The sequence below is a fragment of the Colobus angolensis genome, unplaced genomic scaffold, assembly GCF_000951035.1.
Source record: "Colobus angolensis palliatus isolate OR3802 unplaced genomic scaffold, Cang.pa_1.0 Scaffold87, whole genome shotgun sequence".
In the NCBI taxonomy this organism is placed as follows: domain Eukaryota; kingdom Metazoa; phylum Chordata; class Mammalia; order Primates; family Cercopithecidae; genus Colobus; species Colobus angolensis.
This window is the reverse complement of record NW_012122598.1, coordinates 2,464,488-2,593,113: the sequence shown is the minus strand read 5'-3', so window position 1 is coordinate 2,593,113 and position 128,626 is coordinate 2,464,488. Positions and strand designations below refer to the sequence as shown.

Here is a 128,626-nt window from a genome sequence, read left to right as displayed (position 1 = left end):
AGTGGAGGATGTCTCCCAGTTAGGCTACTCAGGGGTCAGGGACCCACTTGAGCAGGCAGTCTGTCCGTTCTCAGATCTCAACCTCCATGTTGGGAGATCCACTGCTCTCTTCAAAGCTGTCAGAGAGAGTCATTTGCCTCTGCAGAGGTTTCTGCTGCTTTTTTGTTTTTGTTTTTGTTGTTGTTATTTAGCTGTGTCCTGTCCCCAGAGGTGGAGTCTATAGAGACTGGCAGGCCTCCTTGAGCTGCTGTGAGCTCCACCCAGTTCGATCTTCCCAGGGCTTTGTTTACCTACTTAAGCCTCAGCAATGGCGGGTGCCCCTCCCCCAGCCTTGCTGCTGCCTTGCAGTTAGATCACAGACTGCTGTGTTAGCAATGAGGAAGGCTCCGTGGGCGTGGGACCCTCCCGGCCAGGTGTGGGATATAATCTCTTGGTGTGCCCGTTTGCTTAAAGCGCAGTATTGGGGTGGGAGTTACCTGATTTTCCAGGTGTTGTGTGTCTCAGTTCCCCTAGCTAGGAAAAGGGATTCCCTTCCCCCTTGCACTTTCCAGGTGAGGTGATGCCTCTCCCTGCTTCCGCTCTCGCTGGTCGGGCTGCAACAGCTGACCAGCACCGATTGTCCCGCACTCCCTAGTGAGATAAACCCAGTACCTCAGTTGAAAATGCAGAAATCACCTGTCTTCTGTGTCGCTCGCACTGGGAGCTGGAGACTGGAGCTGTTCCTATTTGGCCGTCTTGCTCCGCCCCTCCGACAACAAATATTTTGAAAGGCTTGCTCTTACAAGTGGTGTTATTGTGTGGCTATGGCTACAGCATTGAGACCTATGAGTGCGATGAGAGTTTTTAGAAAGAGAAGCAGCTGGAGAAGGCTTCACAGAAGCAAAGGTAAACTCAAGCTAACCTTGAAGGATGTACTGTAGGCCAGTAGGGAGGGTGCTCTGCAGTAGGGACTGGGACTGGGAGGGACCAGAGAAACTGCTTGTGCCAAGGCCTAGAGGAAGGAATGGGCACGTGAAGGGGTGGGATGGGGGAGCCAGGAAGAGGCCCCCTTGCCTCGAGGGAGCAACTGGGAAACCCTGAGGCCTGAGTTTGGCTTGGGTCACAGAGGGGTCCAGCAATGTCTTTGAGTGGAATTTGTTCAGCACTCACCCCGGTTTCTATATATTCTCATGCTGAATGTGAAAGTATTCCATTGCAATAAAATAAAAAAGGAAGTCCCAGACAGCAGAGTGTAGGAAGCTTCTTTGATCTCTGTCTATGATCAGCTTTCAGCATCCAATGCCAACATCCTCGTCTACCTCCCATCAGCTGATGGCCCCTGCTGGGCTGCTGTCATCCCTTGAAGGGCTTGGGAGGGGAGAGAGGACACACTCACTAACCGAGCTTTTGGTGGAGGGTGATAGCTATTCTCTACTTCCTCAGAAGAAAAAAAAATGACTTAAAGTGGAGCATGAGAGATTTTGCTTGTCTCAAAGGAAGTGTTTCAACTCAAATCAATATTAGTGGGTAAATAATGTTCCTAGGACGAATCACTACCCCTAAAAGAAACTCCTCAGCTGGTTAGACTGCAGACAACAGCGGTTTCCAAACTGGCTCACATTAGAAAGCTTCAAAATCACTGGTGCCTGGGCCCACACCTAATGAGTGGAGTTTAATTGGTCTGGGGCTATGGTCTGAACTTTAGAATTTTTAAAAGGTGGTTTTAATGTGCAGCAAGTTTGAGGACCACTGGCCTGGAGGAAACAGAAGGACAAATGAAATGGCCTCTTGAGATTCCATTCAGTCTAAGGACACAGATAGGAGTAATGATCATTATCATAATAGTGAACTTCACCAGGTGCTTTCCATGGACCATGCACTGTGCTGAGTCTATAACATGGAAGGTCTCATGAAATCTAAATACCAACATCATAAGGAAGATATTCTTACTATGTTCATTTTGCAAATGGACAAAGCAAGACTTGGAACAAGAATCTTGTCCAAGAATACATTAATGAAAATAGTGGAATGGAGATTTGAACCCAGGCATTCCCACTTCGGAACTTACATGTATTGCAGAAGAGATGGGGTCCTTGGAGAAAGATGTGTCTGCTTCCTCCTCTCCCCACCTGCCACCTTAAAAGAAAGTGGGGAATTAGTTGAAGGCTCCAGCTCCCCCAGCCCATCTCCTAGTTACTGAAACCCAGGGCTGCCAAGAGGATGAGGCCCAGAGCAAACTATCAGCCACCTGGATCACAGTTCCAGACAGCAGCTGGAAGCAGGGTTCAGAAGAGCTGCTAGTGTGACCAGCAGGAGCAGCTACCAAAGTTCTATCGCCCACCTCACCCTACATTTCCCAGAGTCTGGAAGTGGATATCACAGAGGTGTGTCAGGGGTGTGGGGCTGGAAAAAGGAAGGGAGGGAGACTGTCACTCACCAGTCCCAGCCAAGGAGAGAGTGGAGAGCTGCAACCCTGGTCTAGGAATGGTGGCCTTTAATCTCCTTGAAATGAGAGTCTTTTGACCTGTCGTCAGCACAGTGGAGGCAGTGATGTGACACATACCAGGGAGAGAAACCTCTTGTGACTGAATAGAATCTCCTAGCCTTGGCTTGCCAACCCTTGGCCCACTCTTCTTCCTGCATAAGAGCATCACAGCCAAACATACGATGGACAGTATCAGCCCAGTCCTTCATTTTACAAGGAAGAAATGTGTACAAAGACAGGGACATGGCCAAAGTTACCCAAAAATGTTGGTGGTGCAGATAGAACTAGAGCTTGGCTACCTTTCCCTCCCTCTGAATTCAGAAAGAATAAGGAGTCCTGTGGGAAATTCCCAGGTGCCTCTGTTCTCCTGCAGCCTGAGAGAGATGGATATACGTGGTGTTCCACCTTCAATCTCTAACAAGCCTGAATGCAGGGGTGGGAATGTGGTGCCAGGCACACAGGAACATCTCTGGTGAATCCTCTGATTTCTGGGTTAGGGTGTGTGTTTGGGGCAACAACTAGGGTCTTAAGCTCCTCCTGAGGCCCAAAACTAGCCTGGATGCCACTTTGACATCCCTTTATCTAGAATCTCAGAGTCTGCCTAGAACATAAGAATCCGGCAGTCTCCTTCCTTCTTGGTAAACCCAATAAGTGCTCTTGGGCCTGGATATTGTCTAGAGGCCTCACTAAGGGCAGATTGCAAATTCCCATGGCAAAGATCCAGAGACAATATTGTGCCAAGCATGCCAAAGCTCTTCCATCCAACATGCTGGAAGTCATGACTGTTTATACAACCATTTATTTATTTATTTATACAACCATTTATTTGTTTATAATTCACCCAGGCTGAAATGCTCACTGCAACCTCCACCTCCTGGGTTCAAGCGATTCTTGTGCCTCAGCCTGGCAGCTCTCTTGTCTCTGAAGCAAAGGGAGCAGCTAGGCAGGTGTGGCCCCAAAGGAAAATAAGGCTACAGGTTAGACTTAGATTGAATTCCAAAAGAAACAGTGAGGTCCCGGCAGAGGAATGGCGCTGTCTGGGCAGAGAATGCTTCTATATGTTGGATCAAAGAGGACGGGCCAGTCTCAAGGTTACAGGGCCAGTTAGTGGTGGGGTGGGACCAGCATCCCAAGTCCCTGAGGGTAATATGAGACCTGCCATCAATTCCAGGTTCATGTCTCACTTGACCATGGTGGGAGAGATTACAGTGCTTTATAACCATAAGGAATTTGCAGTGTGTTATTCTCTTTATTTAAAGAATAGACAGGTTCCTGAAATGTTGGCCATAATCAGTAATGACCCTTTATTGAGCTCTTACAATGTGCCAAGAATTAAACAGATGACATGATTCCATCCACACAACTGCATTTTACTGACGACTTTTGTGTGAGGGGTCAGGAGGGTGGCCAAGCAGCCTGTTCAAGGTCACACACTCCTGGTAAGGAGTGGGCCCAGATTACATCTAGCAGCTGGGTTCCAAAGCCTGAGAGTTTCTTGCTGTACTATCTTATCTTCTGCTTTATGGGGCAATTTAGGAGGGCTTTCAGGTTAGGCCTGCTGGAGTTTGAATCCTGGTGCCATCCCTTCTAGCTATGTGACCCTGGATGAGTTCATTCATCTCTCTGTGCTTTCATTTCCTCTTTTGTGAAGCAGAGGCCGTAACACTGCCTACCTCACAGGGCTGTGAAGATTAGATGGGTTAATTCAGATAAAGCTCAGCACATGTCAGGCAAGTAACAAGAGATCATCAACTTTAGCGATTATTATATCATGACAAAAGCAAATTTCTATTAACCAAACTGCATTTTCCATCCAGCTTCCTTTAAATTAGAATGTTGCCATAAGCAGGAAACTGTGACCCCATAATATATTGTAAATCATATAAAAGATGCAGACAAGCTTTTCTTTGATCATCTATTTAAAGGAACGTGGCAATTTACTGATGAGTTTGAAACAAGCCAAAAGTATCTTCTCTGTCATTAAGCTAAAGGACAATCTCTCCAAGCTGCATTCACTGCTTAAGAGGCACATGTGGGCTGGCTTTTTCTTGTTCATTTAGAGAACTTGTTCACCATAGAGAAAATTTCATCATAACTGAAATTCCATACCCTTTAACCAACATTTCCCCAATTCTCCCACCCCTACTTCCAACCCCTGGCAATCACCCTTCACTCCATTTCTATGAGTTTGACTGTCTTAGATTCCACATATAGTGAGATTCTAAGGTTTTGTTTTGTTTTGTTTTGTTTGAGACAGGGCAGGGTTTTGCTCTGTCACTCAGGCTGAAATATTCACTGCAACCTCCACCTCCCATGTTCAAGTGATTCTCATGCCTCAGCCTCCCACCTAGGCATGTGCCACCACGCCCAGCTAAAATATTTGTCTTTCAAAGTCTGGCTTATTTCGCTTAGCATCATGTTGTCCGTTTGTCTATGTTGTTGCAAATGACAAGATTTCTTCCTTTGTATGGCTAACTAATATCCCATTGTGTATATATTCTACATTTTCTTTGTCCATTTATCCATCAATGGACACTTGGGTTGATTTCATATCTTGGCTATTGTGGATAAAGCTGCAATGAACATGGAGGTGCAGATGTCTCTTCAAGATAGTGATTTAATTTCTCTTGGATATATACTTAGACGTGGTGTTGCTGGGTCATATGGTAGTTCCATTTTTAATGTTTTGAGGAACCTCCATACTGTTTTCCATCATGGCCGTACTATACCAATTTACCTTCCTACCCACAGTGTACAAGTGCTCAACATCACTAACCATCAGAGAAATGCAAATCAAAACCACAATGAGACATTTTCGCACCTGTTAGGATGGCTATATCAAAAAGATAAAGGATAAGAATGAGGGCATGGAGAAAAGAGAATCCTTGGACAGTGTGCTTGTTTTTGAGAGGTGAAGCCATAGCCCCTCCCAGTGCAAGCTGCAGTGGACAGTTCCCAGGCTTCCTCCTCTCGATTTAGACTATCCCAGATAAATGTTTCACCTTAGAACTGGAACATTCACTGTTGAAGCTGTAGTTGTGTGCTGTTTTTCTAGTGTGGTGAGCCTTTGGCTATCTCTCTCAGCTTTTTGTGTACTTAGCTAAGAGTTTCTGTGATCTGTTATCAAGGAGTACTGTCTCTTTCTCGCTGTCTCTGACAACCTTCCTCAGTCCCCCACACTGGTTAGTATTTTATGAGGAAGGTTGTCGTGCATGTACGCCTTTGCATGTTTGCTCACCTTTTACTTCTCCCACTCACATGCCCCATACCCAGAACCAAACAAACCTCTGTTCTATCCAAGTATTCCTGGATCTGCCTGGATTCTGTGCTCTCATCTGGGGTAGGGGTAGGGATGAGGGTGGGGGTGACCTGTTACCAGACCATTTGAAGTTCTTTGTTCTCATAACTCTCAATATTTGAAGGCTCCGCCCCACATCATATCAAACATGTTAACATACATCCTCGGCATATATAACTTTTGCCGTAAAACATTTGAATTTTTTTTTTTTTTTTTTAAGACGGAGTCTCGCTCTGTCGCCCAGGCTGGAGTGCAGTGGCCGGATCTCAGCTCACTGCAAGCTCTGCCTCCCGGGTTTACGCCATTCTCCTGCCTCAGCCTCCCGAGTAGCTGGGACTACAGGCGCCCGCCATCTCGCCCGGCTAATTTTTGGATTTTTTTTAGTAGAGACGGGGTTTCACCGTGTAGACCAGGATGGTCTCGATCTCCTGACCTCGTGATCCACCCGTCTCGGCCTCCCAAAGTGCTGGGATTACAGGCTTGAGCCACCGCGCCCGGCCAAAACATTTGAATTTTTATAATTGCTTTTGAAAATGTTTGACTACCAGCAACTCCTTTGATTATAATTGACTGTGATTCCTGGAGAATTTCAGACATATTTCGAATTACTAGAAAAACAAGGAAATCTAACCTACAACTTTTTCAAATATAATGAAATGTTTGTGAATTCAAATCTGAACAATTAGGAAGGTGGATGTATGTCATCCATAGTATCTCCTGGGTGAAAAGGCCCTGCCCCTCCAGCCTGGGAACTCTCAGTACTTCCTCCCCAGGGTCCCCCTCCCAGCTCAGACCAGAGCTGTGTGTGTGTGAAAGGGACTGTGAATGACCCACTGGCCACAAAGAAAGTCTTAAAGACTTGGAATCCAGAATGAAAATTCTACCATGATGTCTGAAACACAACGCACTTTGTTGAAGATTGTACAGAACAGAGAATTCCTTTCTTGAAGCCAAGATGGGACAAGTACCAGTCTTGGGAAATCAAAGCACCAGCAGGAAGTGGGGACCGGGGAGGCCCTGCCTACAGGGAGAGGAATGGGCCAGTTGGAACTGTCCCATAAGGCAGTGGGACATTGGCTGGGGTGGCGCACTTTCAAGGCACAAGCGGTGACATGGCCCAGAACGTGGGCACTGCCTTGTGTGGGTGGATGATTTTTCAGATTTTGTTTGTTTGTTTAAAGACAGGGTCTCGCTCAGTTGCCCAGGCTGGAGTGCAGTGGTGCCATGCTAGCTCAATGCAGCCTCAAACTCCTGGGCTCAAGTGATCCTCCCGCCTCGGCCTGCCAAAGTGCTGGGATTACAGGCATGAGCCGCCCAGTCCGGCAGAGGAAGGTTTATTGCCTACTCATCCATCCCGGCAACTTTCGGGTTGCTGCGATGCCAGCCGTCTGGGAATGTGGGGCTGCGGGGCACAGGTCAGAAGCAGCGGAGGGAAGGGGCCCCGCGGGGGTGCGGGGGAGCTCAGAGCGGGGCCTGCCGGAGGGCGAAGGAGGCTGGTCCGAGGACGCCTCTGGCGCCGGGTTCAGAATTTGTGGCGGGACCGCCGGCTCTGAGAGGAGTTTTGTGAGATGCTGGCCGCGCTGCTGCTGCTGCCCCCGCCACCCTGGCTGGCGGCGCAGAAGTCCCGGAACCAGAGAAGCCCTCGCGCTCCGCGGAGCTCCCGCCCTAGTCCCAGCCGCTGCGGTCCCCGCTACCTCCGCGGGCCCCAGCTCCGGCTCCTCCTCCCAGGGCGCAGCCGCCGCTGGTGCTGCTGTGGACCGTTTCTGCAAAGAGAGTCGGGGTCACGGAGCCTGGCAGTGTCTGCTCCGCACGCCAGCCCCTCCCACAGTTCCGGGCCGCAGGTCTTCCCCAGGGTGACGCCCGGTGGAGATCCGGCAAGGCGTGGGGAGGACAGGCTTCAGGGAGGGGAGGGGAGAGGAGGGGAGGGGATGTTGGCTTCTCCAAAACCGCCACCAACAGCTCTTCCAGCCTGCAGGTTGGATGGCCCCGCACCCGCGCTGGCACATGGCTTGAGAAACTGCATTCCGAGGCCTCCAGCCCCTTCCCAGAGAAATAACCCAATACTCACCGAGGCTCACGGAACTCTGGTACCTCCCAGACACCCTGTGGGGAAGATCAGACAGTTCACTCAGTTCCTCCCTCTCCCTAAATGGCCTTCCTTAGGTCAACAGCAAGGAGAGCCTTGGTCACCCCACTCCCATTCCCTCCTGATTGATGTAGAGAGTGAGAAATAAGCTGGACGGGTGCTCAGAAAATCATAAAACACATTGTTCTTTCTCTTGGGTAAGGTTAAAGTGTTACTCTTTCCACTGACATCTCCCAAACAGATACAGACCAGAGGACACAGAACATTTCTGGACCCACTCATCCTCTCCACCTCCTCAGGATACTCTTCATTTAGCAAAGGCTATTTGAACCCATATGGGACAGAGCCCTATACCCACATGCCCGTGTACGGGAACCCACTCTTCAAAAACTTACAATTAAGGCAGCAATAAAGAAATGGCCTAGAAATAACATTTATGTCTATGACCCTTCATCTTTGCAGACATACACTGTATAGCTAAAACATAGGACACTACCCCAGGTAAGGCGCTAATGTGTTCATATGGCATAGGAAGCACAGCTTTCTTGGTGTGACAGCATCTCCCAGCCCTGAACAAGAGGCTGTGCCTGCCAATGGCCACTGCCACCTCCAACAGCATGCACAGCTCCCACACCTGGCAGCATGCTCAAGCAGGAAAGCCCCAGGCTTCGGGCCTCCTGGGAACCAGACGGACTCTCACCTGCACTCCTTGCCCTCCGGGAGGGTCCAGTAGGTGGTGATCTCCACGTCCAGGGCCAGCTTGACATTCATCAGCACCTGGTACGTGCAAAGCAACAAGGCCAGGTCCTCTTTGGCCTGCTGCGGTCCATACTTGATGTCCTGAAGCCTGGCATTAGTGTCCTTGAGGGCCACCTCCCGGCACTGCTCTGCATCAGCGATGGTCGTCTGCAGCTTGGCATTCTTAGTGTGGGGAGCCAGGAGTCCAGTTTAGATTCGCGTGTCATTCACTGACAGCCCATCCTGTGTGCTTGGTGCTTGTCCTGTGTTACCTGATGTTGGATAAGTGAGGAAACCCCAGGCACTGGGGTTAAAGGCTACACAGCTGGTCAGCAGAGAAGCCTGGGCTTGGATCTAGGTCCTAGCTCACCAGGGAATGGGATTAGAAACACCTGGCTTCAAGGAGCTGTACCAACTCAGGAGCAGCCAGACCCTTCCTGTGCCTCTCTCCTTTTTTATGGGAAATAACTGAGCATCTTCTGAAAATTTCCCTCCTCCAGGAAGTCTTCATGAATTATCAGAGAAATCTTCCCTCTCCCTTAGCCCATCTAGATGTGGGCTTCCTTGTTACTCCCCCAATTCAGTCTTCAACAGTCAACTTCTTTCTCCAACCACCTAATGATGTCTGTATTCAGTTTCTATCCCATGTCAACCTTCAAGCCCCAGGGAAGCAGAAACTAAATCCACATAACAATCTTAGTTCAGCGCTAGCCCAGCATATCACCCAGGAAATCTTAGTGTACGTGAGTGTGGGGCATGATTTCACTTTGCGTAGATGCTAGGCCTGAGTGTCATGATGGAAGCATAAGCCCACAGCCCTGGTCATGTTCTTGTCCTCCTCATCCCCATCTGCTTCTCGATGCTCTCAATCTCCACCCACAGCCTCTGGATCATCCTGTTGAGCTCCATGATCTCACTCTTGGTGTTCCTCAGGTCATCCCCATGCCTGCTGGCCATGGTCTGCAGCTCCCCCAGCTGTGTCCAGAAAAGTCACATTTTCAGAAAAGGGGTCTTATAGATCACCTGCTTCAACACCTTCATACCACAAATGGAAAAATCAGAGCACAGGCATATGCAGACCCAGTGCTCTCTCCCTGCATCAGAAGTCCTGTCTTCCAGAACAGTAGCTACCGTTTGTTGAGCAGTCACTGTGCACCAGACCCTCTGTTTTATTTCATTCATCCTCACAACAACTTGATGAGAAAGGCATTATTATCCCCATCTTATACAAAAGGAAAGCTGAGACTCAGATTGCCTGAGTTCCATGACCAAAGTCATCCAGCTATGGAGTGACAGTGTGGGCACTTGAATGCAGACATCCCAGATGATGGAGCCAGCTTCTTTCTTAACCAGCAGAAAATCCAGGGGAAGAATCAGATGTATATGGTCCAACTCTGTCTCACTCAGATTTGGGGAATGGGAGGGAATGTACAGAATTCCCTGGGCCTGTGGAGTCAGACTTTGTCCATCCCCCTCCCTTGGCTGTTCCAGATACTGGCCTCAACACCTCGGTGTGATCAAACCAGAAGCGCACGTAGATGCAGAGCCTTTGTGGAGGAGAAATGGAAGTTTCTAACACGAAATAACAATAAAGGGGATGCAGCAAGAAAGATTCAGGTTAAGAATTTGTCAGCCTTGGTACTATTGACATTTTGGGCACAATAGTTCTTTTTGCAGAGGCTGGCATCCTGTGCATTATAAGATGTTTACAGCATCCCTGGCCTCTACCCACCAGATGCTAGTACCCCCTCCCCACTTTTAGGTATGACAGTCAAAAATGCCTGCAGATATTTCCAAATGTCCCATGGGGGAAAATCGTACCTTCCCCACCCTCTGTTGAGAAGCACTGGGTTAGAGAAAAGTCAGAGCTTTTTGACTGGGAAGAAAGCTCTCTGTTAATAAGACCAGACCAGTGGGAAGATGAGGTAACTGCCGTATGGAGATGTAGGAAGAATGGCTTGGAGGCAGGGTCTGCTCAACAGGATGATCCAGAGGTTGTGGGTAGAGATCGAGAGCATCAAGAAGCAGATGTGGATGAGGAGGAAAAGAACATGACCAGGGCTGTGGGCTTATGCTTCCATCATGACACTCAGGCCTAGCACCTACACGAAGTGAAATCATGCCCCATACTCATGTACACTAAGATTTCCTGGGTGATATGCTGGACTATCTAGGTAGATTGATGGGGGAGCAAGATTCTCCAAAGCTACATGATGCTGTCACCTGTCTTGGTCTAGCACAATGCCTCGGCCTCAGCCTTGCTCCTCTGGGCAATCTCATCATACTGGGCACGGACCTTGGCAATGATGTTGCCCAGGTCCAGGCAGTGGTTGTTGTCCATGGAAAGAACCACAGACATATTGCTGGTGTCTGACTGCATCTGGGACAACTCCTACAGGGCCAAGCAAACGTGATGTCTCCTGAGTAGACCCACACCGGGCTGCCCAGCAGAGCACAGGAAGCCACCAGCTCAGGAGAGGGGTGCTCAGGACTGAGGGGCCACCACTAGAGGCTTTTCTGGAATGCAATGGCCACTTCTACAACAGAGGAAAGAAGGTGAGGAGGCAGAGGTTTGAATGGTCCAGGCAGAGAGCAGAACTACCCACAAGGGTGGGCCGGTGTCTCTCTGGTCAGGACAGACAGACCCACAGTCCTGCTGGACTTCTAAATGCCCTCCTCTAGGAGGCAGGGCAGGTGAGTCCCAAGGAATGGCAATGAGGGAGACTTCCAGCATTGTAGAGGGCCTTCAGGAAGTTGATCTCACCTGTCATCCTCTCCACCTTGGCCTCCAGCTCCACTTTGGTCATGTGGGCAGCATCAACGTCCTGGGAGATAATTCAGTCACTGTCAAGACTAGACAACCTGTGGCTCTGTCTAGTCTTGCATACTATGGAAAGGGGCAGGAAGAAGGGGCCACGGGGCCCTGCCCCTGGGAACTCCCATTCAGGGGAAAGGAGATCCCATCCAGGTACAGGCAGCTGCACCCTAACATTGCTAAACCAAGTACTCTGCAGGCTGGGCTGGTGAACGCACACCAGGGAAGGGCACAAAGAGACTATAAGGCGAGAGGAAGAATGAAGTCTGGGGCTGGGGCCCTTACCCTGAGACAAGGGGAGAAGAATATGTGAGGAAGGGGATCTGAGGGACAATTTAAGTTTGCCACACTCAATGTCTCTCTCTTTAAGTAACTCCTGGGAATGTACTCCTAATAGAAAAAGGAGAGAAATTATTTCTTCCCTTGGTCCATTTTGTAATCACGACTCAAGGCCTAATCAGGTCCATAAACCCTGCATGCCCATCAGGAAAGGGCTTGGCAAAAGTCTGCTGGGACCTTCACACCCTTCAGCAGGGGTGGGCAGGGAGCCACTGGGGCCTGAACCCTGTCTGGCCTCCTCCCTCTTTCTGGCCTTCACTTGCAGGGCCTACAAGAAGTCCTCAGATCAACAGCACTAAGCTTCTGCCTTCCCTCCACCCTCAAACCACTCAGGCTAGCAGGGCTTTGGGGTTGGAAGCTGGGAAGGGGCCCCTCACCTTCTTCAGGACCACAAAGTCATTCTCTGCAGCTGTGTACTTGTTGATCTCATCCTCATACCTGTGAGAAAAAGGTCACCTGTGGTCTGCCTTCTCTGTCATCCCCATGGCCCCAGAGCACATCCCATGAATCACATGGACTTGGGGCTTCTTGTCTGAAGGGGTGGCCTGCCCCTCCACACCTGTGGGTGCTTCTCGCTAGGTGGAACGAGAGACTTGAGAAAAGAAATAAAGACACAGAGACAAAGTATAGAGAAAGAAAAACGGGGCCCCAGGGGACCCACACTGGCACCGGTCTCTGAGTTCCCTCAGTATTTATTGCCAGAAAAGATAAGGGAGTAAATCAGCAGTAAGGCATACAGATACACAGAGCTGTTCCATTTTCCCAGGGACGGGCAGGAGACAGATGTTTTTCTTTTACTGAGATTTAAGAGAATGGTACTGACCTTCAACCACAAGCAGGCTTAGAGCATTTGCCTAACAAAGCACATTCCTTACAGCCCAAAATCCTTTCAACTTTAATTAACACAGCGATGTTTCTAGCAAGGACAAGATTGGGGGTAGAGTCACAGATTAACAGCATCTCAAATACAGAGCCAAATGGAGTTTCTTAAACTTACTTCTATCTATAATAACACAGTAACAGGCTGACCTCTCTTTTCCCCACACTTGTCCTACCAGTTTAGCCCAAAGCCTGCATCTTTCCAATGCATTGCCTTCTGGGTTCAGGTAAGACCCAGTTCATTCTACAGACATTTACTAGCACTTTGTATGTGCCAGGCACCACTTAATAATGATGATGATGATGATTGGACAGTGAAGTAGATATCCCTTCCTTGTGGGATTCTATTGTGATTGATCCTAGAAGGCTTTCTGGAGAAATTTTTATTTTTTTCAACTATTTATGGTACTAGAGGGAGATGGCTGAGCTGCCAAGAGCTTTCAGGGGAATTTTCTGGTGCCAACTCTGTGTACAGCAAGTACAGTAGCACCATGGGCTCTCCATAGGTACTTAGTGAGCATTCTACAGCAGATGTAGTCTCCAGGAAGATGTTTGCAATCCTGGGTACACTGCACTCAGGTAGGAATTAGAGAAAACCACAGAGAAATGTCTCTCAAGCAGACCTTTGCCCAAGAAAGATCCTAGATGCACCTGAGTCCTGCATTTAAACTTAACCACTAGCTAAAGATGTCTCAAACTTTTATCTGCTATGAGACATTTCTGCCCAAAAGTTCAAGGCTAACCATATAAGCAGGGGAGTAAATATCAATCAACTGGTCATTCAACAAATGTTTGCAGAGCACCAAGCACATGTCAGGCCTTATGCTAGACACTCGGGATTCCAAAATCTCAGAAACCCCCTTTAAGGATGATAAGGGTTACTACTGAGACCTTGAGCAGCCAAACCCACTTGCTGTGGAGGAGCTGCATTTTCAGCATCACTTTCTGTTTTTCTGTAAACAATTTTTTTTGAGACAGGGTCTCACTCTGTTGCCCAGGCTGGAGTGCAGTGGCGCGATCTTGGCTCACTGCAACCTCTGCCTCTTGGGCTCAGGTGTTTCTCCCTCCTCAGCCCCCCAAGTAGCTAAGACTACAGGTGTGCACCACCATGCCTGGCTAATTTTTGTAGTTTTTGTAGAGACAGGGTCTCACTGTGTTGCCCAGGCTAGTCTCAAACTCCTGAACTCAAGCAGTCCACCTGCCTCAGACTCCTGAAGTGCTAGGATTACGGGCGTGAACCACCGCACCTAGCCTCTGTAAATAAATTTATCCAGACACTGAGACACTGAGAGGAACCAGCTAGGTACCTCTAGAAGGTCACTTAATTTTCAAGAGCTTCACCTCTAAAAAGGTGTGATGTTCCAATGGTAAGACTAACTTCTTCAGCTTTCCCCAGGACACACAGGGAAATGGGACCCCGCAAAGAATCACTACAAGCCCTTTCTGTGAGGCCTCCTATTACCCCAGGGTCACAAAGAGATCTCCACACATCGTACCCCAAGAGTACTGATGACACTCTCAGCAGCTAACCAAGCACAGACACCACACAGTCACCACTGTCATTGCCATGTTTTCCCTTGCATGGAATATCCAGAATGCAGACACATAGACCGTTCATTCAGCCAGGCCCTTGCATGTATACGTGCAAACAAGCCTCACATGCCTTCAACATTTGCTGCTCCTCACACTAAAATCTTCCTATGAGAAGCACCTAGGAGGAGGTGCCCCTTTACCCTCATCTCACATCACAAGCTGATGGCAGGTCGACTCATCCCTCAAATACAAATTCAGCTTCGGCAGAGTAGGCCTCTCTTTCAAAGACGAGCAGATTGCAAGTCTTCCGAGATGGAGGGAGAGTTCTGTGTTTGAGTTTCAGAAGGCGATGGTTAGGAGACATCAATGATGGCAGCCAGCAGTCCCTGGAGCAGCAGCCTCAGCAGCCTCTCTGAGGAGCCGCGGGACGGGACACACAGAGGGATGGTGCCTCCATCCAGGGAGGGCTGCAGTATTTTCCTCACCTGTTGCTGTAGTAAGCAGGCCCACCACTGCTGAGATACCACAGAGGGCTTGACATATTGGGTGAACAACTTCCTCAGACTCATAAGGAGAAGAGGGCAGAAAAAGACCAACACAATTGAGCCAGATCTCCTCACTGTCTAGCTGGCTTGAGATGGGCTCACCTGTCGATGAAGAAGGCAAACGTGGTTGAGAGTCTTGATCTGCTCCCACATCTGGGCCTTTACTTGCCCAAACTTAAGGTCAGTCTCCACGTGGCAGGGCTGCAGAAGGCTCTGGTTGACAGTTACTTCCTGGATTCCACCCAGAAAGCCACCTAGATCATTGAGGTCACTGAGGTCACCAAAGCTGCCAGGATCACCAAAGCTTCCAGAGCCACCAAAGCCACTAGGGCCACCAAAGCCACCAGCTTCTCTGCAGAAACCCCTGGCTGCTCCTCTGAAGCCTCCAGTTCCTCCACCAAAGCTCTTCCACCAAAGCTTCCACCCATCCCTCTTCTACCACCTCCAAAACCACTGCCTCCAAATCATCCCCCACCAGACCCCCCAAACCCACCAGCCCCTTGAACCCACCAGCCCAGGTGCTACCTCCAGCCACACTGATAGGGATCATCTTCTTCCCCCCAAGGCCATGGAGACTTGGCTGCAGAAACCTCCCTCCATCATGGCATAGACAGCAGACCCAACCACCACCAGCCCTTCCTGAGCTGGAGGCAAAGGAGGACATGATAGAGCTGATCCAGCTGTGGCCCAACACCATGGCTGCGCGGCCACTGAAGGCCTGGCAGTAGGCCCCACCAGAAGACATGAAGGGCTGCTGGCTGTAGCAGTCTGGTGACTCATGGCAGACAGCAAGGTCTTCCAAAGGAAGGGTAGGCTCCAAAGGCTGGAGGAAGCTCAGGAGCCTTCTGAATGGGGATGGCCCTTATGTACAGCTTAGGAGCTTGGCTGGCTGATGTTGCCAGCCACCTAACTGAGGCATTAACAGCTTTGGTTTGCCTGGCAGCAAGATGTCGAGTTCAAAACACACAATACACCTTGATAATCCCTCCAAATTTCCAAATGGCTTTGTTTTCCCAGGTTACTGACCCAAAATAACCTTAAATTGGGAGAGGGACCATCCTGCAGGGCTGGACACAACCCCTAATCCCCAAGAGACCTGTAACCCCATGCTGAGAGTGACAGGTCAGCACTTCTCTGCCTCTCGGCCACTCAGCCAGACCAGCCAGCCTCAGGAGGTTCCCAGGGTGGGTGCAGACCCCCAGTGGGGGCAGGGCCCCAGGCAAGGACTCCAAGGAAGAAGGGAGAGGAAGGGGGAGGGCTATGAAGGTGGTGTTGTGACTGACAAGGAGAAGGAAGGTGCAACAGAAGTTCGAGAATGCACAGCAGCTGCCTCTAGGACTTCACCCTTCAGGAAGGAGGTGCACATACGAATGCACAAAGAGCAAGTTCTCAGCCACAGGGGCACCTAGAACTGGGGTCTAAGGGGCCTTGGAGGGAGAGCTGCAAGGGAGGAGAGAGGAGTCAGTCTGACGAGGACAGGAATGAGCATGGCTGGAGAAGTCAAGGTCACCACCAAGTGCCCTAGGAGAGAGTGAGCAGAGAGAGGGTCTGAGGCCAGCCTGGGCAGGGTGGAGGGGATGGACCACTTGGTCCAGGCCAGAAAGACCATCAGTTTTTCCTCTTCCAAACTTGTACAACAAAATGAATCCAGGATTCCCAAGTCCCCCTTCCCTCAGCTCACGTGAGACACCAACCCCGCCACCTAGGAAACTCAGATCTTCACCAGTAAAATTTAAGAACAACAAGGGCTTCTTCTTAAGGCTGTTAGGGGCATAATATTTGGAAGAAGTTCTGTGTGACATGAAATGTTACTCACTTTTGTAACATTTACCTCTACTTATCTTTGGCAGCAAAGACTACCTTTGATGACACCAATCCTGACAGCACAAACCAAGGCTGGAAAATGAGCCACTGCAGAGGCCAGCCCCTTTTAAAACGACCCTTGCCTTTTCCTTTTCTAATCTGGCCTCCAATGCCCTCTGATCCATTCTCATCCAAGAACCCTTCCCTCATTGATCTCACCTTCTCCCCTTTGCTCAGATCTGACTTCCTAGCTGCTCAGCACCTCCTTCTTCCCTTGCCAGCTCACTGGAGGGAGGGCAAGCTCAAACCAGTGACCTGCCAAACCTCAGGGCAGCTCCTGTTCCTCTCCACCAAGTCACAAAAGACCCTCAAGTAAAATGGAAGAGAATGAACTGAGTGGAGAAAGAAAGAAGCAAAACACCATAAATTCACACCAACACACACACACACAAAACAGACTTATCACAGAAACACAGGCACACCCACAAGGATGTACATGCTCATCACAATTCCCTGCCCAGGGCACTCTTCCCCATGCAGCCTGTTGTGCCACAGGTAGGCATCGTCCTCCTCACCACCTTCAAAACGTTGGTGCCTACCCCATCCCCCAGGGCCCTGATTCTTGCCCAAAGCTCCTTGCTGACCTAAGAAATCAAGATACGGCAGCTGGATCCAAATAGGGGCACAGACTGAGAGGAGACTCAGGTCCCAACTCAATTCAGCCACTGATTCTTCCCTTTGCCAGGCCTCAGTTTCCTCCTCTGCACAATGAGGGCTTCAGACTTGAGTGGAGGATTCACATTGGACCTAGTGAAGCCCCAGGGTTCAAGGGAGGTATGAGTGGGAGAAAGGGGTGCAGTGGGCAGTGTTCTGGTCTCATCACCACTGCCATCCTGACACCTCCACACTGATCGCTTAAACAAAAGACTCTACTGTTTAAAAACAATTTGGAAACTCCTGGGTCCATTGCCATCTGGGTCACTGCCCGTGCTAATGGTGGGGGTCAGCAACATAACATAAAACCACTGTCTTTGCTCACCTGTGGGGCTGATCGTGACTCCAAAATCCAAGTCATGTTTTGGTTTCCAAGTGTGGCCTATGCTTTTGCCAAGAGAGGCCCCAGGAGCAAATGAGGAAAGGTCTCCCACTATCCTTCTGTCCCCCACTTGCCATTTTTAAATCCTTGCTATTGAAGGGGAACTCTGCAGAACAGTTCACTGGTTTCCACCCCTTGAACGCTGCCAATGACCTGGCCCAGTCTGAATATGCAAAGAAGTCAGTTTGCATTTTAACATCAAGAACAAATCCCAAAGAGATTAGGGTGGAAGTTGGGGCTCTAATGAGGACCCATCCCAAATCTCTTTATTAGCAGTGGCAAATCCCACCAATCCCCCACACCTGCAAATTAGAAAAGTTCAGCTATTGTCTTCTGTTGCCTCTTCAAAAAAAATTAGAGTGCACTGCTAGCCAGGGAGCCACCAACCCTAGAATCAGCCCAGATGGGCCTTTCCTGGGGATGAGGACACAGAGGCCCCAGGAGAGACACTGAGCCCTACACTCTGTCCTCTCCATGGCCATGGCTGTGCCTCCCAGGCTGGCACCTGACTGAGGCCCGTCTGCTCTGGGGCAGCGGTGCCCTCACTGGTGGAGTCCAAGGGCAGAGGAACAATTGCACCTGCCTGAGGCAGTCCCAGCTTCTCAGGGAAATGGGGGCCTCAAATGCAGTACCCAGGGCTGAGGCCAGAGCTCAACAGTACATGGCATGGCAGCTGGCAGATGATGCTGGGCTGGGGAGGGAAGGTGGGGAGAGCAGAGTTGGGGCAGAACTGTATGTACGGGAGGCTTCAAGGGGAGCACATGGATGGGGCCCTGGGGCAGGTTGGGCATGAGCTAGGAGGAGCTCAGCTCTGGTTCCCTGGGCAGACTGTCCCGCTCTGTGCCCTGCAGTCAAAGGGGAATCTGTTCCATAAGAAATCGTTTTTGTTTTGTTTTGTTTAAATGGAGTCTCGCTCTATCATCCAGGCTAGTGTGCAGTGGTGTGATCTCCACTCACTATAACCTCCGCCTCCTGGGTTCAAGCGATTCTCTTGCCTCAGCCTCCCGAGTAACTGGGACTACAGGCAACTGCCACCATGCCTGACTAATTTTTGTAATTTTGTAGAGATGGGATTTTGCCATGTTGGCCAGGCTAGTCTCAAACTCCTGACCTCAGGTGATCCACCTGCCTTGGCCTCCCAAAGTACTGGGATTAGAGGTGTGAGCCACTGGGCCTGACCAGAAACTGTTCTTCAATACCAGCTGAGCTCTGAGCTGAGTCTCATGGAAGAGGGCCAGCCTCATGGCATCTGAAACTTAGGAAAGAAAGTCTTGGGCCAGGCAGCTACAGCTCGAAACTTAGCCCAGCCCAGAAGGAGAGGGCCCAGGGAGTGAGGCAGCCTCTTCAACATGCCCAGAACTACCCACCCCAGGAGGCCAGCAGAGCAGTGCCATGGAAAGCAGCCTGGACAGAGGCAAGAGCCCCAAGTTCCAGTCTCCAGGCTCCTCTGGGCCTCCTTTTAGCCCATTGTAAAGTAGAGCTGATAAACCTCTGCTCTGCCTGTTGAGCCTCCACTCCTGAGCCCATCGAGGTCCAGATGAGTGAAGTACAACAAGGGCTTTATAAACTAGAAAGCCAGAGCGCCGTGGGAACTGAGGGACCACAACAGCAGCAGGGAGTCAGGCCGTAAAATGCTGGCCAGGCAGCAGGCTCTAAATTGACACTTACAGACTTTTTCAGCCTTCATGGCAACCCTCTAGCTCTTTTTTTTACAGATAAGGGAAACTGAGGCTCGGGAGTTAAACAACTTTTCCAGGGGCCCATAGCCAATAAATGGCAGAGCCAGGCCTCCAGTTCAGTTTCTGTCCCAGCCTGGAGCACATGCTATGGACTGAGACATATACCACTCAGAGCTCTGGAAAGGCTCCTTGTGCAGGCACTGGCAGGATGTTCTGTGTCTGTCCCTTCCTTCTATGTCTGTAAGTTCTCAGCTTACAGAACAAGCCCTGATTCTGAGCAAATGACTTGTATTTGATCATGTTTGCAAAGTGGTGTGGAATTGATAGAAAAGGCACAAACAGGACTCCATGTTTCTCTAAGCATAGTCCTTAGAAGGGCAGTTTGCATGGTTTTCCCAGCAAAGGGGATGCTGCCCCAGCTTGCTCCTTCCTCAGCAGGATCAAGGGCGTGGTTTTGCAAGCTAACAGGCCAGGAGAGGACCACAGTCTATACCTAAAACCCTTTCCCTTCCACCCTAAACCAACTCATTTAGGAACCAGCCAAAGTCCCAGCCCCACCATGATGCCTTATATGACCAGCCTGGCCCCTGAGCTCTCCTGGCCTCAAGCTCCTGGGACACTCATTGTCCTTACGGTGTCTATAAGTCAAACAAAAATATCTTACTTCTCCTTAACCAGTGTAGAAGCCCTGGGAGGGCAGGCCCCATACCCAGGGCATACACCCACCCAGCTCCCAGTCAACCTTATACAATTCAGAAAGCTCTTGGCTCCTAAAAAAGCCAAGCCATGGCCTCACAAGCGTACATGACACTTAATTGTATCTGGCATTTGTGGAGTGTCTTGAACTTGTTAAAGTCCTTTCATTTATCTGCCCTGACAGACCAATGGGCAAACATGCCACACACAGACACACACCCTCTGTGACTCACAGACAAAATACTTTCATACAACGTGTAGCCCCAAATGAAAATGACAAAAGCATTAAGCATGAAGTTGGTTTAAAACTGATGCAGTCAGAAAGTAGAAGCCATCTCAACCTAATCACTGGCTCTGGTTTCTGCCAAGAAGCATGATAATTGGAGCAGGGATCTAGAGTCAAGCATAATGGGTGCTCCTGCCCTCTGTTCAGAGAATCCAGCAAGGACTGTCCAGAAGGGTTTCCCCTTGAACTTCATTCCCTCCAAGAGATGCAACATTGACCAGTATCCATTTAGTCATCTCTCCAAACATTTATGCAATCACTCAGCAATGATTCATAGAGCATTTGCTTGTGTCAGGCAGCAGATTTTCCAATAGAAGACAACGACACACAAAACATAGTTCATGGTCTGGAGGAGCCTACAGCTTTCTTGAAGGAAGTACCAGGCATGTAAATAACACCTTAGAGCACATTGGAGTCAGCGTTATTGACAGTAGATCAAAGTACTAAGGTGTGAGAGGAAGAAAGGCTATTGAAGGCATCACAGAGGAGGCAGTTTTGAGTGCAGGACTGAGGGACGAGTTGGAGTGGGCCCAGTGGGTGGACAATTCAAAAAAGACACCACTGGTAGAGAGGGGAATCTAATGTGATGTGGTGGGGGAAGTGTTGGTAAGGGATCCCACATGTTTAGGACAGGCGTCATAACGGAGGAGGAGAGACGATGGGGAAGGAGTTGAAGGTGTAGGTTGAAACTGATTGCAAAGGTCTGTCTGTGCTAGCAGCTGCAGATTTGGGACTTTGCTCTATGGGCGGCTACACATCAGGACCACTGGGCAGCTTTTAAAAATCCAGATCCTCAAGCCCTACTTCTGGTCTCCTGAATCAGAATCAGGGAGCATGGCCTGGGCACCTGGATGTTTTTAAAGCTCCAGTTTGCTTTAATTCTGATGGACTGATTCCCAGAATGTAAGCAACTTTGCTAAAGGCGAAAATGTCCCTGTTTTTATAAAAGGCTAGGGGAAGGGTAAGAGAGAGTCACTTGTCTTCACATGAGACATAGAGTTGGATCTAATCCAAGGGCTGAGCCAAGCACTCAGCTCTAGATATGGGTACAAATGCTGCTGACTGGGAAGCGCCACTTGCCGATCAGCAGGGACTCCAAGGGGCAGGGAGCTTTGGAGCACATCATTAAGAACATGAAAAGGCAAACCGCAGACTGGGACAACATTTATATTTGCAACACATATGCCTGAAGGGTCTCAGAAAGATTACGATGAGCCAGGGAAGCCAGACACAAAGGAATACATTCTACATGATTGCATTTCTATGAAGCCCTAAACACAGCAAAACTAACCTATAGTGACATAAAGCAAGCCTCAGCCTGGTGCTGGGGATTGGCAGGGGATTGACTGCAAAGGGGCATAAAGAGCATTTTGGAAGATATTCTATATTTTCGTTGTGGCTGGGTCACACAGGGATTTACATTTGTCAAAACTCATGGAACTGTACTCTGAAAATGGGTGCATTGTTACTGTATACAAATTGTGCCTCAATGAAGTTTTTTAAAAGGGGACAGGAAGAAGAGACAGGAAGGACAGGATACTCATGTTCAAGACAGCATGAGCTCTGAGCTGTTCTTGGGAATAGCTGTTCCTGGGAATAGGATTTATATGTCCTGCATTTGTGTGTCCCAATATACACTAGACTGTAAGTCCCTTAAGGGGGCATCCATGCTATAGTCATTTCTGTGGCCACCACCCCCATGGTACATGGACCAGATTGGTGCTAGATGAAATTTGAATAAATGTTTCTCCACATCCTCTCCAGCACCTGTTGTTCCCTGACTTTTTAATGATCGCCATTCTAACTGGTGTGAGATGGCATCTCACTGTGGTTTTGATTTGCATGTGCAGCCATAAAAAAGGATGAGTTCATGTCCTTTTTAGGGGCATGGATGCAGCTGGAAAACAGCATTCTCAGCAAACTATCGCAAGAACAGAAAACCAAACACCTCATGTTCTCACTCATAGGTGGGAATTGAACAATGAGATCACTTGGACACAGGGTGGGGAACATCACACACCGGGGCCTGTCTGGGGTGGGGGGAGGGGGAAGGGATAGCATTAGGAGATATACCTAATGTAAATGATGAGTTAATGGGTGCAGCACACCAACATGGCACATGTATACATGTGTAACAAACCTGCACATTGTGCACATGTACTCTAGAACTTAAAGTATAATAAAAAATTAAAAGAAAAAAAAGAAATTTGAATAAATGTATGAGTGAAACTAGAGTGTACAGACTCACCCAGGAACAATATGCAACATGAAAAGAACAGAGCAAGAAAGAAAGAACCCAGGAAAACATATATTTTTTAATATTTTTCATTTTAACTATAGAATATTTCAATCATACTGAAAACAATAGAGCAAACACCTGTATGTTCACCAACCAGATTAAGTAGATTGATATGTCTTTTCCTATCTTAAATGAAATGTTATAAAACCCCCAGTGTGAAAGGCCAAACAGTAGAGCATTTAGAAGAAATCAGAAAATGTCTCCGTGGCCTTGAGAGTATAGAGCAGGGTTCTTAAACAGGACACAAAAACACCACACAAAAGAAAAATATGATGAATTAGAAGAAGTAAATTTTGAATAAGTCATTCTGCTTGTCAAGTAGCTTAATTAAGAGAGTGCAAAAACCACCCCCAGTGTGGGAGAAGATATTCATAATTTACATATCTGACAAACGACTCATATCCAGAACATATAAAGAACCGCTATAAATTAATAAGAAAAAGACAGGCAACCCCACCAATAGAAAAATGTTCAAAAGACGGGACCAAAGAGGTATCCAAATGGCCAATACACATGTGAAAATGAGCTCTATGTCATTAGCCACTACGGGACATGCAGATTAAAACCACAAAGATACATAACAGTCTCCATGCAGAAAAGTTAAAATACAAAAGAAAGAAAATAGCTAGTGCTGGTAAGAACTTTCCTGCCTTCCTGGAGCTGCTTTGGGAACTGTCTGGAGTATTACTAAAGCTGACCATATGCATACCCTATGAACGGCAACGCCACTGCTAGGTACACACAAAGACACAGAGTGCGTACGTGATTCCCCAAGGGCCATGTACGAGAATGCTCAGAGCAGCTTTGTTCCTAATAGCCTAAAGCTGGAATTTAGATTCCGACGTCCATCAGTAGTAGAGCAGATAAATAAATAAATCAGGGTTTAGTCACGCAGTGAAATACTAATAAGAATGAATGACCTACAACTTCTTGTAACAATGTGGATAAATCTCACTAACTTTATGTTGAGCAAAGAGGCCAGCCACAAGCTGTATGATTCCATCTATATGAAGTACAAAAACATACAAAACTCACTTAAGCTGTCAGAAGTCAGAATAAGGGTTTCCAGGGAATGTGTCGGGGGAGGGACTGGAAGGGAACTCAGGGCAGGGGCTTCTGGGGTGATGGGAATGCCTGATCCTTGATCTGGGTGTTGGTTATGTGGGTGGGTTCAGTTTGAGAAAATTCATCAAGCTGAATACGTGAGCTCTGTGCTCTTTGGGTCTATATACTGTAGTTCAATAAAAGATACTTAAAACGTTGCAGACCTCCCTCATTCAATTTGTGGACAGAAGAAGAGAGGCAACAGAAAGACTTGGGAAGACAGGGCAAGAGAGGAGAGAGAAAACAGGAGAAAGGGGTGGGTGACAGCATCAGAGGCCTCAAAGAACTAAGAAAATGACCAAAACCAGGCCACCACATGGACACCGAGGAAGCCCCTGGAGACTTTAGTTGGGCCATCGGTAGAGGGGGTGAGCAGGATCCCAGTGGCAGAGGGCAGGGCGAGTGGGGCATGCTGGTCCAACTTGAGCCTTCTGGCTCCTCCCTAGGAGAAGTGAGAAGAATCACAGAAGCACCGGGAGCCCTGGTGTCCCCTGCCCTGAGTCAAACAGACCAACAACTCCCAGAGATGTCTGCTGCCCCCAGGGGCCGGCAGACACAGACCCTGGAGGCTGCGGAGTGTCCAGGAGAGAGGGCCAGGCCACAGCCCATGGATCCCCGAGTCCCTTCTCTGTACATCTGAGCCAGACTTGAGAAGCAAAGTGACTGGGGGTAGGGGGACATGGGAGCATGCTATGGGCCAAGAGGGTGTGGAGACCCAGAGGCCCTGGACCCCCTCTTCCTATGGGGGTGCAAGGACTGGCTCAGCTGGAGGGATTATGGGTTTGAGGGTCCGGCAGTGAGTTAGAAGAGACTGAAGGCCAGGACACCACTGGGCCAGTGCAGGTTTGTGGCACAAAGCCTGCAGTAGCAAAGCGATGCTCAGGTGGCTGTAGGGTGTGCAGGAATGAGACAGGCCGCAGAGCGGGGAGCCAAAGGGGCCTGGGAATGCTCAGCCCATTAGCCAGGGGAGGAATGTCGGAGCAAGTCACCAAAATGAAGAGGCCAGATGAGATATCAGAAACCAGGGCAGAGAGCAGGGCTCCAGGAGTGGTAGGTGGGCTGGCTCCTCCTCCACCCTGACAGGTGCCACAGGCTTCTCCTCCCTCACCCCTCTTTGTCTGTGCCTTATGATGCCCTCTGCTCCCAACAGGTTGCTCTCTGAGGACACAGTTTCTTTCTCTTCCCCTCTCCTTTCCTTCCCCTGCCTCTCTACCCCACCAACCCTGCAAAGTGACAATCAATAAAACCCACTGACTGTCAAAGAAAATGCAGTGAAACACACAGCAATTTATTAGAGAGGAATGAATGGAGACCTTGCAGAGGGAGAAAGTGAGGGCAAATTGCAAAGCAAGCTGAGGGCAGAAGTGGGAGCAGAGAGGCTGTAACCAGTGAGGTACCTTCTGATAGAGGCTACGCACACACAGGAGGGGAAAGAAGATCTGTCCTGAGCCTGAGGTGTCTGGGGCCTAGGAACTGAGGAACCCAGTGATGCAGACAGAGTACTAAGCAGGTGGGAGCTGGGATGGCTGGGGCCATCTGTTGAAGTGGGGAGGGCATCACCTTAGAATTTGGTGTAGGCATGCTGGCTGCTACTGGTGGTGTTCTGGATGATCCTGGCTGAGGAAAAGGAGGCACTGCTGGCTCCCAAGTGCTGGCCCCCAGGGACTTATCTGCTGGTGGACTGGATGCTCAGGCCCCCACCTACACTCTGACCCTGGCCACACTCTGGCTTCCACGGCTGGAGATGCTGGAGCCACTGACTCTGCCTTTGCGGCTGGCCACCCTCGAACCAGTGGTGCTGGTGTTGTGAACCACAGCTGCAAGGAGATGGCCAGTCACCCCCCTGCCCCATGAGGTGCTGGAAGGTGGTAAGGAATTAGACAAGGATGGAGAGAAGGTGGAGGTGCCCAGAGCTAGGGGACAGGGAGTGAGAGGCACAGGAATATTAGGAGGCAAGGTGGCCACAGTACGTGGTAAGCAGGTGAGCTCAGCTGTGGCAGTCAGACATAAGGAACAACAGTGAATGCACTTTTCTTTTTCTCCAGCTCCAAGGGGTGGGAATGTAGAAAACTCAGAAATCCCTTTGTTTATAAAGACCCATTTTCCTTGTCTATTTTCCTGCCACTCCATCCTGAGGGGAGTGGTTATGTATCCCACTAGCAATGGTATGACCCAACCTCAAGGGAAATAGTATGCACACTCACAAATGCACACCGAGCTTTGACACTCCCCAGCCATCCTGTTGTAGAAAGAAAAAGAAAAAAATAAATTTTAGAAACATAGAGCCACCTGCCACTCTAAATGTGAGTGTTAGGAAACACTTCAAAGATTAGTGCAATTCTCTCTTTTTAAGGATGAGGAACATGAGGCTCAAAGTGGGGATGGAATCTGAGGTCGCACAGTGAATACAGGTAAACCCCAAATGATCACCCCGTAGTGGGAAGGTCTCCCAAGCCAGTGCTGTTTCCCTGGCTCCATCAGAGACTATCCAGAAAACACAAATGTGAATTGCAGCAGCTGGGCTGAAGTCAGATCTCAGGAGGAACTTCCTAAGCAATGATGAAAAACTAAGATAGGGAATCAGAGGAGAGTGGTAAGACAAGGTGGGGTGGACTTCATGATATCTCGGTGAGAGGCGACAGGGAATCAGTGAGATGCCCCCTGTGATCCCATGACCTCAGCAACTCTGAACATGTAAACTTGATGGGCATTTACCCCTGGGATCCACTGCATGCCCATTTCAAGTAAAACATTTATCTACTGCTGGAAATTTGAAACAAGTTTGCAACCCCAAGCCTTAAAGGAGCTAGGAGAAGGGGAGCATGCTGAGCAGTGACAGCAGTTTAACAAACATTTGTTGAGGCCCTCCTTTGTCCCCTCCTATGCCGTGGGGGCCACTGGGAATATGAGAGGGAAGACACGGGCCAGTGCAGTTAGGCTCAAAATCACTATGAATCTAACCAGGGACATAAAGTCCTGATGACTCTGCTTCTCAAGGCAGGTTCTCTGCCACAGCCATGGTCCCCTACCCACCTGCACTCCTCGCCCAGCAGCTTATGGGAGGCAGCAATCTCCATGTCCAGGGCCAGCTTCAGGCTCATGAGTTGCTGGTACTCACAGAGCACCGGGCCAGGTTGTCCGTGGCCTGCTGCAAGACCTCCCTGAGCTCTGCCAGCTTGGCCCGGGCATCCCTGAGAACCAACTCACCCCTCTGCTCAGCATCGGTGATGGCCATCTGCAAGTTATTTATTGCTCTGGGGCAGGAGGAGGGAAAGGAAGTGTGCTGGACCTATGGACTCACCTGGTCATATGGTGGGTGAGCACAGGTCCCCATCTGTCTGTCCCTCCCCAGGACTCCCCAACCCCACTGAGGCTGGAGAGGAGCATCCCTTTGGGAAGTAACTTTGAGGGAGGTTTCAAGTAGTCTCAGTTTGGGGGAAAAGAACTCAGAGTCTCTGTGTCTGAGGCAGGCAGCAATGAGTGGTGAGATCAGAGGAGTCACCCTCAGTGTCTGAACCACTCACTCACTTTCTCCCTAATCCCTGCCCTCTGTCCTTCACAGCTGGGTGCCAGGAGACAGCAATGAACAAGACACAGCCCCTGCACCCAGTGCTCTCACCGTTAAGGAGGAAAAACAGAAGAGCAGGCATTTAAGGTAGCAGAAGGCCGGGCTATGATGTGGAAAAGCACAGGGCACCATGGAACTCAGAGGAGAGATGCTGAGGAGGGAAGGATGACGGCTTCACAGCAGGAGGGGGTTTAGACAGGAAAAGATGTTTGGCCCATTCTTGCAGAAAAAGAGGAAGTTTGGGAGACTGCTAAAGAGGATGAGAAAGGATATTCCAGTTGCCGTGGGAGTATTGAAAGGGGGGTTAAAAGCTAGTGGGCAGTGCAATGCAACCGAGCCTAAGAATGACAGGCTCGCCTAGGCCTTCCGGGTTGTCACCCAGAGACCTGGGGCCCGTCTGAGCTGGAGGATGGGTGTGATGTAAGGCCCTCATGCACCTGCGTGGGTGGAGGGTCAGGAAATGATAGGGTTCTGGCCTGACCTCCCGACGGCCCCTCGTGCTTTCCCACCAGAATCTCAGGTAGCAAGCCTGAGTTGAAGGGAGCATTCTTCAGAGTATGGCCCATACCGGGGACACCCGGGCTGCCCTGTTCCTTTGTTACAGGGTACCTGCTTCCTGGCGCTCTCTATCCCTGCCCACAGCCTCTGGATCATCCTGGCGAGCTCAGCAATCTCATTCTTAGTGTTCCTCAAGTCATTGCTGTGCCTGCTGGCCATGGTCTCCAGCTCCCCAAGCTGAGAGGAGGGAGGAAGAGGAAATTGTCAACCACGAAGAGGGGAAAATATGAGGTCTGACCCCAGGGGACAAGTTTTGGTGTATGTTCAAAGGCTGGAGCACCTCCAGAATATGCCATGGAAGGGGGACACCAGGGCTCAGTTTGAGAGGTTTCTCCTAACCAAAGGGATGGGAAAGACTGCTGCCTGTCCTGCTGGGTTTGCTTCATTGACCAACTTGCTCAGCTGATGACGATGATGAAGGTGAGGAGGGCAGTGGTGGTGGTGCTGATGATGCTAGTACCATCGTCAGGTGGTAATGGTGGCGGTGAGCAGGGCTTCCACTTTTGACCAAGGAAGCAGGTGAGGGCTAAAGCCCAACCCACACTGTGCTTGCCACACCATGGCCTACATTGCTGCATCTGCCCAGAGTGGCACTTTTTCTAACTCACACAAAGGCATTCTATGGGCTCGCTCTGGCCCCTATGTATTGACCATGATGATGATAACAACAGCTATGATTTGTCAAACTCTTTGTTTAGCTTTTTTAATTGACACATATAGCAATACATGTTTATGAGGTACAGTGTGATGTTTTAATACATGTATAGATCATGCAATGATCAAATCAGGGTAATTAGCTTATCCAACACCCCAATGTCAGGCTCTTACTGATCACCCAAATGCTTAATCACATTTATCTGGCACATCAACCCTCCCAGGGTCCTGGAGGCCACGGGAAGCCTGTGTCTCTGTGAGCCAGTTTTCAGAGGGTCGCAGCTCTGCTGGAGGACAATATAGGGGTTTTGTGCCTAGGTGACAAAGTTGGGCAGGAATGAAGGGCCCAAGAGGAAGCTGATTCCTCCAAGTTCCTGATTCACCCACCTTGGTCTGGTACAGGGCCTCAGCCTCAGCCTTACTCTTCCAGGTGATCTCCTCGTACTGGGCGTGGACCTCAGCAATGATGCTCTCCAGGTCCAGGTGCCAGTTATTGTCGAGGGAGAGGATGATGGACATGTCATTTGATTGTGACAGTAGTGGCTATACTCCTGCAGACACAAAGCCAATTCTGCTCACATCTAATGGACAGGCCCCTACCACAAACCCCTAAAGTTAGCTTTTTAGCGATGCCACTAAAAAACACGAAGACCAAGATGCAGGCCAAAATCTCAGCCAGCAGGCTAAAGAATGAAAAGGTGTCTGTCCTCCAATCCTACTGCAGAGGTGCGTGGGTCTATTTGTCCAGGTACCTTGGATGGGGGAGGAGACTCTAAGAATGTTATCCATAGGCACTGGCAACCATAGATGTGGGGGACACAGAAAAGGAGAAAGAAAAAAGAAAGGGAGTTAGAATATTTGATAGACAAATAGTTTCAAAGGTCTCAGAATCTGAGTAGATGGTGTGGTAATAGATGTGAAGGTAAAAAGCACTGAATGAAAAAAATAAGGCTTAAGAGAATCAATCATGTCTTAAACATATATTGGGAAGGAAGGGGGCCTTATAGCCTCAGAGAGGGGCCGCAGGAAGTTGATCTTATCCATCAGGCTCTCCACTTTCACCTCCAGGTCCACTTTGGCCACGTGGGGAGGGAGACCACCAGACCAGCGACTGGCATACTTTCATTTGCTTAAAGCCTGTACTTGTCCATAATTGTTATGAAGCGAAATGGAAACCACTTTTACCCTGGTCATTAAACTTAGGTTAAGAGTGACTTGAGGATGGTGACAGCTCCACGACATTGAGGCCACATTGGGCAGTTCAGACTCAGGGTGGTGGCAGGAGAGCTGGCTGACAAAAAGGACCATGATGCATCACCTTCCAGAGAGGAAAGGAAGCGATCACGGGCTCCTGATGGAGAGTGGGATAGAGAGAGACAGGGACCGCAAGTCTTCCCCATCTAAAGATAGGAAACGGCATCGTTGAAGGGATAGACATCAAGGAGGCAGCCATTCTCACTCTCATTCCCATTCCAAATCTGCAGAAATAGAATGATGGCACAAAGAATGAGAATGAGATAAGGAGCGGGATTATAATAATAAGGACCAAGATCGAGACAAGGATGGGCACAGATGGGACAAGGACTAGAAATGATTCAGTTTATCTCCTGGCCAAGTAAAAGACTTTAAATTTCGGAAGGACAGAGACTCTAAGAAGGATGAAGAGGATGAACATGGTGATAAGAAGCCTAAGGCCCAGCCATTATCCCTGGAGGAACTTCTGGCCAAGAAAAAGGCTGAAGAAGAAGCTGAGGCTAAGCCCAAGTTCCTCTCCAAAGCAGAACGAGAGGCTGAAGCTCTAAAGCGACGGCAGCAGGCGGTAGAAGAGCAGCAGAGGATGTTTGAAGAAGAGAGAAAGAAAAGGAAATAATTCCAAGACTTGGGCAGGAAGATGTTGGAAGATCCTCAGGAATGGGAACGTCGGGAATGCAGGGGGAAGATGGAGCGAGAGACCAGTGGAAATGAGGATGAGCAAGGGCGGCAGAAAATCTGGGAAGAGAAAGATAAGAGCAAGGAACCACATGCCATTAAGGAGCATTACCTGGGGTGGCATCAAAAAGCAGCACCGAATGGGACATTTCAATGACCGAAAGTTTGTTTTTGAGTGGGATGCATCTGAGGACACATCCATTGACTACAACCCCCTGTACAAAGAACGGCGCCGGGTGCGGTTGTTAGGGTGAGGCTTCATTGCAGGCACTGACCTCAAGCAGCAGAAACAAGAGCAGTCACACTTCTATGGAGACCTAATGGAGAAGAGGCGAACCCTGGAAGAAAAGGAGCAGGAGGAGGCAAGACTCTGCAAACTTTGTAAGAAGGAAGCCAAGCAGCGCTGGGATGATCGTCATTGGTCTCAGAAAAAGTTAGATGAGATAATGGACAGGGACTGGTGGATCTTCTGTGAGGACTACAGCATAACCACCAAAGGTGGCAAGATCCCCAATCCCATCGTATCCTGGAAAGATTCTTCTCTGCCCCTACACATCTTGGAGGTCTTTGATAAGTGTGGCTACAAGGAACCAACACCTATCCAGCGTCAGGCAATTCCCACTGGGCTACAGAATCGTGACATCATTGGTGTGGCTGAGACGGGCAGTGGCAAACAGCAGCCTTCCTCATCCCACTGCTGGTCTGGATCACCACACTTCTCAAAAATGACAGAACTGAAGAGTCAGACCAAGGCCCTTATGCCATCATCCTGGCTCCCACCCATGAGTTGGCTCAACAGATTGAGGAAGAGACTGTCAAATTTGGAAAGCCCCTAGATATCCGCACAGTGGCTGTCATTGGTGGCATCTTCAGAGAAGACCAGGGCTTCAGGCTGCACATGACTTGTGAGATTGTGATCGCTACTCCTGGACGTTTGATTGATGTTCTGGAGAACTGCTCCCTGGTGCTGAGCCGCTGTACCTATGTGGTTCTGGATGAGGCAGATAGGATGATTGACATGGGCTTTGAGCCAGATGTCCGGAAGATCCTGGAGCACATGCTTGTCAGCAACCAGAAGCCAGACACAGATGAGGCTGAGGACCCTGAGAAGATGCTGGCCAACTTTGAGTCGGGAAAACATAAGTGCCACCAAATAGTTGTGTTCACGGCCATCATGCCCCCAGCGGTGGAGCGTCTGGACAGGAGCTATCTTCGGCGACCTGCCTGAAGATAGGCAACCTGCCTGAAGATAGGCTCCGCAGGCAAGCCCCATGAGTGTGTGGAACAGAAGGTCTTCCTCATGTCAGAGTCAGAAAAGAAGAAAAAGCTGCTGGCAATTTTGGAGCAAGGCTTTGACCCACCCATCATTATTTTTGTCAACCAGGAGGACTGTGACGCGTTGGCCAAATCCCTGGAGAAGATGGGGTACAACGCTTGCACACTGCACAGTGGAAAAGGCCAGGAGAAGCTAGAGTTTGCATTGTCCAACCTCAAGGCTGGGTCCAAGGATATTTTGGTGGCTACAGATGTGGCTGGTCATAGTATTGACATCCAAAATGTGTCTATAGTTGTCAACTATGATATGGCCAAAAATATTGAAGATTACATCCACCACATTGGCCGCACGGGACGAGCAGGCAAGAGTGGGGTGACCATCACCTTCCTCACAAAAGAGGACTCTGCTGTGTTCTACGAGCTGAAGCAAGCCATCCTGGAAAGCCCAGTGTCTTCCTGTCTCCCCAAGCTAACCAACCATCCAGATGCCCAGCATAAGCCAGACACCATCTTCACCAAGAAGCACCATGAAGAGACCATCTTTGCCTGACACAGCACTTTTCCTATGGGCTGAGGGCATTTCTGAAGCTGCCTCATTCCTGTTCTTCAGAACCTTCACATCCCTCTTTCCAGGTCCTCATTTTTGGGTTATGGGGGCTTAGGAAAACAATCAGACTCCCTAGTCCAGACCCTCAGGTCAGGAGGCCTGTGTGTGGGGCTGCAAAAGGAGAGGACGATGCTGTTGGAGGCAGGGAGAGCAAATTACCACAGCTTTTTGGCCCAGCTCCGCCCTTCTTTTCCCTTCTTGATGGGATTGCAGTGGGCCATCAGCTCATGCCAGGCTATGGGGGCAGCCAGTTGGCATTGCTCCCCAGACTGAACAGAAGCCTGGCTGCCTGATGTGACCTCCTTTGGTTCAGACTTAACTGTGTAACTGTACAAACTGCAGCAGCATTTTTGCCCTAGATGCCCCACGAGACCTGGCACCATGAGGATTATGGACAGTGGAATCTTACTGTCATCTGGACAGCTGTTTTCCTGCTTAAATGATAAAGAAAGTCGCGAGCCTTTAGACCTGTGCACAGCCCTGCACCAAGCGGTGCTGTGTGCTCTAGGCATCCCTCCCCCCGGGGATTTTCTAAGTAGATGGGGAGACAGGGTGAACTGACTGTGTTCATCTTTGACACTGAGTGAAATCTCTGTTTTCTATTCTCTGAGAAGATAAGTTTGTTTGTTCCGAGAATAAATACATGAATATCAAAAAAAAGGGACTTGAAAATGAGACTCAGGAATTAAAGAGAATTCTTATGTATGACACTAATGCCTCATCACAGCAGGAAAGTGGCATTATATTCCAAAGAGCTCAAAGCAGTTTGGCAACTGGCTTCCTTATAGGCTCTGGAAGCTGCTCAGACATAGTAACCAATAAAAAATACAGCAGAATTTCTGCCTTTGAAAAAAGATACATAAGACACCAGTGATGGGGGACGTGTAAGTGTTCATGTGACCCTGGGGCATGTTCTCCCAGGAAGTCCCTGAGGCTCAAGGAGACTCTCCATATCTCTCTCTCTCTCCTCATCACTTTTTGCCCCCATCACCCAGGCCCCTCTGGCACTGATCTAGTGATGAGGGAAGCAGAGTGTGACATTTGAGAAGTGACCAGGCTGGCAGCACTGAGAAAGTCCTGGGATGCTGGGAAGTCTCACAGGCACGGTGGGAATTCGGCCTGACCCCTGAGGAGCACTGTTCAACCTGCTTTGGCAGCTGTAGCCCCAGTCCCAGTCCCCACCCAGCCCCTACCCTTGCTCACTTACTTGAGAAGCACCAAGTCCTTCTCAGCTGCTGCAGGCTTGCTCCGCTCTTCATGGTTCCTCCAGGAGGAACAGCATGGGTCAGCCGCAGCTGTACCAGAGGGCTGTGCTAGGAGGGGGCCCTGGCCAGTCCAGCTCAGGGGTGAGCCAAGCAGAAATCTCTCTGAGTCATAGGGATCCATGAAGCCCTGAGTTCTCCCAGCCCTTCTCGCACTGGCATAAATGTTCAGGATGGTGGTGATGGAGGTAACAGCATGAGACTTTGTCATCCTCCAAGCCTAGCTACCCTGCATGGAATGCCATCTCCATTCTTCCACCTGTTCTTCATGCTTGGTCCTCTGATGTGCTCCCATATGGCTTCCCATCTCCCACACTGAGGCTTGAGCCCCTCCCACAGTCCTGGGGTCTCTCAGTGTTCCTCAGTGAGCACTGAAGTTAATGTCCCTTCCAGTCCCACAGGGTGGGAACTCCCAGAGAGAACCCCTGAGCTTCTCTTTCCCAGGCCCCTCACTCAGTCCAGGCCCTACACCACAGCCACGATGACCAAGGGCCCCACTCTTTTGCCTCTGCCATGCTAATGCAGTCGGCTACCCCAGCCATAGGGCCCTATGGGAACAACTGGCCCCCTGAGCTCCACATGCACAGCTGTAGCCCCAGCACCAAGTACAGGGCCAGCACAGAGGAGACATTTAATGCCTTTCATTATTATGACCTTCGAGTTCATGTCATTCAGTAATAATAAAACCAGCATTATTAACAATCTATTTGGTTGATGGGCCTTTCATTAGTATTAACTAATTAATTAATAATGTGTCACTATTTGCCGGGCACTGTTTGAACAGCATATATTAAATTATTTAGCTCTCAAACTTTTAAGGTAGGTACAGTTATCACCCCCATGTTACAAATGAGAAAACTGAGGCACAGATTGGTTAAGTAAATTACCTATGATTGTGCAGTTAGAAAGAAACATAGTCAAGCTTAAACCCCGGCAGTCTGGCTGCAGAGCTTTTGTTCATTCACACGGTGCTGCACAGCAGGTCCACCAATAAGCCCCGTCAAGCACCTTCCTTATCCATATTGCCCCAGTTCCTTGTCAATGCCCGCAGAGGCCAGATGACCTTCACGGTCTGGACACCTGAGCCTCACCACTGGGAGCACTGCCTCTCACCTCCTCTTATATGCCCCTGAGAGTGCCTGCACGGTGCCCAGCTGCCCCTCCAGTCAACCCTGCTCCATCAACAGCTTGTCCAGGTGAGCCTGGAGGCAGCCAAATAGAATTCAAAGAAGGGCTGCAGGTCATTGGCACTGGCCTTGGAGGTGGCCGTTTGCTCCTACAGGAAGCATCACTTGGTCTCCAGCACCTTGTTCTGCTGCTCCAGGAACCGCACCTGTGATCAACCATGGAGGAGAGGGTCATGCTCTTTCCAGTCCCCAGCTCAGGAGCAGACCTGCTCTCCAAACCCAGGCCTCCCATGCCTGGGATCCCAGGGGGCTCTCAGGGCCTCTGCCCCTCCCCAACCCCAGACACTCACCTTGTCAATGAAAGAGGAAAATTTGTTGTTGAGGGTCTTGATCTGCTCCCTCTCCTGGGTCTTCATCTCAATCTAGGCATCGATCCCCATGTTCAGGGGCTACCGGAGGCTCTGGTTGATGGTCACCTCCTGGATGCCAAACGGAAAGGCCCCCAAACCTCCAAAGCCCCAGGCTCCACCAGGCGCTCCTCCAAAGCCACTAGGTCGCCCTCCAATGCTGAAGGAGCTTCCTCCAAAGACACTTTTCATATCCCTTCCTTCAGCCCCACACAGACTGCTTCCAAAGGTGCCCCAGCACCCCTGGCCCTGCCCCCAGCCTGGGTAGCACCTCCAGCCACCCTTAGTGAGATCTTCTTTCTCCCCGCAAAGCTGTACAGACTCCTGCTGCCAAAGTTGCCCCCTGTCATGGCACAGGTCACAGCAGCACTGCCTCCCCCGGAACGTGAGGCTGATGGATCTAATGGCACCACCATGGCTCTGGTCAGACACAGGATGGCAGAGTGGCCACTGGAGCCCTGGGTGGCCTAGGAGGTCCTGCTGGACTGCTGGCTCATCATTTTCTCTGGATGCAGGAAGACGTCCTGGTTTAGAAAGCCTGAGGAAAGGGCACCTTCTGATACAAGGAGAGAGGTGGTCCTTTTTATAAGTCCTGGTGGATTAGCTCACTAATTTGACAGTTTCCTGAGCTTGATTTTCCAGCCAAAACAGGTCAGCGCCTCAAATCCCAAACACACCTTAGTCCTAACCCTGGAGCCACTAGTTGCTTTGATTTTTCTCTGACACTGGCCTCATTTTTCCTTGACCAGATCCAAGGCAGAAAAACACTTAGGCTCCCTACAATGGATGGGCTGCTTCCTACTAGAACCCAGTCCCAAACTTCGTCATTTGCTATAATTAGGTGATTTTCCATGCTCCTCCCATCTCCGGTGACCTGGGTCATTGACTTCTGCCAGTCAGATCCCAGCCCTTAAAACATTAAATGTTTGCAGGAGACCTTGTCTCACTTAATGATGCAGTGTGGTCCTGAGAGAAAGCCCTTCAGCTCTGCTGGGAACCACATCCACTGCAGTGGGTCCTCAGGATGCGGGGGCCATCAAGAGTCTATAAGGTAACATTTTACCTTTTTGTCCTGAGGAAGTGACTCTCCTTACCTCTGGACGGTGCATAGCCTGCAAGGACAGGACTCTCTGCCCTGTATATGGGGCTTTACCTGCAATCATCTCATGCCTAGGTGGTTCGGAGTAAAGCCTGACTCCCGCCCAGACCATCAAATGAATGCAATGTACATTCTAGGCTCTCACCAAGGACTTGAAACCTCATGCTGGGCTGAGTGGGCAATGAACTTTTGCAGGGGAAAAAAGGAGAGGAGGAAGATGAAATGTCCCATGCAAGCTTATGTTTCCACTGCAGCATCCTTTTCCCTTGTTCCAAGCTCAGCACATGGCCCGGAGCATGGGATCTCTGGACAAGGCGTGGGAAGATAGACTTACTCATTACAACCTCCAAGTGCATTCTTTTGGGACATGTTTCTCTCTCCTGCCAGGGTCATTTATCATGCCTGACTGGAGCACATTAGAAAACCAGCTGATTCTTGTTTATTCACGTACTTGGTAAGAGAAGAGGCCTCAGTGGCAGGGAACAGTCACTCAGCCAGGCTTTGGAGCCACCCACACATGCTCACTTGTCCTCAGCCTCTCAGTGCCAGGTTCCCAGCACACTAAACCCCTTGCCCCACCCAGAGCCCTTCTGTTGGCAATCCAGCATCCGCTCCAGTGGAATCAAGCAGATAACAAAGAGTGAATGGAGGCACCGACTTGAACCCCATACTGTGCCGCAGGTAACAGCAGGCAAACCACATAGGCAATGAAGGCATGGAAGAGCAACTGTGTCCCCCATCCCAAGACAAGGACAGAGTGTTGCATTTCATTGAGCATGTCTTAGGCTGGACATTAAGGAGAACCTCCGTATGATTTCTTTACATGAAATTCTCAAAAAGACAAGACTATAAGGACAAAGAACAGATCTGTGGTTGCCAGAGGTTAGGGGTGGGGGGAATAAATGACTATAAAAAATAGCACGAGGGGGTTTTGGGGGGTGATGAAACTGTTTACACCCTGATTGTGGGAGTGGGTACCTAAATCTATATGCTTATAACTGTGTTAAAATTTATAGAACTGGTGACAGGGCGCAGTGGCTCATGCCTGTAATCCCAGCACTTTGGTAGGCTGGGAGAGAATCACTCAAGCCCAGGAGTTCAAGACCAGTCTAGGCAACATAGCGAAATCCCATCTTTACAAAAAATACAAAAGTTAGCCAGGCATGGTGGCATGCACCCATAGTTCCAGCTACTCAGGAGGCTGAAGTGGGAGGATCACCTGACCCCAGGAGGTTAAAGCTGCAGTGAGGCATGATCCCGCCACTACACCCTAGCCTGGGTGATTGAGAGAGATCTTGTCTCAAAAGAAAAAATGTATATATATATACACACACACCCAAAAAGTCCATTTTAATGTATGACAATTTTTTTTGAGACATAGTCTCGCTCTGTAGGCCAGGCTGGAGTGCAGCAGCGTGATCTGGGCTCACTGCAAGCTCCACATCCTGGGCTCATGCCTTTCTCCTGCCTCAGCCTCCTGAGTAGCTGGGACTACAGGCGTTTGCCATTATGCTTGGCTAATTTTTTCGTACTTTTAGTAGAGACGGGGTTTCACTGTGTTAGCCAGGATGGTCTTGATCTCCTGACCTTGTGACCCACCAGCCTCGACCTCCCAAAGTGCTGGGATTACAGGCACGAACCACCATGCCCGGCGACAAATTTTTTTAAATATGGACAAAGGATGGAGAAACATGTTAAACAACATCACACTGTGAGGAGGAAAATATCACTAACTTAGTAGGATGCTAACTCTACACACAATTGACCAGGTTTCTTCAATAAATAAATTACAAGAAACAAAAAGAAGGATGGGAATCCACACATATACACCAATTGCAATGTATGAACATTATTTAGACCCTGATGCAAGCCAACAATTTTAATGAAAACATTCCTGAGACATTAGGGAAAATGTGAAACCTGACTGGATATTTGATCATATTAAATAATTAATGTTTATCTTGTTAAGGGCCATAAGGTTATTATGGTTATATTATTTAAAGAGTCCTTATCTTTTACAGAAACTTATAAAAATATTTATGAATAAAATAGTGTAATGTCTGAGATTTGTTCCACCATCGAGAGGCATGGAATTGGTAGAAATGAAATAAGATGAGTTTATTGCTGAGGTGGGTGATGGGCACACAGGTGTTTATTACACCATTCTACTTTGATGTTTGTTTGACATTTTCCATAAGAAAGTTTTTGTTCATTCCAATTTTTTTGTGCACACACACGAAAAAAGTTTTTGAAGAGCCACCTTGCCTTAGACTAATTATGACACCTTTCCTTCCTATTATAAATAAGCAGCTTTTACTGTAAATAGCAGTTTCTCTTTCCAGTACATGCAAATAAGGACATCTGAGCACATAGTTCAAATATACAGCTTGCCTGAACCTAGTAAGAGTAACAAGTAAGTTGGACAGCAGAATCAGAATCCAAAAATAATTTGACAGTTTGAAGCTTGAGCCAAAACTAATAAGAAAGATTTAACAGAGATTAATGTAAAACCCCACATGTGCATTCAAGCAAAACAGCTGCACAGTTCCCCATGGGGTGATAAGGTTTCACAATGGCTTGCATAAAATCATGCCAGCTTAAGGTGAGTCAGTGGCAGAAAGCAGCTGCCAAAATTACCTGCAAGGTCAGAGGATGCACAAAGACAAGCTATGTGCCCACCTTTTTCCTGTACTAGTCAGGCTTCACCTGAAGGGTTTGGTTCTAGGCACCTGGAAGATGTCTGAGAGCACTGAGGATGGTTGGGGGCATCCCCCAGCTGAGAGGAGATGAAAGTGTCCCACCTGGAGAAGGACCCTGATAAAGGGAGAACCTTCCTTAAACATTTGTAGACTCTCATGCACAAAGGGATTTACAGTTGTTACCTATAGCCACAGGAAAACTTGGACCAATTAGTGGAATTTTACACGGTAAGACTCAGCTTAACCTCCTCTGTGAGAGGAAGAGGAGTTCCCCACCACAGCAGGGTGGGATACCACTGTAGACAACGTTTTAGAGAGGACATAGGTATCTAAATGGAGGCTCCTTTTCATGGCCTCTGAAGTCACTTCTAGCCTTAAGAGTCTTATTCCTCAGAAATTAACTAACAGTGATAGTATTAGAAATTGATAGATAGGAAATAATGATAACAATATCTCCCATTTATTGAGTACTTATCTTGTTCTAGGAGCTGTGCCAAGCTCTAGCATGTATTATGTCATTTAATCAGTTAAGCAATTGTTTAACTGCTTAATTGTTTAAGCAATCAGTCAGCAAGTGTTTACTGAGTGCACATTTCCTGCTCAGTATTGTGTAACACAGAAGCACTATATGACACAGTTGCTTTCCTTAAAGAATTTAGAATAGAGTTGCTAATAAAAATTTGCATGCATATAGTACAATATCAGTATGAATATCTTTTGTCTTACAAAGTGTTTTTTACATATATTACTTCATGTGTTCTTCAACACATCCCAGAGAGGAAGATATTACTTTAATTACCATATTAATGAATAATAATACCTAATGTTTTAAATCGTTCACTTCCTCTGGAGTGACCAGTTTCTAATGTGGCTCAGCATGAACCCAGCCTCAATCAAGAGAAGACTAGCTTCTTAGATTTTTTATTTTTATATCTCTCTTATCACAATAATAAGGGAGTTAACTTAAAATAATAATCCATGTTAAAATAGAAAGTAAATATAATAGTCTAAACACCAATGACAAATACCCTCCAGTAGCAGGAGGCAGAAAGGAAAACATGCCAATATTCATAGGCTTTATTATTCATAAAGGCTTAGAGGTAAATTTTTTTGGTCATGGTTTTATTGGGAATATAACAAAATAGACAAAGTCTGAGACTATTTTAAAGTCGGGCTCTGAACCAAATGTGTATCTGATCTTGGACAGGAAATTTGTGCGCCCAAATGCAAATAGTCAGGGCTGAAGCAGGGGATGGGAAGAGTTGAGTTTGGAAGAAATGACTACAGTGTCAGCCTCCTGAAATAGAAAAGGCCACCGGACACCAGGGCCAGATTTCAGCACCAAGGACAGAGCACCGCTTCCTGGATGGCGTCTAAAGACTCAAAGGCCTCTCACTAAAGTAACGCTGTGCCGTTGAAGACCAGAAACACACCCCACACACACACTGTCTTGAAGAAACAAAACTACACCTATGTTATTAATATAGTATGGGAGTGACAAGCATGGACTCTGGGGCTCAACTGCGTATGTTCACACACTGGCTCTACCACTTGCTAACTGTAACCTGTGGCACAATGTGGCCTTTAAGTCTCTATACCTCCTTTTCTACATCTGTAAGGTAAGGATAATCATGCCCACTTCATAGTGATGGCAGCAGCTGCAGCAGGGAGGCACAGCTGGGGCTGCACACTCCATGGAGCCGGTGGGAGCCCCACCTCTTCTGAGTCGGGGCGGGACCTCCCCAGGTGCTGCTGCAGCTGCCCAAATTGTGGCTGCAGACCCAGGCCTCCTGTGGGAAGAAGAAAGCAGGAGCCCCGCCCTCCTGGTCAGGGTTACAGCCTCAAAACTGTGGCTGTGGATCGGAACCTCCTTGTGCTCTTTAGAGGGCCAGGAGTAGGCAGGGTCTGCCTTCCTGGGTGCAGCTGCAGTTGCCTGATCTACAGCAACAGACCTGGGTCTCCCACTCTGCAGAGCAGGCAGGAGCCAGGGACAGGCAGGAGCCCCACCCCTTCCAAGTTGGTGGGGCAGAAGCGCCCCAGGTACAGCTGCCCCTGCCCTCACAGGAGCAAGACCTGGGCATCTCTGCAGCCTGCACCTTCAGAGGCCTGGGAAGGACCCCCCTCCAGTCCCTGCTGCTTCAGGGGGTTTCTGCTTCCCCTGCCTGGCCTCTCTCCTCTCCTGTTGCCTGCTGTGATCTCCAAGCTGGATTGAGTCTGAGCCCCAGGGTCATGAATGGCAGTGGGAGGCAGGCAGATCACTGGGTGGAAAAGAGCGGTCCCCAGTAAGGTCTCACCTTCAGGCCAGGGAGGGCCTGAAGGCTGGGGAATGGTCAGCCAGTCCCACCAACTGGAGTGGGGACTTGTGGTACCTCCTTGGGGCAGCCCATGGGCCATTCAGCACACACTTCCTCCCCTCTGAGGTCCATAAAATCCCAGGGCACAGCCAGAGCAGGGGAAAGGACACAGAGGATGAAGAGATGAGAGAGGACCACCTGCAGAGAGGAGCTACCCTCTCTGCTGATAGCTGGAGATGCCAGGATGATGAGCTGCAGAGAGGAGCAGCCCTCTCTGCTGAGAGCTTCAAAGATCTGTGGAGATGATGGGGTGACCTCCCCACAGAAAGGAGCCACTCTTTCCAGAGTCTCCTCTCTGCTGAGAGCTGCACACTCTACACAGTACAACCTGCCCACAGAGGGAAGCTACCCACTGTGGGTCTCCTTTGAGCTGTTGTAACACTCAGTGAAACTCCTCTTCATCTTGTTCACCTTCCACTTGTCTGCATACCTCACTCTTCCTGGACACAGGACAAGAACTTGGGCAAAGGTACCACCAGCCATAGAGGTTTCTGGCCAGAAAAGTGACATCCCAAGGATCCCATAACAATACGATCATTGTGAAGATTAGATGAGCCATATGTGAAGTTCTCAGAACAATTTATGGCAGGGAGTAATTAAGTATATAACTAGGTAGTGTATATTTGCTTCATTTGTTGGTTTTCCATAACCTTGAGATCTCAGTACGTGGGGGGAAAGGGCATGTGAAGTGTTGTGGGCAAAATCTTGCTGGGGAAAGGGTTGGCTGCTCTTGAATAATAAGAAAGACAGATACATGGGCAGCATTTGACCGCATTCCCCCACCACCTTGGCCCAAAGACCTCAAGAGGAGCAGTGAGGAAGGCCCTGAGGAGACCCAGGCTGGGCACTGAAGTGACAGTTGACTGTTGTTGAGCCATTTGGAGTCTTGGCAAGGACCACTGAGGCCTCGGCGAGAAGTGTGCCAGCCTCAGGGAGTGGGCTGCCCTAGGGTGGATCCAGAAGTGGGAAGCATATCACTGCAATCAGGCCGATTGTCTGACGCAGGTTGCTTAACCCCAAAGACTCCCTCAGTGCTCTCATTCTCCTCTCATCTCTCGCTCAGTCCACACACAGCTGCTACCATAACTTTCTGCAGCCTTTCTGTCACCCTCCAATTCAGAAGGCACAATGGGTCTGTATTGTTCTGCAAAACTTAGAGCCAAAATGCAGCATAACATATTACAGTCTAATGGAGAAAAAAAAAACAGAGCTGAAAGAAGGAAAGGCAGGGTTTCTATATAAGACAACATGAAGGTGGGCCAGGCATGATAGCTCACGTCTGTAATCCCAGCACTTTGGGAAGCCGAGGCAGGCAGATCACGAGGTCAGGAGTTCAAGACCAGCCTGGCCAACATAATGAAACCCCATCTCTACTAAAAATACAAAAAATTAGCTTGGCATGGTGGTGTGTGCCTGTAATCCCAGCTACTTGGAATTCTGAGGCAGGAGAATTGCTTAAACCCTGGAGGTAGAGGTTGCAGTGAACCGAGATTACACCAGCGCACTGCAGCCTGGCAACAGAACGAGATTCTGAGGAAGGAAGGAAGGGAGGGAGGGAGGGAGGGAGGGAGGGAAAGAAAAGAAAAGAAGGTAAAGGAAAGGAAGAGGAAGAGGAAGAGAAATAAAAAAGAAAGAAAAAAGGCAATAGTGCCATGGCTCAGGTCCAACCCCCTAGCTTGACAATGTCTTTCTGGGTCCCTTCTTGGATAGGCTTTGAGCATCAAAGGGGATGGGATTGTGGTGTCACTAACTCTGAGGAGAAAAGAGCTATTACAGAGGAGTGGTAAAGGTCAGGGGGACTTTCTGTAGTCATGTATTAGGTTTCAGGCTCTGTATGTGGTGCAGGAGCACTGGCCACTGCTGGTGGTCGTCTGCACAATCCTGGCCAAGGAGGATGGTGATGAACTGCCAAGTCTGGGATTCTGATCCACGGAGAGACCTATGCTTCTGAACTGGACATCCTACCCATCAGCCGTGGGGTTGATACCCACTTGTAGACCCTGGGTACCTCTGTTGCTCCAGTTGCCACTGCTGGAGCTGCTACTGTCCCCCTTACTAATGTTTTTGCTGCTAGAAATGTGATTGACCACAGCTGCAATGAGAATGGACTGCTCAGTTACAGTCTGTCTTCCTAAATGCCCATTGCATGCCAATCCCTGTCTGAGAAATGGGTGTTCAAGGAAAACCACAGAGGAGAGACTTGTGAAAAGACGCTACAAAAAGAGAGCAAAAGAAAAGAAGAGGAGAGACAACGCTCCTATGCCTTCCCTGTCTGAGGGAGGCCCAGGACATACACTGGATAAATCCTACCTAAATATGACTTATGTGTCTCTCCCTTGTGCCCCTGCCTTTGTGTTAGTCTAGGGACAAGGCTGTAGAAGACAATTCTAGGATTGAAAAGCTGATACAAACCCATGAGAAATCATCTAAAATGATAGAAAAGAAGTGCACGGTATACTCACAGATACACACTGGATGCTGGCACTCCCCAGATACCCTATTCAGGAACAAAATAAATATCATGGAAAGGTTATGGTGAAATTAGCCAGGTGAGACAAGCTCTTTTTGGAATTAGCCCCTGGGTTGCCAGGGTACAATGATATGAGCTCCAGCATCAGGGATTGAGGTTAGACATGAGAAGGGACTTCCCTGAGATTCTAGGATGGGGAATGCAGAGAATAGAAATGTAGTATGTCTCTGGATACATGGCTCTGCCATCACCTTGGCCTCAGTTACCGCATGGGCAAAACTGGGATAATATGGCTTTTCAGCAGTGTGTGAGATGAGTAAATCAAGCTGGGTAGAGTGCCCTGCATATTCGCCATCCCATACCATAAGTGACACAGATCCTATTTGCATCATCCTTCTGGGCCCATGGACACCACCCACATCCAGGTGTAGCTGTCTTTTTTAAGATGGGGCCTTCCAACCCAGGTTGGAATGCAGTGGTGCAATCATGCCTCACTGCAGCCTCACACTCCTGAGCTCAAGTGATCCTTCTCCCTCAGCCTCTCAAGTAGCTGGAACTACAGGCACATACCACCATGCCTGGCTAATTTTGTATTATTTTTTGTAAAGATAGGGTCTCTTTATGTTGTCCAGGTTGTTCTGGAGTTCCTGGCCTCAAGTGATCCTGCCCCAGCCTCCCAAAGCACTAGGATTACAGGTGTGAGCCACCACACCCAGCTGGCCAAGTATCTTTTCCAGAGCACTGCACAGACTCCAACTGTCCAATGGTAACATTAACAAAGAAGGGAAGGTGAGGAAGAGTGACTGGTTCTGATGAAAGTGGAAACACCAGTTTAAAGTGTAGGGACAGCAGGCTACTAGGACTACCTGGTACAGATCTTCATGTTCTTCACCACACCAGGATTCACTGACATTTGCCTTTGAGTGCACTATATGCCTATTAGGAGGCTCTGAGCATTCCACTCTAGCAAATATTATAAAAGTTGTATCTCTGAGCCCAAAGAGAGAGTGCTGAGCAGTACAGTCCAGTTCATCAAGCACTTGTTGAGCCCTTCCTTTGTCCCCTGCCACTGTGTTAGAGCCTGTGTATACCAAGGGGAAGGAAATGTAGGGACAAAAATAACTGTAACACAGCACAGCTAACCGAAGGACCACACAATCCTGTGAAACAGGGTTCTCAAGTTGGGTTCTGTGCCTTTATCAGAGTGCCTACGCTGCTGCACTCCTTGCCTTCCAGCATCTTCTGGTAGGTGGCAGTCTCCACATCCAGCCCAGCTTGATGTTCAGCAGCTCCTGGCAGTCACATGGAAGATGGGCCAGGTCCTCCCTGGCCTGCAGCAGGGACTCCCTGAGCTCTGCCAACTTGGCCTGGGCTTCCTTGAGGGTCAGCACCATCCCTGGCACCATGCTGCTCAGTGTCAGCAATTGCCACCTGCAGGTTAGCATTCCAAAGCAGGAGGAGGAAGTGCACCGAGTCCCTAAATCCAACTGCGTATATAACTGAGCACAGGTCTCCATCTGTCCCCTTAGTGAAAATATTTAACCTGTGTGCTATGTGGCTGGTGATGCTAACTTCTGCTCATAGCATTCATATCCATATAAACTAAATCACGCTGGGAAACTCCAGTGATTGTTGAGCCTTTATCCAGAGACAGCAGTCACCTGCTTCCCACCTCTTGGGAAGGAATAATCCATGTTCTGAGATCCCAGAAACTCAATGCCACATAGTTTATGAAGTTTTGGGGATCCTGTCTACCAGATTGAAAGATCATTCTGCCTTTAAGTTGATGGATGTAAGTTAAGATAGCACAAAGTCCTTGCTCTGTGTGGTACCATTTGGCAAGCCCAGTTGCAAAAGCTCCCAATCAGGAGTCTGAAAGGCTGCCCTACCTACTAGGTTCAGGTGTCCCTCTGGCATACCAGGACACCACTTTCATCAGAGCCATAATCCTGGGCTTCGGGGAGCTGCCCCCACCTGCTGCCCAGGGAGCTTCATCTCACTTATCTCATATCCCATGCCCAGTCTCTTCCTCTTTCAAACACGCTCCCTTAGTCCCCTTTTCAGGCCCCTATGTATTCTGCTGCCTGAATTCCCTTCCTGCCTCTCCCCTGCAGGGAGGGCTGCACCCTTGTCCACCTGACAACAGGTGCCATGATGACAGGATCCTCTCTGCCTGGTTCTCCAGGGTTCCCCACTGCCTAGCACAGTGCCTGGCCCATGGTAGGCTCCCAGATTTTGTGGGATCAACAACTATTCAGCTCCTCCTGCTTATGGCATTGTCCTCTGTGTGGGTAGCTGTGTGTCCCGCCTCCACTGTCATGCTGGAGAAGAAGTCTTGGCCCTCCAGACACCTTTCAACCCCAATCATCTCCTGCCCCAAACCCAGGACAGGAGCCTGCATGCATGAACTCAAGACGGGGTTTTGAGATACAAACTAACTAAATCAGCTGCCGCTTGGGAGGAATGGCTGCCCTGTCTGCTAAACATGCCCACCTGTGCACCAAGCCCATGTTAAGCACATGGGAAATGCAGCCAAATCATCCAACTGGAGGGTAAAGAGACCCAGCTGGTTGGAAGGCCTTGAATCTCACCTCACACCCTCACACTTTCTCAGCCCCTAGAAGCCCCTAACATCCCAGCTTGGATGCTTGTCTTGGCAGCCTGACACCCTCAGGGGCCTGGGAAAAGACTGCAGATTATCCTCAAAATAAACAAAAGAGAGGCAATTTTATTAAGAATTTAACCCGGGGTAACAGCAACAGTCATCCTGGCTATAAGGAGAGAGGATCTGAATCCAGTGGTTTCTGGTGAGCATAGGCCAAGAAAAAAGTTACAGCACAGTAGCAGGGGTGCTAGAAGGCCTTCCCTGCAGACAGGCCAGAGAGCTGGGCACTCCGAGCTGCCGTGCCATCACCTCTGGAAAGAAGAGAAGTTTTGACTGGGTGTCAGGGGTAGGTTCACTGCCAACTGACCCTGTGCATGAACATAAACAACTTGATGACTGAGAACCTTCTAGTTACAGTTTATTAAAATAAAAACAAAGAGCACACTCAGGTTGCCCTGGAGGCTACAGTTATTTTCACCTCTGGTAGGTGCTTATACCAGGCTTAGAACAGATGCATTCTTTGGCACCATCACATCTACAGGAATCTAATGTTGTGCTTGCCTCTGTAGACAGCACCACAGGAGTAGATCATGGGATGGCAAGTCGGCTCTCAAAGATTTTGGGAAGGGCACTCATTGAAAGACACATAAGACAACATGGGAGCTAAAGCTTAAGCAAACGCAGTTCTCTTTCATTTACTGAATAGCTTCTTGATCATATAACAAGAAGTTTATAGGAAGGAGGAAATGTGTTCTGTTAATACCCAGAAAGCAAACAGCCTGACACTCTTACCCACAGCATGAAGCAGACACAGATGGGACCAGAAACAGTCATGTGCCTGTTACTGGAGGGGATTGAAATGGGAACTATGGAGGGCGGTTAGTCAAGGAAGACTTCCCAGAGAAGGTATCTTGAGGTGAGTTGATGGAGAGGATAAACAGTATCCCATGTTGAGGAGATAAAGAGACTTGCAGAAACCTATCTGTGTGGCAAATATTACAGCTTCATTTGAACAAGATCATCAAAGGCTGCTGGCTGCTGAAGGCTACGAAGCAGAGCGTGGTATATCCACAAACACAGGGGTATGTACCAGCCTGACACATTGAGTGGGAAGAATTTATGCTGTTTATGACAGCCTGGCAAACTGCAGTGGGTCATGAGTTTGGAAGTGGCTCACTGCTCCCCAAAGATCATCCAGAGTCTCTAGTTTCCCTTTGCTCCCATCCACTCCCACCAACATGATCTTATGCAAGTACCATTTTCAACATGTCACTCTCCTACTCAAAAGTTGATGAGCCTGCCTCTTCTGGCAGAAAGATCTCCTCTTTTGACCTTAAATGCCCTCCCCTTTCCCTTTTTCTTTCCTCCAACCTGATTCCAACACTTTAATGTTAAAACTCTGTCATTCCATCCAAGCCAATCTTCTTGCTATCGTTTGGTAGGAAGTTGAACAAATTACCTCTATGGTTTCTTCCCCTTGTTGGGTTCTGGAATACCATGCATCTCCTCCCTCCTACCACCATCGTCCTTGGTAAGTTCCACCTCTGAGAGGGTGACCCACTCAGCGTCCTGGACATGGAATCCCTGGGTCTTCTCAATTCCGGTCACCTTCTCCTTCACTCCACCTCAACCACACACTCCAGGCCTGCAGCCTGGACCATCACCAAGAACTGCTCCCTCCTAGAAGCTTAATTCCCAAGCCCCACTTTCTGGTCATAATTTTCTATCTCCCACCTACCTCTCATCACATCTGCTCCTCACTCATATAAATAATCTTATTGCCTTAACCCCTTCATTTTTTCCGAGGCTGTTAGCTCTCTCCTGGCTTCTTTTTCCTGCTCTTCTCACATTAAGCATTATTCATTCATTCAACAAATACTTTCTGGGCATCTACTATGTGCTAGGCATTGACCAGGTAGTGGAAAGTGGTGAATAAAATTGATGCTGTCTCATTCCTCATAGAAAGAACAGACTGGACTGCACCATCTGGACAACCTTCTCACCAGCCTTATCAATTCCCCTATTCCCCTATCTTTCAACCATCAGCCTAATAAAGTCCCTTCTCAAGGCCATGACTACAACCTTCCTTCCTCCACCTGCTGCAGGCACTGAGCTCAGATAGGGGAGACCACCCAAGCCTGGCTTCCTACTTCACCAAGAACACTGAAGCCATCAGGAGTGATCCCCTCAGCATCACTTCTGTGCCTTTATTCCTGCTTGCCTCCACACCCACTTGATTTTCCTTTTTCTTGTACACGGCTTCAAGATGTATCCCACCCATCTCCTCTAATTCTTTGCTCCATCAGTTACTCTCCTCTCTCTCCTGCCCCTCCTCTCAACCTCTCCTCTCATATCCAAGTCTTTCCCACCCTTACAGTACCTCTTGTCACCCCATGACACCTTCTTGCTATCATTCTGTGTCTCTTTCCCTTCTCAACTAAGTGTCTGAAAAGGATGACCCCGTTTTGTCCACTTCCCTGTCTTGATCAACTCCTAAACCCATGAAATCTAGTTCTATACATAACCCTGACATCATGGACATCACATTCCTAAGAATGCCTTTCTCCCTGACTTCCTAAAAGCCAAACCTAATAGACAACCTTCAGTCTTCATGCCACCAGATCTCTTTACTGCAACTGAAATATGGTGTATACATAAGCCATTCTTTGCAGTATCATCACAACAGTAACTTGCACATGGTTTTTGAATTCCTACATTCCTTAAAAGTCCGCATTAATAGGTTTCCAGCTTCATTCTGGCACAACTTGGCAACTTCCTTGTGGATGTAGTGGACAAGGCATGGGCAGGTCCAGTTTGTAGAGAATGTGAACACAGTGCTACTTGATGAAATGAATCTAAAACCAGGAGATTCTAAAGCTCCTAGAGTGACAGTGAGCCACTGGAGAGCAGGTATAGAGAAGCTGTGGTGTCATTACTATCTTATTCTAGAAAGGCAGTGCTGACCCTATGCTGAGTGGTGTGGAGGCAGGCCAGCTGCAGAAACTGAGGACTGAGGAGATTCAACATTGGATTGAGGAAAGGCCCCTCTTCTCCAGATCTCAGGGCTCAGGATAGTGACAGACTAACACAAAACCACCAGGCCATCACGTCAGTTGTGTGGGTTGTGTCACATATAAGAGTTCCAGGCCAAGGATGTGAAAGGGAGTGAAAATCTAGCCCATACTCTAGTCACCGAGCTGTGTGCTCTGCCATGGACTATGTCCACCCAGAAGAACACAAACATTTGTTACTTTACACAAGTGCTATCCTTTGCTGAGACATGCAACCATGAAGCTGTCTGCACAGAATGGACATCTATTTCTAATTCACAAAAAGACCTGAGAGGTCCAGAAGACTTCAGAACACCAGTTTAACATCATGAGTTTAAGAATGAGAAGAATCTAGTGCTAGAAAACCTTCATTTGTGCCTCACTCATCTTCAGGTCAGTTAAGTCAAGTTGTATGTAGTGAAACCCCATGAGTCAAATCTTGGCTCCCCACCTCTTAGTCACATTACCTCAGGTAAGTTGTTTAACCCACTATGCCTTGATTTCCACCTATCAGATAAAAATTTGCTGTGAGGATTAAATTACTTTACAACATATCCTGGTGCATAACAAGCACTCAGTACACATTAGCTTTTAAGTAATAGTGTCATCCTTATGTACAATGACAGAAAATCATCTCTGGACCATCAACCACAGGACACACCCTCTCATCGTCAGGGTCTTTGTTCTCCAAAGTTTGCATGTGGGTGCTGTTGCCACAGTTGTTCAGTGCTTTCCTGTTTCAAAAAGGCAAGAGTGTGGGTGTGAGTGCAAGGGTGTGTATCTATCTGTGTTGGAGGTAAGGCAAGGGTTACAGTCAGAAGACTCAGGCCATCAACCATGTGTGCAGAGGGAAACTGAGTTGATTGATTCAGCCCTATATTAAAAACTATGCCAATTCTAACTAAACCATGATGATTTTACAAAGCTGAAGATAAGCTAAAAATGCCTCAAGTCCTAGGTTTTCTCTGTACTTCTATTACAAAGCATTATTTTTGGCCAGCTAAGATCCTGCATCTTTTTTTTTTTTTTTTTTTTTTTGGCCCGTTTCCCCCCTCACCCAGACTGGAGTGCAGTGGCGCGATCTCGGCTCACTGCAAGCTCCGCCTCCTGGGTTCATGCCATTCTCCTGCCTCAGCCTCCTGAGTAGCTGGGACTACAGGTGCCCACCACCACACCCGGCTAATTTTTTTATTTTTAGTAGAGACGGAGTTTCGCCGTGTTAGCCAAGATGGTCTCGATCTCCTGACCTCGTGATCCCCCCGCCTCGGCCTCCTAAAGTGCTGGGATTACAGGTGAGCCACCACACCCAGCCAGACCCTGCATCTTAATTACCAGATTTTCAGGGCAAAACATTCATGAAATAAATTTATGGGAATTCAGACGTGGACTATTTGGCCTTGATTGTGAGTAATCTCAGCTTTAATAAGGCAGAACGCCTGGCTTGAAACAACCAAATAATAGTCTAAACAGTGGGAGTGAGAAAGAAGCTCTAATACATACATTTTGCTAATTGCTCTCCCCTGTTGCCAGCAAAGGTGAATTGAAAGAGGTCAACCAGAGCCCCCTGGAGGCAAGGAGGACAGTTAAGAGTTTGTTTCTGTCAGCCAGGGATGAGCTAGCAAGAGCCTTCAGTGAACTGGGACACCAGAGTCGGGACCTCAGAAATTCAGCCAGTGGGAGAAAGAACATCTGGAATAGACAGAGAAGGCAGCAGGGGGCCTGGGAAGCCCAGCCTAAGTCGCAGCAATCCCTACCCCAGCCCTAGCTTGGCTTTCCTGAATGTCCCAGGCAAGCATTTACCACTGACCAAATGGCAGCATGCCAGAGAAGCCCACCCCCCAGAATCCCTGCAGAATGTCCTCATGAATTCTATACATGCGGTGGGCTGCCCACCACGACCGGACCTTCACCTCCAAGGTCTTCAAGGATCCCAGGGTCTTCTCCATGCTCCCAGGGCACTAGTTTTTACCAGAAAAAAAGGCAAGCTCCCCATCCAAATCCCAGTCAACCAGCCAACTGACCAGCTCCCTCTGGTCCTGTCTCCGGTCAAATTCCCAAAAACAGACTGAGATGAAGATTGTGTACAGGAAGTTTATTGGAGAGTACTCTTAGGATCAATATGTAAGGAAGTGAATGAAGCAGGATTGGGGATTGGGGAAAGGTTAAACTGCTATGTAGTTGAGTTGGCTGCAACAAAGGTCTCAGCCCATCCTATGGAGTGCTAGACCTGCCATTGGGGAGAGACCATAGCCTAGGGTAAGGCACTCTGCTAAGAGCAATCAGGAGCCAGAGGGGCTGCAGAAGTGAGTGCCAGGTTCTCAAAAAGGTGAGAGCCCACCACCCATCCACTACAGACCCCACATCCCTAGGGGGCTGATCCTGCTTCTGTTTCTCTCCCAACCTTGCCTCACTCTGTCGTCTCATCTACCACCACAGACATAATTTTGGAGGTGGCCTCTTCCCACAACTTGACCCCAATTCCCTGCAATCCTGTAAGCCCCTCTGGTCTCCCTCCTGCTAAACTAGGTTCTCTCTTTGTCACCCCGCCCCAGCTATTCTCAGCATCCCCAACAGGGCACTGATTCTGGCACAATTGTGAATGGTTGCTGGATACTTGAATGACTGAGGTGCTGTTGGAGTCCTTGCCTCAGACAAGCAAGAAGAGAGGAGCAGCAGCTTCTTCCCAATGCGGAACCACAGAATGGGACTAGGATATATGTAGGACTGGCTTCTGGGTGACTTGCCAGGAGCTATGGTGGTACATGGATCAGGCTCCCCTGAAGAAGATGGACTAGCCAACACCAGAGCCCCTGACAAAGAAAAGCAAGACAGGGTGGAGAGTGAAAGCTCAGGTTGTAAAGGACAGTCAGCGGGCCCCCTTCAGGGACGTTTCTGCAGTCCTGTCAACACTCAGCATATGATATTAGTATAAAATCTTCTCCATCCATGTCATCCTTCCCCAGCAGGTTCTGCTTTGCCTTTGTCTCTTTAGGGGGATCCAGATCTAAACAGACCATCCAGGCATAGTCTAAACAATGCAATGTGCCCTGGACAGCCTCTGTTAAATTTGGGAGTAAAAGAAATCATTATCTTTTTCTGCTCAAAATGTTGATAGATCCTTTGATCTCAGACATACCACTAGGATGTTCACACAGTAGGTAGCCAATACGGTGTGTCTTTCTTTCATCCAGTCATGACACCATGGCAAGAGTTAGATGTAATATTTATCTGCATTTATAAGACACTGTTCATAACAGCTTTTACAAACAAACGGCTAGTTTTGTTAATCTACAAAGAGGATGTACAGATTATTTAGAAAAACAAAATGATCACTCACAGAGAAAATGGACTAAGTGAAGAGACAACTCACAGAAAATGAAAGCTAAATAGCGAATAAACATATTTGTAATGCTCAACCTCATTAGCAGTCAAAGAAATGAAAATAAAACAGAAAACTATCAAAAAAAAAAACTAAAAAAGAATACCACACAGTGTTCAGAAGACTGTGGAGAAATAGAAAGTCTTATACATTACTTACAAAAGCATGAATTGGTACAATCTTTCTTGAGAGCAGCCTGACCATATAAATCAAAAATTTTCAGTGGCCTTACAATTCCAATAACCTCTAAAAACTTACCTTAAAGAACGAATAGGACCAGAGTCCAGAGAAGTGAGTGTTCATTGCGGCAACGTTTATTGCAGTGGAAAAAGTAGAAATGAATATATATATATCAAAAGACGCTACATCTACACAACGGAATATTATGTAGTTATTAAGGACGATTTGGCCATGAGGGTAACAGGTGGCAGAGCATGGCACCTACAGCTCAGTAACCTGGGAGGTGCAGTGCGGGGGAGGAGAGGGACGCACGGAAGTGGACTCTGTGGGTCTCAGGCTGATAGAAGGCCGCTCGCCAGCTCCTAGATCAGGGATGGACGCAGCAGCGGAAGTGACGGAAGCCCCAGAGGAAGAGAGCTTTGCACTGCCCATCTCTTCCGCCTCTGAAGCCAAATTTGATGCTGTGGTTGGTTCTGTTGAGGCCATCATCATGGATCCCGAGTTCCAGGTATGGCAGAGAAATTTCATGGACAAATACTACCAGGAATTTGAAGACACGGAAGAGAATAAACTCACCTACACACCAATCTTTAATGAATACCTTTCTTGGGTAGAAAAATATATTGAAGAACAGCTGCTGGAGCGGATTCCAGAATTCAACATGGCGACTTTCACAGCAACATTAGAGCACCATAAAGATGAAGTGGCTGATGACATATTTGACATGCTAGTCACATTTACAAACCTTCTGGCATTTAAAGAGATGTTTCTGGACTACAGAGCAGAAAAAGAAGGCCGGGGACTGGATTTAAGTGGTGACTTAGTGGTGACTTCATTGTGCAAAAACACCTTCCACACCAGCTATCCAAAACAATCTGTGGCACTAGCTCGCGTCTCCAGGCAGTGGGAGCCTTCTGGACATCATAGGCCCAGTAGGCGGGGAGAGGCGTCTGTTCCTAATGACAGAATATGTCTTGGAAAGACTGACTCTGCCGCTCTTCTTTAATGTTAAGCATTGATGAATCAAAAAGATAATTACCTTACCATCCAGGGACCTCTGCTTTTCCTGAAACACGTTCTTGTATTCAGTAACCCTACTGCCATTGCCAAATTAGACACCCCTCTCAGGAACTTCTGAGGGTCAGACTACTCTGGGACAAGAGATTGTGTCTACCATTCCATCTGGAAGACCCCTTTTCTCACCATACATGTTCCTGCGTCAACAACGTGGAAAATAACACCATCACAAACCCTCCCTGACCCAAATACCACAGGCAAGCTTTGCACCAAACTTTCGTGTGCTCACAGCTCTTTCACTTGGGTAAGATTTGTAGTCCATCAACCCTAGGGATCCACCTGTGCAGGTATTTTACTTTTTGGGAGTATTTATCTAGGATGTCACTCAAACCAACTGCCCCTGACTTGAGATTTCTGAAGCTCCTATTTTCTGCCCACTATTAGGAGAAAACTAGAGCCAGTCTTGGCTGAAGGAAGCAACTGAAAAACATGTTCTTAACCAAAATCTACATGGGAAAATCAATTCCTAGGAGTGGGTTTGCAGTACTTTTATCACTGTCTTCTGCTAGTCCTGATGTGGTCCCACCGTTTCTAGAGAAGCCTTTATTTTTTGAAACATCATTGTTGAAAAAATATTTTTGTAGATGAATACTCAAGCGGTATATCTAATACAGTAGATCTGATTTTAGAATTTCTGATTAGCCCCTTAAAGATCTAAGTATTGAATGGCTTGTACTTTTTAATTGTAGTGCTATGAAGGCAAAAATGTTTTCTTTATTAAATTTCCTATTTTACTGGACATCAATGGATGTATGCTATGCGCTGGAAATCAACTGAAAGATATCTTTTACTTACAGCACGTTAAGTGTGTTTGTACAGATTTACTTAAAATCCTTTCCGTATAAATCGGTCTGTTAGGCTTTTGGTTGGGGTGGGGGTGAGTTTGCTAAAATGTAATTCTTCAAGCTCTGTAATTCCAACTCTATCCTTCTTCCTTTCAAAATCTTTCTTGCAAAAAAATGGTGTTCCACTGGTCTAGTTCAGCCTGAGTAAGAGGAGGTAGCAAAAGGCTTCAGAGGTATCAAAGGTCGTCTGTCTGACTTCATGTTAGTAAAATGTTTGGTAGGACATTGCTGACTAGAAAACATATATGTCACATCTCTAGAAAGAAGAAAAACATATAATTGTTTATAGTTCCTAATGTGTACCTTTAATTTTGTTTTTTAAGTAAAAATAAGAATCTGCACCAAAAAAGAAAATTATGATCTCAATCTACATTTGCTGTTGTGGAAAGATGCTATTTAGTAAATTTCTTATCAGCTAAATTATAAATTCTATGAGGGCAGAAACTGTATGTGTTCTCCCCTGTATCCTTGGGCCTGGTACAGTAGCTAGAAAATGGTGGGCATTCAGTCTATTAATAGTTGTTGAATAATTAAATGGGTAAATTCCACAGTACATTAGGTGAAAAATCAAGTTAAAAAAGAGGAATGTATTAAGACCCCATTGTAAAATATTTTATATATTTCTATGAATATGTGTGCATGCATGCACATGCATGAATGTAGGAAAATGTCAGGATGGTAGAATCATAGATGATCTTAATCTTCTTTTAATTTGCTAAAACTTTATGCATTTTTGCTCTAAATGTGTGTTGCTTTTATAATTTAGTAAAAGATATCTAGAAGGAGAGGGAGAAGAGTGAAGGATAAAGAATAAAGGATGGAAAACAACAAAGTAGTTGCCACTAGGAGACAGATTGTTTAATTCTAAAGACAACTGGTAGGATTTCAAGTATCAGTTCCGAAGAGTTCCTGTCACCCTTTTGACCATTCCACACAGGTAAATACCTACTCTACTTACCCTGGCTGCCTTCAAACACAAAGAGCTGCCCAGTTCTCTCTTCAGATGAGCGATGGGTTGAGGGATTCTGTAAGGCTGAGACAGCCAAAGATTGCCAGTCTCCCACAGTCTTAAAAATGTTCCATTCTCCCCAGCCGGTATCCTGGACTCAGACATGATGCCTTCACCCTGGAGCTTCACCATGTGAAGTGCCACTGTGTCAAGAACGTGGAAGGTGACACTAGTCCTGGAGTTCTCCTGGGATTTGGTCTGAATAGCTGAGCCTTGACCCCTTGCCCTTCCTCCATATTGCCCAGAGTCTCTTTCCTTCCCAGGCCTGCTCCAGGCTTCTTCTACAATGTGCCTTTCTTAATAGGCCCCTTCCTTTAATTCTAGGTATTCTTAAGTCTTCCACTACCTCCCTTGGTAGCCCCCTCCACCATTCCTCCTCACAAGAGTTCTAAAGAGTGTCCTAGGTCCTCACTGTAAACTTTTCACTCTGTCCTACCTTGGAGTGTGACCTATCCCATCTTTCATTCAGGCTGAGGGGATGGGAGGCCCACTCCCCTTATTCATCTCTATTCATCCTTTCAATTGACCACCAAACTTTTGCTCAGTTCCCCACCTGTTATGCAGGGCCCTGAGATTAGTACCCAGCAACACATGGAGCAGAGCTCCCAGGGTGTTTTCCTGTGGGGAGTTGGGGAGACAACCGATTATGTTTCTTGCAGCGTCTCTAAAAGGCCAGTAAGAGCAGCAATTCAGAACTGCCTATGCCTGCTCAAAGTACCCAGAGCTAGGCCAAGGGAAAGTGGAACGGGCACCACCTCCTGCTTGTAAGCCATGAAAAGATGGGCAAGTATTTATTGATCTCTCAGGTATAGAAACTTTAAAATGTCCTCTTCTCCAATTCTTGAGGCCAGGGCTACAGTACTTTAGAGATTAGATGGAGTGAGCTAAGGCTCAGAAATATAGAGACCAGGCCCTGGCACTCCCCTTGGACATTAGACAAATGTACAGATGCCCTCTCGTTATTCCAGCCCTGACCTGACTTATGGGCAGTAACACTTGGTCTACAGTGACTTACAAACTAGCATTTTGCCTTGCTTAGTGGCCTGTGGAGGGGATTGGTTGTGGGGCGGGGTAGGGAAAAATCACAGATCCTAAATGTCATCTCCTGAGGCCCCCAATTTTCCTGGTTTCTCTCAGTGACTATCTCATTACCCCTGTGCTCCCTGGGTTCAGGTTTCAGTTTTCTGAAAATGACTGGTAAATGCTGGTGTGAGGGCAGGCACACATCATCCCCGTTCCTAATTCTATATCCACCTGCAGTGAGTTTTACTAGTTTAACACTCCCACCCACTCTCTTACCTGATCGGTGAGTTTGGAAGGAAGAGTTGAGTTTGGAGAGCAATGCCCCTCCATCTCTTAGGATCTGGCTGTCCACAGCAAGATTATATTCTTCTCTCTTATGCTCTCCCTCGGCTATGAGGGATCTGACCCTATAGGGAAGGCCGCAGTGGCCCTAGACTGCCCCTGCCCAGGTAGAAAATCTGGCCTAATCCTGAGGTCCTGTGATAGGAGAAGCCCTTTCCATCCGAGGTAAAAATACACATGCTCCAGTATCTGCTTTATTGGTAATAAAGGCAATATTGGCCCTCCATCTGCTCATTCATTTGTCTTATTTTTTAATTGGCTCAGAACCTATGCAAGGAGAAGAGGATGTTATGTATTGACCCCTTCAGATTCCAAGAGCTGTGTTTGCAGAAGGAGGATTGGTTCTGTGTCTGGCTGGGATGGGGATGGAACAAAGGAGCTGAAGTCCCAGTGGAATCTGTTTCCTTGATGAACTGCAGAACCCTCTTCTTCCAAGACTGAATTACAGAGGCCTGCTTAGAGGCTGGAGGATGGATGGGGTGACCTTCTTGGGAGTGGGGAAGGTCTCCCCTTAAACAACATACTTCTGAGCAGACCTATCACAACAACCTAACCAAATAGATGGAGAAGGCAAGACTATTCAGTGGCCTTTATGCCCACTTTTAAATTCCTGGAAAACCATCACCACCACCTGATATCTCATCACTTTTGGGTCATGATCTATTCTGTGACTCTTGGAATAAGACAAACACCAGAATGTAAAATTCAGTGCAATTTATTGAGAAAAGAAAGTTCAGCATACTCATCACCAGAGGATCTACAGCTCAGGGAATTAGGGGACAGAAAGGAGTCAGGATCTGAAGCCCAGATGTAGGGAGGGTTCCCTGGGAACCAGCAGTCTGGAGATCTTGACCATGCACCCTCCAGCACTGAACCCATGACTCTGCCCTCCTCAGACAGTGCTGAGATGATTGGCTTCAAATTACCAACTCCCAGTAAGAAAGGGAGATGGGCCAGAGTGGGAACAGGCCAGGCTGTGAAGGCCAAGACTGGCTTGGGCTCAGAGGTTGCTCTCCAAAGTAAGGGGCCATTGCAGGAAGGTTTCCAGGGGCATCATCATCCGAGACCAGCAGCTGGAACTCCATGGCCCTGGGAAGGTCATGGGGATGGAGAAACCAGAAGTTCAGCTTCTTCTCCAGGGAACTTGAGGAAAAATGTGGTTGACCCATGTGCATCCATTGATGCCAAGCAGAGAGTAGGAAACACTATTGCAGGCTGAGTGGGAAGCAGGTGGTTATAGAGATTTGGCACAGAAGATCACTTGGTGGAGTTATGCTGGCTTGAGCTCGTGGTCTGGGAGAAGCGGATACTGGTGCTGCCTCCACCACCAGACTTGTAGCCACTGCCTCCAGAAGTCTGGACATTGCCAGAGCTGGAGCCCATTCCACTGTGACTCATGGAGATGCTTCCTGCACCGCCGAGCCTGCCCTCACTACTGCTGCTCTGGTAGCCCCCGCTGCTACCCCTGCCCCCAGTGCTGCCACTGCTGACCCCTCTATAGCTGCTGCTGCTGCCGCCACTGACTCCTCCATAGCCACTGCTACTGCCGCCACTGACTCCATAGCTGCTGCTGCTGCCGCCACTGACTCCTCCATAGCCGCTGCTGCTGCCGCCACTGACTCCATAGCCGCTGTTGCTGCCTCTGCCTCTGTAGCCACCACTGCCACTGGCCCCTCCAAAAACTCCACGGCTACTACCAGAGCTGCCACTTGTGCTGGTGACATTGCTGACCACTGCTACAAGACAACAGGCACACAATTTAGGCAAAGGGCCTGGGAAATTGGAAGCCAAGGACTGTATTACATCCCCACCCTGCTTGGCTATGTGACTTCCAGAAAGATGCTAACTTATCTAATGCCTCAGTTTGCAAACCATGAGAGTGAGCCTGGCCTCTAGTGCCTTCTCCCAAGAATAGGAACCAGAAGTATCCGCAGAAATTTCTGGTTTTCCAACCTAGGCCACTCCCCAAACCAGAGGAGTTTTATCTTTGGCCTGAGAGATTGTCAGCTTACGCTAGGAGCAGAGCGTGTGGCCGAGGCCTGAGATCCTAGACACTGTCAGGTGGCCTGACCTCCTTGGATGGAACAAGCCTTCTTGCCTGAAGGTCAGTCAGTGAGGTTGTTTCTAGTTGCCCTTCTTACAACCCAGGGAGAGAGTTTTTTGAATAGGTTACTTACAAATGCACACAGCACTCTGACACTCTCCAGACATCCTGAAAAGGAAGAGGAGAGGTGAATTCTTTCTGCAATGAGTCGATAACCAGAGTTGAGAGTTCACAACTTTGGGAGCCACACCCTCCCATTTGCCCCACTAGGGGTCAAGCTCCTGCGAGAAGAAAGCTTATTCTAAGTCTGTTTCCATGACTGTATCTCCCCAGAAAGGGGCGTGCTTCAAGAGTTGAGACTTCCCACCCTTTTCCCCTTAGCACTTAGAGATTATCTTCTCTAGGCAAACAACTTGACACCCAGATCTGCCTTGATTGGCCTGTCCCCACCTCTCATCCCCTGCTAAGACCACCTTCCCACCTTAGCATGCTCTTTCATCCTTCTCAACCCAGCCCTGGATTTTTTTATCTCCAATTCTCCCTTTCCAAGAAGGCTTCCACAATGAGCCCTCCTGGGGTGGTGGTGACATGATGGGGGTTGTTCAGGGTGGAGAAAATATGGGAGGGGCTGACACTAAACGCAGGATGGATTTGAAATGCCCCACCTACACTGCCCATCTTCCTGTGTCTTGTTCATGAAGCAGGCACGTCCACGTATCTGGGAAGATATGGAATGGGTGTGCACACCTTGCCCATGTGTGCCCACTGGTGTTGACCACTCTCTCCTCATCCCATGACTCCTAGTACACTTGACATCATCTTCACTCTCACTTTCCTTCTCATACTTGGGTCCTGCTTCCTCCATCAGATTGGGAGCTACCTGAGGACAGAGGGGTAGCTACCCCCTGAACGCATGATGCATTGGGCAGGAACTCAGCAGAAAGATCTCTCGATTCTTGACACTCCTTTAGCATTCGATAACCACTTGCTAAGACTTTGTCTGCTGCTTAATGTTGTATTATTTTCCAAGAGCATGGATGTATGAACCATCTCCCGATATGGACTCCCTTCAGGGTGGGGCTTGTAGGACTGTCTATATTGAGCTTTCCCATGTGGTAGCCAGTAGCCACGTGATGCTATTTAAGTTAGTTAAAATTAAATTAAATGTAAAACTCTGTTTCTCAGTTGCACTAACCACATTTCCAGTGCTCAAGTGGCCAATGGCTACTGTATTGGACAGCACAAGAATAGAACATCTTCATCATCTCAAAAAGTTCCACTGGACAGCACCAGCCTATCACTTGTCATAATGCCAAAGAACTTTCCTAATACATTGCACACAGTGAAGATCAGTAGAGATATGTAACATAACATTGATGCCCATTAAACATTTGAGAGTTAGATGATCTCAATGGACATAAAATAGTGGTGCTTGAACCCTTGACTCTGTCATTCAAGACACTCCTTGCCCTTTGTCTGAGTGTTCCTCTCCTTATCATCTTGCCCGCTTTTCACATTATCAAAGGTCACTCTAAAACCATATCTGGAGAATGGTGATCCCATGGCCCCTCACCTGCACTCCTCTCCCTCCAGCAGCTTGCGGTAGGTGGCAATCTCCACATCCAGGGCCAGCTTGACATTCATCAGCTCCTGGTAGTCACGCAGGAGTCGAGCCAGGTCATCCTTGGCCTTCTGTAGGGCAGCCTGCAAGTCTTGGAGCTTGGCATTGGCATCCTTGAGGGCCATCTCTCCACGCTGCTCAGCCTCTGAAATTGCTGTCTGTAGGTTGGCATTCTGAGGTAGAAGATCAGTTAGCATAGTGACCCGGAAACAAACGCTTGATCTTTACTAGGAGTAGATCTCTTCCCCCACATCCTGCATCCCTTCCTCTCTTTCCTTAGAAATCTCAATGAAGCATGCACAGAGAAAAGAAGTCAGTTTTGCAATTGCTTAATTCATCTTTGGCCCATAGAAATCGACTTGTGGCTCATGAAGAAAGGGAGCACTAATTTGTTTTCCTATGCTGGTACAGGTCGTAGTGGTCTGGTTAGTCTCTAATCTTTTTTGCAAGACTGTTAAAAACTCTCTTGCCTAATCACTTCATTCCAATGATACAGAACAGCCATCAAGGTTATGTGAAATGTGTGAGAAACAGCTTCACTAAGGGCAGATCCTGCTGAGAGCTGAGTGTTTAAGTCCAGCACTGCAGCTGCAAGATTTGCTAGGCAAACCGGAATAAGCAAACATCTTTCTTGAGTGAGCATTCCAAGAAGCTCAACCTCTAAAAGAAACATCTGGAAGAACAGAGTTTCCCAGAGACTGTGCTATCCCACATGTGACACCATGAAAGGATGGAGAGAGCATGTAGCAGAGGAGCAGAGCTTGTGCTGCTTCTCTCCGGGGCCCAGACCTCCGGGATCTCTCCGTTAATCCCAGCCCCACCTGCTTCTTGACATTTTCAATCTCAGCCCGTAGCCTCTGGATCATCCTGTTGAGCTCCATGATCTCACTCTTGGTGTTCCTCAGGTCATCCCCATGCCTGCCAGCTGTGGTCTGCAGCTCCCCAAGCTGACAGAGGAGAAACCAATCAAAATGGCTTTTGCAAAGTGTTGGCACATTTCTTGATGAAGGTCATCAGGATCTAAGGACACAAGGAGGGTTCCCACCTTGGTCTGGTACAGGGCCTCAGCTTCAGCCTTGCTCCTCTGGGCAATCTCCTCATACTGGGTGCGGACCTCAGCAATGATGTTGTCCAGGTCCAGGCAGCGGTTGTTGTCCATAGACAGAACCACAGACGTGTCGTTGACATGGCTCTGCATCTGGGACAGCTCCTGCAGGAAACATGGATCATTACTCTCACCATCCCCTGGCCCAGGGGATGCTAGGAATCCTCTACTAGCGGAGGTACCCCAAAGATGGGGCTAGAAGTGGATCAGTTGGAAAAATAAGCTCACACTTTATGCCTGGCTACAGCCTAAAGGATGTTAGACAACAAGGCTAAAGGAAATATGCAAAATATGCAAATATAATCAGGCTGTCAGCCTGAAAGTATCAGCCAGTGAGTCCTATTGTGTAAGTTTCCATGGGCCCCCAGCAGGGAGGAATATTATGAAGAAGCCAGCTATAATATGAGTATAGGAGCCAGAGAGAAGGTGCAGAGCAAAATGGCCTGAGGACCTGTGGCTCAGGTCTATGCAGACTGAAGGAACTCAGTTAACATTTCCCAGGTGGGATGGAGCTGAGTCCTGAGCCCCATTGCTGGTTTTGTGAGTGTTGTGCTGTTTGACTGTCCCCTAAAGTTATGCTTGGGAAGAATCAGACAGGAAGATTCCGGAGCTTGCAAACCAAGGAATCACCATCTCATAGAGGGTCCTCAGGAAGCTGACTTCATCTGTCAGGCTGTCCACTTTGGCCTGCAGCTCCACCTTGTTCATGAAAGCCGCATCCACATCCTGCAGAGGAGGTCAGAAACCCAGAGAATGACCCTCTGTTCCCTCCCACCCAGTGGCTCTTTCCTAAGCCCTCATGTCTCATCTTTGTTCCTCCCCTAGCTCTCCTCCTAATTGTGACTTCTCATCTTCTCATTTAAAATAAGGAAACTCAAAGTGGCTTTCTTCCTTTTCCTTGCTTGACATGTCAAATCCTAATGCTTTAACAAAATACAAACCATAAGGCACCATCTGATTAAGGGTAGAAATTAAGAGTAACCATCTGATTTTAGGGTAGAAAAAATTTACCTAATATGTATGTGACTTTGGCTGTGTAGTACCAGAAATCCCACCCTCCTGAACAGAAATTAGGGTATTCTCACTACTTCACTTTTATGATGACTGGTTTAAATATGCTACGAGTATTTGTTGATTGTTATTAATAGCATCTGGAGTACATTTGTAGGCTGAAAATCTTGATTAATTCTACACATAAAGTGCTCATTATTAGTTCGCACTGCTAATCAGCTCATTAGTCACAGTAACATTTTAACATACTTTCCCATGGTAATGTCCTTAGAGCAGCTTCCTTCATTAAACATTTCATTTCCAAAAATGTAAGGAAAAGTGTCAATCCCACACACCATGTAAGGTCACTGTGCCCCAGAACAGCTGGTTGTGCACTCTCTCCATGGGGGCAGCTCCCAGAAAGGGAACCTGGATATGCTGGTCCAGGCTCACCTACCTTCTTGAGCCCCACAAACTCATTCTCTGCTGCAGTTCGTTTGTTGATTTCATCTTCATACCTGGAACAACAAGAGGCACACATTTGAACACTGGCATTTCAGAAGTGGAAAAGAGAGATGAGGATTCCAGGCACTGTTCTCACCAGTGCAGAGACAGGACCAGCTTCATGGGCATGTGCAGTTACACGGGACCCTGGGCTCAGGGTCCTCACACTCAGCTCAGTGCTGGCACCATATTGACATTCTTTCTTTTCTTTTTTTATTTTTTTCTCTGAGACAAGGTTTCACCCTGTCACCCAGGCTGGAGGGCAGTGGCACAAACATGGCTCACTGTGGCCTCAACCTCTCAGGCTCAGGAAATCCTCCTGCCTCAGACTCCCAAGTAGCTGGGACCAGAGGCATGCACCACCACATCCAGCCAATTTTTTAATTTTTAGTAGAGACAAGGTCTCACTTTGTTGCCCAGGCTGGTCTCGATCTGCTGGGCTCAAGTGATTCTCCCTCCTCAGCCTCCCAAAGTACTGGGATTACAGGCATGATTGAAATTCTTAATAATTTTGTAACTAGGTTCCTGCATTATCATTTTGCATTGAGCCCTGAAAATCATTTAGGTGGTCCTGCCCAGAGACCTCTCAGAGCTCAAGGCACTGCCTGGCCCTCTTCCCTCTAAATCCAGTGATGGGCAGAGGTATGGGCAGTCAGGGCGAGAGGGCAGACTTCAAGGAGCTTGACTACTTGCCTAAGCTCTTTGATTGACTTTGCAAAGCACAATGTGTGCATATGGAACCCAGTGAAATGTTTGCTCTCATTGGGCATTTCTGCCTGTTTCCTCTGTTTCTGTTTTACTTAATTACAGTTACTTCTTGTAAGAATTTCAGTTAAAAATGAATTCATATCTTCTGAATGCATCAGAGTGGTGGGATTCCTGCCTGTTAAGGACTAAAATCTACTACCAAGAGTTTGTATTTCATAAAGCTTGAGGAATTGGACTGATTCTAGGAGAAAAGAGGTCTCTGGGCAAGACCTCTTTCTTTCCTCTAGGAGGAAAGAGGTCTCTGAGACCTCTTTTGGGAATGTGAATCTGAGTTGCCACTGGATTCCCAGAGCCCAGCACAGAGCCTGCCACAGAGTGGGTACCCACCAGGTTTGTGCGGTTGAATTGGAAGAGGGCCTCTGCAGAGCAGGTGTGCCCATCCCTGTGGGTTCTGATCCTGGGGAAGTCGGGAGCTCCCTCCCACCTTGAGAAGCCCAGTTTGCTCCTCACAGACCTCAGCGGGTATGGACTGCAACTTGGAACGTTGAGGAGGAGGCAAACCAAAACTGCAGAACAGGACATTGGATGAGACTCACTGAAAGAGGCCTTTACCAAGTGCAGCCCTGGACATCTGCCTAGAATCCCCAGGAGCTAGGGGAGCGCTCACACTCCTGGGGCCTGCCCCACACCTATGATTCAGAATACCTAGGACTGGAATACAGGAATATGCCTTGTTGACAAGCGTCCAAGGTGATTCCTATGTACAGTCAAATGTGTCAGACTCCTCATCCTAAAGGGTTCTAAACTCTGGGAGGACTCTTTTGTCCTTCTGGGCTGGAATAGGAGGGGGCCCACCTGGAGACTGAAATCTGTGTCATAGCCCCTTGGGAGTCTCAGTCCCCACCCTCTCACCCCCTTCTGCTTGGTCATGCTTCACTCAATAAATCCATCCCAGAGTATTGACTGAAGGCACAGTTGGGAACAGCTGAAATCCCAAACTAGGACCACACTTCCCTGCTAATTCTCCAGAAGGGGAAACTCCCCAGGAGGAACCCTCACTTCTTTTTGAAGTCTTCCACCAGGTCCTGCATGCTTTTCAGCTCTCCCTCCAGGTTCCCCCTCTCCGCTAGAAGTGAATCTAGCTGCTTGCGTAGGAAGCTGATGTAGGATTCAAAACAAGGTTCCAGGCTGCTGGGCCCCAAGCCTGTGGTCTGCTGCTGGAGCAGTTCCCACTTGGTCTCCAGGACTTTGTTCTGCTGTTCCAGGAACCGCACCTGCATCAAAGGGGGAAGAAAAGGAGTCAGCCTCTTGAGTTGGGCATGTGGGGCTGCCCATCCCACATGGTAGAAATGTGGAGAAGTAACCCAGTTCTTCAATCTGCAATTTCCCCTGTTTTTTAATTTGGTAAAGATGAAGATTTAGAAAAGAGAGAACTAGAAGTTGTTGAGTGATTATGCCATACCTGTTATTTTCACGTATTTCCATCACATTTAATCCTCACAACCACCTATAAAGGAGTTGCTGTGATCCCCATTTTGTAGGTAAGGCAACTGAGACTCAAAGAGTTTAAGTTTCCCAAAGTGACAAGTCTACTGAGTGACAAAGCTAAGAATCAAACCCAGGACTGCCCTGGGTCTATAGGGGTCCCTCAGAATACAACTAAAGGAGGTCAGCACAAATAAAGTTTGTCATTGTTTTTTAGATGTAAGCTTTTTTCAGCTCCATAAAGGCAGTGAAAACAGTCAATGAGGTCTAAAATTTCTTTAGAAGTTTCACATATGAAGACCTCCTTCATATGATGTGATGTATTTCCACGTGATGGAAATACATGAAAATAACAGGTATGGCATAATCACTCAACAAATTCTAGTTCTCTCTTTTCTAAATCTTCATCTTTCCCAAATTAAAAAACAGGGGAAATTCACTTCAGATCCTGGGCTCAGTCCCACACAGACCCAGCACACCCTCATCTGCCCCAGCGTGGTCAGCTCAATTTAACATTGGCTGAAGCACAGCGTCATTTGGAAGGTAAGGCAGCTGCCAATACTCCTCATTTAGAGGCAGCCCCAAGATCTGTGCTAACACAGTTTTTGATTACTAGCTAGTTTGGTTTATCAAACAATTGCTTTTCAGGAGAAATTAAAGTAACTGTAATAATTTTATGACTAATGGCTCATTCTTCGAAGAGCTAAGAATGTGTTTGGACCCCTACTTCATTTACCCTCATCTCATTCTTAGCAGAAAACCAGGACCAGGAATTCTTCCCCCTATTTCATAGCTGGAAAAACAAGGCCCAAAAAGTGAAAGAGGCATGATCGCTGTCTTGTAGGGACCAAGGCAGCACCAGGACAAGAGCCAGGCACCCCTGCCCTGTGTCTCACAGATCCCCGTGGCATCTTTCTACACCAACCCCTGGGCACCCCAAACCCTCCACAGCACCTCTTGGCCTTGCCCTCACCTTGTCAATGAAGGAGGCAAACTTGTTGTTGAGGGTCTTGATCTGCTCCCGCTCCTGGGCCTTTACTTGTCCAATCTGGGGGTCGATCTCCACATTGAGGGGCTGCAGGAGACTCTGGTTTACAGTCACTTCCTGAATTCCCCCAGGAAAGCCCCCAGGGACAAAGCCACCAGGACTGCCAGAGCTGCCAAGCCCACCAAAGACACCAGGACCACCAAAGCTGCCAGCTCCATCAAAGCCACCAGCCCCTCCAAAACCACTGCCTATTCCTCTGCCACCACCAAAGCCACCACCATAGCTGCCCCCAAAGCCACCTCCATAGCCACCTGCAAAGCCACAACTGCTCTGCCCTCCCACAAAGCCTCCAGCCCGGGAGCCACCAGCTGAGATGCTCTTGTTGCTGCCCAGGTTGTAGAGGCTGCGACTGCCAAAGCCACCTGCTCTGCTCCGGAAGCCACAGGCCCCTCCACCAACTCCCCAAGAGCGGGCCACACAGCTTATCCTGCTACTGCTGGAGACCACGGCAGAGCGGCCGGAGAAACCCTGGCTCCCGCCACTGAAGGATTTCTTGCAGATTTGTCTGTTCATAGTGAGAAAGCTTGGAAGTGACCTAGTGATCACTTAGCAAGAGCTGAGAGCTGAGAGGGATGGGGACAAGAGAGAAGACTGGCCTTTATACACCAGGGAGTTTGGTTTGGCAAAAGGAGAGGCAAGCAATTAGTTGAGAGTCATCTTGGGTTTGGTTTGCCTCGTAGGCATTAAGTTACTTCTTGGTTCCCAACACACCTCAAAGATAATCCTCTGGGCCAGAGTGGCTTTGCTTTCTTAGCTTAATCACCTAAACTTGCCTCAGTTGACAAAATGCTGGAGCTCTCCTCCCTCTCTTTGTGTGATGTCCTCAAGGGTTTCAGGGAACCCAAGCAGCACCTGATCCAGCAAGAGGAAGCAGCTTTAGACACCAGGGGATCAGGAGCCATGAGCTCCCTGACACAGGGGTGAGAACCAGGCAACCTCTTCCGGGCGAGCTGGGTCACTCCCTGCAGCACCACAGTGTCCACAGGCTCCCGCAGTGGCTGTACCCATCTCTCCCATCATTGGGCTTTGTCTTCCAGTGGCATGCCACCTGTGCCCAACTCTTCAGAGGGCCTGGAGTGGGAACAGAAGTGAGAGGGGCCCAGATCCACAGAGTCTGCTCTGCCAGCACCTCAGCCAAAGGCATCCATCTCAGCAAACCTGGAGTTTGGGCTGAGAAATGCTACTTATGGGAAAGAAATTACAGTGGAGCTAAACACATCTAGCTCCTGGAACAGGAAGCAAACAAGTATGAGGTTTGGGAAGAGGAGGAGGCATGCACAGTGGAGAGCCTCAAACCAAGCCCTCCCCCCACCATCCTAGACTGACAGCAGGCGATTTCTGGACCCAGAAGCAAGAGGGGACAGAATCTGGGAACCCTCCAGCTGGCTGGTAGAGTTGGCTCAAGGACCCCATTCATCTTAGGAGGACAGTGTATGTTGTGTCTAGGCCCCAACTCAGATCTTCTGGAGGGGATACCCTCCCTGCTTTACTCCCTGGTCTGAGTCAGATGCCCCTCCTTGTCTTCCCACCATACCCTGTACTTTTTCCATCATGGCCCTGACGTAAAGTATACTTACCTGCTTACTTGTCCATACCCCACCGGTCCCTGAGCTTCTTGAGGGCAAGGCTTGAGTCCTGCCCATTCTAAATTATCCTAAATGTCCAGCTCCTAGCATAGGGTAAGCACAGCACAAACGTGTAAACTGACTGATGACTGATGTCTAAGAATGCAAATACCTAAAACCAGCTCCCACCCCAGCCCTGTGAATGAAAATCTTCAGAGGAATGGCTTGAGAGTTTGCATTTTTAACAAGCCCTCCAGGTCATTCTTATAATGCAGGATGTCTGGGAAGCCCTGGTCCAGACCATGGCTGCACCATAGGGGCCAAGAGTAGGAGGATGGAGGATACTTGATGGGAGAATGAATGACACATGATAAGTTGCTGCTCTCACTGCCAAGAGCTCAGCGGACACCCACTCCCATCCAACCCACCTCCACACCCAAACACATCACACAGGGCAAGACCAAATCCTCAGGTTGTTGTCTGCATAGGAGATTTCACACATATGACAGGAGTGGGGGCACTGATTCTAGACTCCCTGAGAAATTGGTGGGGAGTCTATCTCCAGAATTCCAGCCAAATTGGCAGTGGGTGCTCTTTCTGAGTTTCTGGTTTCTGAACAGTCCAGTCTAGGAGAGAGGATTGATCTGAAAACCTGGGAACCACCATGAGTTGAGCAACTTCAAGAGCTCTGCAGCTAATTCTCAGCTCTCTGCTCTGCAGCTTGTCTGGCATCAGATCCCAGATCCACTATCCACCAGCTTTTAGGCCTTGGGCAAATTACTTAACTTTTATGTGTCTCATTTATCAACTGTAAAATGGAACTAAGAATGGCAAGTACTTCATGGGGTTGTTGTAAGCATTAAACAAGTTAAGTAAATATAAAATGCTTAGCCCAGTGCTTGACACATAGCAAGCACTGTATGTTTAGCTACTGCCAGTACTCTATTTGGGGGAATGGGGAAGCGATAACGTGTTTGGCCCTGGCTGTTCTCAAGACAACTTTGCATCCCTAAGAAGCTCACTAGAAAAGAGTGAGACCTGTACTGAATAGAGTTGGGTTGGGTGACCTTGGGCCATGATTTAACGTAAGTCTGTGTTCTAATCTGCCAAACCCTTTCCTACCTTACTGGTTTGTGGTGAGACTTGCAGGATAATGTAAGTGAAAGTCCTTTGAAAATCACAAAATTCCACACAGGAGTAAGATAGCTGTGGTCTAACAGAAAACAGAAAACCTGTCATTGTGGAATTCCAAAGGTTCAATTCCTGGGTTCAAATCCTATGTCTACCTCTTACTACGTAGTGACCTTGGACAAGGTACTTGACTTCTCTCTCTCATTTGTAAAAGGTGGCATTGATCCTACTTGCAGGATTGTTTTGAAATTTAAATACGTAGTATTCAGCAATATATGTTTGGATTTTTAAATTAACATCATTCATCCACAGATAATCCAGGAAGAGGATTTCATGTTGAGTTCTTCCGTGAGACATTTACTCCACCCACCAATTGAATGACAGCCCCCCCGTAAGGTCTTTCCTCATATTCTCTGGATCCTTTAAAAGCAGATCACGTGCCCTTCCTGGAAAGAAAGCTGAGCCAGGCTCAGCCGAAGCTCCAGGTGAGAGCCCAAAGCAAACAAGAACAGACTTAAGTGTCTCTGATTCCCTTCCCTCCCTTGGCTGCAGCCTCTGACGTGTGGCTCGCCTCTGCCACCCTGGCGTAGGCTGGAGAAGCGTGGTGGAAAAAGGTGATGTACAGATCACAAAAGAACGGGCTTGGGCTGGGTCGCCTAATCCGTGTCGCCTGAGCCTGCCAAAGCATCACCTTGTTTATCAGATGGGGATTGTCTTCTCAGCAGTTGAATGGAGCTGCTGGAAATACCCAGAGTTGCAGTCCTCAGCAACATTGCCCTTATTCACTGTAGGATCTTTCAGAACAGTATCTAAAGGCTATGCCCACTGCCAGCAATCTGAGTTCCAATCCCTCACCTGCTGGAACCTTCTGTGTAAAGCTTACCAGATGGCTGAGCACCCTGGATTTTTATTTCCCCACCTATAAAATTGGGAGCACTAAAACCAAGTAGTTATTCCCTCTAACCAAATTGCTCTCTGGCAGTCAACTGCGGTGAGAAGACTTCAGATGGCCTGTAACATAATTATGAGTGAAGGAATGCATCATGAGACAGTAGTCATTATCCTTGGTCAAAGTGGGCAGACGTCCCTCTGCACCACCATCTGCTGAGGATGAGGGAGCTATGGCTGCTGCCTCTTTCTCCACGGAGGTTCGCAGATCCCATTTTCAAGATAATCACCAATTTGTTCTCAAAAATAAAGAACGGAATAATTAACGTTCTGGGTATGCTGCCCCTGGACTAGGAATTAGCATTCTTTTCTTGTTGAAATAAAAGCTTGTTGCTAATGAAGCAACTTTAACCAATGAACAGTAAAAATAATTACCATATAGAGCAAGATTTATAGTGAAAGCTTGATAAAGAGGCAAACATCTAAGTACAACTAAATCCTTATGTTACTAAGGTCTTAGCTATTAGCAATCACAATTTGTTCTGATTCTGGTCTTATCTCTACACTTGATTAGAACACACTCCAGCTCACCCCTAATTCTTTATCTGGTACTTGAATCTCTCCCAGGGCATATGTAAGGCAAAATTCTATCTCCCAAGATGGCCCTGATTAAAAGGTTCTGTGATTACATAAATTTGGGAAATGAAAAGTCTATGGCTCTTTCTTGGGATTTTAGTAAAGTTATTTAGCATATTAAAAGCCCTAAGAAGTCCTATAGAAAATAATCTTTTTGCCTTAATTTAATCACAGCTTCCCAAATTTAACAACAACATCTTTCTATCTTAACAACTACTAACATGCTGTCAAGTCTAGTCGGGAAACACTAGCCCAACTAGCCATCCAGGATGGATGAGAATGTGCAGATAGGGGTTAGGGCATAAGGAGACATCCTCATCCCTGGAGAGGAAGCACTTGCTCCAAGTGAGATAGCAGGAAGCTGAGAGCAGACTGAGGCATGGGGTTGAAGATGCAGCAAGAAGGGCACTGGGGTGCTGAAAACTGGACAGGTTCTCTAAAGACCAGCTCTCCTGTCAATGAATATTTCTCACCAGTAAATGGATTTGGCTGGATATTTCCAAAAACCATGGATCTTTCACAGGCATGCTGGATTTTCTGGAACTCAAATAACTGCATCTCTTCCTCTCTTCCCTTGCAGCTTGAAAGAGTGGAAAATATGGAAGCCTTGGAATTAGATGAGCCTGTATTCAGATCCCAGCCTTGCCACTTTCCAGCTTCATGGCATCAGGCAAGGCGTTTTACCCTCTGGGCCTCAGTTTCCCATTCAGCAAATTGGAGTTAGCACAGCATCCTCATGGAGTTGTAGTGGGAACTGTAGGAGGTAAAGTTGGAAAACCCTTACACGAGGCAGGTGCTCAACACATGACAGCTCTTGTGATGATGATGTCAATATAGGAAGCCCTCCTAGAAGGTGTCAGATCGGAGGCTGAAGAGGAAGAAGGAGTTATAAGGGGTAGCCCAGTTTAGGGTCAAGGCAATAGTGAAGTCTTTGATTATTTTTGCAACAGGTTGCAAGGAATCATAGTGTCTATATTGGGAATTGCATAAAAGCCATTTTCCCATGTCTGGTCAAACCATTTTCCCACTACAGGGCCTCATCAGTAATGCAATCTGTCAATCAACAAATACTTATTGATCTGCTGCATACTTTCTAGAGGTGTGGGGACTATGTTTCAGTGAAAATAATTTCCTCTTTCAAATCTTAACTCCTATTGTCCATCTCTGAACAGAATTTTAAAACAGCTAACATTGACTGCTTGACATATACAAGTCACTGACAGGTTGTTTATATGTATCATTTTGAATTGTCACAAAAACTTTGCAAGGTAGAATTTTCGTTCACATTTTACAGATAAGGGCATGAGGTTAATTAACTTGCCTCAAGTCAATTCACTTGCAAGCTTGGATTTTTTTTTTTTTTTTTTTTTTTTTTTTTGGCTGGAGTGCAGTGGCGCAATCTCACAATCTCGGCTGACTGCAACCTCCGCCTTCTGGGTTCAAGCAGTTATCCTGCTTCAGCCTCCTGAGTAGCTGGGATTACAGGCACCCGCCACCACGCCCAGCTAATTTTTGTGTTTTTAGTAGAGACGGGGTTTCACCATGTTGGTCAGGCTGGTCTCGAAACCCTGACCTCATGATCCACCCACCTCAGCCTCCCAAAGTGCTGGAATTACAGGTGTGAGCCACCATGCCCTGCCCACAAGCTTGAATTTTAATAAGACTGTCCAACCTCAAAGCCTGTCATAAATTCATGGATGCTTTTCTTCTGTTTAGACTTCAGCAAGTCAAATTACACCATCTCAAAGTGAAAAGTCCACTTTGACATGTAAAGAACCCACCCATATTCTTTCTACCTGACTGCTGCATGATAGGTTGGATACCAGCCATGTGCAACCTACCATGCTGGCCAGGGTCACCAAGGTGCTAGTCAGGATAGTGTCTCAGGGACAGAACACATGGGTGTGCATGGAATTTGTAGATGACATGAGCTGCTCCATCATCTGCAATGTAAAAGGTGATGTCCTCACCCTGTTGGAGAAACAGCAAGAGGCCAGGAGGTTGCACTTAGCTTGGCTGCTTGCTGGATCTTAGATGTTGCATTTGACCACTTGGCCCATGGGAATGATTTGCCACAATCTTCTTTTTTTCTTTTTTTTTTTGAGACAGAGTCTCACTCTGTTGCTCAGGCTAGAGTGCAGTGGCACGGTCAAGGCTTACTGCAACCTCCGCCTCCTGAGTTCAGGCGATTCTCCTGCCTCAGCCTCCTGAGTAGCTGGGATTAGAGGTGCTTCCCACCACTCCCAGCTAATTTTTGTATGTTTAGTAGAAACAGGGTGTCACCATGTTGGTCAGGCTGGTCTCAAACTCCTGACCTCAGGTGCTCTTTTGGGAGGCTTTGGCCTCCCAAAGTACTGGATTACAGGCGTGAGCCACCATATTTTGTTTTTGCTCACCAAACGGGTAATCAAGATGCACCTTTAAATAATACATTTGTGTTGCATGTTACAAAAAAAAAAAAATAAACCCACCCTTAGAATGTAATTGGTCAGATCTGCCTTGAAGCATCAACTTGTGCTGATGAAAATAGTTTTAAACTCTGTGAATTCCATTTTGGTATCAAGGAGGAACACCCATCATTATCAAGGTTTTCTTCTAATCAATCTCGATGGCTTCTCTGGAGATCAGAACTCCCAAGAGTTGAACTTGGGCCCACTCACCATCACAGGGCCTCAGCTGTAGAAACCTCATCTGCTAATGTAGGAACTTCAGGTTTGGTTTCTGGCTCAAAATTGTGGAAGGTCGTTAGTCCACATACAAGGGAGGACATCCTAGAGTCCAAGAAGACACCAGCCAGCCCCGTTCAGCAGCATAGCACAGTAGTTACATGTGTACCCTTTGGATTTGGGGCCAGATCTGCCACTTCCCACCAGTCATGTCACTCTGCTTCTCCAAGCCACAGTGTCCTAATTTAGAAAATGAAGATAATTGCCGCCTGCCTCCTATGGCAGTTGCAAAGGATGAAATGAGATGACATATGCAAAATGCCCAGTGTATGACTTGCACTCGTCACAAAAGTTAGTTGTTTAATCCAGTTGTTTTTGTTAAATATGTCAGGGCAGTAATTATCTTTAAGAGTCTACCCTATCCTTTTCAAAATCTCATTAACTTAGTGAAGCTCACAGTGCCTGGCCTGCTATGTACCAGGCGTTTTGCTGTTCACTGAGGAGCACAAAGATGAACAAGGCACAGCCATCACTTTGAGTAACTTCTATTTTAATGTGGAGAACAGGCACTGAAACTTGTCATTTTAATATAATATGGCACATGATAAAAAGAGATAGACAAAGTCCCATGGGAGTCCAGACAGATGCTCAGTGCCATGGAGGGTCTAGGAAGGCTTTCAGGAGGCGGTGCCTGGGTAATCCTCAGTGATGAGTGAGCAGGGCAAGTGGGTGAAGGTGGGATGAGCATTCCTGGCAGAGAACAGAGCATCAAAGGCACAAAGACGTGAGAAAGCCAGGTTGATGCAAGAACTGCAGGCACCTTGTGGGCCTTTTGCACAAATCTTGAAAGTCCCCACATAAGGCCACACCCTTTCCTTGGCTTGTTTCCTATGTCTTCATCCAGAATAAAAGGGCATTTCCATTTTAAAACAAACAAACTTAAGCCAGGCACAGTGGCTTATGCCTGTAATCCTTGCACTTTTGGAGGCCAAGGCAGGCAGATTGCCTGAGCTCACGAGTTCGAGATCAGCCTGGGCAACATGGTGAAACCCCATCTCTACTAAAATAGAAAAAAAAAAAAAATTAGCCAGGCGTGGCAGCATGCACCTGTAGTCTCACCTACTTAGGAGGCTGGGGCAGGAGAATCACTTGAACCCAGGAGGCAGAGGTTGCAGTGAGCTGAGATCGTGCCACTGCACTCTAGCCTGGTGACAGAGCAAGACTCTGTCTCAAAACAACAACAACAAAAAAAACTTCTACAAATACATACTTCCCTCAAATCCAGAAGAGTATCTATTCAGTTCAACTGTAACCCGTATCACTGTAACTAAAGATCTCCTCCCAAGGAGAGAAGTGAATGAGACGACCTCTCGTTTGGCACAGCTTTCTCTGCAGTGGCACTGTGGACATTTGGGGCTGGCGATTTCTATGTTGAAGGGGGCTGGCTTGTGTCATGTGGGATGTTTAGTAGCAGCCTGGCCTCTACTGTTTAGATGCCAGTAGCACTCTCCCACTTGTGACAACCAAAAATGTAACCAGACATTGCTATATGTTCCCTGGGGAGCAAAATTGCCCCCACCACGAGTCACAGCATTAGTTCTACCTAGAGTCACCTTCTCCTGCCACCGTCTTCTCTGGTGGTTGACGGAGCTGTCACCACTTGGTCTCATCACCACGGATTCCAAAAGTATCAGATTCTCCCAGCACACCTCCATCAGTGGTTCCCTAGAAGAGCCAAGTCACCTTCAGCCTTCAGCCTGGGCTGGAAGTGGTGGGGATTAGCTCTATCTTAGGCACGACAGAGAGGTGCGTTGGACAGCGCGTGTGCTAGAAGGGCTCGTGAAGGATGTAGTGAAGATTCAGATAAAATGTGTGAAGAAGCATTTTCAGAATTTAAGTGAGTTTTTCTCAGTCATCCCAAGATTATCTCACGGTACCCACATTTTTTGTCTTTGTCTTTGCATAGAGGGAGAATGCACATGGACTGAAGTTCTGAGAAGGCAGAGAGAAGGTGCAGTCCAAATCCCAGAAAGTGAGATCTCTGATGCTTGGCTAACAAACACTCCACCCAATTCTAGGCAAAACAGAGAAGAATCGTGTAGAGATTTACCTGCAAATTGCATAAAACTTTACATGCAAACCTTGATCATCAGCAGTCAAGTCTAGATTGTCCATAGGCAAGCGCTGAACCACTTTCAAATTCTTGTAGAAAACAATCCCCTGATTTCCTTAACTGAGCCTTTTGTAGATGTGACACTGCCACCATTGATACTTGCTCTGACCTGTAGCCTATATTCTCACAAAGATGTAGAAGGGAATCACCTGAAATCTAAAAACTCAACTTGGTCTTCCTAATGGGAAGTGAACCAGTGAGTCTGCAAGCTCTTAGAACAGGAAAACACTCTTTTGAGCATATCTTCTGTGGAAGACAGTGTGGGAGTGGTTGGAGGGGATAGATAGATAGATAGATACATAGATAGAATAGGGTGTAGGGTAGAAGTTGGTTCCTCTGTTTCATTGCAAGTGGATATACCTCTCCACACCCAGGAAAGAGAGATGTGGAAGAGAGAGCAAAGAAACTCTTGACAATTGGCCAAAGACCGCAAATCCCAGTTTAGGATCCAGGCTCACAAGTAGGCATTATTCAACAATCACTGTGAGCTCATTATGGGCAAAAGTATGCTTTAGAGGACAGGAAAAGCATGGACAACACAGGACTCACTGACTACCTACTAGAAGAATGAAAAGTCTAGTCAAGTACAAGAAAGCAAACTCAAGCCCAGTGACTTAAGAGCACGGAAAAGTCAACATAGAATTGTGCAAAAAAAACTATGCAAATGCTAAGGCAAAGGAAAAGAAGGAGCACTCAGAAGCAGGTAAAGTTCCCTGCAAGGGGGTTTCAGCCTGGATTAGAAACAGTCAGGGCCTGGCAGGGCATGGTGGCTCATGCCTGTAATCCCAGCACTTTGCAGGGCAGATCACCTGAGGTCAGGAGTTAGAAACCGCCCTGGCCAACATGCACTAAAAATGCAAAAATTAGCTGGGCATGGTGGCTTGCACCTGTAATCCCAGCTACTCAGGAGGCTGAGGCATGAGAATCACTTGAACCCAGGAGGCAGAGGTTGCGAAGAACCGAGATAGTGTCACTGCACTCCAGCCTGAGTGACACAGGGAGACTCCATCTCAAAAAATAAAGAAAGAAACAGTCAGTGCTGGTCTGAGAATATCCAGCCAAGCATAGAGTTAACTCCTTGGGTCCCAGGTCCTGACACCAAGGTCACCTGCCCTGACTATTCCTCTGGAACAATGACACCTCCAAGAAATAGCCTCTCCGCCCCACTCCTCCTGTGCCAGGCTGTCCTTTAAGAAGCTGCATGGAGCCCCACCCCACCACCTCACCACTAGTGGTTACTTAGGTAGCAGGGGTTCCTGTAAACTCCACAGGAAAAACAAGGCCAGTGAGCATAGGTCCAGGGAGGAACAGCAAAGGACAAAGGTCACTGTCTGAACGTGAGACTGGAAACCAGTGTGCATAGTCCCCAGGAAGGCCAGGCCTGCTCTGGGCTTTCCTTGGAGCCAATTTAGAAACCCCCTGACTGCTCAAGTCGGGGCACGCTGAAGAACGTGGCCCAGGCTCCACCATCTGGTCGATTGTACTCCTGTCCCTGACTCTACATTCCAGTCCGCATTAGTTCTCAGCATGGGCCCTCTTCTCCACCCTCTCTCGGGAAAAACTCATTAGTTTCCATGGCTTTAAAATCCACCCTTAAGCTGATGATGTCCAGATGCGAGTGTCTAGCCCTGATGGGGCCCCCTTCTGAATCTACAGGCTCGCATCTCACCTGGACATCTCACGTGGCTATCTCATGAGCAGCTCCTGCTTGTCTAAAGCAGAGCTGAAGTTTCTCTCCACATCTATCCCGCCCTCCCACCCCTCCACTCACGTCAGTAAATGGCACCAACCACCCAAGTGCTCATACTGGGAAACTGGGCATCCTGGTTGAATCTCCCCTTTCCCTTAACCTCCCCACCTCCATCCAGTCCATTAACCAGTCCTGGCATTCATCCAACTCAGCCCCTAGTTTCATTTCTTTATATACTTCCCACAACTTAAAATTTTTTTGTTCATTTGGTTTGCTTACTTTTTTTGTTGACTCCCTTACTAAAATGAGGGTGGGGTCAACATCTGATTTCTTGCTCACCAATTCATCTCCAGAATTTAGTCCAGTTCCAGACAGAAAATAAACACTTAATGAATACTTGTTGAATGAGTGAAGGAAGGAATTCAATGATAAAGACTTTGCCCAAGGTGAAGCAGCTGCCCCATGACTGGCCTGGCACAGTCCCATAGGGCCAACCCCCTAAACTGGGTTGGACACTGAGCCTCCACACCTATGTCTCCTACTTCTTTCCACAGAAGGATACCAACCAGAAAAAGTACCTTCCTACCCAAACGTGAAGTAACAGCTCCTAAATCCCACCTCCTTCAAAAACTGGAACCAGCTGGATTTCCACACTGAATCTCTTCAACCGCCAGTTGCAGGTTTTCTTTATCTATCTGCCATTCGTCATCTCTAAAATAAATTCAACCTTGTCCAAGGATGGAAATACTGCTTCCCTGGCCTGGCCTGACTACACATTTCAATTCCACAGCCTGTGTGTTCTCTCCGGGTGCCTGGGCAGTGTGGCATGCCTGGAAGGCATCCTCAAAGACAGTGTGGGGAAGTGGAAGGAGCTCTAGACTTGGGATGCGGGGCTTCGTTCCCAGCTCAGGCATTCACATGCTATAAGACCCTAGAGGAGTCACCTTCCTCTCTGAGCCTCGGTCTTTTCATTTGGAAGCAAAGGCCTTGGACTCCTTGCTTCTGAGTCCTTTCCAGCAGTGACCTTCTGGACAGCACTCCCATGGCCAACTAACACATTCTCAGAACTTCTTGGTGCAGGGCAGAGGCCAGGATGACAAGAACTCTCATGGCTGGTGCACATACTTTCAGGCCCCAAGTGCATGCACAGTGCTTAGGTGCAGGGATGGGGGCCTCTGCAGGAAAGGCTGGATTCAAGGAAGCTAACAGGTTTTCCTTGCTACTGAATTTCTTAGAAACTCTAATATGTGCTCCAAAAAGAAAAGATGTAATGGGCGTGGAACCTTTTATTGCAAGGTGTCTCAACAGAGTGGTGTTCCTGGGTCAGACTTTGAATAGGCTGCTCTGGGGAAACCTCTCCATCCCTGGGCTTCCAGCAGCCCGCACTTTCCCGGAGCACTTTGATGGGGGAAAAGCTTTCACGATGTCAGCTGGAGTGAGAATTAACACCAAGGGAAGAAACCCTTTGTCCCCAAGGCCCTCTTAGTTCCCCCACATGAGAGAAGGCAGGGAGGAGATAGATGTCTGCATGGCCCAGCCTTCACCACCAAGGACAGTGAGGGTACACAGGGTACGCAGCATCCCGAGCAGAACCTCTCCCTCCCCACAGTGCTCACAGAATAGTGAACAACTGGATCCGCACAATGTATGAAGAAGACAAACTGCCTCTGCTTCAGAGGAAGAGTTCTGCAGCTACTCTGTGGATCACAGAGCCCACATGGGAGAGGCAGAGGCAGGGAGGCCAGGGAGGTGACCAGGGAGCTCAGTGCCCTGAGGAGAAGGACATGGAGCTAATACTCAGAGGCCCGGAGTGAAACAGTGCACTTTATTGGCGAAAGACCGGAGGGGCGGAGGGGGCTGTATGCTATATACATCAGAGCTGTAGTGAACATCCCACCCAGGGAAGGGACCCCGGGACAGCCTAGGCCACACCTGTACAATCACAGGCACAGGCTGGAGCCAGAGAGGGGAGCCTGAAATTCTCGTGCCTGGGCTTGGCCAGGGATCTGGAAGGAGGAGCAAGAGGCCACCAACCTTCCAGCGTAGAGCCACGTTCTTGGGAAACAAGGGGTGGCGCTGGGGGTGTTGCCGATATGGGGGCGTGGGGAGCGGAGGGGAAGCGCTGGGGTGGCTGTGATGCTGATGCATACTCTTTATCTGGAGTAGCGCTGAGAGGACTGGGAGGACTGGGAGAACTTGATGCTGCCGCCCCGGTTGCTGGCCGAGCTGAAGCCCCTGCCACTGACTCCATAGCGGGCGCCGGAGCTGGAGCCAAAGCCGCTGCCACCGCTGAAACCGCCGCTGCTGCCGCCGCCAAACCCACCGCCGATTCCACCGCCGAGTCCACCGCCGCCTCCCCGGCCAAAGCCACTGCTTGAGCCTCCGCCCGCGCCAAGGCCACCTCCTAAGCCACCGCCCACGCCTCCGCCATAACCGCCTGCATAGCCACCTGCGGAGGCGGAAGTCGTGCTGCTGCTGACCACGGCTGTGGGGGAGAGGACAGGACAGTGATCAGCGCCGGCGCCCAGGCCAGCTGCTGTGTTATCATCAATGATCCAGCGGGCCCGAGACTATCCAGAGCTGACCAAGGCAGCTTTGCACAGGATAGTCACAACGAGCCGTTCCATGGCCACTAGCTACTCACTCCCCTGCCATTAAGCCATGATGAATTAGCCAGTGGTTCCTCCCACAGTACAATCTTGATGACCCCCTGGGAAGGGATCTAGCCTCTGAATTTCTCCTCCCATCAAGGGGCCCCCTATGGATATTCCACATTGGCCGTTGAAGCCTATCAAAAGTGCCCTGAACCCAGAACAATTACAAAAGCCAATCGCTTCCCTCTCCTCTCCCAGAAAACCCCTCCAACTTCCATAAAAATATGTTTAAATTAATTGCTACTACCCTGAATTAGTGCAGATACTTCAGAATTAACTCTCATTTTCTTGGCTACTTTCGGTACTTACAGATGCTGACAGCGCTGGGACATTCTCCAGACATCCTGTTTGAGAAGGCAAGAGAAAGTAGGCCCCGTCACAAAGCACACACCAACAAGTCCGTGGACCAAGGGCATGAATAGCAACCAGAGCTGAACCGAGAAGCCTGGCACATCAGTAAACTTTCTCCACCCCTCTTTGGGCCGTAGCAAGGAGAGCCTGTGGGCACCCGTTGCATATGTGCTTTGGCTGCCTGGGAAGGAGTGGGCTGGTAGAGGCAAATCTTCACTGCAAAGCCTCTCTTTATATAGCAGGGCTCCATCCCCAGTTACTTGGTCACTTATCTGGCCCTTGACATATGACTTGAGACAGGGGGTGTGGGAAGACGGGACTAGAGGCTCACCTGTACTCCTCACCCTCCAGCAGCTTGTGGTAGGTGGCAATCTCCACGTCCAGGGCCAGCTTGACATTCATCAGCTCCTGGTAGTCACGTAGCAGCCGCGCCAGGTCGTCCTTTGCCTGCTGTAGAGCAGCCTGCAGCTCTTGGAGCTTGGCATTGGCATCCTTGAGGGCCATCTCCCCACGCTGCTCAGCCTCCACAATGGCTGTCTGCAGGTTGGCATTCTGGGGCAAGGGAGATAGGAGGGACGAGCTCAGTAAGAGGGCCCCAGGCCCTTCCTTACATGCAATGGATTATCCCATCTTAAAGTCAGGGAACATTCCTCCTCCCCTAGTGCCTCCATGTTGTCTCCATTTGTGGAGATAGTGCCCTGTGGGTCAGCCAGCCTGAGATGACCTCCAGACGTCTATTCCTGAGATCCTAGCCCCCACCCCTCAGCAGTCATCCCAGGAGCCAACATCCATGACCATCCCACCTGCTTCTTGATACTCTCGATCTCTGCCCGCAGCCTCTGGATCATTCTGTTGAGCTCTATGATCTCGCTCTTGGTATTTCTTAAGTCATCCCCATGCCTGCCAGCTGTGGTCTGTAGCTCCCCCAACTAGAGAACAGAAGGGAAGATGGGGTATTCTGCAGCTTTGATTGAATTGTTTCTATACCTACGACATCACCCACCAAACCTTGAGAAGCTCAGTAAGCATTTGCTGAAATGACTGCATTGTGTTTCGGCAGGGACACCCCCAAGGCAGCAGGAAAGAGAACATCTGGGTTGTTGTGGTAGAAGATTTTCCTACCCTGTAGTTCCTGAGCAAGCTGGAGTCAGTCCCACATAGCAGGCAACCAGCTCCCCCAGGGGCAAGACTTTCTGCAACTGAACCACGATTAGAAGGATATCTTCAGAGGGTAAAACCAAAAGGCATTCACCCAGTGACCACTGGGATCTCACTACCCAGCTGTCCAATAGGCCACAGCCTCTCTGAAACCTCCAGCGGATCCTCTAAGAAGTGCCTAGCACCCACCTTGGTCTGGTACAGGGCCTCAGCTTCGGCCTTGCTTCTCTGAGCAATATCTTCGTACTGTGCACGAACTTCAGCAATGATGCTGTCCAGGTCCAGGGAGCGATTATTGTCCATGGACAGCACCACAGATGTGTCACTGATGTGGCTCTGCATCTGAGACAGCTCCTGTCAACACAGAGGGAGCTTGTTCACTTTTGGGGTCTCTATAACAAGCACACAGGGCCCTGAGAGACTCCTGATCAACAGTCTCATTCACTGATTCCTTGCTCCACATGTGTATTGGCCACACTCTGTCCCCAACCCCCCAGCCACTCAGAGAACCCCATGTCTGCAGCCTATCCTGTGGAATCCCTTCCAAGGGTCCTCTTCTCCAGGCTCATCCCAGATGTCTTCTGGGGCCTAGATACCAAAATACACTAGCCTCAAATCTGGAAACATCTCACTCCTCCTCTGTCCCTTCTTAGTAGGTAACATCCTCACAGCATCGTAGAGGGTCCTCAGGAAGTTGATCTCATCTATCAGGGCATCCACTTTGGCCTGAAGCTCCACCTTGTTCATATAGGCACTGTCCACATCCTGAGAAAAGAAGAGCATAAAGGCCTTATTCCCCCAAGGAACAAACAACAAACCACAACTGCAGCAAGAAACAGCAGAGGGGACTGGTGAAGTGATGGTCCTTGTCCAAAACCAGTCTCCACTTGAACGGGCAATTTGCATCTCATTAGGATGGTCTAAGTTCAATCCTACTAAAAAACTAAAGACTGATGAACTAACTCTTTTAGGGATCTTCCAGACTAAGGTGCACCTGACTTCTGTTTATTGCTCCAAAGGCCTGAACTTGGCAGCTCTGTGGCAGTGGAGTGAGGAGATTCCCCCAACCCAGCCGGAAACTTGCAGCTACAAGCCTTGGAAACCTCACATACAGCCCTTACCTTCTTCAGAGTCACAAATTCATTCTCAGCAGCTGTACGTTTATTGATTTCATCCTCATATCTGTGTGAGTAAAAAAAGAAAAAGTTGAGTTTGGTTTTGAGTTCATCATAAACACCATTGTTCCCTGGAACTCTGAAAGTTCATCTCTTCCGTCCCTCCATCCCTATCCTGCCCCTCTCAGATGAGCACATCCTCTTTACTATCTCCCTGTTAGTTAGGGGGACCAACCATGTCAATTTGCCCAGGCAAACTGTCTGGTTTTAGCACTAAAAGTTCTGCATCCCAGGAAACCCCTCAGTCCCAGGCAAACCTCTGGATAGTTGATCACCATACCATGAGTTGTCCCAGAATCTTTCAGATACCAGAACTAGGATCTTCCCCAACCTGACTCATGAGAAAATGCTTCCCCGACTCTAAACTCATCCGCTTTTTTTTTTGTTTTTGTTTTTGTTTTGTTTTGTTTTCTTTTTAGGCGTAATCTCGCTCTGTCGCCCAGGCTGGAGTGCAGTGGTGCAATCTTGGCTCACTGCAGCTTCCATCTCCAGGGTTCAAGCAATTCTGTTGCCTCAGCCACCCGAGTATCTGGGATTACAGGTGTGTGCCACCACACCCAGCTAATTTTTTTATTTTTAGTACAGATGAGATTTCACCATGTTGGCCAAGCTGGTCTCAAACCCTGATCTCAAATGGTTTGCCCACCTCGGCCTCCCAGAGTGCTGGGATTACAGGCATGAGCCACCATGCCTAGCCTAAACTCATTCCTCTTGCCACAATTTTATTTGCAAAGCACTATGCTTGGAGAAGGAAGGTGAGGGGAAACTGAATGAACCAAGTTGTCCTTCATGAAGGTAAGGAGAGGGAAACAGGCCAGGTGACACCACTGCCCAGCAATCAGGAGGCATGTAGAAGGGGCCAAGACTCTGAGACAGGGTGGGCCATGGCATCTTCCCACTCCTCCCATCACTCACTTTTTCTTGAAGTCCTCCACCAGGTCCTGCATATTCCTCATCTCAGAGTCCAGACGCCCTCTCTCCCCGAGGATATTGTCCAGGTAGCTCCGCAGGTAGTTGATATGATTCTCAAAAAGAGGCTCAAGGTTGTTGGTGTCTGAGATGGAACTTGTGCTCTGCTGCTGGAGCAGGTTCCACTTGGTCTCCAGGACCTTGTTCTGTTGCTCCAGGAACCGCACCTGCAATGGTTGCAGGAAGCAACATCAGGTAACACTTGTAGCAGAGGAGCAGAGGGGTCTTCACTCAGGTAGGACCAGGTGTCTATCTCCTGGGCCCCCAGCGCAAAGGCCTAGAAAGGATGCAAAGTAGGCTTCTACTGTAGTCAGAGAGATTATGGTCAGATGGGTGATCAGTCAGGACACTACACTTGCAGGATGGTTCGGAAAGTCACAAAGGAAGGGGAAACCAGAAGTGGCTCCTACCGGAAAGCAATAGAATTGTAAGGTTGACCCCTTGGTGTTCCTGAGGACTTCATGATCCTATCTCAACTTTCAAAACTACAGTACACTCTGCAAAAATGCACATAAACCTCAGCAGCACCATTTCCACCCATGACTCTACTGACATGTTAGCTCTTCAAAAACAGTGAAGTGATGCTGGAAAGCGACGCTGGCTGGCATGCCATAGTTAGCATGACAACACCTCTCTTGAGCCTGGAGGGACAGCAGCCCCATGAGAGCTGTCCTGGTCTGGAGAAGCTCACCGAGCACTCTTGTCTTCCTGACTGGGCTGAGTAGGAGTGCACAGTCACCCATTTCTCTGCACTCCCTTGGGGCTAAGGTTCTTATGCTCCTGATCCCTCATCCAGGTGATCAGCCTCCTCTGCCTGGCACAGCAACACGTAGGGGAAAGGGCTTCCTGGAAAGCCTCAGAGGACAGCTTATATTTGAAAAGCCTCCCATTCTCAGTGGACCCCTCCCTGATGGTGGCCATGGCCCTTGCCTTGGGTTGCCTGCCCTGGCAGCTTGGGCCTTAGTAAGGCAATGACTGGAAGTTTCAGCAGAGATTCCGACAAACAGGATGTGCGGTGCTCAGGTCCAAATAGGGGACTGTTTTCTTTCCACACCTCCCCTCACTTGACCATGTGGACAAACTCCTCAACCCTGAATATCTTCCCAGACCCTAGAGTTCCACCTAACTCCTCACCCTCCAGTCTGGCCCATCCAAGAAACATTTAAACACTGTGTCCCAAAGATCAAATTCAAAGTCTCCAGCCCAGGAAGGGATGGCCAGTCAGAGCTTCATCACCTTGTCAATGAAGGAGGCAAACTTGTTGTTGAGGGTCTTGATCTGTTCCCGCTCCTGGGCCTTTACTTGCCCAATCTGGGGGTCGATCTCCACATTGAGGGGCTGCAGGAGACTCTGGTTGATAATCACTTCCTGAATTCCGCCAGGAAAGCCCCCAGGGCCAAAGCCACCAGGACCACCAAAGCCACCAGCCCCTCCAAAGCCACCAGCCCCTCCAAAGCCACCAGCTCCACCAAAGCCACCTCCCATTCCTCTGACACCACCAAAGCCACCACCAAAGCCACCTCCATGGCCGCCCCCAAAGCCACCTCCATAGCCACCTGCAAAGCCACAGTTGCTACGGCCTCCCCCAAAGCCTCCAGCCCGGGAGCCACCAGCTGCCACACTGATGGAGATGCTCTTGTTGCCACCCAGGTTGTAGAGGCTGCGACTGCCAAAGCCACCTGCTCTGCTCCGGAAGCCATAGGCTCCTCCACCAGCTACCCCAGAGCGGGTCACACAGCTCATCCTGCTGCTGCCGGAGACCACTGCAGAGTGACCAGAGAAACCCTGGCTCCCGCCACCAGATGTCTTGCTGGCTTGTCTGCTCATGGTGAAGAGCTTGGTGAAGAGAAGAGTGTAAGTTAAGCAGGGACACTGACAGTCAGAGGAAGAGGGACGGGAACTGAAGACCTGTGCAAAATAAATCCTTTTATATACATTTGAGGAGGTTGTTGGGCTCAAACGAAGGAGAGATAATTAATCCCAAATATTCATGGGTTGGGTTTGCCTCCAAGGCAATAAGTTTATTCCAGGCTACCGAACACACCTTGAAAATAATCTGAAATGGTAAAAGTGCTAAGGTGGCAGGCTTACCTGGCGAGGGGGTGGTGCCTGGCATTGCCCCATGTTTGGGCATGGCCTCCTCTTAGCTTTATCTGACGGGAGCCAGGAGGCACACTCACCTGCATCAGGTGCTCAGCAGCCGTCCCTCTGCCTGTTAGCTCACCCTGGCCCCACAGAGCTGTGCCCAGCTCTGGAAAGGATAGAGTGGAGGCGTGAGGAAGTTCTGCTTCTCTGAGCAGTAGAGACAGTGGAGCCCACTCACAGCTCTGGGAAAGTGTCTTAATGGAGGATTGATGCAGGTCTCTCCACGATTACTGAGTGCACAGTATGTGCCCGGCTCTGTGCTGGGCTTTGGGATGAAGCGCTGACCTCTCCTTCTCCCTTCCTGGAAACAAAGCCCAGAACTATCACAAATATGCCTCCTGGGTTGTCCCTATACCCCAAGCTTTAGTTCAAGAGGTAGTGGTGTTTTGGTTTATGACTATCTTCGGAGAAAAAGTCAAGTTAACACCTATGCATGTTGACCAGACACTGGCAAAATCCAACATGCCTGATGTTTGTTTCTCTTTAAAACTTCCCAAAGAAATTGTACACTATTACACATCTTGGGGTTTCTCTATGGCTTCCTTTCTTGCTCCGCACATTTTGGCATTTCTCTGGTTTTAGCTTAAGGCCTAGGGAACAAGAAACTCAAACATCAAGTCAACAACAAATTCAGCAAATATTTACAGACTGCCGAATGTGTGCCAGGCCTGTGCAAAACCCTAGAGACCCAGTCATGGACAAAACACACGGAGCTCCTGTGGGACCATTTTCTGGTTGACAGATGTGCTCCTGAGAGTCGCCCACGCCCCTCTAAACCCCGAAAAGCCAGATCTGGCAGAGCCGGCAGCACTGTGGAGCATGTCTGACTCCAAAAGCCTGAAACTCTGCCTGTCTGGGATTGTCCAGAGGCTTATGACTGGGCTTGGTTTGTCCAAGAGAAAAGCCATCCTGCTCACTCTGGAGCTGGCCAAGTTAGCTGCTTATCTCTCCAGGACAGGCCTTTTTTTGTTCTGTCTGCTGCACATTGGGCCCTTCTAAGGGAGTGGTCTGTATGGCCCTGGCAGGAGCCTCCTTAGAACTGGGGGAAAGGACAGAGACTTCAACACTCACTGGTTAGGGCTGGGAGTGGCCCAAGTGCAAAGGAAATAAAATTTTCTCCAGTGGCCTGGTTCTTCCATTTTATCTGTATCTCTCCCATGTGTTACCTGCCAGGCTGTGCAATATCCTAGCTCCTCCCCAGGATAAAACCATAAGCTCTCCAGGAGTTTCCAGTCTTGTTAATACACTGGGTCCCTTGGACCAAAGCACAATGCTTTGCCAATAGTAAGTGCCATAAAGTTTGGTTTGTTGAAAAAATGAATGAGTCCATCAATTAACTATTAATGAATTAATGGTTAAGCCCTTTTACTGGATTACAACCAGATAAAACTGGTTGAAAGCTAGTTCAACTCCCATTTCATGAGGTAGTACAAGCTAATTGAGATTATTTCAATGTGAGGAATCCAGACTTCTCAAATTTGGTGTTCAGATTTAGAAAAATGTACATGCAAAATGAATGTCACCTCCTCAGGGTAAAAAAAAAAGTAGAATCACAGAATCAATCAATCAAGAATCAACCAATTACAGAATCAAGTTGAAGCTGACTAGACGTTCGAGGTCACACAATCTGTCCCGTTCATTGCTGGGATCTCCTCTCCAGCATCTCTGACTTATATCCCTGATTTTCTGTAAGTTCTGCCCATGGACTGTGAAGTTAGCCCTGGCCCAGAGGGTGGCCACACAGGCTCCTCTCCTCTTTGCTGCCTCAGAGGCAACGAACCAATCCCAGGGCTAGACCAGATCCTCCCCATGACTAAGTACAACCAAGGCTGTTTAAATTCTATGCATTTCAGCATCACTAACCGTAAAAGATGATCAATCATCTCTGACCCTCTAGATCTCATGGGAACATAGCTAGATGCATGAAATATCTGCCAGTGTTTCAAGAAACATATCATGAGGCCAAGTGTGGTGGCTCATGCCTGTAACCCCAGCACTTGGCAAGGCTGAGGTGGGCAGATTGCTTGAGCCCAGGAGTTTCAGACCAGCCTTAGAAACATGGCAAAACACCATCTCTACAAAAAAATACAAAGATTAGCCAGGTGTGGTGTCACGTGCCTGTAGACCCAGGTGCTCGAGAGGCTGAGGTTAGAGGATCACTTGAGCCTGGGAGGTCAAGGCTGCAGTGAGCTATGATTCCACCATGGCACTCCAGCCTGGACAACAGAACAAGACCATTCTCAACAACAAAAAAAAAAAAAAAGAAAAGAAAAAAAAGAAAAAAGGAAACATATTACAAAAAGTAGGCCATATTTTTTCTTATAATATCTAAGAGAGCAGGATGGAGGACCTGCCTTTATGCCAGACAGAAATGAGGCTGCTGCTTGGTCACGTGTGGGGCCTAGGTTCCAGGGCAATGAGTCTCTAGGAATTCTTAAACCCGTAGTGATTCAGGGTACTTAGTGCCCCCAGTGGGGGAGATCTCAGCCATTGCCAGAACCCACTGATTCTGAATCATGCTTGTCATTCCTTTAGAAGGAATTATCTTGGAGAAGAATCTTTGAGAAACAACATCACAATCACTGCTGTCATCAGCTAGTCCTGGGTCTGGGACCTCCCCAACAGATGGTGGAAGGAAAGGGAAGAAGGGCATAATCTATACTTACTCTTGGGATTGGGATAGCAGAGAAGACATGGCTTGGCCTTTGAGAGGACAGGGAGCAAAACAAAGATTGGGGAATACATTCACAGGACTAGAATGTCAATTCTGATCAGAGTTGTGAGTGAAGGAACTGGTGGAAGGGGAGGAGATAATCAGTGAGTTGAAATTCTTATTGGTTGGGCCCAGCCCTCTAAACTTGGAGGGCCTAATAAACACTTTGAGAAAATAGAGTTGGTTTACAGTCACCTCCAACACCTGAATTATCTGAAGTTTATTAACTAAGTTCCTTAAGTGCTTTCTCCCTGGAGAGAAGAGTGAGTCACTGGATTGCAATGTGTGAAATCAGAGATTCATGGGGTGCTACGGCCAGGAGGCTCTCTAGTCCACTCCTCTACCTCAAGGCAGAATCCACCTGACCACTCCTACTCTTCAAGATCCCCATGGAAGGCGATTCATCAAATCTCCTAACTTGCCCAGGCCAGCAAGACCCCACCCTGACCCAAGGAAGGCCTTCATGGATCTAGCTTTCATGCCTTCCACTCCATTCCATGGGAGCCCAACTCCTCTTATACGATCAGTGAAATTTTGGTCGGCAGGAGCCCCAGTCACCTGTCCGTCATGGCATGACATCCATACCTCTCTGGGTGTGAAGGCCTCTTTTAACACACACAAAATTACATTGACCTTCACACATGTCAGAACTCATACTTCCAGTATCCTTTGAGAACATACACTTTTTACTAATAATTTAGCAACACTTTTAAATAAAATTGCAGTTCATAATCATATACATTTGAAAGTGGTAATACAGATATATAAAAAGACACACTATTCACTCAATCGAGAGATACTTGCATCCATGTGCATTCTCAGAACCCTTGCAGTCCTGACACAACAGCAACCCTAACTGGGGCCTCTCAGCCTCAGTTCTCAAGCTCCTGCCCCTTCCACCGCTGGACACCTGCCCCCAGCTGGGATTCCCTACTGAGCGCTGTTACCACCTGTCTTCCCTGCCTTTGTGCCCATCAGCCTGTGGCCTTGGCAGGCCTTCAGCAGATGGGAACTGAGTTGAGATGAATTTGCTCTTGCCTGGCCTTTCAGAGTAAAACACATAAACTCCCCTGGCTTCTGTATCACAACCCTTCCAATATTAGAAAATACTGTGGAGTTCACAGATGCCAACCTCCCAGTTCTATAGACCCAGTTGTTTCTCCCAGTCCTCAGTACACGTGGTTTCCAGGACTATTCTCTGTACCCACTTTAATATGTAATGGATCTCTTAAAACTACAGTGCTAAGATAGGGTACTCAAAGGTGGCTTCATGTGCACCAGGACTAATAGGAAGCCCCTTCCTGTCTGTGATGGGGGCACTGTGCTTCTTTCAATGAAAGCTAAGATTCTAGTCCCTTCTTTAGCTCTTGACTTCCATCAGTCCTGCCTGAGGAAGAGAATGGTAAGGCATGGGTTTGTTGGTGGTGGTGGGGAGGGGGGTTGGTTTGTTTTTGTTTTTGTTTTGAGAGAGAGAGAGGGGGAGCGTCTCACTCTGTTGCCCAAGCTGGAGTGCAGTGGTGCAATCTCAGCTTGCTGCAACCTCAACCTCCCAGACTCAAGCCATCCTCCCACCTCAGCCTCCCAAGTAGCTGGGACACAGGCGTGCACCACCATGCCCAGCTATTTTTTTTTTTTTAATTTTTTTGCAGAGACAGGGTCTCTCAATGTAACCCAGGTTGGTCTTGAACTCCTAGGCTCAAGCAATCCGCCCACTTCAGCCTCCCAAAGTGCTGGGATTATAGACATGGGCCACTATGCCGGCCAGCTTCCTAGTTTTAAATAACTCACTTCCTTGTCCTGCTGTAAGAATAAACTGAAGGGACAGCATTCACAAAGCACTTACAGAGAAAATAAACATAACAGTAAAAATGAAAAAAAAAAAAAAAGGTTTGCCCTGAATAAGCCTCTATTTACATAAGATTCCTCTGCATGGATGAGAGCTGTCCGTTTATATTTGTGCTGAATCATGTCTGGCTGGCATGCCTGCTCAAACCAGAGGCTTGTGCACAGCCGAAATCACAACCTTGTCCTCGCTGGAGAATTCCCAAGAGATCTTAGGAAGTTATTAAACAGTTGTCATAAAACAAAAGGTAGGCAGGGTGCGGGGCTCAGGCCTGTAATCCCAGCACTTTGGAAGGTCAAGGTGGGCGGATCACAAGGTCAGGAGATCGAGACCATTCTGGTTAACACGACGAAACCCCGTCTCTATTAAAAATACAAAAAATTAGCCAGTCATGGTGGCGGGCGCCTGTAGTCCCAGCTACTCCAGAGGCTAAGGCAGGAGAATGGCTGAACCAGGGAGGCAGAGATGGCAGTGAGCCAAGATCGCACCACTACACTCCAGCGTGGGCAACAGGGCGAGATTCTGTCTCAAAAAAAAAAAAAAAGTTAAAAGAGGAGGTGAAAACAACCATTAAGTGGTCATTTAACCTGGGAAAGAGGCATTTAAGAGGAAAAATACATTCATTTCTCAATGCAATGATTTGAAAAGCTTGGATCTCTCTCCACTGAGGAATTTGAGGGGATCCAGTTGGACATAAAGCAAAGGGTAAAATCATAGTGGAAATAAGGGGACCAGGGGACACTGCAAGTAACACAAGGGGATTTTTAAAATAGCAATTTTTAGCCCCTAGCATATGAAAAGTGCTCAATAAATATCAAAGGAACGGATGCCAGCATGTGGGGTGAGATACCATTCTGCCAAGAGACAAAGGAATGACAGCAAACCTCTTTGTTCCTGGAAACATACCCTCATAGGAAACAAGAGTGGGAAAGGAGGCAGAGCCATGCCTAGGCTTAGCATTACAGCTGCATGGCAGGGGAGGGAGGGGCAGAGTGGTGGTTCCTAGACTGCAATTCAAAGCACATCATGGGCCTCCAGGCCACGCCCTGAGAGCAGGTGGCCCAGAGCTACCTCCTCATCTGTTTCTGAGCTTAATCTCTCAGACACACCTTGTTCTGAGCTTGTCTAGTCTTGGAACATAAAGCCCACACCCCAAACAAATTGGACAATGGGCCAACCCATGTCCTCCACATCCTGGCCTCAACCTTTCTCTCTAGCGTCCTCTCCCACCACTCCCTGCCCTGTCTTGAGTGATGCTAAGCGGCTTTTGGTTTGTTACTGCACTGAGCCACACTTTCCTGTCTTTAATCTGAAATTCTTGCTACCTAGAGCACCCTCCTCCCCTGCACCCCTCTCACAAGCTCCAGGTCCACACTCCTTTAACGTGGCTGGCTTCACAGGTGTTACCTCCTCCAGGGAGTCTTCCTTGAATCCCTGGCAAAAGCAAATGTTTCTCCCCTATGCTTCCAGAGCCTCAGTGTTTGCATACACCATTGCTTTCAACATTTTCCTAAAAGTGTGGAAAATGTGTATTTAATGTGTCTACACTCCCCACACTCACGCACCATTTTCACATTACACTATACCACTCTCAAGGGTGAGGACCATACTGCAGTAAGCTTTGTATCCTCATGGCCCTACACAGAGTCTGACACAATGTAGGTGCTCAACAATGCTTGTCAAGCTGAAGCAACTGCCCCTGCCATGCTCTTGGATGGTGGATTCACAGGAGAAGGGGCTCCCAGCCTGATGGGAGAAATGCTGCAGCTTCACAGGACGCTGCACAGAAAATGGAGTGTGACCAAAATCCAGTATGAGGAGGCCTAAGGGAGACAGAACAGCAGGATATTCCAAAGGGGTGGAGCCACTCCTAGAAGACTTCTAGAAGAAAGGACTCCTCTTAGGTATCAGAATCCTGCCCTCTGTAAGGAGAGCACCTGCCACCGTCTCTAGCATCTAGGGCCAGCTTCTCCATCAAGACCCCACTTCAATACCGCCTCCTGCATGAAGCCTCCTGTGATTGCCAGCCCCTCGCTCTAGACTATAAATAATTTTACTCTCCTCTGGACTGTCATGTCCTTCATTTGTAACTTCCGAAGTCATTTATCTATCTATCCAGTTACCAAGTTCTTTATGTGCATGTTTTTATCTAGACATTATCATCTGTATTGAAAGCTCCTTGAAAAGAAAGTATAATTATTCTTTACATAATGGGTCCCCATTGCCCTGCACAAACTAGGCACTCAGTAAATATCATTCAATTAACATTTGTTAAACAGCTACTATATGGCAAGCACAGTGGCCCTGGAATGTCAAGATGAATAAAGTCATGGTTCCTGCCCATAAATAATTTATAGACTAGTGGTTTGTTGAGTAAATGAGTGAATGGATGGGTGGATGGATAGACGGATGAATAGATGGATCATGGATGGATCACGGATGAATAGATGGATCATGAATGAATGGATGGATGGATGGATGGATGAATAGATGGATCATGGATGGATGGATGGATGGATGGATAAGTAGATGGGTGAATGGGTGGATGGCAAATGACAATCAAAACACTTTCTCCAGAAAGCGTCTTCCCAGCTTATCTGGCTTCTCGTCCACTTTCTCGAGTTTTTGAGGATTAAATCCACAACAATCAAAGTAAAAAAACTGCAGATGCAGAACAGTCCCACCTTGACCCAAAGCCAAGCCAGAAAACCATGGGCAGCAATGAGCCTGAGTCCTGAGGCTCCCACGGCCAAGACCCTTCATGGCCACAACTCTGCACTCCCAGCCCTCACAGTGGAATAACGAGATGACTATTCAAACTCTACCATCAACACAGAAAAAGAAAAATGGAACGGTGCTAAAATGGCTTTTTTCTCTTCAGCCTGCTCCCTCCCTTTGTCCCTCGTTGGCCTACTGTTACCATGTCCTGAGGGCCCATAAAGGGGGCCCAGCTCCCTCAATTATTTCCGCACATAGCTGTCTCACTAAACCCTGAACATCCACCCAAGACATGGGAGCAGTCATGCCTTATTCTGAGGTCCTCTGGTCTTAGAACCCAAAGCCTGGGCCCCATCAGTAAGTTAAACCAAAACCCCATGGTAGGACATTAAGCCCCTCTTTGCTTTATCCTTGTGGTTTTACTAGCAACGAGGTAGGGAGACTTCAGAAGTTTTAGTGAGAACTTTCTGGAACTGAGAGGGCTGAACCCAGAGAGGAGGGTCTTGATGAGGTGGGAGGGATCTATGCAAACATAGCAGTTGCTTAGGAGCTGACAGGTGCCTGAGCCAAAGTGATGGTGGGACTGCAGTCAGGGCTGGGAGCCGAAAGCTTGGGGAATGGAGTCAGGGCAGATGAGCCAAATAAACCAAGGTAGAGATTTGCCAACCTGCAGTTGGGCCTTTCAGATGTGAAAAGTGATTTCCGTATACTTAGAGGTGAAGCATTTAAAAGAAAAGGGAGAGCAGGGGGCCTCCAACAGGGCAGATAATGCAAGCCATGTCTCCCTGTTTCCTGAGCACTAGGAGTTGGCCAGAATCCAATTCGAAAGATCAGAGAGAAGGGTGGTGCCTATTATCTCAGCAGTATATTTACCCCAAATATCCCCTCTGACTAGCCAGCCAGCTTCAAACATATGAATCAAGGCCAGGATCCACTCTCCTGGACGTTCTAGAAACAGAGACCAACATGAAGATTTTTCATCTTTTATGTAAAATAGAAGACTTTTTTTGAGACAGTCTTGCTCTGTCGCCAGGCTGGAGTGCAATGGCGTGATCTCAGCTCACTGAAACCTCTGCCTCCTGGGTTCAAGCGATTCTCCTGCCTCAGCCTCCCTAGTAGCTGGGATTATAGGCACCTGCCACCACGCCAGGCTAATTTTTGTATTTTTTGTAGAGACGGGGTTTCACCATGTTGGCCAGGATGGTCTTGATCTGTTGACCTCGTGATCCGCCCACCTTGGCCTCCCAAAGTGCTGGAATTACAGGTGTGAGCCACTGCGCCCAACCTAAGAGACTTTCTATATAAATAAGAAACACTGACACGCTCACATAGCCATGTGCTTACGTATACAAACACGTTTATTCTGAGATGCACATACACACACAGAATCTATGGCCTGACCTTGCAGTGTAAATCACTGAGTTCAACCAAAGAGACGCTGAGAGGCATGGAGGGCCACTCAGGCTGGCTGCTCCCACACTCAGGGGGCATGGAAAATGCTTTAACCTGCCCCTTGCCTCTCCGTGAGGCCCATCACAACCTGCAGCCTCCTGGTGGGCAAACCTGAGAAGCTCCACCCCTACTTCTAACACTTAACTCCTCCTCCCCACTCCCAGAAACTAAAAAAAAAAAAAAAAGAGCCCATCAGCATTTTGCCAGGGGAGGAGTGCAGCCCTTGGAAGAAGTCAAAGCCGTCAAATGCGGTTGGCTGTAGAGACTTCCTGTTCTGACACATGGGGCTCAATGAGCCCTAAGACAATGGGGACATTAGGGCCCGGCTGGTGAAGGACAGAGCCCAGGTTTCTCCTGGCAAAATCCCCTGCCCAGAGAGCACAAGCCCCTGAGATTAATGCTTTGCTGCTCTCTCCCCGCTTTCCCAAAGGCAGAACAACCCTGAGCCTACCTTGGATCTGCATGAGGGTCCCATGGGCAGGGACTGGTCTTGGGAAAATCATGTGCCTTTCTGCCTGCACACCATGAGGCCCCATGGACACAGGGCTGGAGAAACTGGAGTCTGAATGAACTCTGTGCAGTCAAGGATGGGAGGTGCAGTTGGGTGGCCAAGGCAGAGAGTGCATTCTGCATCTGCAGCAAACTGATTCGGGTCAGACTGCAGAGCAGAAGCAGGGAAATCTTTGGAAAAGGGGAGACTTTGCTTTTTTTCTATACTCAGACCAATTCCAAGTACCTTGGACCAATTCCAGTATAGAAAAAGGGTGTCCTCAAAGGCTCTACCCAGACCCCCACCTCTGACTATCCTCTCCTCACTTCTGTAATTAGAGAGCTCCCTCCACTGCTGCTCCAGAAGACCTGCTCCACCTCCAACTTGCCACTCAGGGAGAGCACCACAGACATAACCCCAGGCGCCCCTGAGGAGCTGGGGAAGTGAGCAGCTCATGAAAACTCTAGGAGAATGACGCACACGCATGTCTCCTTCCAACAACCGTGACCTTGTTGATTCTTGGAACAGGTTCCTGAAAGCCTTGTTGGGCCAGTGAGATTTAGCCCCATGCATGGAATTTCATGAAAATAGGGAGGCCTTGCTAGACACAGAGTATAAGCACTCTCATAAGCTCCATATCTTCTTGCTCTATATTCAGCAGAGACCCCTGGCCTGCTTCTCTCACACCTGTCAAATGCCCCCCACCTGCAGACTTAAACCTCTTCCCTCCAGGTTTATTCCAGGATCAGCATTGAAACGGTGCTGCCCCAGGGTGCCCTACCATAGCTAATGTGTGTGTAATTGTCAGCTGCCCCTTGAATCTGTACAACTGCCCTGTAGGCAGCCTTCAGCCTCTATACACTGTACTTCTCCCCCAATAATTCGAGCAACCTAGTAGAGACCTGAGAAATTATTCGATGACCCGGATCCTTCAGACCCTCAAGCATCCACCTTCACCAAAATTGTCTAGTTATACAAGATTTTAGAGACCTCTCCCCAAGGAAAAAAGACCATTGCTCAAAATGAATGACAATAGCATTTTATTGAAGATTCACCTGCAGATGGATAAGAGGGAATGAGAGTAGTAGAATGGGACACTAGTTCTTGTCCTAAGCTTGCAGGGCCAGGTGCTACCAGGTGATGGAAAAGTAGTTTGGTCCTGATGTAGATGGATAATACAGGATCTGGTGGGAGATGGCATTGGGCTGGGAAGGGGCATATGTGACCCCAGTAATTCTGGAGATGACACTCTTGGTCATTTTCTTCTCTGTCCATGGGAGGTGAGTTGTCAGTTGACATCCCGCCCACTCCAGGTGGGTCACCAGGCTCAAATCAAGAAGAAGCTACCAAACTCCAAGAGGCAGAGTCCCTGTCCCAGCCCAGGAGATCATCCTGGGGCAGAGACAGCCCACAGGATAGTGGAGGGGACACTAATAAGACAAGCCCCAGAGAGGGAGGATGGGGGTAAAGTGAAGGAAGCACAGAGACACCAGTGCTGGGCCCAGCTGGACACAGTGAGTTGCAGGGACCTCATTTCCTCTATCGTCTCTTGTTCAGGGTGGTGGTAGAGATGATCTTGCTGCTGGAACTGCCAGAGACACTGCCACCAAACCCAAAGCCACTTCCAGAGCCGGAGCCAAAGCCACTACTCAGGCCAAACCCGGAGCCACTTCCTAATCCTCCGCTGATGCCTCCAGTGCTGGTGCTACCGCCAACCACAGCTGCAGAAAAGACGCAAAGGACACAGTTATTCCAATGGTGCCAGCACCCAGGGGTCTCAGCCAAGACCCGGGTGAATGAACAACTACAGCAAGAGCAGAAGGTACTTACAGATGCTCACGGCACTCTGGCATTCTCCAGACATTCTGTGGGGGAAAGAAAAGGCAGTGAACCTCAGGGAGCACAGAATTTCGTTCAATAAGCCCGCCTCACTCACCTCTCTTACCCTTGAGCAGCCTCTGAGTTTGAGGACCCAGTGTGAACCTGTTATCTAAGCTGTCCTGGTTCGTAATGCACTGGCACAGCACTGACGCTTGCAGCCCAGCAGAGGTACAAGCTCATGGCCCTGGATCTCTCCGGCCCTCATGTTCACACCCTGCCTAACCCCTCACCTGCACTCCTCGCCCTCCAGGAGTTTGCGGTAGGTGGCGATCTCGATGTCCAGGGCCAGCTTCACACTCATGAGCTCCTGGTACTCACGCAGCATTCGTGCCAGCTCCTCCTTGGCCTGCTGCAGGGCAGCCTCCAGCTCTATGCGCTTGCTGTGGGCATCTTTAAGGGCATTCTCACCACGCTGCTCTGCATCAGCCACAGATGCCTGAAGAGTCTGGCACTATTGACAAAGGCATTAGATAGGTGGTCAGCAGTGCCCTGCCTTCAAGGCCTCTACACCTGTCCCCTCCCCTGGTCCAGCTTTCCTTGGGTGAGGATGTCAAGATTCTATCTGTACTGCCCACTTTCCCTGACACTTACACATCTCATTCACTCCAGCCATAGCCCACCAATGCCTCCACTTGACTGATTAAATAAAGATGAGCAAAAACCCATGAAGAAGAGCCAAGAAACCTATGCACCAGGAGGGTCATGTTGTGCCAACTGAGTTATTGCTGAAAAAATCTGGGTATGGCTTGCACAAAGAGCTGTGAATTCCCGGCAACAAGCTCAGGGTCTTCTGGCCCGAAGCTTTATCTGCCTGTCCACTCTGTAGATGTCTGCCTGAGGCCCCTGGCCTTGTGCTTCATCTGGAAGGGAGAGACACCCACCTGCTTCTTGATGTTCTCGATCTCTGCCCGCAGCCTCTGGATCATCCTGTTGAGCTCTGCGATTTCACTCTTGGTGTTCTTCAGGTTGTCACCATGTTGGTCAACTGAGATCTGGAGCTGCTGGACCTAATACTCAAGAAAACACAGAGAACCAGGGGTCAGGGGCATCTGGGTGGGGTCCATTCTCAAGTGAACTCAGTGAGAATTGCCACAGGTGGCAATTCAGACCAGGACCAACGATGCCTGGAAACGTCTGTTCATATCTGACTTCTGTTGGTCTTGAGCTAATGATCACCTGTTCACAGATGTAAAAAGCAGAGCCCCAGAGCCAGCCCCATCTCCTGAGAGATCCACACCACCCACCTTGGTCTGGTACAGGGCCTCGGCCTCAGCCTTGCTCCTCTGGGCAATCTCCTCGTACTGAGCACGGACCTCAGCAATAATGCTGTCCAGGTCCAGGTTGCGGTTGTTGTCCATGGAGAGGACCACGGACATGTCGCTGACATGGGTCTGCATCTGGGACAGCTCCTGCAAGGCAAATGTCTCACATCAGCCCCCCTAGGAAAGCCTTCACTGACCTGATACAGGCTCAGATAGGAGCAGAGCTGGCATTCACAATGTGAGGGAAGGGGAGAGACAGGTAAAGTTCTAAGCAGAAATCAAGTGGTTGTGACAGCTCAGAATGGAAGAGCAATGCTTCTAGTCTTTACTGGTCCCCAGGAACCATAAGCCACTCTGTCTAATGCAGTGAGTGCCGGTGTGTTGAATGGAAGGGAATGGAACAGATCCATTTCACCAGAAAAAATGCTAGACAGCAATGAATTATATTCCAAACACTCTTTAGATCTAATCACCCCTTCTAAGACCAAGACCACATCTGGTTCTAAGAATCTCCCAGTTGAATTTCCCACTTCAAACCTTTCTATGTACGACCTTGATGGGAACCCACTGCCCTAAAATAAGGGAGCTGGAGTCTTTTCAAAGAACTGTAAATCCCAACCAGCAGCATCACAGACAGGGGATTCCCTTTCCCTGAATGGAGGAGAGGATCCCTCACCGCATCATAGAGGACCTTCAGGAAGTTGATCTCATCATTAAGACTGTCCACCTTGGCCTCCAGCTCCACCTTGTTCATATAGGCAGCATCCACGTCCTGCAGAGGAGGAAGGAGGATAAGAGATGAGGAACAGGAATGCCAGTGGGGGGATGGGGTACTAAGTGACACCTACAGGTATTCTCAGCAGCATTTAGGAAAGTCTACTCTTAGGAAAGACTACTCAGCAGCAGGTGAGCTGGTGGGGGACCAATTTTATATATTCTTCCCCTAGAGCCACCTGAAGACATGGAAGTTGATTATCCAAATAGGCTTTTCTAATAGTATGGAGATCTCTCAAAGAACTAAAAATAGAACTAACATTGGATTCAGCAATCCCACTGCTGGAATTCCACTCAAAGGAAAAGAAATCATTGTAACAAAAAGATAACCTGCACTCATGTTTATCGCAGCACAATTCACAATAGCAAAGATAGATGGAATCAACCTAAGTGTCCATCAACAGATGATTGGATAAAGAAAATGTGGCACATATACACCATAGAATACTACTCAGCCATAAAAACAGAATGAAATTATGTCTTTTTGCAGCAATGTGGATGGAACTGGAGTTCATTATCTTAAGTTAAATAACTCAGGCACAGAAAGGCAAGTACCACATGGACATAGAGCGTGGAATGATAGACAATGGAGACTTGAAAGAGGGAGGGATGGGAGGGAGGTGGACAATGAGAAATTACTTATTGGATACAATGTATGTTATCCCAGCAATGGATACACTGAAAGCCCTGACTTCACCACAACACAAACTGTCCATGTAACAAAATTACACTTATACCCCATGAATTTATAAAAATAAAAATTGGCAAGGTGCTGTGGCTCACACCTGTAATCCCAGGACTTCGGGAGGCTGAAGCAGGCAGATCACCTGAGGTCAGGAGTTCGAGACCAGCCTGACCAACATGGAGAAACCCTGTCTCTACTAAAAATACAAAATTAACCAGGCATGGTGGCATATGCCTGTAATCCCAGCTACTTGGGAGGCTGAGGCATGAGAATCGCTTGGACCCAGGAGATGGGTGCAAGACAAGAGTGCACTCCAACTTGGGCAACAAGAGTGAAACTCCATCTCAAAACAAAAAATGCAAATAGGCTTTCCTCCCTACCTTAATCCCTTAGAACCTGGTTTGGTTACCCACTTTCTTTGACTGTATAGATCTAGGTAGTTTCAAGTAAGTGGAGATGAGGCAGAGATGGACCAAACCCATGACTTCAAGCAAAGACCACTCCCCAAGGGAAGGAGCACCCTGAAGGCACTCCCTACTATCCTTCGTCTCTTACCTTCTTGAGGACCACAAAGTCATTCTCAGCTGCTGTGCGTTTGTTGATCTCCTCTTCGTACCTGGGGGTGGGCATGGGGAGAAAAAGACAAAAGCCCACAGTGAGCTGGTGTTTCTCAGATCTCTGCTGCTTGTTTTCAAGCATTTCCAAACAAATTTGGAGATATCCTGGTAATTAGTTACATTTCCCATGTTCATACAGATATTCATTTAATCTACATTACTGCATTCATTGAATATAGGAAGTACCAGTTTAGGCCAAGGTTTATTCAGAGACATGAAAACCAAACTTTAAAGAGACTGTTTTCGAGAGAAAATCCAGCAATGGTGTAGTTGATTTAACATCCATGGAAGGGCTGTACTTTTGGCCATTTTGGCAGATTAAATGCTCAGCAATGTCATCAGCACACTCCATTTCCCTTTGTTTGGTGGGTGAATGAATTGAGAGAGAGGGTTGGTATTTATTTTGTCAGTCCTATCCCATAGTGAGTTTAATGAGAGGTGCTGTGTATTCAGTGTTCACTCTGTGTACTGAAATATGCCACATGCTTTCTCTGTTTCATATAATTTCATTTAATTCTCACAACCCATAAAGTACGAATATTATCCCCATTTGAAGATGAATAAAACCGAAGCTCAGAGAGGTTCAGCAACTCACCCAAGGTCACACAAATAGTAAGTGAGGACTCAGTATGCAAACCAGCTCCATCTGTCTCTACAGCCTGTGTTCTTCTGACCATACTACACTGCTTTTCATCTATTTGGGTTCTATATGTTCGTATATGGCAGACCCAAATCCCTGAACAACTTGTGGTTACTAGTCCTCACCCTGTGAAAACGTGACTATGTCGATGTAGGAAAACAGACTAGAGGGCCTTCCTAGCCACCTTCAGAGCCTGAGATTCTAAGCCACTGGAGAGAAGCCCGGGAGCCTGGGCATGGCCGGACACATGTGTCAGATGGCATCCCTTCCTTCCTCCCCACTTACTTGGTCTTGAAGTCCTCCACGCTGTCCTGCATGGTCTTCAGCTCAGACTGCAGGCGCCCTTTGTCATTGACCAAAGTATCTAGTTGCTTCCTCAGGACACTGAGGTAGGTCTCAAAGAGGGGCTCAAGGTTTTTGCTGGAGGTGCTGGTCGTCTGCTGCTGGAGCAGCTTCCATTTGGTCTCCAGGACCTTATTCTGTTGCTCTAAGAACCGCACCTGTGTTGATAAAGGCACCAGCCAACTGATAAGGGCCTGAAGTGTGGCAGGAGGGCCAGCCAAGGCCAACACCAACCCAGTAAATCCCAGGGAACCACACGGCCCAAGAACCACCCAAGTAGGGCCACTATGTTGCATCTCCAGGGCACCACTCACTCGGGTCGACATGACGGCCCCATTCTCGAGCCCATAGCACCAAGGGGATCACACATGTTGTGGTTGTCACACAGCCAGAGAAGCAGGGCCTGACAGTGCAGCAAGAACAACTTCCTAACCACAGACACCCAAAGCCCCAAAGAAGAAAATTAAACTTCTGTGAAATAACAAAATAAAATTAGGAGACATCACAGTCTGGAGGCTCTTGCATTCAAAGTGATCCTGACCCAAAGCAAACAAAAGATTAAGTCACTACAGACTTTTTTAATAAGCTTACTTATCAATGGACCTGGTGTGTCCCTGTGAACCTGTGAACAACTGAGTACAGATATTTAAAACCAGGGCCCTATATACATTATGAGTCTCACCTAAACTCCGTTCTGCAAAGGACTTCCCTGAACTTTCCCTCCCTCTGTGAAAAAATCTATCCAGATGAACCAAGACAGCAGCTTAGCATGACATTTCCACTTTACGAGCCTCAGAACTGAAAGGAAAGCAGGTAAGGGAGACTGATCATGTTTTGAACTCGAAAGGTAAAATGAGATGAGATGAGACAAGGATGCATCAAAGAGCCCTGAGTTTTTGCTGTCATATCTGCATGTCCTACAGTCACAGTAAAACCTGTTTAAGCTACTATGGGTTTATTCGAACTAGCAAGAAGAGCAAATATGCACCTCATTCTACTCCAAGAGTGTTCATTCTTGCCCCATATGTCGAAGCTGCCTAAGACTTTGATGCCTGGTGAACCACGGCAATCTGGACAAAAGGGCGGCACTCATCCACCCAGTCATCAATCTTTGGATGACTCGGCTCTCTGGGGCTGCACTGCTCACTATCATCCATCATGCATGACTGTAACTGAGCTTAAAGAACTTGAACATGTAGACATTGCATGAAAAAGGAAGTTGGGCTACAAAAAGAAGAGACCTGTCTCTTCCTTTCTTCGAACAGACCCAGACATGAGCAGTGTTGCTCAATCGAAGGAATAAAAAAGGTAAATTTCCAAGGCCCTGGTGAGACCTAGAATCTGCCACTGGAGCCAGTCCCTTTTTCACTTGCACAATCAGCTTAGTTTTCTTCGGTTCTAAGAACAGAAGTGGCCATTGTTAAGTGATTAGTGGAGTTAACTGCATTAAATTCAAAACCAAAATCTGAGAAGAAGCAGAGAAATAATGAACCCACTTTATAGCTGGGATGACTAGAGCCAGAAAAGTCAAGTGATTTGTCCAGTATCCCACAGCATGTCTAAGGAAATCCAAACATTTAACTGCCTTGAGCCTCCCACCTTCCCACCAGCCATGGGACGAAAAAGGAAGGCTAAAAGTCACGATGCCCCTTCAACAGCTGGAGAATTCAGGCCCGGGGAAGTTCAGCAGTCTTCCCAGCACCTGTGGTAGGCTCAGGTCTGAGACCCCACGACTCAGGACCCTTCTCTTCTAACTGCCCCTCTCCAGCCGGGGACACAGCTCACCTTGTCGATGAAGGAGGCAAACTTGTTGTTGAGGAGCTTGATCTGTTCGCGCTCCTCTGTCCGGACTTTCTGGATCTCAGGGTCAATCTCCACGTGGAGGGGGGTCAGCAAGCTCTGGTTGATGGTGACCTCCTGAATTCCCCCAGCGGGGCAGACAGGGAAGCCAGGGCCACCCTTACCACTGAAGGAGCCCCCAAATCCACCACCAAAGCCACCAGTGCCGAAGCCTCCAGCACCTCCAAAGCAGGCGCCTTGTCGTGACCCAGCCACACTCATGGAGATGCTCTTATTGCCCCCGAGGTTGTAGAGGCTCCTGCTGCCAAAGCCCCCAGAAGAGCATCGGCCAGCACCTCCAGACACAGAGACTGAGCTGAAGGCACCCCTCTTGCCACCGCCGACGATGGCCGAGCCACAGCTGAAGCCCCGGGGCCCGCCTCGGACACACTGCTGTCTGGCAATCATGGCTGCAGAGAGTAAGCTGGGAGCTATCAGAGAAGCGAGAGGGCCCAGGCCGGTGAATGCTGGAGCCCTCAACCTGGGTCTCTTATATGTGCTGAAGCAGCAGGGCTTGGTTGCAGGGGCATAAAGGGAAAAATCTGAAACATCTCTGGGCTTGGCCTTTGGCACAAACCCATCCTTCCCGCACCTGTTGAGCGTGTCACTAAACACACCTACAGAAGTCATCTGGAGGGCACAGGTTACCGGATCCCATCACACTCTTCTCTGGGAGAACCTGAACCGGCGCCCCAGGGCCTCCGAATCAGAAGCCCCTGCCTGGGCCCAGCTCTCCAGGTCCCCACCCACTGTACCTCCATCTCCCCAGCCTCATGGCACCTCCCTCCTCCAGAAAAGACACCCCATCACCCATCCTCTCACCCCACAGAATGTGGAGTTAGAGGGCCTGAGTTTGAGTGCACAGCTTGCCACCTCCCAGCTCTGCAAATCGGAACAAATCATCCTCTGAAGCCCAGTTGCTTTCCCTATAAATTGGAAGTAATACAAATATTTGCCTTACCACTTCTCAGGATAGAGTGAGCTAGTGATTAACGGAGTGCTCTGTAAACTATCAAAAGCCACATGTATATTTGTTATTCTTAGCATTCTCATTCCTCCACATGTACTTGGCTCCATGTACCTATAAAAAGGGGAAATATTCTGTATGCCAGCCTTGGCCTCCCAAACCTAGATCCAGATTCACTTCAACTTGGCCAACAGCTACTGAGAACCTACCAGGCATGGAGCTAGGTACTAAGGAGATGGGGGAAGACAAAACATCTTCCCTAAGAAAATCCTGACTGTCTTTCTCAGCCCTGGGTACTCATGCTGCCTTGCAGGCCTCCCTTCAGTCTGCGCTTGCACAATTCTAGATGGGCGTTCTCCAGCGGGGTCTGGTGTTGTGCACTCTGCAACTCCATTTGCTGCCCAGTTGTTTGCTAGGCACGTTCTGATTTTCTATAATGGTGCAGAATTCAGGGCAAGAGTTCATAACTTTTTTGCTGCTGGGGATCCCTTTGGCTGAATGATGAAACCTATGGATCCCTTCTCAGAGCAATGTTTTTAAATGCAAAATCCTAGTTTTAAGCCATAACTTAAATTCTTCCCAGTTGAGTGTAACAGATCCGTGTTGAAATCCCTCCCGTTGCCACTAACGAGCTGTGTAACCTTGGGTGGGCCACCTAACCGCTCTGAGCCCATCCGATATGGTTTGGCTGTGTCCCCACCCGAATCTCATCTTAAATTTTACTCCCATAATTCCCACATGTTGTGGGAGGGACCCCGTGGGAGATGATTGACTCATGGGGCGGTTTCCCCCGTACTGTTCTTGTAGTTGTGAATAAGTCTCACGAGATCTGGTGGTTTAATAAGGGGAAATCCATTTCACTTGGCTCTCATTCTCTCTCTTGCTACCACCATGTAACAAGTGCCTTTTGCTTTCTGCCATGATTTTGAGGCCTCCCTAGCCACATGGAACTGTAAGTCCAATAAATCTCTTTCTTTTGCAAATTGCCCAGACTCAGGTATGTCTTTATCAGCAGCATGATAATGGACCATCCAATCCATCTTCTCATCTACCAAATGGGACATGTGCCTCACAGGGAATGAGACAATGTCCCCATGGTGCCTGGCATATAGGAGGTCAGCAGGCATTCATTCTCTTCCTGCCCAGGCTTTGCCATTGTCATTTACAAGGAGATATCTGTTGTCTTTGTTCTCCCCCCTTTCCTCAATTCCTCATAGATGAAATGACCCCAGGTCTGAGGAAAAGTGGTCACCAGCACCTGGTTAATCCCACAGACCCAAGTTGCCCTTAGCTGAATGAAAGCTGGCCAGGGAGAGAGTGAACGGCTAACTCCATGCACAGACAGAAGGCAGGGGCCAGTGCTGAGGACAGAGTGGTCAGCAGATCCCACCCCAACGCAGGGATGCACGGAGGGCCAGGCTGGCTGGGAGCTCAGCCAGCTCCTTCTGCAGCCACTTCCTCCCTTGTCCCCATTCCCCCAAGCCCTCCCACCCCTACCTCTAGTCTGTCTCTGCCAAGATGGCCTCTAAGTAAGTGGAGAGGGGGTGGAGGGACTGTGGCCATAAGGACTGGAGTCCACAGGCCCCATTACAGGAGAATGCCCGGGTCATGGGTCAGTCTACCTGCAGTAGGTGAGCATTCTAGAGCCAGAACCATCTCCTAGAAGGAAGGGGTTGGACTTTCACTGATCCTTTCTGCCCAGATTCACCAAATGCCCACTTTGTGCCAAGTCCTGTGCTGGATGCCTTACCTACACTTGATCAACTAGTCTACTTAGAGGCTCTATGCGGTTAGCACCATTAACCTTCCTTTCAGAAGCTCAGAGAAGTAAAGTAGCTCCCAGAGTCACACAGCAGCACATGGTGGAGGCAGGATTTAAACTCCCATTAGTCTGGTCCCAAAGGCTACATATTCTATGGCCTCTCACTCACATATGGCCTCTCACTCACACTGTTCTGCCTGGTATAAAGCCACTCTGTCTAAATTGTGTCACAACCAATGCAGAATGGGCACCCGATAAACCTGATGGAACTGGCTGTTCGGGTCCAAGGGGCTATGGGGGCACTAGCATCCCAGGGTCTATCAATTTCCACTCTTGCTCCTAAGGTGGGCATGGCTTGGAAGGAGGGTGAGAACTACTGCAGGTCTTTGGGGGCTGCAGCTGCAGGAGCAGAGGAAACATGTGAGCATCCCCCTTGGGAAGCTGAGGTCTAATTGACTGGTTTCCTGCCCCAGAGGACATGGTAGGGCCACTGGGATCTCACCCTGAGTGAGGGCCGGAGCTCCCCCGGCTGCCTCACCTCAGCTTCTGCACCTGCCATTTACTGCTTTCTTCTCTGGTAGCCCCTGGGGTTTGATGGGGACTATCACAGGCCAGGGTAGAGGCTTTGCCTGAGTACAGGTGAATCCCTGAGATGGCTCGTAGTGTGCTTATTGGGTCTTTTACTCTATGGCTGTAACACTCCAACACTAGGAGAAAATGGCATGCGTTCACTGCCCCTAAAGTTGTGTCTACTGCTTAGAACAAAAAGCAAGCCAGGAGCCAAGGGGATTTTCAGGGAAACAATATAGAATATGCAATCAGCTTTATTTTGTGCCTGTAGGGCACCCAAACCATGGAGCTGCAATTGAGGTACTTCTCATGAAGGTGACTTGAGGTGTGCCATCCCTGATACAAGAAGGAAGACGAGGGAAAGGCAGCGGTGCCTCTTGGGTGGAAGGGATTCTCTTTTGGAACTACCGTTATATGCTGAACACTAGATGTTTCTTCTGACAACCTGGCCAAAGAAGTGTTTTACTATGTCCAGTTTGGAGCTGCAGACATTGAGGCTCGGAGGGGTATGTAACTTGCCTGAGATCACACAGCCAGGAAGTGGTAGAGATGGGAAGTCAGTCCTATCTGTCTGACTTCAAAGCTTGTGACCTTACAATGTATAAAACGATAGATACAATGTTTTATATGAGTGACTGGCCTGCACAGAATCTGCAGGGAAAAAAGTACACAGCAACTTATACAGCCCGGTAGCTCATGGTCCACCAGGAGGGCCATGGGGTCTGGCCAGCAGACTGCAAGCTCTGCAGATGCGGCTCAGCTCCTTTCTGTCCTTACCCTCGGCACATGGTCAGTTGCTTGGTTGATGTGGCCCTGTTCTTACAAGTACCCAATAAGGTATGACACTGTCCTGAGGGGCCAGTTTTGTTTCCTCCAATTAACTAAATCCAAATTAATTTCATGACAAACCCTACGATAAACCCAATCCAAACAGGAAGAAAGTTTTAGTCTAGAGCCACATTCTGTGTCCTTATTATTAAATCAGAATTGCAAGAAGCTCACAAAATCTTCAAACTGAGCCTGAGAAACCAAAGGTAGACATAAGGAAGAACTTCCTATGCAAAAGCGCCTTTACACCTTAGAGTGAGAGAGAAAGAGAGATGAGTTTCTTTCCCTGAAAATGGGAGAGACATCTCCTTCATATCTGGGCCAGAGGCAGGCGGCTGAACAAGGTGCCTCTACCCAGCAGCCACAGCTAAAAGCTGGTCCCTTGCCCCTTCCCAGACCCCCACACGCAGATTCTGCTATTGCCCTCCGTGACCCTTCCTTGTTTGGCAGCTGTTCCCAATCTTTTCACAGAGGGATGAGCAGCTGACAGGGGTGTGGAGCCGGGTGGAGGGAGTGTTTGCTCAGGGCTTTCTGGGTGAGGGAGGCAAGCCCTTCACACATTCAGCCCTGGGATTAAGGGATCCTGAGGGATTCTGTCACTCTCAGCTCCAAATCCACTGTGTGGTGTGGGAAAGTGCTCCTGCCCTCCCTGGCCAGGCAGGCACCCTCACCCCATTCGGTCACCCAACTTCAACTGCCCCACCGGGCCTGAGTCATTCTTGAGGAGCCAGAGTCAATATGGGGATCAGAGATTCTGCAGATAAGGGCCATCAGCGTTTTAAGGAGAGGCCAGTGAGGGCAGTAAGAGGATGGGCACTCCTGAGAGCCAGGCGTGGAGGTCTGTACCCAGGGGCTCCTCTTTCCCCAGGCCAGAGAGCTGCCCCTGCTGGCCTCCTACCCCAGGCATATACAGGCAGGGGCTTCCCAGCATGTTCTGGCGGCAAAAGTACCCTCACAAACAAAATCACGTGCACAGCCTCATGAGTAAAACAGATAAGGAGAGATGATCCAGTTGGTGCAGGGGAGGGGACCATGATACTTCCCACCTACTGACCTCCCCCTGCAGCCCTGAAAACAGCCCTTAGGGTCCTCAGTTTGGAAACCCCTGGGTCTGGGCCATTCCCAACCTTCGACAAGTATTCTAAGCAGCACATTACTGTTGGTGGGCCCTCCTGGGCTGCAATATAATCTCTGAGGGTTTTTTCCCATGACAATTAGAAGTTTCTATTGTTCAGTTTTTAAGCACTAAATAGAATTTTTTTGAGACAGGGTCTCCCTCTGTCACCCAGGCTGGAGTGCAATGGTGCAATCGCAGCTTACTGCGGCCTCAACAGCCTCACTGATCCTCCCACCTCAGCCTCCCAAGTAGCTGAGATGACAGGTAGGCATTATCAAACCCAGCTAATTTTTGTATTTTTTTTTTGTAGAGACGGAGTCTCACCATGTTGCCCAGGCTGGTCTTGAACTCCTGGGTTCAAGCGATCCACCTGCCTCAGCCTCTGCCTCCCGAAGAGCTGAAATTACAGGCATGAGCCACCACACCTGGCCTATGATCTCAGTAAAACTGATTATTTTAACACTGCCATTAAGTTACCATGGCTTTGGATAAATTCTTCCCCTTCCTCAACCTGTTTTCTTATCTATGAAATAAAAAGTTTGGAGTCGATTGCATCCAATGCCCCTTCTAGCTCCAGCACCCCCTCCTCTCTATTCCTTTTTCTATATAAGCAAAATAATCTGGTGGTTAAGAGCTTGGGTTATGGAACCAGACTGCTTGGATTCCACACCTAGCTCTGCTACTTACTAGCTGTGTGACCTTAGGCAAGTTACTTAACCACTCTGCCTTATTTTCCTTATAGACAAAATGAGGATGATAATAGTATTTGTATTACAGGCTGCTGTGAAGATAATCAGTTAAAGGCTTGAGAGCAGTGCTGGCACACAGTTGGCACTCAGTGAGCATTAGCAAGTATTCCTCAAAGTGTTGTACCTGGGGTGGGCTATACTCCATCTGTCTGAGAAGGGAAGCCAGAGACCACCCAGGCTGGTGAGGCAGAGCTGACCCTAAACCGCTAGGCCTTCGTGTTCCTAAGCTGCAGGTTAGGGTTTGGCTGCAAATCCCTCCGCTGGCCCTTCCACAGCCCTGGAGGAAGCTTTTTCAGGACTCTTCGGGGCTCCTCTGAGGAGGATGGGTGATCAGGTCTGAAGAGTGAGGGTTGCATCCCAGCAATGGCCAGGAGCCCTAAGGGGTTGGCAGCACTAACGTTGCCAAGGAAGGGAGCAGTGTGGTGACAGCCTCGGGTCGGGCCAACTGGTTTGGCAGCAGGGTGGGGAGGGCCTGAAAGTTGCAGGGCTGAGAGGCCAGCCAATTGGGGAATCACTTGGATATAGCTTGAAGAGTGGGGTCCAGGCTCAGAGTAGAGAACTGTGGAGATGAAGAGGAAAGGAGGCGATACCAGGAGACACACGGAGGAAGGAGCAGTAAGATTTAGCAAGTGATGGAGGCAGGAGTAGGACGGAGGTAGCTTCCAGGGTCACGGGACAGAGGGCTTGAAATTGCAGCCCCGGACACTACTGACCCGCCTCTAACCAGCAGGACGACTACAGCATGAGAGTTCACTTCTGTGAGCGTGGATCGCCTAACCTGTAAACTGGAACACCACGTGCCCACTGCTGAACCCAGGGCTGTGGTGATGGTCACAGGCAAAGTAATGTATTTGTAAACCACAAAATCCAATTAAATGTGGATTTTTCTTGCCAGCTGGATGTGGGGGCTGAGACAGACATCACTGAGGCCAAGAGGATGAGCTGGGAATCCAGAAGTCAGGGAGTGGGGAAGCAAAGAAACCCGATTCCAGTAAGGGCCTCTATAAACCAGATGCTTTACACATGTTCTTATCACAACCCACTTTTACAAAGAAGGAAACTAAGGCTCAGAGAGGTTAGGTAACTTGACCGAGGTCACACAGCTAGTAAGTGGCAGAACTTGGATTTAAACCAAAGTTGCCTAGTTCTGAAGCTTAACATCTCTCCACTGAACAAAGCATGCCGTCTGCCCCTACAGAGTTAGTGGGAGGCCGAACAGGCACCAGGGGGTGGGTGGGTAATAGGTAGCCACTTAGCCAGGTCTGGCCTTGAGCAACGTACATATTCCCTCTGAGCCTTGGTCTCCACTTGTGAGCCATGTACAGCCCTGGAGTGGCGATGGTATCAAACTAATGTACCTAAGTAAGCATGGCGATTGGCCGCGTAGTGAGTGTGTGATTGTTGCTGTGTCAGGCATCAGGACATTAATCAATGGACACAATTTCAGTTCCCCAGGCAGGACAGACTGCAGCCACAGACAGCTAGCTGTAGTTGTACCATTTATTGAGACACAGATAGGGAAGGCAGGTGTGGGTAGATTCAGGGAAAGGGTGGGTCTGGTGGGGGACTGGGGCGGTTGAAGGGTCTTTGGGGACCACTCTCAATTTCTCTCTCTCCAAATAGCTTGGGAAATTCAGCCTCCTCTCAGTGGTCAAAAGATCACCCCCAAGTCACCCAAGCACATCACTCAAGCCGGCAAATTTAACCTCCCCTCCCACCCTATTGCAGGACCAAGAAAAAAACCTGAGTAGATTTGAGTGCTTTCCAAGATGCAAATAGTCTGGTATGAAAACACCCTGGGTCTGAGGTCCCCTGGCTGTTCCTGCTCCTGAGAAGTGACTGGAAAGGGCAGCAGAGGTGGGGTGAGGAGGGCAGGGAGAGGATTGCAGGGGCCCTTGCAGGGCTCAGCAGCTAATACCTCCGGCTGGACGTCTTGACCGTGGTGGTCTTCCGCAGGATGGAGGTTCCCCCAGAGACTAGCCCTCCCTTGACGGTGCTGTAGCCCACATTTGTGCTGAATCCAGCCTTGGTGGCCCCCCCATTCCCACCCAGGGAGATGCCACCTCCGCACACAGTGGTGGAGTTGCCAGTCACAGCTGCAAAGCAAAGGGTCTGGATTAGTCAGGGTGGCTGTGCCAGGAGAGGGCTGGGGGACACCCAGAAATCAGTGGAGAATCGGAACAAAATCAGGCAGCAGAGCTCTGGGAAATGGATAGAGAAGCCCAGTACTAGGACCCTCTGAACCTGTCTCCAGGAGCTCGAATGGAGGAGAGCACGCTTTAGGACAAGGACAGGTTGCATAAACTGAGCAGAGTTCTGGGGCCTGGCCAGGGGTGGAGCAGGAAGCGGGGAGTAAATACTCACAAATGCTGACTGCACTGGGACATTCTCCAGACATCCTAGGGAACACAGAAAGGCCGGGAGAGCAGTCAGTGGTCCCTGGTGCCCACAGGAAAACCCTCTCCTTCCCTCTGCCTTTACATTGGATCAACTCAGTGGATCCTGATGACAAGACCAGGAAACGTGAGAAGTACGTGTATAGGGCTCTGCCCAGGTCCAAAACCCGCTGCTGCAGACAAGGCAGAGTCACCAGTAGGCTGTGCCAACTCCCATCCTCCCCTTTTCTTTCCTCTCTCCCCATGTGGGCTACGGACAGCATCCCTGCCCCAATGGCAACAAGCCCACGACCAGACAGAGCTGCCTAGTTTCTGCCCACTTTCTCTCTATTTCATGCCTTTCCTAAGGACAGAAATGGTGGATTTTTTTTTTCAAAGCTTCCACTGCTGGTGGAATCTGGTGATAGAAGAGGAAGTTCCATTCCTACTGGGCTGTCAGCCACAATAAGGATTAACAAGAGTTGTGCCAGCCAAGGAGAGGAGTGACGGAGGCAGTGGGCACAAACAGATTTTCCCCCGGCGTGAGTCAGGATCTTGCTCCCTGGTTCCTCCCTCTCCCTCTTGACCCCAGAGCAGACTCCTCGGGCTCTCCCCTAGGGCAGGCCTGAGCAGCTCTCTGGATCGGGCAGGAGGGGCCACCACCTGCTCTCCTCGCTCTCCAGCAGCTTGCGGTAGGTGGCAATCTCCACGTCCAGGGCCAGCTTGACATTCATCAGCTCCTGGTAGTCACGCAGCAGCCGCGCCAGGTCCTCCTTGGCCTGGTGCAGGGCCACATCCAGATCCCCAAGCTTCTTCTGAGCATCCTTGAGCGCCAGCTCCCCATGCTGCTCCGCTTCCTCAATGGCCGTCTGCAGCTGCTGACACTGCCCAGGGGGGAGAGGTGTTGGAAGCACCCTCCGGGGTCATCCCATTCATCTCTCTGCCTTCAAGCCATGAAGGCATCATGATTCCCACATCCCGGCCCCCAAACAACTGGGAAAGAAAGAAGAGAGAAGTATTCGTCTGAAGAGATGCTATTACACAAGCAGGATCAAGTAAGGCCACTGGGAAAGTCCTCACTGAAGTCTAACGTCAACCCCTCCTACTGCAGATCAGTCCAATGCCTCAGAAGACATGAAATAAATAACAGAGCCTGATTAGTAACCAAGTGCTTCATTCTAATCTATGGAAGAACCCACACTTTTCAGCCATCCTCAAGATAGAGTCAGCATCAGCATCTGTGACCTGGCCCCTTGAACCCTCTACCTCCTGTTCTGACCTCCTGGAGATGGGATAGATCAGTCTTCTTGGAGAAGGTTGTCCCACCTGCTCTACCACTTATATACCGTGTGACGTTGGACAAGCCCCTTCCCTCTCTGGGCCTCAGTCTCCCCCCTGTAAAAGGAGCCTGTGATCAATGGCCTAGTATTCTATTGTATCCATCAAGAGAAGAGCAGGCCTAGCCCCTCGGGATGACAATGAGAAGGCCCTGCCAACACCAGGCCAGACCCCGCAGCCCCCAGGTAGAGTCCCACCTGCTTCTTGGCTGCATCTACCTCCCCCTGCAGCCTCTGGATAGTGCGGGTGAGCTCAGCAATCTCGTTCTTGGTGTCCCGCAGGTTGTCCCCATGCTTCCCAGCCGTCACCTGCAGCTCCTCATACTGGGGACCAAAGAAGTGGCAGTGAGCTTTCAAATGGCCCCAGCCCACTCTCACAGCTGGAGGCCCCATGCATGTTGAGTATATCTGGCCCCCTGGACTCTAAGAGTCCCAGAGGCCCAAGCCTCTTACGATGGGAGAAGATCTGATCAGACCCCAGGCCTCACACCTGAGCCAGCTATGCCTCTCACCTTGGTCTGGTACCAGGCCTCGGCCTCAGCCCGGCTCCTCTGGGCAATCAGCTCATACTGGGCCTTGACCTCGGCGATGATGCTGTCCAGGTCCAGGTTGCGGTTGTTGTCCATGGACAGCACCACATTGGTGTCACACACGTGGGTCTGCACTTGGCTCAGCTCCTGAAGAAACAGAGACAGCTGCTACCAGCATCCCTGCTCCAGGCCCCAGGAAGCATCAGGGGGTGAAAGACAGGTAGCATCAGGAGGCCTGTGCTCTTGTCCAGGCTCCAGACTAGAGCAAAGTCACAACAGGAAAGACCTCAGTCTCCCCAGCTGTAAAATGAAGCTCCCATTTTTACAGACTTCATTTATTTTTGTGGGTTTGCAGGCTTCCAAAAGATTAGAGAGGGAAAAGAGAATGTGTACTCCCTGCACTACCACTGATGCCTGGCACTGTGCTAGCACATTCACTAACCCCTCTAGGCCTCAGAACACCCTGTGTGGCAGGCGGGCCCATGGCAGGTTCACAGGGTGCCCATGGCAGGCTCACAGGCAGGCCCACGGCAGGTTTACAGAGTGCCTTTGTGAAAATTGGGGAAAGACACCCCTTCAGGTGGAAGCAGCACGTCCAGCACCAGCCAAATCACCAGCTGCACCACCATCCACAGTGGCCCTGACCGTGGACATGTGAGGAAAGAGGTTTAGAGAGAAGTGATGCATCCAAGGCCACCAGGTCCAGGGTGGGACCCAGCCTCAGGCCAGTCAATTACACCACAAAGCCCAAGTGGTTTCCTCTAGAGCACACGGAAAGGTGTAGACTGTCATGATGTTCTTGGCCCCTCCTGTTTCTAGAACTAACGTCTTTCACATCTAAGTAGGCTTCAGGATGCTGTGAATGGCAGGTTAGGTGATGGGGAGTCAAGGGTCTCTGTTCTGGCCTTGGGACCAGCTGAATCACTGGTCCCACGTGGGGCTCTGCCTCCATCTCTCCCATGGTCCTTCCTGCTCTGGGCTGCCCGTAGAATGCCCTAAACAAATCACTCATTCACTCAGTACTCCTCAGAGGCTCCCTGATGGGTGGAGAACCTTCCCCCTAAAACCCAACACCTCCCATATTCTGATCTTGTCTCCATCCTTTCTCAAACACTGGCCCTTCGTGGCAGCCCAGGGAATTATAATAGAATAATAATAACAACCCTCAGACGCTGAGCATCACTGTGGTTCAGGCTCTGCATTAGGCACGTGGCAGGTACTAACTCATTACATGCCCTTTTCCAGTAGCACAAAGAGATTAAGTAACTTGCCCCAGATCACAAGCCAGTAAGTGAGGAGCTCAGTTTCAAACCCCAGGAGTCTGACTTCAGAAGCTGAGAGGACATAGACTAAAATAGAGCTAGGCAGGAACAAAGAGAGACAAGGGGTAAAGAGAAATATCAAAGGTAAAACCAATATCCATACTGATGTGGATGCAGATTGTTAAATTAGATTGTATTTCAAAAAGTGGGATGAGGAGGTTAGAGACACAATCAATCCAGTCACTACAAAAACTTGTGGTTTTTGGGAAGATATGAGTTTTGAAGATAGACAAGCCTGAGATCAAGTCCCCAGCCTGACGTGCACCGGCTCTGTAGCTGACGTACCAGCTAAGACTTGTGATGCCTCAGTTCCTTCTTCTGTACCACGGCCTGATCATACTTTCTTCCTGTGGTGCTTGTGGGGCTTAAGATCCATGTATGACCCATGGCATGTGCTGATTTAAGTGCATTTTTACTTGCCCAGACTTCTCTGAAGGCCACTGGAGGTGCCCATAAGGCCTATTTGTCACAGATAAGATTGTGTTGTCACAGCTGCCTTGTCTCCTTTCCCACCAAGATGAACTGTCAGCATCATCTTGAAGCATCCTGCCCCTGCCCTCCCCAACTCAGGGTCTCTCTCCAGCCCCATGTCAGAGCACAGTCCCGAGGAAAATCAATCCAAAACTTTTAAGACAAGGAGGCAAAAACTCTCCACTAGACAGCATCAAGAGTGGATGAGGTGATGCAATGGTCTTGCTAGACCAAGGGGATAGAAAGGCCAGGCGTGGCCAGTTGCAGTGGCTCACCCCTGTAATCCCAGCATTTTGGGAGGCCAAAGTGGGCCGATCACTTGAGCTCAGGAGTTCGAGACTGGCCTGGGAAAAATGGCGAACCCTGTTGCTACAAAAAATACAAAAATTAGCCAGGCATGGTGACATGCACCTGTAATCCCAGCTACTTGGGAGGCTGAAGTGGGAGGATCGCTTGAGCCCAGAAAGTCGAGACTATAGTGAGCCATGATTGCACCACTGCCCTCCAGCTAGAGTGACAGAATGAGACCCTGCCTCAAAAAAAAAAAAGAAAAGAAAAGAAAAAGTCAGGCTTTCCAGTGAAAGGGAGTTCATGAAATCAGAGCAGAAAGAGCTCTGTGAATCGCTAAGGTGTGTGTCTCCTTAGACACCAGGGACTCTAAGGGGGAAAGATAGTGGAGACGTCTAGGCAAGGGTAAAGGGAGCCAGCGGGCAGAAGTAGCACAACCGGAAGAGGGACTGGGTTCCGCAGACACCCCAGGCCAGAGAGAAGCCACCATGGAGGCTGCCTTCCTGCCCTGTGAGACACCCAGTGATAGGTGGTTCACCGCCCAGATTGCTGTGGAATCTGGCTTGGCCAAAATCAGACCATGGCATTGGTTACTGAGAGCCATGCTGGTTCCGTGACTGATTGAGCACATGGGACAACAAGGGAACGACGGTGCTGGCCTTTGTTCTCACCCCACTGAGGCACTGCTAGGCCGTGAGGACCTCTGACAGGAAAGGGCCCGGGCTTGGTCTCTACCTCTCCTTCCCTTGCCTCCTCCTCACCTAACTGTGCCCACACACTCGATATGGGCACTCACCACCCACTGGTACCCAAGCACCATGCTCCTTCATGCCTCTGTGACACTGCACAGGCTGGGCCCCAGGCTGCGAAGTCCTTCCTGCTCCTTCTCTAGAAGTCTAGCCCCTCCATCAAGATCCAACTCAGATGTCATCTCCCTCGAAGGCTTCTGCAGCCCTTCCAGGAAGGGTCAGCCACGGCATCCCCATGTGCCTTTGCACCTGTGCCTGTCCCCCACAGCTCTCATCACCTGATAACCTGGCCCCACAAGAGCTGAGACTTTGTCTTTGTTGCTATGTGGAAGGTGTTCAGTAAATGTTTGTTAAATAAACATGGCATAGCAATGGAAAGGAATGCTGAGTGTGCCAGCTATGCGCCTTAGACCAGAGAAAAGCCAATTCCTAAACAATCAGAGAAGAAGGGGAGAGAGAATGGAACCTAAGGGACCACAAGGAGCCCCAGGCCATGAATGACCATCAGTGATCCCGGCAAAGTAGAAACTGGGAAGCACCTAAAAACTCAGCATGGCGGCCCAGAACACTTCCCAGCAAGTTCCATCCGGACAGGCCATGTAGAGATGCTGGAAGGCAAGCCGTCCAGCCAAGGATAAGCCTGGGAAACACCAAAGTCAGAGGTCAGATGCTGCTAGATGAACTCTAGGCAGAAATAACACGGAGGTCCCCTTGGGCTGATCCCTACAGAAGATCCAGGAAAGGCCAATCGCTCAGCTGCTTTGTCATTTGCCACTTTTCCATCAAGAACAAACCGGTCATCAAAGTGGAAAGCACAAGAAAAATACTTGAGAGGAAATGGGGACCCAAGACAGGGAAGGTAAGAGGCCTTGGCCTTGTTGGAGATCACAGGGATCCAGGCCGGAAGAGCATACACTCAGAGGCTCCAGGAACTGCCAAGGGGAGGAATGCCCTGGTCATCCTTGAGAGATATGGAGAGGAGGAGACCTCAAAACCCCAAACACAGTAAATGGCCTGATTTTCAAACAGGAGAGATTTGGAATTCTTCAAATAAGGCTGACATCAACCTCCTCCAGACCCATAGAATGAATTCCTAAATGTGTGTGGGAGGCAAGAAGCCATCATGGGTTCCCTAACGAAAAGTGGAACCAAGTGGATTTAATTTTCCTTCATGATTATATTAAACTGCTAAAGGTCTGCCATGGACAATGTTTGACCAAGCCTTTCATAGCATTCTTGAAAGAAGACAGAAAAATATGGTCCTGGTAAGAGTACTGTTAAGGGGATTTTAAAGTAGCTGAGGCTATTTAACCACAAATTATTGATTAACAGACATGGAACAGTCTGTTAACAGTCCCATGGAAAATCACCACTGAAGACCCATAGGACTTTGTTTTGGGCCCTGATTGCCTTAACATGTATATCAATGATTTACATGAGATGCTGTCAAATACCTACACTGAAAGTTTATCCCATCTGCAGATAACACAAAGCTATGCATCACTAATACATTGGATAAAAGAATCAAGTTACTCAGAGCCCACAGAGCTCAAAATGTTGGAATGACACCACAATGGCATTTCATAGGAAAGAAAGGGAATGGTTAACTATGCCACTCAGTTTCAAAATTCAGCTACCCAAATACAGGAAGTTAGAGGAGAGTAGATGCATGTCTCATTTGAAAGGATTTATGTGAAAAAGTCCAGGAGGGGTTCTAAGAAGCCAACATTGTGAAATGACTTCTAAAACAACACATAAACTAGTGCACTATTAGGCTGCATCAATAGAAGTTTGTATCTGGAAAATCCCTCCCCATCCCTCTATCTTCTGAATACTTTACTAAGAGCCCTGTTTCCTGAACTTCCTCACATGCCACAGATTTTTATCCTCTCATCATCGTGACTTCTAAAGGGCTGTCATGTGAAAGGCATAAGTCACATGGAAGACAACTGGATATGTGCAGCCCAGAGGGCAAAGTCAAGGGCAGAAGTCATGAGAAGGAGATCTAAGTCCATGCTCTAATAAAGTTGTTCAACAATGGCAATGCCTGCCCTAAAAAGTAGTGAGCTCCCTACCACGGGAAGTATTTGAGTAGAGGTTACATATGATAGGGATATGTCAGGGATATCATAGAAAGTGTTCTTGCACTGGATGAAAGATTGGTGTTGAGGTCCTGCGGACCCTAAGAGTCTATGATTCTGTGGTCAATTCATGTTAAGTTCAACCCTCTCACACTAGTCTCCAAAGCCCCCTTGTCTCCTGGAACCCCTTCTGGATTCTTTAATCTACCCACTACTCACCTTCTACTCCAATCTGGAATCCCAGTCCCTCCTGTCTGCCCATTCCTGCTCCCTCATCCCTTGCTCCATTACAAACTGGGCAGGAGAGGGCAATATAACAGTGACAGGAGTCAGACTTTGGAGTTCAAGAGCCAGATTCAAATTCTAGCATGCTTCCTCCTAGCTATGTGACCACAAGCAAGTAATTGTGAGCCCCAGGGTCCTTGACTATAAAATGGAGACAATAATAGTACCTGCATTATGGGGTTATTGAGAAGATTATGTTAAAAGCTTGCCCCAGTGCCTGGCCCATCAAAAGCACTTAATACGTGGAAGCTAATGTTAATTAAAGTGTTAAGGTTTTAGGCTGTGTGCGGTGGCTCACGCCTGTAATCCCAGCACTTTGGGAGGCCGAGGCGGGTGGATCACCTGAGGTCAGGAGTTCAAGACCAGCCTGGCCAACATGGCGAAACTCCATCTCTACTAAAAATACAAAAATTAGCCAGATGTGGTGGCAGGCACCTGTAGTCCCAGCTACTCCAGAGGCTGAAGCAGGAGAATCACTTGAACCTGGGGGCAGAGGCTGCAGTGAGCCAAGACTGTGCCACTACACTTCAGCTTGGGCAACAGAGCAAAACTCCACCTCCAAAAAAAAAAAAAAAGTGTCAAGATTTCATCTTCTACCAATGAGGCTGCACTGGTGAATTCAAGTCAGAACTCCATTGAAAACCTCCAGTGCTGTTTATAATGTATGCAAACTCTCCCAGCCCGTTGGCCACCTCACCATTTCATAGAGTTGCTGCAGGAAGTCGATCTCCTGGGTCAAGGTGCCCACTTTGCCATGCAAATCCATCCGGCCCATGTACGCTGCATCCACATCCTGGGGATGAGAAAGCAAGACACAGCCTCAGGCCCCAGGGATGTCACCTCCTCCCGAATCAGCCCAGTACCCTGGCAGCCAAAGGACCACCTCTCCCACCCCACTCAGCTCACCTTCTTGAGCACCACAAACTCGTTCTCCGCAGCAGTGCGCTTGTTGATTTCATCCTCGTACCTGTTACACATGGGAGACTCAGGCCAGGCTCAGCCTGGCTCTGCCTTTCAGGCATGGGACTTACTCGGCTTTATGGAAGCCCTGATGGGCCGCTCACTGGTCAAGAACACCTCTGGGGAGCAGTTCTTTAATGTAGCCAACCAGTGAAGAAATGTGGGGTCTGCCTTGATTCAAACATTCCCTCTCCCCACCCCATTTTAGGGAAAGAGGCACAGAACTTGTGCAATAGTATGGCAACCAAGAGCTGCCATCTCTTTGGATCCAAGCCCTCAGGAGGCTTTAGAGGGACAAGTGAAGATGTGTCAACAGTGGCTGACCTTTACCGTCACTTTCAACAACACGGTGTCATTCAAACCAGCTAACTCCTCCCCAACCACTTTCGATGAGATTTTAAGGTTTAGAAATTGTCATGGTCGATTTATGCAAAAAGTCATTTTTAAATGTGCCTTAAAGTTATAAATATACGTATCAACCAATTATAATACATAAACCTTATTTGGAGCTTGAGTCAAACAAGCCGTATTTTTTAAAGTTAGGACATGTATGGGACCACTGGAAATTCAAAACTGGCTGGATATTTAATTATATTGAGGAATTATTGTTTTAAAATGTATTAGGTGTGATTATGGCACTGTATGTTTTATTGAGTCATGTAGAAGAACTACATTCATGTATGCAGATATATGAATATAACTTGTAAAATATTAATGAATGAAATGACAAGATGTCTGGGATTTGCTTCAAGACCACAAGGGAGTCAGAACACGTAGAAAAAGGCAAAGTTAAAAAACAAAAAAGACTACACAGGAAGAAGGGAAGTGGGGAGGTGTAAAAAATTGGCTATGAGCCGATAATGATTAAAGCTGGGTGACAGAAACATGGGGTTCACTATACTCTTCCCCCTACTTTAAAGACTTTTTAAAATTACAAACAAACCTGCCAATTCTCCAGATGGCAGCAGGTGCTGGACCTGAGTGCCTGAGGGATCCAGCTCTGTCTGTGTGTCCCCAGGTGGGCCTGGGACCCTGGGAATGGGGTGGCCCTCTCAGCAGGTTTCCCACTGCCCCTCCTCATTCCCACATGGCCCCTCCTGGCCTGCTCTCCTCACTTGTTCTTGAAGTCCTCCACAAGGTCCTGCACATTCCTGAGCTCTGAGTCCAGCCTCCCCCGCTCGCTCTGAAGTCTGTCCAGCGTGCTCCGCATGCTGCCCAAGTAGGCCTCAAAGAGGGGCTCCAGGTTGTTTCTGGTGACACCCAAGTTCTGGCCCTGCTCCTGCAGCAGTGCCCACTTGGTCTCCAGCACCTTATTCTGCTGCTCCAGGAACCGCACCTGAGCCAGAGCAGAAATGGTGGGCTGACGTCATCCTCCGGCCACCAGAGGGGCCAAGGATGGGGTCCATTGCCACCTCCCCAACTAGGCCAGGGCATCATAGGGACACTGCAGCCGCACCTACACCTTGCTGTGGGGAGGGGGTCCTTAGGGGAACAGATTGCTGGAAATGAACGTCCAATCCGATGGAAAGACTTCTAACAAGTTAATAAGCACAAAATCCCAGCTCAATAGCAGTACCAATTTACTAGTTGGTAACCTTGGTTGAATCATTTCTCTCTGAGTCTCCCTCTCTCACTTGTCCTGAGTAAACTGGACTAGATCTATGTTTCTGACCCCTAATTCTGCATTAAAATCAACTGTTTAAAATATAAATCAACTGTTTAAAATCACACACTTTGGGAGCCTGAAGCTGGAGGAGTGCTTGAGTTCAGGAGTTCAAGACCTGCCTGGGCAACATAGCAAGACTGTCTCTACTAAAAGTCAAGTCTACTAAAAATCTCTACTAAAAATTAGCCAGGTGTAGTGGCATGCGCCAGTAGTCCCAGCTATTCAGGAGGCTGAGGTGGGAGGATCACTTGAGCCCAAGAGATGGAGGCTGCAGTGAGCTTTGATTATACCACTGCACTCCAGTCTGGGAAACAGAGCAAGATCCTGTCTCAAAAAATAAATAAATAAATAAATAAATAAATAAGGAAATTGATGAACTGCCTGAAAGAGTATATAGGAATACGTTGTACTATTCTTGCAATTTTTCTGTAAATTCCACATTTTTTCCCAAAAAAAAACTTTTTAAAAAAATACCAATGTAAGGGCCCTTCCTCTATAGACTCAGAAGGAAGCTTATGGTGTGGGTTTAACAGGACCCCCAGGAGTTTTTGACCCAGCTGGGGTTCCAAGACAATCTCTTAGACCTCCAGCTCCCAGGCTGTGATTCTGCAAGCCTGAGAAAGGTTTTGGCTTATTTGGCCTCTGGGACAGTCCCACAGGAAAACCAAAAGTCACTAGGGGAGAGGGTGAGGAGGCAGGCAAGACGGCTTGCTTCACATTCTGTCATCCAGTCTCTCCAGGTCCTACCTCCACAGCACCTGGACCTCAGTCACATGGCCCGGGAGCACCATGCAGCAGGTGTGCCTATCGTGAGCAGTAACACCTCTTAGTGCCAAGAACCACGGAGTCCAGGGGCCTGGGTTCCAGTCCTGCCTCTGCCTCCAACTCCTTGTATCATCGTGGGCAAATCACTTGAGCTCTCTAGACCTCAATTTTCTCATCTCAAAAATGGGCACAATATCACCATTTCTGACTATTCATAGAAGCACTGTAGGTACCACAGGAGAAAAGAGATGTACATGTTCTTTGGAAAAACACAAATCACTGAACCAAGGGACGTTTGTCTGCCAGACCTTCCCCATCATGACCCGCGGCCTTGGCTCAGGATCGAGGACAATGCCAGCAAAACAGACCAGGAAATCCCAGCACAAGTGCTGCCCCCATCCGTGTGGAGCAAGGGCAGGGTTCAGGACACGCCTATGGGCAACAGGTCAAACTCCACACCCCCAGAGCTTGGTGACCTGACAGCCACCCTCCTCATTGTTCACCCCAACCTGAGCCTCTTCGCTCAAACAGAGAGGAAAAAAAGGAGAAGCAAAGGGGAGCCTTCCTCTATGACCCCACCCACACACAACTGTGTTCTGATCACATCTTGCCCTTAAGCCTCCTCCAAGCCTGAAAGAATGGAACAAACGGGGCTCCATGCCCTTAGCCTTGAACAACTCTTTCGACTCCTGAACCATTGCTTCCCCAGCTATAAAATGACAGAAGGCAATGCGGACCACCCCGCTAAGAGGAGCAATGAGGACCATCCATTTTTTGATGATGAGGTAAGGCTACTATGTAATCAATCGTATTAATCATGGTGGTAGAACAGGCTTCAACAAAGGCAAGGTGGGCTTGGCAAACAGGACTCATGAGTAGACTGGAGACTCCCCCACACAGGCACAGCGAAGACCTGAAGGTTGCCTCCAGCCACCCACGTCTCGGCATCCCAGGCTCAGACGGGGAGAGCTCCAGAGCTCTGTCAACCACCACCCTAGTACAAGTGGGCTACAGCAGCCCTGGCCCAGCCCATCCTCTCTTAGAGGTCCCGCTTCTTCCCCAGGAGCTCCCTTCCTCCTTCCTGCTTGGCTCACCTTGTCGATGAAGGAGGCAAACTTGTTGTTGAGGGTCTTGATCTGCTCCCGCTCCTGAGTGCGCACTCGCTGGATCTCGGGGTCGATCTCCACATGGAGGGGAGTCAGCAGGCTCTGGTTGACGGTGACTTCCTGGATCCCCCCAGGAGGACAGGCGGGCCCGAACGTCTGCCTGCCAGCCCCCTGTCCTGTAAATGCCCTGCTGCCGAAGCCAAAGCTCCCCAGAGCCCGCCCCAAGGAGGCCCCTCTGGCCACACTGACAGAGATACTCTTGTGGCCCCCCAAGTTATAGAGGCTTCGGCTGCCAAAGCCACCTGTGCTGGGGCCACAGCGGGTCCCGCCACCACTGCCACTGTTCCGGGACACCGTCACTGAGCTGAAGCTGGTGCGGGCCTGGGACCCACCCCCTCCACTGGCAGAGTTGGAGCTGAAGCCCCCTTTGGTGGAGTATGTTTGCCGAGAGACAGAGGACCTCATAGCTGCAGAGAGGCCAGAGGGCAGGACGAGAGGGCAGGAAGGGAGTGCCGTGAGCTGCTGGGCCACCGTGGGCTTTTTATCTTTTCCCAGCTGGGCTGGCTCCCCAGCTCCACAGACACTCCTGCCCCATCACCCCACGGGGAGAGGGAGGGGTCCTGTGGGCCGCGGGGAGTTCCCTCTCCCCCAGCAGGAGGGAGGGGCCCTCCTGGTTATCACCTGTGCTCCAGAGCTGGGGCTGAGCTGAGACTGTCTGGGGCAGGATGCCACCTTCTTCCCCTGCCCCCAGGCTCTCCTCGGTTGGCACAGGATGATACGGGCTCCCACGGCCACCCCCACCACCCAGTGGCTGCCTTGCTGTCCTCCTACCCAGCCCCAGTGGCCGCTGTCAATAGAGCTCTGTTCTATGGGGTTTGTCCCAGGCCCCTGTTGTAAGCCAAGGCTGCAGAGCCTGGGGCTGCGCAGGTGGTAGGAGAAGGAGCATTGAGCAATGGGCTGCCAGAGGGAGCATCCAGGTCTGCTCCCTTCCCACCCCCAGCCCACGGTCCACCGTTCCTCACAGGTCCAGGGTAGGTGACACAGGTGACAGGGTGAGAGTGGGGCTAGCCTGTGCCTCTGTCATAGAATGGCAGAGCCTTCTGGGAAGTGAGCCTGTGCAGGCAAAGTGAATTCAAAGACAGAAAGAGGGTCCCTGCCCAACCATGGGGGCAAGGCACTTGATCAGGAGGTAGAGAAGGCCTGGGGTCCTCAGGCAGGGCCCAGAAGCCTGGGAGCAAAGGACACTCTTATGGAGGCTGAAGAGACAGCAGGGGATTTAACCAATACCTGAGATCCCTGACCCTCTGCACCACAGCAGAGTCCCCACAGAAAGGTGCAGCCACTTTGGAGGGAGCTGGAGGTGGGCTGAGGACACAGACCATCCTGGGTGGAGACAGGCACAGCTCCAAAAGGCAGGTGTTCCGAAAAAGCCCCAGGAGGCCCATGCAGAAACTCCGTCACTCCCATCTTCCCCTGCCCCCCATGCAGGAGCCCATGTGTCTGATTCAGAGGGGCCAGGGGAGCTCCTTAAATCACCTCATATGGTCGCCCCCAACTTCCTATTCACCACAGTCTGCTGGGACCAAACAAAGCCCCAAGCAAAGACAGAGACGTCAACTGTCAGGGCCAAGGGGTGATTGAGGAGGTGACTTTAGACACTGGCCCTCCTCACCCCCTTCATCTCTCAGCAAGAAGATGGGCTCAAAGTGAACAGAGACTTGCCTGAAAAAAAAGAGCGAGGACAGCATCATTGTGCTCCCCACCCCCACAAGATGAGCAGAACGACCAACCAGCCTGTGTCCCCAAGATCCCAAAAGAGAGGACATGGGACTGCCATGGAGAAGGCTTGGCCTCCCTCCCTTGTTCGCCACAGCCCAGGGAGGGCAAGTGAAGAGACTGCCTGTTCCAGGACCAGAGGGAGCTGTGGGATCTTCTCCTAGGGCCCCTGGGAGGCTGTAAGTGGCTCCCAGTTGCTTGAAGAAGTTGAACCCAGCTCCCACGAGGAATGGGAGTGACAGCACTTGCCGAACTAGTCCCTTAATAGCCAAGAGGAGATTTTGGAGTTAGGACACTGGGCATTTGGGGAGCCAAGCCAAGCCATCTCCCACACTGAGCTGCGTGTCCTGGGGCAACTCGCAACTTCTCTGAGCCCCATTTCCTCCTCTGCCTATAAGCAGGGCCCTCCATGGAAGCTCTTTGGAAAAGCGATCCCTGGATGAAGCCGCCACTTCCCACTGACCTTTGTTTCCTTTACCCAGGCTGAGATCACTTTCTCAGCCTCCCTTATCTCTCCCTGGGCCGTGTGGGAGGAGGAAACAGTCATGAGTGGGCCCTAGCCTCCAGGATGTGGCTGTGGGCCCCCTCTGAGTCACAGGACAGCCAGGCTGGTGGGAGTGAGAGGCAGTCGGTAAACACAGGTCTCACCTCACCTCAGACACTGACACTCACGCCATCCCTCGCACACATTTACCAAGCATGTTCTCTGGGCCAGGCTTTGTGCTGGGAGCTGGTGACAGGTGCACAAGGCCCAGGGCACACTCTCATGGAGCTCCCGGCTTGCTGCTTGAAGACAGCCTCCCTCCCACCCAGGCTCACAGTCCAGGCCCAGACAGAAGCCTGGGAGGCCACTTTGCCTCCACCAGCCCTCACCACTCTACCTTCAGACAGGACATGCAAGCTGACCTTCTTTCTACAGCCCAGGGAGGATTGGTTTCCCCCCCTCCTGCCCTCCACAGAGAGGAAGAGCTGCTGCACACTGCTATACTCATTACTGAGGGGCTCCATCTCTGGAGACTGTCACCTGCCCAGAGTCCCCCCTGATGGCAGGACACAAAAGCAGAGGGGATAGAAGGTTGCTGCCGCCGAAGGGAAGGGGCAAGACAGTGGATACTGCCAACCTAGCACCTACCGTGGGCCAGGCTGGGTGCCAAGTAATAAGAAAGTTATAGGAACAAAGGAGCCTCCAAAGGGTAGGGCTTTCTGAGCTAATTATCATCATTTTTACAGTCAGCATTTACTCAGCACATACTATGAGGCAGACAGTGGCCTGGGCACCATCCCTGCAATGGTATGTTGAGTCTTCACGATGGTGATGCTCCATCTGCCTCCCTCCTGCTCCATTCTCCACCCTCCTCTGACCCTTGTGGGCTGCTCCCTGGCACTCTGGCTTCCAGTTGGGTTGACCAAAGGGAGACACCAGCAGGTGATCAGAGGGAGGAGAGAGGTCAGGTGTTTCTTCCCAGCTCCCTCCCTACTTCCAACCCCTTCAGACCACTGTCTGGGGTCACGGCTGCGTCTCCCCAAGATTACAGCTTCTGCCACCTCACTGCTTCTCTTGACCTTCAGCTCTACATAAGGCGACCAGCCCATCCTGATTTTCTCAGGACTGCCCAGCTTTAGCTCTGCAAGTCCTCTCAGTCTTGAGCACACTGAGAGGGTGGACCTCGCTCTAGGGGTGGTAACAGCTTCCCGCCATTGCTGGTCCCTGGCCTCTCCATCCCTGTTCCCTCAGCCCTACCTACACCACTGTAAGTAATCCTTTCGTTAAAGTCAGTTTAGCCCTCTCAGGCCCTCACTTCCAAGACAACAAAGAAAAGAAGGAACAACAATCACGCCCACAGCCACGTGCAGCCTATTCACTGCACAAACTCTACCTGAAACGTGCCCGAGGGCAAGGCCATTAAGAAAGTCTTCATCTGAAAACATGGTAGAGGCCACCACCGTCAGGGACATTTCCAAAGCGAGTGTCTTGGATGTCTGGGTGCTTCCCAGGCTGAATGTGAAACTGCATTACCGTGTGAGGGGAGCCACTCACAGCAGGCCAGGCAGGAAGCAGCCTTGTGAAGCCCAGAAGGACCCAACACCCATATCCCGATTCAGAACAGCAGGTGCTGCCCGCAACCTCCGCCAAAACCCATGTAAGGGGCTGAATCCCTCAGCACTAAAGAAAGACTATCCTCTGGGAGGTGGGGGAGAAACGGAAATTATACTTTTTTAAAAAGTCAATTTAATTGAACTACCTTGGATGAATTTCGTTTCCTTCTGGGATCCTAGTGGCACAGTCGCCACACAGCCCTGTGAGGTACATATTATTATTCTCTTTTTACAGATGAGGTAACTGAAGAGGTCAAGCCGCTTGATCAAGGTAGCCCCACTAGGAAACGGCAGAGCTGGGATTCAAGCCTAGGAGTTCTAGCCACATCCTCACTGGTTCCTGTCTCCTTCACACAAAGCTGAAAAGCCTTCTTACATAATTTGGATGGAGAGATTCATGGATCTGAGGAAAGGCCTGCCCTCCCTCTAAAGCAAGGACAGGTGTAATGTGAACTCCTGCAGCCCAGACAGTGGAGTGTGAGGTTGAGCAAGGTCCCCCACCTGGGTCTGGAAAGCAAGAATGGGGAAAGAGCAACTGCAGGCACCCATGAGGCTGCTGGGGGTGGGTAGAAAAGGTGATCCCTCCAGCCCTTCCTGGCACCCCACCCGACTCCCACACTCCTGGCTTCCTGCAGAGTTTCCTGAAGGAGAGGAAGGAGGAGAAGTTTCCAGCCTCATGTTCAGACTTGCCCAAAGATAAGATGAGAGCCAACAGATAAGGGGGTAAGGGCAGAGTTTGAGCCCCAAGTCCCCATCAGAGCCCCCAGGCACAAGCTGAGCACATCCTCATCCTGGGTGCAGGAGTGCCAGGCTAATTGAGAAGCTGAGTCCCTGACCAGAACCAGACAGACACAGAGCCCGGGACAGCAACAGGTGCAGCCAGACTGCCAGGGACAGGAAGGGCCCAGCAGGTTAAACATGACAATTAGAAAATCTTCCTAGGAGGAGAAAAATTTGGTGCACGCTCAGGAAGAAGGAAGGGGGCTGCCCCCAGTCAGAACTAGAACCTCTTAAAACAGGCAACTGATGAGGAAGTGAGCTACAAGCACAGCTAAAACATCAGTGGAAGTATGCGAGATGGAGGGCCCCGAGGAACACACTGGAGGGCTTGAAGGATCCCTTGATAGAGTGGCTGGTAGGTGGAGTGAGATGCCAATAGGACCCGTTTGGACACACATATGCCACAGATTGCCTTCCAAGGGGAGGAGGCTGGGGAGCCACACAGCTTTTGTTTTGCTGGGTGAGGTGTGCAAGCACTTAGAGCATTCAGAACAGCAGGAGGAGAGACTTTATTGATTTTTGCAACAACTGCTGTGGGCTGGCTTGGGCTGTGAGCAGTGGACACAGAATTGGCCGTGCAGAGCCAGCTGATGGGGGGAGCAGGCCAAATGTGTTCAGGAAGAGGTGGCTGCTGGCTCACTCAGTAGGTGATGGATGTCTTCAGACTTGACTCAACTGTCTTCTTCAGGATGGTGTGGCAGCTGGAGCCAGACACAGAGCAGGAACCCAAAACAGGGTCCTTCCCAGAGCTCAGGATAATGTTGGAGCCTCCAGTCACGATGCTGGTGCAGCATGACCCAGAGCTGCCTTTCCCGCCACCAAGTCCACAAGTACTCCCCAAGCTTCCACCAACTCCTCCAGACACGACAGTGCTGCCTCCCACCGAGGCTGCCAAGAAATGCAC

General features: G+C 49.0%; 6 protein-coding genes and 2 pseudogenes across 9 annotated transcripts in view; 2 read left to right on the top strand and 6 right to left on the bottom strand.

Annotated features, from left to right (window-relative positions):
* Positions 1–7,096: 7,096 nt before the first annotated feature.
* Positions 7,097–14,110, bottom strand: LOC105503679 (keratin, type II cytoskeletal 2 oral-like). The gene is made up of 8 exons (XM_011930691.1): positions 14,082–14,110; positions 12,118–12,178; positions 11,319–11,411; positions 10,830–10,978; positions 9,438–9,577; positions 8,549–8,771; positions 7,831–7,865; positions 7,097–7,512 (listed from the first exon to the last, which is right to left on the bottom strand). Exons 1-8 carry the CDS (start codon positions 14,108–14,110, stop codon positions 7,097–7,099), a joined length of 1,146 nt encoding a protein of 381 aa, XP_011786081.1.
* A 15,553-nt stretch (positions 14,111–29,663) lies between these two features.
* On the top strand, positions 29,664–32,194 carry LOC105503616 (annotated as a pseudogene). Its single transcript, XR_001000506.1, has one exon. The product of XR_001000506.1 is annotated as a probable ATP-dependent RNA helicase DDX23 pseudogene (transcript).
* A 21,062-nt stretch (positions 32,195–53,256) lies between these two features.
* LOC105503678 lies at positions 53,257–53,770 on the top strand (annotated as a pseudogene).
* Positions 53,771–58,436: 4,666 nt separating this feature from the next.
* Positions 58,437–67,241, bottom strand: KRT76 (keratin 76, type II). The gene is made up of 10 exons (XM_011930611.1): positions 66,610–67,241; positions 65,211–65,425; positions 63,397–63,457; positions 62,580–62,675; positions 61,890–62,054; positions 61,666–61,791; positions 60,797–61,017; positions 59,357–59,391; positions 58,847–58,915; positions 58,437–58,735 (listed from the first exon to the last, which is right to left on the bottom strand). The coding sequence occupies exons 1-10, from the start codon at positions 67,195–67,197 to the stop codon at positions 58,437–58,439; spliced, it is 1,875 nt and encodes a 624-aa protein (XP_011786001.1). The 5' UTR covers positions 67,198–67,241.
* Positions 67,242–79,254: 12,013 nt separating this feature from the next.
* KRT3 (keratin 3, type II) lies at positions 79,255–85,627 on the bottom strand. Its single transcript, XM_011930567.1, has 9 exons — positions 84,977–85,627; positions 83,687–83,907; positions 82,718–82,778; positions 82,266–82,361; positions 81,786–81,950; positions 81,242–81,367; positions 80,770–80,990; positions 80,397–80,431; positions 79,255–79,918 (listed from the first exon to the last, which is right to left on the bottom strand). The coding sequence occupies exons 1-9, from the start codon at positions 85,565–85,567 to the stop codon at positions 79,587–79,589; spliced, it is 1,848 nt and encodes a 615-aa protein (XP_011785957.1). The 5' UTR covers positions 85,568–85,627; the 3' UTR covers positions 79,255–79,586.
* Positions 85,628–96,124: 10,497 nt separating this feature from the next.
* KRT4 (keratin 4, type II) lies at positions 96,125–104,035 on the bottom strand. The gene is made up of 9 exons (XM_011930566.1): positions 103,088–104,035; positions 101,246–101,460; positions 100,259–100,319; positions 98,921–99,016; positions 98,227–98,391; positions 97,864–97,989; positions 97,213–97,433; positions 96,932–96,966; positions 96,125–96,822 (listed from the first exon to the last, which is right to left on the bottom strand). The coding sequence occupies exons 1-9, from the start codon at positions 103,769–103,771 to the stop codon at positions 96,641–96,643; spliced, it is 1,785 nt and encodes a 594-aa protein (XP_011785956.1). The 5' UTR covers positions 103,772–104,035; the 3' UTR covers positions 96,125–96,640.
* Positions 104,036–110,623: 6,588 nt separating this feature from the next.
* Positions 110,624–123,563, bottom strand: KRT79 (keratin 79, type II). Of its 2 annotated transcripts, XM_011930565.1 has the most exons (9): positions 123,058–123,563; positions 120,648–120,868; positions 119,479–119,539; positions 119,270–119,365; positions 113,359–113,523; positions 113,045–113,170; positions 112,173–112,393; positions 111,499–111,533; positions 110,624–111,230 (listed from the first exon to the last, which is right to left on the bottom strand). In XM_011930565.1, the coding sequence occupies exons 1-9, from the start codon at positions 123,532–123,534 to the stop codon at positions 111,046–111,048; spliced, it is 1,587 nt and encodes a 528-aa protein (XP_011785955.1). In that variant the 5' UTR covers positions 123,535–123,563; the 3' UTR covers positions 110,624–111,045. The 2 variants fall into 2 exon arrangements, with proteins under 2 accessions (XP_011785955.1, XP_011785954.1); XM_011930564.1 differs by having other exon boundaries at positions 110,918–111,533; positions 123,058–123,560.
* A 3,501-nt stretch (positions 123,564–127,064) lies between these two features.
* Positions 127,065–128,626, bottom strand: part of KRT78 (keratin 78, type II) — an 11,236-nt gene continuing 9,674 nt past the window's right edge. For both annotated transcript variants that reach the window (XM_011930562.1, XM_011930563.1), the window contains exon 9: positions 127,065–128,610. In XM_011930562.1, the coding sequence (XP_011785952.1) occupies positions 128,363–128,610 (248 nt within the window). In that variant the 3' untranslated portion in view covers positions 127,065–128,362. The remainder of the gene's footprint in view (positions 128,611–128,626) is intronic.

Coding starts and splice junctions, on each gene's coding strand:
- LOC105503679 (XM_011930691.1), bottom strand. CDS start 14,110: ATGTGTGGAGATCTCTTTGTGACCCTGGG. Junction 12,179..14,081: donor GATCTCTTTGTGACCCTGGG/GTAATAGGAGGC, acceptor TTTTTCTCACAG/GTATGAGGATGAGATCAACA. Junction 7,866..8,548: donor CCGGAGGGCAAGGAGTGCAG/GTGAGAGTCCGT, acceptor TCTTCCCCACAG/GGTGTCTGGGAGGTACCAGA.
- KRT76 (XM_011930611.1), bottom strand. CDS start 67,197: ATGAACAGACAAATCTGCAAGAAATCCTTCAGTGGCGGGAGCCAGGGT. Junction 65,426..66,609: donor TTGCCTCCTTCATTGACAAG/GTGAGGGCAAGG, acceptor CCTTTGATGCAG/GTGCGGTTCCTGGAACAGCA. Junction 63,458..65,210: donor GTGGAAGACTTCAAAAAGAA/GTGAGGGTTCCT, acceptor TTGTTGTTCCAG/GTATGAAGATGAAATCAACA.
- KRT3 (XM_011930567.1), bottom strand. CDS start 85,567: ATGAGCAGACAAGCCAGCAAGACATCTGGTGGCGGGAGCCAGGGTTTC. Junction 82,779..83,686: donor GTGGAGGACTTCAAGAAAAA/GTGAGTGATGGG, acceptor TTACTCACACAG/ATATGAGGATGAAATCAATA. Junction 81,368..81,785: donor AGGCCCTGTACCAGACCAAG/GTGGGTGCTAGG, acceptor TCTGTTCTCTAG/TTGGGGGAGCTACAGACCAC.
- KRT4 (XM_011930566.1), bottom strand. CDS start 103,771: ATGACTTCTGTAGGTGTGTTTAGTGACACGCTCAACAGGTGCGGGAAG. Junction 99,017..100,258: donor ACTTTGTGGTCCTCAAGAAG/GTAAGAGACGAA, acceptor CCTCCTCTGCAG/GACGTGGATGCTGCCTATAT. Junction 97,434..97,863: donor TCGAGAACATCAAGAAGCAG/GTGGGTGTCTCT, acceptor CTTTGTCAATAG/TGCCAGACTCTTCAGGCATC.
- KRT79 (XM_011930564.1), bottom strand. CDS start 123,534: ATGAGGTCCTCTGTCTCTCGGCAAACATACTCCACCAAAGGGGGCTTC. Junction 113,171..113,358: donor AGGCCTGGTACCAGACCAAG/GTGAGAGGCATA, acceptor TTTGGTCCCCAG/TATGAGGAGCTGCAGGTGAC. Junction 111,534..112,172: donor CTGGAGAGCGAGGAGAGCAG/GTGGTGGCCCCT, acceptor TGTGTTCCCTAG/GATGTCTGGAGAATGTCCCA.